General features: G+C 43.0%; 1 pseudogene; it reads right to left on the bottom strand.

The window, feature by feature from the left end:
- Positions 1–125,373: 125,373 nt before the first annotated feature.
- Positions 125,374–126,509, bottom strand: LOC148183360 (endogenous retrovirus group K member 6 Gag polyprotein-like; annotated as a pseudogene).
- Between the last annotated feature and the right edge of the window lie 17,670 nt (positions 126,510–144,179).

The raw sequence follows: 144,179 nt of genomic DNA, 5'->3' as shown, positions 1-144,179 counted from the left end.
TATGCATATTTATCATCAGTAAAAACCATTCACTGTCTTGTCTCGATATAATTCACAGGCTCTCACAAGAGCATACAGCTCTGCTGTCTGAGCTGACCAGGTGGTTGGTAACCTCCCCCCTCTCTTTAACTGCTTTTCATTCACGACAGAGTATCCTGTAAATCTCTTTCTTCAAACAAAGCTTAAATCTGACATGAAACTTTAACAGTCAATACCCTCCCCTTTGTCAGCTTTTGGGCTTCAGACATCATCAGAGCTGTCTCTTCACAGTTCTGCAGACAATGGGGCCAGCCTCTGGCTATCAGGTTTACCAGTTTAGAAAGACAGGCAACAGACTTTGCATTCCTCTATGCTCTTTCACCAAAATTCCTTTAGCATGACTTTGTTTACTATCCACATACTGCAACAACTTAACTCTTGAAGGTGAAATAAACTCTCCTAATATTTTCTACAAAGTTTGCCCAAACAAAACAGGTGACTATATATACATGATCTAGTTCAGCAGCAAGCAATGCCACTGCCCTAAGCTAATCACATCACATTTTTTTATTTTTAGTAACCAATTGCTCCCTATCCCAATTTTTTGCCTCAAGTCCATCTGAGGCATAGGGAAGTGACTAACAAATTAACCTTTATTAAGGAAACCTTAATATTTATAACATTTTATAACCTTTAACATTTATAACCTTTATTAAGGAAAGATAATAAAATATTTTCCCTTAAAGTTTTCTTATAGCCTCCACAGAGGACATGCATGACCAATACCTAGTGTTTCCATAGGACAATATCCCCACAAAGCTGCAGCTGCAGAATTTGCTTTAGGATTAGAGCTTGCCAATTCTAGCTCTCCACAACAAACCACAGACTGGTGGGGGTGTTCCCCACAAGGTAGGAGTTGCAGAATTGGCTTCATAACTGAAACTTGCCAATTCTGGCTTTTTACAACAAAACATACAAAAGCAGAGGGGTGTAGTCCCTTCCAAACTGGAGCCTTTCAGCTCTGCACAAAACCTCATGTAGACAAATGAATTCAATCCCCAAATTCATTTACTACAATTTCTACAATTCTTTCAGAGAAAGATGTGTTCAAACTTCTGAGCCCACAGAAGAAACCACAATTTTTACAACTCTTTTGAACAATCAAAAAAATTCTTTAGACAATTTTTCCCCCTCAGGGATAAAAATTAAGGTGGATCGAGAGTTCCTTGTTTTTACTAAGACACACACCTCCTCTCAATCCAGACCCACTTTAAAAGTCAACAAAGGCTCCAGGTTGATGGGTTCCTGGTACAATGAGAGCCTTTGATACCCCTAACAATCCATTTCCCTTATCTTCTGGACTTTCTCAAGAGTCCAGCTGTTTTTGCAGACGTTGCCGTTTTCAGTGTCCCTCTGCCCTGCAGGTAGCACACTGATTTTTCACAACCACTGTCTGGGTCGGGTCTCCCCTGCTGGGGAGGAATGCCTCTGCCACTTCCTTGTGGCTGACCCTGTCTCCTCTGTCCCAGGGGACCTCTTGGGCCCTGCGGTTTTTCCCTCTTGGGACGGAAAAATTCTGCCATCACCTTTGCCTTTCCTCCTTGTGCTCAGTCTATTTACCACACACCATATACCAGAGTCAGTCTCTGTCCTGCCATGTTGTCCAAACAGCTCTTGCCCCCCGGCACTGCCGGCAGGCACAGCCAGCAGCACCACAGGTGGCCAGAGTGTCCCACAGCCTCACAAGGCTGGCGGCCCCTGTTGGCCCTGCCCAGGGCTGCTGGGGTCAAGCACTGCCCGGCGCTGAGTCCCAGCAGCCCCACAGGCCCCCAGCCCGTGATCCTGGTCCTGCGTCTCCGCTCCTGGTCCTTGCCTCAACCATATCTCTCCACACTCCCCTTTAACCAATTCTGTTCCAACACACCAACACGATCTGTCCATCCCCTGTTGTCAAGACCCCTTCTCAACTCCTCTTATTGCCCCCCCTGGGCATGGAGTATCAAGACCCCTTCTCAATTTTCCCTTATTGCCCCCTTTGGGTGTCTATATCCTTAATTACCTCTGGGAGAATGTGTAAACCAACTCCACATTCTTTCAAGGGATTCTTTGGAGATATTTTGGGATCGTCATCCTTTTTGCAGGGTCCCCTTCCCGGCTGTACCCTTGCAAACCTCCATGGGTACCCTGTTTAACCTGTGCTACCCTCCATGGGTGCCCTCCCAGGTTTGCTCCCTGAAGATCCCATTTCACTCACCAGTGAGATTTTCAGTGGTCCTTCCCTGTGTACTCTTCACAGACCCCCCTGGTCTGCCACTCGTCTGTCTCCTGGACAGTCTCAGGAACCCAATCGATCACCCTGTGCTGGCTGCCACCAAGGGGAGCTGATCACTGAAACTGGGTGAGGTATGCCTTCAGCTTGCTGCCTGCCGCCCTGGATGGTGGAAATATCCCAGACCGAGCTCCCAAATTGTCAGGAAAATTAATCCACAAACACTAGAAGTTTATGTCCAAAAAGGAGACAGAGGAGTCCTTTTTCTTTATTCGAATAAAGGGAGAGGCCATGGGGAATTCCCCTGGGGTCTCTCAAATTTTTGGAGGGTGCAGCCTTCCTTTTATCCTAATTCCCGGCCGTATGTCCCTTCTCTCTTTCCCCATAGACTGAGGTACTTGAGAGGTACAGACTTCCCAGAACGCCTGATACCTGGAATACCTTCTCCCCCCACCAATGCATAATCCCCTTCTTAATTTTTAACTCTTGTGGAATTTTATCATGTTTCCCCAGTGTCTCTTTCATCTTTCAGTGGAATCCATCCCATTGTTTCTGTTATCTCTCAGTCACAGTTTCATCTTATCAACAGACCCACAACTTGTTTGTAAAGACAAACCCATCATTCCTTTCAATATTGAGGTCAATTGTCCAATTACAGCTTCAGGTTATGATGTTCCATCCTCTTCAATTGCTTTCCTCAATTTGCCGTTGTTTATGCTTTTGGGCCTGAGGCTGTAATGGTTGTCCTTGCTTCTCAGGCTGGAAAGGAATTGTTTTGTCTAACTACCCTGTGAAGAGAACTTTCTGACACTGTATATGAAGTTCAGAGTTACACACTAAGGCAGTTCAGAATCTGAAAAATATGAAAGCTAAAATTTAAGGCATCACTTCATCAGCCAGTCGGTTACTTATTGCCTCCCCTGAGCACTCTGCCTGGTGTCCCCTAACGTATATTATTGCCACCCTTTTTGGTAAATTCACCACCTCCAACAGGCAAGAAATTAAGCTCTCATGAGCTAAAGTTTTTCCCCTGTGTTGGGGAAGATGAAACAGGGAAACCTTGTGAATATGATCATTTAGCAAAAGATTCTGAAAATATGAAACCTATGATCGAAATTGAAATGAAAACTAGCTTTGAGCTATAGGATACTGACTGTTAGTTACTATATAACCAAAGAACAATATCCTAGCCAGTTGAAGGAGAATCCCTGTTGATTGAACAATACCATTCTGCTGATAGTGAATCCAAAGGTCAGAGCAGCAAGAGAAGAATTTGAAGAGTAGCTTTTAGAGTTTAAAATGCAACCCTATATGGTAATGTAGTAGTTCTTATAGGCTATATGTAAATTCTATAGAATGTGTGTCATATACTGGTTGGCTATTGAGAATTAGAAAATTCACTATAGAAAAAGATATAATGTATTGTAACAAGAACTCCACTCTCTTAACTTCTTACTCTTTCTTAACTTCTTACTCTCTTCTCTTAACTTCCTCTCTTATGCCCTTACTTAGCCTCTCATACTCTTGCTGTCTTTACTGCCCTTTACCTCTTAGGCTCTTACACTCTCTTACCCCCTCTTGCCCCTCTCTCTCTACCCCTTTAATTACCTTCCACCCTGTGGAAGCTAGGGCCCAGCGCTCGGAAGATATCGGGATGTAACGGAAAGATAGTCACCCCCCTCCTCCATAGGGTATGGTAATGACCCCTGTAATTAGCCAATAGCACCTAGCTGTGATGAAAGCAGATGGGAGTAACACTGTGAACCTAGGTTATAAAGTGTCAAATTCTTCAGCAATAAACACCATTTCAGCCATCCATCACATTGGTGTTGTGTGCAGATGGACCGAGTGACCCAAGGGGGGTCACGGTGCTGCTCCTGAACCAGGGTGTCTGCCTCGCATAAGGCAGCAAAGTGGTGCCGAAAACCCAGGATTCAAATTCGAAAAGCAGGATCCAAATCCAGAGAGTGGGGATCGCCTGGGAAACGGAAGTAGCGGTCAGGACGGCTGGACCAGTCCTGGCGTGAGAGACGTTCCTGGGCCCACAAGGAAGATGGAAGCGATGATAAAGGTCATATTGCAATTACATAAACAATGGGGAATAGATTGTAAACCTAAAGACTTTACACTTGCTATTGCAAGGCTTTTGCATATTGGGGTCATAGACCAACCAGAGGTAATTCTCCACCCTGAGGTGTGGGAGAAATGTACCAAAGCCCTCGCTAATGAAACCATGGATTCGGGCAGTGGGAAACATCTTAAGTCATGGGGGAAGGTTGTCAAAGCTTTGCAAAAAGCTAGACAAGAGCAAGAAACCTGGAGGGCGGCAAAAAACTGTCTGTTGGCCACCCCGAAACTGGGGGTCGGTGCTGCTACCCAGACATTGCAGCCCCCAGATGAGAGCGGTTCGGCTGAGCCGAAGGGGACACAAGAGGGCGATACGTCCCCTCAATTCCCAAATCCTGATCTGCTCTCAGAGAGACAGCAGAGAGCAGAAGTTTTTTGGAGAAAGTTAACAGAGGAAGCCAGAGGTGCTGCAGAGAAAGCCCGGGGGGGACCACCGCCCTATGTATCCCAAGATGGCGCTGAGCAAAAAGACAAAGAGCGAGGGGAAAATGTCCTTGGTGAGAACAGGGAACAAACACCGGCATTGATGAGCGAACATGGTCGGGAGGATGAGAATGATAAAGTACGTGAGAAAGAAAGAGAATGTGAAGCAAAAGAGATAAGATGCGGGGGAGATGTACAGAGGGAGAGGGAAAGGAATGTAAGAGAGAGGGAAGTGAGAGGGAGCCAAGAGGGGGAAAGCAGCAGAGGGTGGGACAGAGGGAGGATCAAAGGGCAGAGTGAAGGGCGGAGTGAAGGGCGGGGAGAACCAGGAGAGGGGGAACAGCCCACCCACAAGGGGCGTAGGCGGGGCCGGAGCCCAACAAAAAGGCATGGGAAACCGGAAATAATGAGCCAGTCGAATTCCCACTCCGACAGAGATACTAGCGAGGACAAGAGGTCCAAGACTGACTCCTTAGAGGAGGAAACAACAAAGATAAACAAGAATATCCCCCTCCACATTAAAAAAGAACTGAGAGAGGATACTCCTCTCACAGACTGGGGAGAGATAAAAGCTGCATGTGCCAGCTGGGTCCCTTCAGCTGCGCTAGCATTCCCAGTCCGAGTGACAGAGGGGGGACAGAGAGTTCACTCACCAATAAATTCTAAACTGCAAGGCTCCAGCCTGCAGCAGCTGATGGGCACAGACCCAGCAATGATTACCCTATGCCTATCAGTTTGTGACTTCAGTGTTTCTAACGATTTTTGTGTGCAAGTTTTGATTGTTCCCAGGGTCCTGTACCACCTAGATGAAGACTTAAACCTGCAGGTGGACAGACTCACCCGACTTCAGAAAAGAGAACTGGTGACAGGTGTAACCATAGCGATGCTGCTTAGCCTGGGAGCAACTGGTGCTGCCACAGGTGTCTCTGCCATCGTGACCCAACAACAGAGACTGTCTCAGCTACAAATGACAATTGATAAAGACTTGCAGATAATTGAAAAACCATGTGTTTTAAATAGGCTTGTGTCTTTTCTCAAGAGCTGACTAGAAAAGGTCAACATCCTGTTTGTAGAAAGACAGCAGATGCTCTAAGAATGCACTTAGTCACCGCGTGTGCCTTATGTTTGTTAATGAAAAACTGTGGTGTCTATTTTTTAAGTTTTTAGCCTTTTAGTTAAGTATAGTGCACCTTATATTTTACTCAAGTCTATGATATCTACTTTTAAAACTTTTCATAATATAGATAAGTTAGATAAAATGTTTAAAAACAGATATACATAAAATAACGTTAGAACTTTCAAGACTAACACACCTTATATTCTAGCAAATTTAGTTAGGCATAAAGGGGAGGGGAAAATGAGGAAGCTAGGGCCCAGCGCTCGGAAGATATCGGGATGTAACGGAAAGATAATCACCCCTCTCCTCCATAGGGTATGGTAATGACCCCTGTAGTTAGCCAATAGCACCTAGCTGTGATGAAAGCAGATGGGAGTAACACTGTGAACCTAGGTTATAAAGTGTCAAATTCTTCAGCAATAAACACCATTTCTGCCATCCATCACATTGGTGTTGTGTGCAGATGGACCGAGTGACCCAAGGGGGGTCACGGTGCTGCTCCTGAACCAGGGCGTCTGCCTTGCATAAGGCAGCACACCCTCATGCTCTTAGACCCCTCTTTCCTCTCTCTCCCTCTTTGAGCATGTTTATGCTGTGGCTGACAGCATAAACGGATCTCTTCCACCCTCTACCTAAATAATAAACTGCTTATACCAAGAGCAGCCTGACCCTGGAGAAGTCTCTCACCATGAGCCTGTTTTATACACCTATACCCCTGCAGGTTAATAAACCTCTTTCTTCCCATAATTTTCCAAATGCATGTATTCCCCCATATGCATATTTATAATCAGTAAAAATATTCACTATCTTGTACTGATATAATTCACAGGCTCTCACAAGCACATACAGTTCCACTGTCTAAGCTGACCATGGGGGTGGCAACGTCCTCCCTTCCTTTAATTCCCTTCCATTAATGGTAGTGTATCCTGTAACTCACTTCCCCTCTACCACTCTTGAAATCCCATTAATAAACATATTTTCTTCCTCAGGCCAGGGAGTGTCTTGTAAATCTTCTCTGGCCTGAGTGTGGATATCTATTGAGAGACTGCCAGCTATTCACCAGTCTTCACAGAAGTAATTGTGAATGCCATTTATTTCTATCTTTAGCACACCTTTTATAGGGTTCTACAGGGTCTGCGGGCAGAGCAAGCTACTATTGGCTAACACACACAGTTTACATTTTTTCTCCTGCACACAAGAATATTGTTTTGCTTTACTCTCTCTTCTGCAGGCAAGTTTCAAGGATTTTAGCCCTTAATATCACGACTTATTTCAAAGGCTGGTTTGTGGATACAGGCCTTTACTAATATATAAAATATACCAACAATTCCCCCTTTCTCTTTTTGCACAAACCGGGCTTTGGATAAGATAACATACAACTTAGACTGTCATCCCGATTAACACTATAAGTAAAGTCCGTCCCCCTTCTAGCAAAAGAGACTTCAACCATCCAGTGATACCCCAGCTGGCAAACCAACTTCCAATGGGGTCACTATCTTCTCTCAGGGCATGTAACCCAACCTGTAGCTGTTGCAGTTGCTTATGGATGGAAGCTGAATGATCAGTAAGATCCAAACAGCACACACCTTCAAATTCCTCACAACCATGTCCTTGTGCTAAGAGCAAAAGGTCAATTGCAGCTCAATTTTATTATACTGCATGATGTATGCTACTCACATCGGCTGAAAGCTCACTTAACATTTTGGATGTTAAGTTCAATTCTTCCTTAGTCTAACAAGCGAGCCTTTTTAGAGTTGCTAGGCCTTAATTCATTCAGGCTTCGCTTTGACTGTTTGATGTTCTTCATTTTGCTAGCTATATTCAACAATTGATGTAAGCTTGGGTGGAACAAAGTTAGTTTCTCAAGATAACAGGGTCTTCTATGTGGACTAGCAGGAATCTAATTCCATGCTCTATCTCCACAGATTAGGAATATGGAACTAGGTAATCATTTTGGTAATTGTCCTGTGAGATTGCACCACGAATAAAGGCTTTACTTTCAGTGGTAGTAACGAGATCAGCTATAGGGTTGACTGCAGCTCAGTGCTGCATTACTTTGTTAGAATGGCTTTTGTTGGGGGTTCAAACATTATCCATCCACCTGAGGTATTGGTGGAACTTAACAAATCTAATTCTTCTGAGGGTTGTAACATTGAGAACTTTGGTAATTTTTGCTTGCCAACAGGCTTCAAGTTGTCTTAATGTGAAGCCAACAGTGCGATTGCACTCTTGCAGCATTGCCAATCGATTCAGTCGAGTCTCATTACTAATTAAACCTTTAAATGCTGGAGAATCCCATTCAGGGACTCATACGAGACAGGTGCGAAAGGATCTCCAGGTGTGACTAGGCTTAGACACATTGACCTTTGGCCAGTTCAATGTGCCAGAGTGACCCATATGTTCTGCCTCTTTTGGATGTTAGCAGACAGTTGGTTGGGACTATACACATCACAATTACCATAAGCAGTTGGTTCCATGTAAATGACACCATACTTACAAACTCACAGCTAAAACTTAAACGTTAAATGAAATTCCAAAGATGCTTACACTACCTCTTGAAGGGGGGGGGAATACTTATACTTTCTACTAACATAACAATTACTACACAGGCTAAACTCTTTATCTTAAACTGTTATCTAACTAACTTTAACACACATGTTCTGATATATATGTAGTCTAAGCGTGAAAGCAATTTGTTGAAAGGGTAAACACACAACTACAATTTGCTTTATATATAGTTAAATGGAGTCTCTACACTTCTTAGATCTTCTACAGAATGTCTCTGACATGATTCAGTCCGGGAACGTTCACTGCTCCCGTGATGTCAGCTGGCAGTTGATCGGTGACTGAGGGCTTTGATGTTCGGGTTGTTCTTCAGATCCTTCTAAATCTTAAAACAAAGGATACCTGAAAAATTGGCAGAGACACAACATTATAATAACAACATATAATTTCTGTTGGCAACTGTCTGTGTAGTGTTCAGACACAACTGTGTCCTGTCAGGTCCACTTCTGATCCATGTCTGGAGTACCAAGGCAGTATGATGACATCTCTGTTCACTGGATCTCGTGTGTTCAGAGGCAGACAGTCTGGTCAGATGAACAGGTGACCTGTTTGAGCCTGCCAACAAAACACAGAGACTTCTCTCCTTGAAGTTAATGAATTACACTAATCAAATTGCGTTTAGGGCATCCATTTCCCCCGTTTTCTTAAAAAAAAAAAAAAAATGAAATGTACTTCTGTTATAAACATCAACATCAACACAAAACCATATACACAATTAATAAGAACTTATACCAGTTAAAAATCAATTAAACCACAAACATAATTAATAACATATGTAATATAAAACTACTATTAATTACTAAAACACTGCACTAGCATCCCATAGTTAGCAAACAAACAGAAACAAAAAAATCAGTGAAGGGTTGGATAGTCACCTTCGGAAATGATTCTCCAAGCCCACTTCAAAATTGATCCAGCTGTCATATTAATAGGGTCAAATTGCTGAGTCAAAAAGTGACTCAAATGCTGATTTGGTACAGAAAACATCTGGATCTGTTGGCAAACATTTTGTCCCGGTAAAGTCAAGGCTTGGCCAGGGCCTAGGCTTTAAACTAGAAAGATGCCTCTTAACTCATTTTTAAAACAGGGTTCTCAATAGTAGCAGCTATGAGATGCTTACAGCACAGCAAACTGTTGAAATGCATTTGTACAAAGCAAATGATCAGAAGCCTTAGGTACTAGACCAATTAAACCATGCAGCAGTTGGTTTAATCTGAAGCCTCCCCCATGGCAGCTGATCCTCAGCAATCTTCTTAAAATTCTGGAAACACTGAAAAATAAGAAAGCTATAACAAACAAAAACTGCAGAGATTGCAACAACCAGTAGAACTCCCGATGAAGTCAAGGGTGTCACAGACTGCATTCACCTCCATCCACAAACAGGTGTTCACCAGTGTTCCATCACTGCTGTTTCAGTTGTGGCTGTCTTCATCTCTCTAGGAAAATAACTATACTTTGCAGTTTAAACAAGTGTCTCCAATAAAACATAAAACAATTTAAATTAAACAATATTTAAACCTAACAATAATTATTTATAACAAAAGGAAATAACAAACTTAACCTTAAAAGAATATCTAAGTTAGGAAACTTAACTTAAAAACATTCAAGCCTAAACATTATAAATCCTGACTTTTCTTAATTCTATTAACACTTAATCTATACTAAATAAAAACATAACTTACTCTTATTCTCTTACTACAAAAAAGCAACTAAAAGTTTGATATATACCTTTTAAACACAATATAACAATAACATGGATTCACTATAAAGATTATAAAAATGTAACAAATACATCACAATTCTATGTCATCTAGGTTTGAGAATAACCCACAATGACTGCAAATGTTACTAAAAATACTTATTAATAACAGGAATTTGCCTAGTATATGCTTAAGTTGGTTAGGATTTTAAAGTGCAATTTTTCTAGAGAAAAACCACAACAACACAGGATTTGGCAGGTTGCCATTTAGCTTTTGTAGCACTTTTCAAAAGTACTACATTTACATTTTTTCAGAAACATCAAGTCCAATTTTTAAACTAAAATCCAAAATCCAAGTTGGTATATATACAGTTATATGTGTTTTATATAACAAAAGAACTCACATTAAAATTACCTTATTAAAACTGTGGAAAAAAAAAGCAGATATATAATATATACTTTAACTTGTCTTGTACAGTAAAGTTCTCTTAACTAATTATTTTTTAAACCACAAATCTCTTCTGTAGATAACATTAATTGGAAGGTTTTCCTAGAAGCTGTAAATCACACCATATTTTAACCTTGGGTTCTAAAACCAATTATTGCAAGGCAACTTCTGTTAAACACTTTTTCTCTCTTTTTTTTTTTTTTTAACCTTCAAAGAACCACAATAATTTCTCCAGTAAAACTCTAAAAACTGCAATTGCATAAACTCATAATTACTTAAAACACAAAATTAACTCTAAAAGGATATATAAAAACATTTTGAAAACCCAATAAATCATGACTTTTTAACAAACTGGGTATAATCCCTGTGCTTTTTCTTAGAGAGGGAGCGGGGGGGGGGGGGGGTTGACTGCCCGCCCTGCTGCTGCTGCAGCTCTGCTCTTATCTTTCTTCACATTCTCTACATACTCTCGCAGAGAGGAAAAACAGAGAGAAAAAAAAACCTCACAAAGTTAACTTTAAGAAATGCAGTTTCTTCTCTCAATCTCTCTTGTTGTTCACAGATAGAGGAAAAAGGGCACGATTTTACAAAAGCAGGTGATGTTACACGAAAAGTCTCTCACGGCCAGGTGCTAACAACGGCAATCATTGCAGCTTATCAGCATGGCCTTGGAACTTTTCTTGTGCTGCTTCTACCCCGAGGGGGCCTTTGTTCTCCGCACCTACCTCAGTGCTCCCCCATGTCCCCCTGGTTCGGGTGGAAACCAGTCTAAATTTGGCTTCTTTTCTTCCAGGGTAGTAAAGATGGAACTTAAATAAGATTGTAATGTTAAAAGTGACTCCAAAAATGAAGCAAATATTTCTGGATGTATCACATCCTGCCATAACTGAACAGATTCTGTTTGTTGTTTCAACGTTCGCTATGGAATTTCTTTCTCATTATTTTCTTCTCTTTGACTCTCCCTCCCTCTCTCCATGGGCAGCATAGATAGGAGAGCTTGCCCAGCAGTGGGAGGTGAAGGCATCTGCCGCTGTGACGCAGGTAGAATTACGGGGCTCACAGCCTCAGCATATCTCGCTTTTCTGGTGTGGTTTTTTTTTGTTTGTTTTTTTTTGGTTTTTTTAAGGTATTAATTACAATCTGCCAAGTTTGACCGAGAGACACAGTGTCCTTGCTCTTTTCCGTAATTGCCGTTTCCCATATCAGAGCCGATATATCAGTCCGTTCTTTCACCGTAAAAAGCAGTGTGGGCACTGCAAATGCCCATGACAATTAGCCCACATAATGAGCATATCCAGGTCCTTTTCCCTGGCTGCTCCGCCTCGTTTAACGAGGATGCAGAGAAGCAGTTTATCCGCCGCTGCAAATTCCAAATCCATGCTAGCGGCCCACGGCAAGGGGGAAGGTCGCTACTCTTCTACAGCGCCCTTGCCTTCGGACTCCCCCAGCGACTCGCCCCCGTTGATTCGCGAGCCGCCTGTCCGATACCGATCCAAGGCAGCATCTATCTGCACTCAGATCCGCTCCACCAACCTAGGTTCAAGGCTCCGTCCCACTGTGCGTGGATCCACTGAAGCCCCCCTGCCCACAGGGTGTCCCTGTTCGGGCGCCAAATATTGAGAGACCGCCAGCTATTCACCAGTCTTCACAGAAGTAATTGTGAATGCCGTTTATTTCTATCTTTAGCACACCTTTTATAGGGTTCTACAGGGTCTGTAGGCAGAGCAAGCTACTATTGGCTAACACACACAGTTTACATTTTTTCTCCTACACACAAGAATATTGTTTTGCTTTACTCTCTCTTCTGCAGGCAAGTTTCAAGGATTTTAGCCCTTAATATCATGACTTATTTCAAAGGCTGGTTTGTGCATACAGGCCTTTACTAATATATAAAATATATCAACAAATATCTATCACTTGAATGCTGTCATGGGTTTCGTTTTGGACCCCCTCTTCAGGGCCATCCAGACAGGAGGCTGGGTTAAACCCTTTCCTACTTTTCCGTTCTAAGTCCTCCTGTTCCATTAAATAAGATTCATACTGTAATAACTGAGTAATGGTCATCCATTTAGAGGCCCTTTCAGTTAACAAAGCTTTAACCTGATGTGAAGCTTGAACTATCAGATATGCTCCCATTGCCAGTTTTCCGACTTCAGTTGCCATCAAAGTCATGGCTGCACAGTTCTGCAGACAATGAGGCCAGCCTCTGGCCACCGGGTCTAACAGCTTAGAAAAATAAGCAACAGGCCTCCCTGGTCCCCCACGTTCTTGTATCAAAATTCCTTTAACATGGCTCTGTTTAACATCCACATATAACTCAAATCCCTTTTCTGAGTCTGGAAGAACCAAGACTGGGGCATTATCCAATTTGTCTTTTAATTTTCTAAAGCGTTGCTCTTCTGATGTCCATACTACAACACTAGGATTGTCTTCAATTAAAAAGTCATATAAAGGTCTGGCCAAAACAGAAGAATCCTCAATCCATGCTCTGCAGTACCCCACCACCCCTAAAACCTGCCATAACTCCTTTTTTGTGTCTGGCATAATGGTACTTGTAAAATTCCTTGTATTCTTTCTGGATCAATACGCCGTAACCCTCCAGTCAAAATGTGTCCTAAATATTTAACCCTTTTCTCTACCAACTATACCTTCTTTTCAGAAAATGAAGAAGCTTCACAGTAGCCTCTTCAACCTTTTCCTGTTCCCTTGCTAAAAGCAAATCATCCACATATTACAACAACCTGACTCCTGAGGGTGGAGTAAACTCTCTTAATATTTTCTGCAAGGCTTGCCCAAACAAAACTGGTGACTGTATATCCCTGCAGGAGGGCTGTCCATGTCAACTGTTGTTTTACCATTTTCCCTCTTTCCTTCTGTTCCCACTCAAAGGCAAAATACTGTTTACTGTTCTCGGTAATCCGACACCTTCAGAAAGTATCCTTCACATCCAGTACTGAATAATACTGATGTGAAGAAAGGATCCGATTCAGGATGGTATAGGGATCTGGAACTGTGGGATGCCTTGGTTTGACAATTTCATTTATTATTCTTACATCCTGCACCTTTCTGTAGGTTCCACCTAGTTTCTTAACCAGCAGGACAGTAGTGTTATAGGGAGGCATCCATGCCTCCAAAAGACCTGCCTTTAGCAGGGACTCAATAACAGGCTGTAACCCCTTCTTTCCCTCCCTTGAAATAGGGTATTGCTTTTTAGACACCACTTGTCCTGCTTGCTTCAAAGTAATTTGGAGAGACTCCATGTCTAGTTTTCCATATTTCTCTGGAGCTGCCCACACTTCTGGGTTTATTTCACCATAGGCCTTCTCAGACATTTTACACGAAGTCACCACAGTGTTAGCCTCTGTATCATTTTTCACAATAGTAATTTGCATTCCCACTTTAGTCATCAAATCCCTTCCCAGTAAATTATAACAACAATTAGGAACAAGAAGGAATTCATGCATTTTAAACCTATCCACCACATCTACTAACAGTGGTTGAATAAAATGGACTCGCTCATCCTTTCCACTCACCCCTTGAATAATCAAAGATCTTTTTGACAATTTTTCCCCCCCTTAGGGATAAAATTCAAAGTGGATCGAGAGGCCCCTGTTTCTACTGGGAAACACACCTCCTCTTGATCCAGATCCACCTCAAAAGTTAGCAAGGGGTCCAGTGTGGTGGGTCCCTGGTATAATGGGAGCCCCTGATACCCCTAGCAATCCATCTCCATTGTCCTCTGGACTTCCTCCTCTTGAGGATCCAGCTGTCTCTGCGGACATTCCTGCTTCCAGTGTCTCTCTGCCCTGCAGATAGCACACAGATTTTTTCACAACCACTGTTTGGGTTGGCTCTCCCCTGCTGAGGAGGGACTGCCTCTGCCACATCCTTGTGGATGACCCCATCCCCTCTGTCCCATGGGACCTCTTGGACCTTGCAGCTTATTCCTCCGGGGCTGTAAAAACTCTGCCATCATCTTTGCCTTTGCCTTTTCCTCATCCCTTCTTACATATATCTGCTGTGTTTTTCTAATCAATTCCTCCAGAGGCTTATTCTGCCACTCTTCATCTTTCTGTACTCCTTTCCTGTCGCACTATATTAGGAACAGCGAGAAGTACGACATGGCTCTCTTAGCTGCATTGTCTAAGAGAGCAAAGTTTATTATTCTTGATCTTCTTTTATAGACATGTTCGAGAAGGTCCAAGAGGTAAAACTCCCATTGGTCATTAAAGCAACACATCACCATCACTGGTTAAGTGGAACACCACCCCTTGACTGTTTCCTAAACAACACATGCAAAGATTGTTGTCCTTTACCAAAGACTGTTTGAATTATTTCTCATGCTTTCTCAAGCCAGAGTGAGAAGCCTGTGTGACTTAGTTTCACACAGGCTCTGTTCCCTGCTTGCTTTTTGCATTTAGCATTCACACTTTGCTTATATCAGGCCAGGCTTTAATAACAAATTGTACCTTCAGCAATGTGTCAAAGTCTTGTCCCTCAGGATCCATCCCCCCGTACTTCCACAAGGCATCCCTAATCCTCTCCAACCAATGAGAGGAGCTTCCATGCTTTTCTTGTTCTAACGACATAGTCTTAGCTATGTTGTTAGTTCTGGGAGCTGCTGACTTGATCTGGCCTGATTATTTGGGTCCCACTGGGGGTCCGCCTGGGGAATGGCATCATCCACTGTAGGTGCATTGGGTGCAGCCCCCCCGCCCCCCCCCCCCCCACTGCTTGTGGATGTTCATCCTCCCACAGCTGTCTAGCTATCTGCAAAATCATTTGTTTCTCTAATGACCCAAACAAAATCCCCAAAAGAAAATCCCAATCCTTCCATGTATAATCTGCATTTCCCAAATATTCCTCTTTTTCCTCCACTCCTACGGAATCATCCAAATATGGGGGTAATTCTTTTTTCAACCCTCTTATATCCTAGGTAGTAAGTGGTACAATTACAAAACCAAACCCTCCCCCTTGACCCCCCCCAAGGGAACTTAGCATAGAGGCATCTGGTGTACCCCTGATTCTTGGGTCCAGGGGGCTTCTGATGTCTTATACTGAGTTCCTCTTCCAGTTCTAGGGGGTGATATGATATGTTGCCCTCCTCCCCTTTCACTGCCATTATCATCAGGTGGGGTTTTAGGAATGAGTTAAGAAAATTAAGAAATTAAGATTTTTACTAAAATAAGATCAGTTTAAAATAAATATAAAGAATTTAAGAAGCAATGTAGGTGATTAATGATTACTATGTGCTGTTGGAGGCAAGTCTATATAGCTCCTGCTTGTAGTCAGCGATTGCCAAGATGAAATGAATAGCCAAAGGATATATATATATATATATATATATATATATATATATATTTCTGTCACGGTGACACTGGTGGTTGGGTTTTTTTCCCCCAGGACCGAGATTGACAAGAGAGAGACTGTTTTCTCGTGCTTGGGCTCTGTTGTTTATTCTTTCCTTATCTATATTACATATATACAGAGTATAAGGAGCTACATACACTAAGATAGAGAGGTGCAAAATGGAGAATGAAGAATCTCTTCAAGGTCTTTTATGTATTTATTTATCCAATAATCAAATGCCAAGAAAATTATTTCTTTTAGTGACTCAATGACCTGACACTTGTGTGCTGCACTGGGGATTTCTTTATCCCATCACTCATTATTACCCAAAAACCTTTAGAAGAAGAAGATGAAGAAGGAAGGAGAAAGGGATGACGCCCAAAATCCTCCATGTTGTCTCTTATTCACTAATATGGCTTTGTTGAGTTTCAATGGGGATTCTTATAATATTTCCAGGTCTCAAAGACACATGAACAGTTGATGTTTGCTAGAAATGTTTTTATTGTATAAAAGCATCAGTCTCAAAGGCAAAAAGTTTAGAAAATTAAAGTCCTTACTAAAAGTTTTTGCGCAAAGTCCCGAGCTCTGAGCAGCAGCTCATGGGCACAAGGCCCGATGTTCGGGGCAGCAGCTTCTTGGCACGGAGTTCTGTTTTCCCGGGCCGTAGAAGCATTTGGTGATGATGGAGCTGCTGTTCTTCATTGGTCTGCTGGATCGATGGATCAATGAAGGTGGAAGGATGAAGGTGAAGATGGAGGATGAAGGTGGGATTCTGATCCCCAATACATGGGATTAAATTCATAAATCATTCAATCAGCTAAAAACATGCTTCGAAAACAATATTTTTTACACTACTCAGAACTTAATTCTAATATGCGAAAGCAATGTTCTCTTTAACTAAATCTTACATATAGGGTATTATCTGCTTATGTGAGTAATTCTATCTGTTCTATCTGAAAATGTAAACTATATTTTCATTATGTCTAGAGCTAAGTTGAATCTGTGAAGGGTTTTATCACTGAACTTTAAACTGGATAATAAGGCTTTTCACTAGCTAACACAGGCACTTAATGTATTTAAGCTATATTAAAACTTATTTAAAACTAAAACTTATACTCTTACTTTATACTTATGGTTTAACATGTTCAAGTTTCTCTAAAGATTTTAATTCTAAAGGCTTTAACTCTAAAGATTTGAATTCAGTCTTTAGATTTCTTTTTCTCCCTGAGGGTCTATGGGGAATTTCTGTTTCATGCAATCCAACATAGCTTAAACCTTAAACTCTAACTTTCTCACCCAGTGACTTAAGGAAACTCTAACTTACACACTCACATCATTAGTTTCTTTACTTAACTTTAAAAGCTGTTTGCATGGTTTTAGGCTAAGCTCAGTGCTCTCTTGGGAGTCAGAGACAGGCACTACAGATAAGGGACTTTTTTCTGTGCCTCTGACCCCAACATAATTTTGCTTGTCTTAATACTTAGTTAGGAATAGGACTATATTTATCATTTACTTGTTTTAAGTTGTGTTTGTAGAAGGAGACAAGAAAGATGGACCATTGTAGAAAGGAAAAGAACCATGTCTGCACTCCCAGGCAAGGGGTCTGAACCAAGTCCAAGAAAACTAGGAGACCTACCAACAGGACAGAATTGAAAAGTTCAAGCCTGAAAAAGAGAAAGATTTAATTAAAAGGACCCCAGACCCATTTCAAAGGAGGAACTGAGCATGCCCAGAGGGGCGTGGAGCTCATTACCATACAAGGTGAGAGCGGGCAAAGTCAGGCGATAAATATGTATTAGGCACATTTTTTAATCCTATGCATATGTAATACTTGGGAGAATAAATAGAGACTATGGGGTGGTGGTGGGGTGCGCATGTCTTTGGAAGAGGACTCTGGCATGCTGCCCGGCCATAATAAAACATACCACTTTCTAAGTTTAAATAGTTGGAGAGTCCTTTGTCTGTGATTTTACTGCTTCAGGAACAACATTTCCCTGATCCCTTTGCTCTGGAAGTTGAGGATACAGGGGACCTGCAGCTGGCCCTGGGTCAGCTGGCAAAACTGGAGACAAGACAGGGGAAGGTGCTGAAAAACATCCCAATCCTCACTGTTTTTCTCTTCCTCCCCTTTTTCCTTTTCCTCCTTCTTTCTTAACACATAGACCTCTCCTGATGCTTGTTTCAACCATATCAATCCACATTACTTTTCAATCAATCCTTTCCAATTCTCCTCTAAATACCACCACATACTTCAACATATACAAAGTTTATCTGTTCCACAAGGTGGCCATTTAAGCCCCTTTGGCAAATAATACTTTGGCCACACAAAATAACAATATTCTACCATTCTCTCCATAGTTACTTCTGGGGGAATGCATAATCTGTCCCAAGACCTCAGCATTCTCCTCAAGGGAGTCTCGAGGGGTATTATGGGATTGTCATCCTTTTAACTGGGGCTCCTTCCCAGCTTTACCTGTGCTACCCTCCATGGGTGCCCTCCCAGGTTTACTCCCTGAAGATCCCATTTTACTCACCAGTGAGATTTTCAGTGGTCCTTCCCTGTGTACTCTTCACAGACCTCCCTGGTCTGCCACTCGTCTGTCTCCTGGACAGTCTCGGGAACCCAATTTATGGCCCGGTGCCAGCCTCCACCAAGGGGAGCTGATCACTGAAACTGGGTGAGGTGTGCCTTCAGCTCTGCTCACTGCCTGCCGCCCCTGGACAGTGGAAATATCCCAGAAAAGAGCCCCCAAATTGTCAGGAAAATTAATCCACAAACACTAGAGGTTTATGTCCAAAAAGGAGACAGAGGAGTCCTTTTACTTTATTTGAATAAAGGGAGAGGTCATGGACATTTCCCATGTGGTCTCTCAAATTGTTAGAGAACGCAGCCTCCTTTTTATCCTAATTTCCCAGCCGCATTTCCCTCTCTCTTTCCCCATAGGCTGAGGTACTTGAGAGGTACAGGTTTCCCAAACCACTTAATATAGACCCCTTTCTAATGTGTACCCCCCCCCCCACCATTCTTTTTCCTTGTGTCTCTGTTCTTTTTCTCTAAATCTAGAGATTTAGCACAGTCTTGAGTAATAGTTGTGTCAATTAGTGGAACTCCTATGGAATTTATGGTTTCCCCCCATTGCTTCTTTCACCTTTCTATATCTGGGCTTATCTACCATCAGGTCTACAGCTTGTAAAGACACCTCCTCATTCCTTTCACTAGGGATAAAGTGTTCATAAATTATTATTTTTTCATCTTTTTACGTGCTTTTCCCCTTCAAAGAAGACTTTTTTCAAGGACTAAAGGTGAAGGAAGGAGCGGAAACCAATAATTGTTATGTCCAGCTCTTGTCTTGTGACAATGCAACAAATAGCACAGGTTTTTTTTGGTATTTCAACATTAGAAATGACACTGAATATGAGATGAAAAACTTTAAAGATTCTTAACTGGAGAGATGACAGTGTGTCAGGGATATTTTTACTGAGAGAAGAGTTTGCTAGGATTTGCCTCCCCTGTACACTTGTGCACTACATATCACACATGCAAAGATAAAAGTGTTTCCTTTGCTAACGCCCTGGGCTGTTAGCATTAAGTATCATCTAGATTTCAGCTGAAATGTTTGCGATCCATCCTTACAGGTAGTATCAGTATCCCTATAGTAAAAGTAGAGCATTAAAACGGAATAAAAGCACCTGCCTTAAGAAAAACATTACATCGGCTGCTATATGTACAGACATCTGCAAAGTCACAGAATTAAAAATGTCTATTATGTATGCATTGACTACAAAGGGCAAGTTATTTGCAATAGCAACCTTGACAGATTTCTATAGCTTCTAGTTGCAAAGAGCAATTATGGCTAGCAACTACCACTGATGTGAACTGCCCCATTTAAAAATATTATTCTTTCTTAACTGCACAATGTGAAGAGTTGCATCAGATTTGAGAGGAAAGATGTGTGCTAATGTCTTTACAAATAATTTGATGGGTGAAGGTATGGGTGTTAACATCTTTGAAATGGGTCTTAATGTCTTTACTGTCATTGGGCCGCAGGTTGCTACAGAGCCTAGACATCTTGGCTCTTGAAATAGACAAGGGGGTGTGCACAAGCTGGAGTTTCTGAACTTTGGGGTAAAATGACAGGTGCAAGGGGAGGATATGGGGTAGGTGGTTTGGGAAGGATGTACCTTCCTAGTACCTCAGCCAATGGGAGAAGGAAAAGGGCAACATGCAGCCAGGAATTAGGATAAAAGGAGGCTGTGTCCTTAGAATCCTCAAGAGAGAAAACCCCACAAGTGTGTGCCGCAGTGGACTCTCTCCCTTTATTCAAATAAAGTTAAAAGACTCATCTGTCTCCTTTTTGGACATAAACCTCTGGCATTTTTGGATTTTCCTGACAGATTTTTTCCTTTCCTTAATTATCTAATCCATATATTTAATGGTTTTATGTTAGTGTTTCTATGCTTTCTTTTGTTGTTTGCTGTTAAACCTGCTACTTTAAAGACTGGACAGCAAAACTTATCCACTGCATTTGGTTTGCATGACAAGGTTTTGGTAGCAGAAAGGCTACAGGGGTGACTTTCCATGAGAAGATGTCAGAAGTTTCCGCTATGTTCAATAGATTCAATGCCAGATGGCTCCTGAAACAAAGGACTGAAATAAAGGGTTTAAGACCCCACAACTCACATTCCTAATAGCAACTCTGGTCAGAAGTTGGGGATATACAGTTATTTATTTGCCAAGAGTGTCCAAAGAAACAAAAACTTTCCAAGGTTTACACACATTGTAATATAAAGGCTTCCCTATAGCTCCACTCTTGTGTCCTTCCAGCATGTTTTCTCACAGGATAGGTGTCTAGTTTCTTCTTGTTCCTCTTTTATGGAGCAAGACTACCATCTAGCATCCTTTCTGTCATTTTTGAGGAGGGGTCTCCTCTTCCTTCATCACCTTCACCTTTGTCATTCTGTCCTTTGAGTGACTTTTCAAGTCTGGCACCTATATGCATGTTCTTCCTTTGGTGAGTCCTAATTTTTCATTTTATTAACTATGGTAATGACAACTCATCCATTTCTAGTTAAAGGTTAGCTTAGAGCTTCCCCACTTTAACAATATTTGATTAATTTTAATTTCTTAGCTAAACAATTCCCTATTAAGTTCTGCAGATGGATTTAATTTATTAAAACTTCTGGAGTGTATAAGCTCTGAGTTACTCCCTAGTTTTCTCATGGTATCCATTGAGGCAAAATCAGACACTGGCTTAAGCTAAAAACAGCTAGAATAACAAAATCACAAAAATATAGATTTCTTATCTAACTACAAAACAGCTTATAAAATTCAAGGGATCACTGAATTTCTGGCTAAACACCATATATCCCCTTTTCACTCCATAGACAGGCCCACTGCTGGCCAAAGCTGAGACAATTGTTGATGGCAGTGCCTCTATGGTAACATTAAAGAAGGGGAAAAAGTTGCTGCAAAGCAGCAATTGCAGCCGGAAGAAAGGAATAAGATGCGAGAGCAACAACTCTGCAGAAACCAAGGTCACTGAAGAAGGAGGGGGATGAGGTACTCCAGGTGATAAGGACAGTAGAACAGAACAGCATAGCCTTGGAGAAGTAGATAAAGGATGTAACTTGGGCAACAGGATGCTAGGTCAGCTCTGTGCACCTAGAGATGGCTGAAAAAGCAGAGGTCATGCAAAACAACATATTGTGCTTACTCAAGAGCTGGGGTCAAGGAATGGACACTTAAAATATTAGGACACTGGAGGCTGAAGATGACTGAAGAAAACTCCAAAAGACTTCCAATAAGGGGTATGACTATGTAATATACAGTAATACATATACCTCAAGTAAGCAGGGATAGCTAATGTGTTGATATATTTTATATATTAGTAAAGGCCTGTCTGCACAAACCAGTCTTTGAAATAAGTAGTGATATTAAAGGCTAAAGTCCCTGAAACCTTCCTGCAGAAGAGAGAGTAAAGCAAAACAATATCCTTGTGTACAGGAGAAAAAATGTAAACCTATGTGCATTAGCCAATGGTAACTTGCTTAGCCCGCGGACCCTGTAGAACCCTATATAAGTGTGCTAAAGATAGAAATAAACGGCGTTCACGTTTACTTCTGTGAAGGGTCGTGAATAAGCTGACGGTCTCTCAATATCTGGCGCCCGAACAGGGACACCCTGTGGGCAGGGGGGCTTCGACGGGTCCACACACGGTGGGACGAGGCCTTGGACCGAGGTTGGTGGAGCAGATCAGAGTGCAGATAGATGCTGCCTTGGATCGGTACGGGATAGGCGACCCGCGGAAAAAGGGGGGCGAGTCGCTGGGGGAGTCCAAAGGCGGAGGCGTAAGAGAGGGGTCGCTACCCTCCCCCTGACATGGCCGCAGGAAAAATGGATGTGGAGTCTGCGGCAGCTAAAAAACTGCTTCTTTGTATTCTCGTTAAACCAGGCGGAGCAGCCCGGGAAAACGACCTGGATATGCTCATTGTATGGGCTAATTATCACGGGCATTTAGTAGTGCCTCCACTGCTCTTTGCAGTTGAGGAATGGACGGAAATAAGGGCTCTGGTATGGGAAATGGCAATCAGAGAAAAGAGCAAGGACACTGTGTCTCTCGGTCAAAATTGGCGGATTGTAATTAATACCTTAAAAAACAGAAAAGCGAGATATGCTGAGGCTATGAGACCTTTAATTCTACCTGCATCACAGCAGCAGACACCTTTACCTCCCACTGCTGGGCAAGCACTCCTATCTATGATGCCCATGGAAAGAGGGAGGGACAGTCAGAAAGAAGAAAATAATGAGAAAGAAATTCCACAGCAAACGCTGAAACAATGAACAGAATCTGTTTAGCAACGGCAGGACGTGATACATCCTGAACTATTTGCTTCACTTTTGGAGTCACTCTTAACACTACAATCTTATTTAAGTTTCATCTTTACTACCCTGGAAGAAAAGAAGCCAAATTTAGATTGGTTTCCATCCGAAACAGGGGGACATGGAGGAGCACTGAGGTGTGTGCAGAGAGCAGGGGCACCCCAAAGGCACAGGCAGTGCAAGAAAAGTTCCAAGGCCACGCTGAATAATTACAGGAGCAGTTGAGCAGAAACAAGTAGATCAGACAGCTTCAAAGACAGACAAAATAGCCAAAAAAAATCACAAACTATATGGTATCTAGTTTGAAATTCATCACTGTAATTAGCACCTGGCCGTGAGAGACTTTTCGTGTAACATCGCCTGCTTTTGTAAAAATCGTGACCTTTTTCCTCTATCAGCAAACAACGAGAGAAATTGAGAGAAAAAACTGCATTTGTTATAGTGAGCTTTGTGAGGTTTTTTCCTTTCTCTCCGTTTTTCCTCTCTGCGAGTGTATGTAGAGAATGTGAAGAAAGATAACAGCAGCAGAGAGCAGCAGCAGGGCAGGCAGTCCACCCCCCCACTCCCTCTCTAAGAAAAAGCACCGGGATAGTACCCAGTTTGTTAAAATGTCATGATTCATTGGGTTTTTAAAATGTTTTTATACACCCTTTTAGAGTTAATTTTGTGTTTTAAGTAATTATGAGTTTATGCACTTGCAGTTTTTAGAGTTTTACTAGGGAAATTATTGTGATTCTTTGAAAGTTAAAAAAAAAAAAAAAGGGGTATTTAAGGTGAATATTAACAGAAGTTAACTTGCAATAATTAGCTTTAAAACCTAAGGTTAAAATCTGGTATGATTTACAGCTTCTAAGAAAACCTTCCAATTAATGTTATCTACAGAAGAGATTTATGGTTTAAAAAATAATTAGTTAAGAGAACTTTACTGTACAAGACAAAATTAAGTTTAAACATGTATTACCTATTTGCTTGTTTTTTCCAAAATTTTAATAAGGTAATTTCAGTGTGAGTCCTTTTGTTATATAAAACACATATAACTGCATATATACCAATTTGGACTTCAGATTTTAATTAAGAATTAGACTTGATGTTTCTGAAAAGTGCTACAAAAGCTGGATGGCAACTTGCCAAATCCTGTGGTGTTGTGGTTTTTCTCTAGTAAAACTGCACTTTAAAATCCTAACCAATTTAAGTATATACTAGGCAAATTCCTGTTACGAATAAGTATTTTTAGTAACATTTGCAGTCATTGTGGGTTATTCTCAAACCTAGATGACATAGAATTGTGATGTATTTGTTACATTTTTATAATCTTTATAGTGAATCCATGTTATTGTTATATTGTGTTTAAAAGGTATATATCAAACTTTTAGTTGCCTTTTTGTAGTAACAGAATAAGATTAAGTTATGTTTTTGTTTAGTATAGATTAAGTGTTAATAGAATTATGAATAGTCAAGTTTTATTATGTTAAGCTTGAATGTTTTTAAGTTAAGTTTTCTAACTTAGATATTCCTTTAAGTTATGTTATTTCCTTCTGTCATAAATAATTATTGTTGGGTTTAAATATTGTTTAATTTAAATTGTTTTATGTTTTATTGGAGACACTTGTCTAAACTGCAAAGTATAGTTATTTTCCTAGAGAAATGAAGATAGCTACAACTGAAACAGCTGTGACAGAACGATGATGAACACCTGCTTGTGGATAAAAGTGAATGCAGTCTGTGACACCCTTGAATTCATCGGGAGTTCTATTGTTTGTTGCAATCACTGCAGTTTTTGTTTGTTACAGGTTTCTTATTTTTCAGTGTTTCCAGAACTTCAAGAAAATGTACCATTGCTGAGGATCAGCTGCCATAGGAGAGGCTTCAGATTAAACCAACTGCTGAATGGTCTAATTGGTCTGGTACCTAAGGCTTCTGATCATTTGCTTTGTACAAATGCATTTCAACAGTTTGCTGTGCTGTAAGCATCTCATAGCTGCTACTATTGAGAACCCTGTTTTAAAAATGAGTTAAGAGGCATCTTTCTAGTTTAAAGCCTAGGCCCTGGCCAAGCCTTGACTTTACCGGGACAAAATGTTTGCCAACAGATCCAGATGTTTTCTGTACCAAATCAGCATTTGAGTCACTTTCTGACTCAGCAATTTGATCCTATTAATATGACAGCTGGATCAATTTTGAAGTGGGCTTGGAGAATCATTTCCGGAGGTGGTTATCCAATCCTTCACTGATGATTTTTTGTTTCTGTTTGTTTGCTCACTATGGGATGCTGGTGCAGTGTTTTAGTAGTTAGTGGTAGTTTTATATTATATATGTTATTAATAATATTTATGATTTCATTGATTTTTAACTGCTATAAGTTCTTATTCATTGTGTATATGGTTTTGTGTTAATGTTGATGTGTATGACAGAAGTACATCTCATTTTTATTTTTTTTTTTAAAAAACAGGGGAAATTGATGCCCTAAAAGCATTTGCATGAATTTAATTCATTAACTTCAATGGGAGAAGTGTCTGTGTTTTGTTGACAGGTTCAAAAAGGTCACCTGTTCATCTGACCAGACTGTCTGCCTCTGAACACATGAGATCCGGTGAACAAAGAAGTCGCCACACTGCCTTGGTACTCCAGACATGGATCAGAAGTGAACCTGTCAGGACAGAGTTGTGTCTGAACACTACACAGACAGTTGCCAACAGAAATTTTATGTTGTTATTATGATGTTGTGTCTCTACCAATTTTTTTTTCAGTTAACTTCTGTTTTAAGATTTAGAAGGATCTGAAGAACAACCTGAACATCAAAGCCCTCAGTCACCAATTAGCTGCCAGTTGACATCATGGGAGCAGTGAACGTTCCAAGACTGAATCATATTAAATCATAGTCTGTCTGTGAGAGAAATTCTGTAGAAGATCTAAAAGAGTGTAGAGACTCCATCTAAGTATATATAAAGCAAATTGTAGTTGTGTGTTTACCCTTTCAGCAAATTGCTTTCACGCTTAGACTACATATATACCAGAGCACGTGTGTTAAAGGTAGTTAAATAATAGTTTAAGATAAAGAGTTTAGTCTGTGTAGTAATTTTTATGTTAGTATAAAGTATAAGTATTCCCCCCCCCTTTGCAAGTTTGCAAGTATGGTGTCATTTGCATGGAACAAACTGCTTATGGTAATTGTGCTGTGTAGAGTCCTGACCAACTGTCTGCTAACTAACATACAAAAGCGACAGAACATATGGGTCACTTTAGCACACTTGACAGGTCAAAAATCAATGTGTTTGAGCCTAGCCACACCTGGAGATCCTTTTCGCACCTGTCTCATAGGAGTCCCTGAGTGGGATCCTCAAGCATTTAAAGGTTTAATTAGTAATGAGACTCAACTGAATCGATTGGCAATGTTGCAAGAGTGCAGTTGCACTGTTGGCTTCACATTAAGACAACTTGAAGCCCGCTGGCAAGCAAAAATTACCAAACTTCTTAATATTACCATAGAGCCCCCAGAAGAATTGGATTTGTTAGATTCCACCAATACCTCAGGTGGATGAATAATGTTTGAACCCCCAACAAAAGCCATTCTAACAAAGTAATGTGGCACTGAGCTGCAGTCAACCCTATAGCTGATCTCGTTACTACCACTGAAAGTAAAGCCTTTATTCGTGGTGCAATCTCACAGGACAATTACCAAAGTGATTACCTAGTTCCATATTCCTAATCTGTGGAGATAGAGCATGGAATGGGATTCCTGCTAATCTACATAGAAGACCCTGTTATCTTGGGAAACTTACTTTGTCCCATCCAAGCTTACACCAATTGCTGAATGTAGCTGATAAAATAAAAAACATCAAACAGTCAAAGTGAAGCTTGAATGAATTAAAGCATAGCAACTCTAAAAGGGCTCGCTTGTTAGACTAAGGAAGAATTGAACTTAACATCCAAAATGTTAAGTGAGCTTTCAGCCGATGTGAGTAGTGTACGTCATGAAGTATTACAAAATCGAGCTGCAATTGACTTTTTGCTCTTAGCACAAGGACATGGATGTGAGGAGTTTGAAGGCATGTGCTGCTTGAATCTTACTGATCATTCAGCTTCCATCCATAAGCAACTACAACAGCTACAGGTTGGGTTACATGCCCTGAGAGAAGATAGTGACCCCATTGGAAGTTGGTTTGCCAGCTGGGGTATCACTGGATGGTTGAAGTCTCTTTTGCTAGAAGGGGGACGGACTTTACTTATAGTGTTAATTGGGATGACAGTCTAAGTTGTATGTTATCTTGTCTTCATAAAAGTATAGAATGAGTCACATCCAAAGCCTGGTTTGTGCAAAAAGAGAAAGGGGGAATTGTTGCTATATTTTATATATTAGTAAAGGCCTGTCTGCACAAACCAGTCTTTGAAATAAGTAGTGATATTAAAGGCTAAAGTCCTTGAAACCTTCCTGCAGAAGAGAGAGTAAAGCAAAACAATATCCTTGTGTACAGGAGAAAAAATGTAAACCTATGTGCATTAGCCATTGGTAACTTGCTTAGCCCGCGGACCCTGTAGAACCCTATGTAAGTGTGCTAAAGATAGAAATAAATGGCGTTCACGTTTAGTTCTGTGAAGGGTCATGAATAAGGTGGCGGTCTCTCAATACTAATGAATATGGAATCAGTGTGTATAATGAAAAACTCTGTTTACCCGATGCTCGGGGCACTCGATTCGAGGAAGGTTTCTCTGACCAGCATGCTGCAATAAAGAATGTCTGCTTTCTAATACTCAGAACAGTGTTTGAAAATTTCTATCTAACCAATTTTGGTATCACAGGCGCTAGAGCAGAGATTCCCATGAACATGGTGAGGCAGGTTGTCTCCCCACAGTCCTTGAATGACCCTCTGCCAGAGTAGGTGGATGCATGTGAAAGGGGCTGTGACCCCATGAGAAGCCTGTGCTGGAACAGGTTCCTGGAAGGAACTGTGACCCTGTGGAGAAAAGAGCCCATGCTGGAGCAGGTTTCCCAGAAGGACTTGTGACCCCATGAGGGACCCATGCTGGAGTACACTGTTCCTGCAGGACTGCACCCTGTGGAAAATTACCAACTCGGAAGCAGTTTGTGGAGGACTGTAGCCTGTGGGAAGGACCCCATGCTGAATCAAGGGAAGTGTGAAGACTCAGTCCTCCCCATGAGCAGGAAGGAAGAGCAGAAACAGCACAATGAAGTGACCACAACCCCCATTCCCTGTCCTTCTGTGTTGCTGGGTGTCGTGGTTTTAAACCAGTAACTAAAAAATTACTATTTTTTTTCTGTGAGATATGGATTTGAACAAGAGCAAAACAGGCTTAAAACTTAAAAGGAATAGAAACAGTTTATTAACAAACTACAAGAATAAGAACACTAGAATAAACTTCCAGAAAACCCTTTTATCTCTCACCACTTAACTATTTTTTTGTACACATGATAACATAGAAACAAAAAACTTTAGAACTTTGGTGGTCAAAAACAGTCTCAATTTTTGCTAGAGTCTTTCTTTCAGTCTTTGTAGAGAAACAGAAGTCTCTTTCTGCCAATCTATGGAGTTTTTAGAGTTCACTCCTCCCATTCCACATCACTCCGAGGTGTGCATGGGTCAAATGAGTCTAGGGATGCTATTTTAAGGATGAGTTATTCAAAGGCAGAAGTCTTCTTTATCTGTCTCTGTGAGCTTTCCTGGGAAACAGCTTTTGCTTTGCCCTTCAAGGCTTCAAAATCTTCACTCTACTCATCTCCAGCAACTCACAGTATTACAATTACTCTCTCTTTTTTTAGAAGTCCACACTTTGAACACTCTATTCTTCTCATACTCTAGTCATGAATTAAAGGAGCCTTTTAAACTACTATTATCCATCTCCATAGCTTTAACAGAAAGATATTTCAGCTGTACGCATCTTATTCCCTCTTTCTTATTTAAACTTAACTCTTTTCTTCACTGTTTTGGTGGTTCGATGTTGTTTTTTGCATGTTGATTGTGTCTCTCTGTCTTTCTAAGAAAAAAGAGTAGTCTGTACGTTTATCCAGGTAGTAAAAGAATTAAAAGCTTTAGAAAGCTGCAAGAGTTCATGGTGTTAAGTTTCAGTCCAGCAGCAGAAACTGAAAACTAAGCTCAGCTGACCGGCTCTGCTTCCCCCCCACCCCCCCCCCTCCCTGCAGCCTTGTTGGCCTGGAGGGGGGGAAGGAGGCCAGGACAGAGCTTGTTACCTTGTCAAAAGCTGGAAACCAAAGAGGGCAAGAGAACTCTGTCTGTACTTCTTAAGGGCGTGTTTACAAGTTGAATTCACTTTTTAATGGTCAGATCTGCTGTCAATTCTTGGAAATGACTAATAATTGGTCAGGAGGAAAAACTCCCATCAGCCACCAGCAGCTCCAACTTCCCCTCTTTCCAAGCTGTCTTAAAGGTAAAGCTACCCCATGACACTGGGGAAAGGCAGAGAAAATTGGGAGTGAAGTTTGTGACAAGATCTGTCACTCCAGACAAAGCATAAGTTTATCTGCTTCCTCCCATATGGCTAAGTCAGGATGGAATGGCTTGTCTTGTAATGAATTATCTCAGCTGAAAACATCCTTAGCTAGCAATAACCATTCTGTCTTGAATGCATGGGAAGGGATAAGCAAAAATTCATGACTGACAGGCAGCACTTTTACAAACTATAAAAGACCACTATAATTTTCATAAAATCAGAAATCTCTTACATACTCTCTGAGTATTTGAGGAGTTCTCCTTGGAGATGTCCACCTCGAGTTACTCTTCTAGAAGTTGAGAGATCTTTGTATGCCACCATCATTCATTGGTGACATTGGCTCCTAATCTATACTGTTTCTTCACTATCTGTAACATAGGTACCTTTATTATCGTGCACTGTCTTATGAACCTACTAGTAGTGTTTCTTTAGTTTATCCTGTGTGGTGAGAAGCCTGTTAAAGTCTTATATCTGTTTTTCCTTGTGTCTATTCAATAAATAATGTATGTTGTAATAGACCTGATCAGTCATTATTAAAGAACTTGCAAGTGACAGTGGGTTTTGGGGTGCTGACCACCTTAATAAAGCTACTGCCTACTGCCAGAAACCTGGAGAAAGGCAGGAACTTGCTTAAGCTCTCCCCTCTCATTCTTAACAATTGGCACAGCGAGCAGGGATATGACAAACTGTCGCTGTAGGACACGCAATGATTCACACAGACACAGCTCCCCTATGACAGGGAAAAAACTGGTTTTATTCTTACAACTTCAGTATTTATTGATTCTCGGCAATGACTAGGGATTGGATAGTTAGGTTAGCACTTTTCCAATCACACTGGTAGAATGAGACGTCCGTCAAAAGATGTGTATCAGAAAGAATGTATACATATCTATGTTTGCAGTCACTGTCTTAGGAAAGTGCTTAGAAATTATGTAAACAAGATCGAAAAGCTGAGTTTTCAGGGTGACAACAAACGATCTGAAAACACAGACAACAGACTGCAGGTTTCTCTCAGTAGCACAGCGATCATAACCCTTGGCCAGTACATAACTGGTTTGAGTGGGAAAAAATTCAAGCGAAAGTAAATGAACAGTGGGAATGGCTGACAGATAAAAATGGAGAAAATGTAATTTCTCATGTACTTGCATTATGTTTAAAATCTACTTGCCAATGATGGGAACAAAGAGTAAAATAAAATGACAAATTGAAACAAGACCTAAAAGAATCCAAGGAAAAAACCAGAAACCTTGGAAGAAAAATTGGAATCAGCATAATTAAAAATCCCAAAATCTTTGTATGTTAAAGAAATTTCAGAGTTAGTAGCATCACCCAAGGATGGGGATGGTAAAATATGCAGAAAAACTCTGATGAAATTGGTGATGCAAATGTTGAATTGGATTCTGACACAATCACGGAACCCCCACCTCTTAAGAAGGGAGAAATTCCGGAATTGAAATCCCTAATTAAAACCAAACTCTCAGAAGGGACTCAAGGTAGTCAGAGTAGGAATACGGTCAAATCTTTTCCCTAGAATTCCTTTACATTGAGAAACCTTTAAGAAAAATATGGGAAAAAAGCAGGGCACACATGTGATAAACACATATTACAGTTTTGGCTTTTGCAAATATTAAAGTGGTTGCTAGGTGTTGTGCATTATAATGTTGACTTTTTCAGAAGTAGCTATAGTTGTGAAATAATAACTAATGCTTTTATTTTTGTAGCTAACTGGCAATAATTAAAATAACTCAGATATATTTGTGAAGTAGCTGATATTGATTTAGACTATTTGTGGTTAACTTGCAGTAACTGAAATAACTAAACCATCTGCATGATCAGATAACATTTGAGGAACAGGCGTGATGAGGACCCCTGCTACTCTGACACTTCGTCTATCAACAACTGTCACCTCCTGAAACCACAGAACAGGAGGCTGTTGTGGGGGGTGACACATGACCCTCAAAACCACAACTAAGATAACTGCACATGCTATAAAAGGCAGATCAGAGAATGGGCCATGCTAAAGAGTTCCTGGAACATGTAAACTAGTTTGAAGAAATGTTTGAATATGTATAATCATTTATGAATATGTATTTGACTGATGCAGTAGAAAGGGTAGATGAGTTGCTATGGTTAGCCAGTGTGCCTCTGGTTACGGCTACACACCCAGCACTGTTACTTTTGCTTTATTGATTTTGTCCCCTATTGTCCTTTATTACATTTTTAAAAATTCAGCTGAGGAGTGGACTCCATTTCTCACAATTGGGGGCTCGTTCTGGGATGGACACCTAGGGGATTCTGAGCAGGAGGCATGCCCTGCTGAGTTCGGTGGCTCACTCAGCTTCTTCTGGCATGATTGGCGATCACAGACTGAAACCCGGTGGACAAGAAGGGACTCATAAAGCAAAAGAGGAAAAAAAAAGCTCCCTGAGAAACGGTGGCAACTAGCCCACAATTCTTGTGCACAAAAACCTGGACAGGAAAAAACTTTGTAAGTACTGTACACGGGGGCAGGGTACTGGGGATTGACTGGTGTGTGTGTGTGTGTTGTGTGTGTGTGTGTGAGACATGGACTGGACAGTCCAGATCCGTGAGTGCAGAGTCTTTCTAGCCACAGTTCCATATCTCCGTGAGGAGACTGGCTGGAAAAGATATTAAACAAAAGGCAGAGTTAGTGATCCCCTGGGGTAACTGGGACTGGGTTACAGGGAGGGGTTGGACCCCAGGAAAGGGAGCAAAGGATTTCCTAGGCAATCCACTAGGAAATAGGGGATGAGAGTGAAGGTGCCCAATCCCAAAAGGAGTGCCAGATTGAGGGTTGGGATCCATGGAGTTTAAGAGGAAAATATCTTAGGGATCCTATACCCAAGAGCATCTGGGGTTGGCCAACAACATTTGAGGTTTTATTGATAAGACTTTCTGCTTGGCTGCCAGATCTGGGGAAAAGCAGACCTCTAGATAGCTAACCTAAATATTTAGGAGTTCTGCTGTCCTTTAGTACATGGAAGGGGCAGACAGGGATCATATGCCACAAATTAAAGCATTTTATGTGATAAGTAATACTCGTGGGGGAATGTTGTCTTGGTTTTGGAAGACAGGTGTCTGCTAGGGAAGACAGGAGCCTCCCCTGGAATGAAAATGTAGACCGCCCTCCCTCTGAATTATTATAATTCTGAAATCAAGGGGCTCTCAGGCAGAGATCTGGGGATAGGAATAACAGTTCTTTACTAGTATTTATAACAAGGCAAACAAACAACAATAACTACAGTGTTAGCAAGAAAACAGAACCAAGGACCCCATGACAGCCTTCTCGGCCAAGACGGGAAAGGATGGAGGAGAGGCTCTGCTTCACAAACCCCCTTGGGCGGGCAGTCTGGGTGCTCCTGCAGGGCTCTGAGGAACACTCAGCTGGAACAGCAGGGATGAGCAGAGATCCGGGGCTGGTGGCTGAGGTGTATCAGCAGCTCCGCGGCCGTGGCTGGCACTGCCACACGTCCCGGCAGAACAGGGGATGCGAGTCCCACCAACAAAGAGGGAAGAAGGAGAAGAGGAAGCAGCAGCTCCTTCTGAGTGATGGCAAAATTCTCTTCTCTCCACCGCAACAGCTCTGTGCCCCCAATGTGTCCTTCTCCAAAGCTGAAGAAGACCGCTAAACTGTTTCCGCCCTCCCCTTTTCCTGCCCCCTTCCCCCCCTGGGCCCAGCCGAACTCTTTGTGTTCTTCAAGTATCCACCAAGTACCTGCAGTTAGGTTTTCCCTGCAACTAATGAGTAAAAATTCCACAGGTAACTAAAAGAACAGAAGGACAGCTAACCCCCAACAAATGTTAACATGAGATTTGAAAATAAAGGTACTTTATTGTTGTGTTGTCACTTTGTTATGGTAATGGAATGAGTGAGAGTGAGTAAAACATGTTGTAGACATGAAGCGAGTGATTATGAGTGAATGAGTATACATTATATTGTTTGTTGATTGGAAGGAGGTGGATTGTATTACTGGAAAGATTTTCTGTGCTTAGTGTGAGAAACAACTGTGAGGAGTAGGTGGTGTCCGTGCTGCCAGAGGAGTGAGTTAGAGCAAAGAGATAAGGATCAGGGACCAGCAAGTCAAGTCCCGGGAAGATAGGATAAGGAATAGGTAAGTCAAGTCCAAGGAAAAAGGGGAGAAAAAAGACACCAGTGGATATCCCCCAGGATAGTCCACTGAGAATTAAGTTAGCTGAGATAGCAATCTATGTATAAAAGGAAAAGATAAAGTCAAAATGATTCAGTACTGAATGATAGAGTAGACAAAAAAGGAAATAAGATCCTATCATCTCTATTGGACTAGGTACGGTCTTTTGAGGGTTGGATTTGTCAAGCTTTAAGTATATTTGTAAATGCAAAAGAATCTTTCGATCCTGAGGAAAGCGAATATGCCTCCTGCTGGATGGGAAAAATTTGATCTCTGAGAATAAATGTTTTTGAGGTATCAGGAGCCTCAGAGACAGAGCAAGCAGAGGAAAAAAAATTGAGGCATTTCCCCCCCCCCCATATCCTTTTGCTCTGGCGGTCCCCGCCCCTCCAGCGATACTTGCCACTGCTGCGGGTCCCACTGCTCCACCGTCCCCCTCTCTCCCAGTGATGGACCCTGTCACAACATGAGGGGAAGTTCAGGAAAAACTCAGCAATTCCTCCCCTGCCAGCACCCCACAGAAAGGTCCTTCCTAAGGTTATGATGATTGAGGAACAGAAAGGCTGATCTGATTTGGAAAGAGATCAAGTCGGCTTATTTCCTTTAAGGGAAGTACTGATGGGAGGGGCTCAAGGGAGGGTAGGATTTGTGAATGCTCCTTTGACCTCTTCAGAACTCAGAAATTTTAAAAAGGAAAATTAAAGGGTTATTAGAAGATCCCATAAGTTTAGCTGAAAATTAGACAAATTTTTAGGTCCCAACATTTTTACTTGGGAAGAAATGCAGTCAATAATGGGTATTATATTTTCCCAAGAGGAGAGAGAGATGATTAGGGCTGCCAGGATGAGAATTTGGGAAAGAGAAAATCAACAAGGCCCACCGGAGCACCAGAAAATTCCAATAGCATCTCCTAACTGGAATCATAACGATGCAGCAGGATGAGGAAATATGAATGATTATCGTAATCTGCTTATCAAAGGGATAAAAGAGGCAGCACCCCGAGGGCAAAATGTTAGCAAAGCTTTTGATGGGCAGCAAGGGAAGGAAGAAACTCCAACTGAATAGTTAGAGAGGCTCCGGAAGAACATGCAGCAGTACTCCGGGATAGACCCCGATAGTATAGAGGGACAAGTCCTACTAAAGGTTAACTTTGTCACCCATGACTGGCCAGATATTAGGAAGAAATTGGAAAAAACTGAGGACTTGCAAGATAAGGTGTTGCCGCTGAAGATGAATAGATCACACGGACACAGGTCGAGGTGTGGTGAAAGGAAGAGAGAGTTTATTTTTCTTCCCAGGATTTATAGGCTTCTGACCATGGCCAGGGATTGGATGGTCAGGATAACACTTTCTCACTGCACTGGCCATGAGAGATGCCCATCACAAGACATGTAACAGAAAGAATGTACACATATCTATGTTTACAGTTACTGTCCTGGGAAAGTCTTTAGAAAACCATGTCAGCAAGCTCAGAAGCTGAGTTTTCAGGGCGACAATAAGGGATTAAATGAGTTATTGAAAGAAGCCCAAAAAGTTTATGTACTGAGGGATGAAGAAAAAGCCAAGGTAAAAGCTAACATTTTGATAGCCACCATGCCAGAGAGTAACTCCCCAAGGGATCTGAAGCCCCCAGGTACCATTACCAGATATTCAGGATTTAGAGATAGGGAAGGGGAGGGAAACAGAACCCCAGCATGATCAAAATCTCAGGAGCAAACCAAAAATGTCTGTTTTTATTGTGGAGAAGAGGGACACTATAAGAGAGATTACCCTCACCTAAAGAAGTACCTGAAAGTATTCCAAGAGATACATTCAGAAGAATCAGCAGACTAGGGATGTCAAGGGCTTTATTTCCTGGGGGATTAATACTACCTAGAGCCCTTGAGAAATTTAAAAGTAGGCCCCCAGGGGGAAGCATTAGAATTTATAATTGATACTGGGGCAGAGAACTTGTGTAGTTACTGTTCCGAAGGGGTGTAATGTATGTAGTGACACTATAAAAGTAATGGGAGCTAAAGGAGAAGGGTTTAAAGTTCCTGTAATCAAAAATGTGGTAATTTAAGGGGAAAATAAAATAGGGGTGGGAGATATCTTATTAGTCCCTAGAGCAGGTTGCAACTTATTGGGGAGAGACTTGCAGGTACAATTAGGAGTAGGGGTTACACCTGAAGAAGGGAAAATGACAGCTAAAGTGCTAAAACTCTGACAAGGAGATGAGGGGAGGATTAACAAAGAAGTTTGGGCTGGGGAAGGAAATAGGGGAGGATTGAATATTGACCCCATAAGGGTAATGACTGAGAGAGAAGAATGTCCCATACATGTGCATCAGTACCCTATATCATTAGAACAAAGAGAAGGCTTAAAGCTGGTAATAGAAGGATTGATAAAGGATGAGACATTGGAACCTTGTATGTCTCCTCCTAATACCCTTATTCTCCCAATAAAGAAGTCTGATGGGACTTATATATCAGTACAAGATTTAAGGGAAGTTAACAAAAGGACCCAGACTCACTACCCAGTGGTACCTAATCCCTACACCCTTTTAAGTAAAGTCCCACCTCAACATCCGTGGTTCAGTGTGGTGGATCTTAAAGACGCATTTTGGGCTTGTCTGTTAGCAAAAGACAGTTGAAATAATTTTTCTTTTAAATGGGAGGATCCAAGTACTGGATGAAAACAGCAATTAAGATGGACAAAACTTCCACAGGGGTTTACTGAATCTCCAAATTTATTTGGGCAAGCTTTAGAAGAAATATCACAGAACTTCCCTACTCCTCCTGGAGTACAGATTACCCAATATGTAGATGACCTTTTATTATCAGGAGAAGCCAAAGTTGAAGTTAGGGAGACTACTATAAAACTTTTGAATTTTCTTGGGGAAAAAGAACTGAGGGTATCAAAAGAGAAATTACAATTTGTGGAGTCAGAGGTGAAGTATCTCGGTCACTTAAGTAAAGGTAGCCGAAAATTCAATCCTGAGAGGATTGCAGGAATTTTATCCTTTCCTCCCCCTTCTTCAAAGACAGAAGTTAGAAAACTGCTTGGATTATTGGGGTATTGTTGGCTGTGGATTGAAGGATATACTCAAGCAGTGAAGTTTTTTATGAAAAGTTGACAGAGGAAGACAAGATAAAATGGGTGATAGAAGATGACAATAAATTAGAGGAACTAAAGTTTAAACTAGCCTTGGTACCAGCTTACCAGCTTTGAGTTTACCCTCATTAGAAAAGCCCTTTTATCTGTATGTGAATGTGTAAGATGGAGTAGCTCATGGAGTTTTAGTCCAGGAATGGGGAGGAGTAAAAAGGCTACTAGCCAATTTATCTAAATTGCTAGATCCAGTGAGCTGTGGCTAGCCAATATGTATTCAAGCCATAGCCACTACTGCCATCCTAGTAGAGTCGAGTCATAAACTTCAATGTTGAATTAAACTACTTGTGGTTAACTTGCAGTAACTAAAACAACTAAACTGTCTGCACGGTCCTGAAATAAATTGGCAAGGAGACAGACTCATGTTTTATGCCTTTATTAGGACTCAGCCTTGGGGTGGGGGCCTGAGTGGTCGCTTGCTCCCACACTGGCAGCTCCAAGGAGGAGGCACAATTCAGCTTTGCAGCACACACTGCAGAGCTGGGGCTTCTGTCCTCATGAGAGTAGCCAGGAGGCCTGTCGTTCTGGCTCATTGTCCAGGGGCGTCAGTCCTTTCCAGTCCTTTTTAGGCCATGGTGATTCAAGAAGACTGTTTTTAAGCAGGCTTAGGTGATGCAGGATCTTTCATCATAGCTTGCTAGAATATGTTTCTTTGTCCTTTTATTCGTTTGTCAGCTCGTTGTTTTGGTGTCTGGCGTGCCTTAGTTTGCATATGACTCAGGCACACAGCCTCCTGGGAGCAGCATTGTTACATAGTAACAGGGAAGCAAGGGAAAAGGGGTAGAGGTACATCTTATAAAAGATCTCTGAAAACACTTCAACAACCAGTAAGTAATTAACATTATGTCGTGGGTTTAAAGCAGCAACTAAAAAAATTACTAGAAAACCTACTTATTTCTTGCTGTGAGATATGGATTAGAACAAGAGCAAAACAGGCTTAAAACTTAAAAGGAATAAAGAAAGTTTATTAGCAAAACTACAAGAATAAGAACACCAGAATAAACCTCCAGAAAACCTTTTTATCCCCCACTACCCACCATTCCCTTGTTCACATGACAACATAGGGACAACAAACTCTGGAACTTTGGTGTTTAAACAGTCCCAATTCCTGCTAGAGTCTTTTCATCAGCCTTTGTAGAGAAACAGAAGTCTTCTGCTAATCTATGGAGTTTCTCACAAGAAACCTATTTCTGTTATAGCCTTCTATTTTTCTGATGCCAGCTGCCCGGAAATCCTGTCATCAGTTCACTCCTCCCATTTCACATCACTCTGAGGTGTGTTATGGGTCAATGAGTCTAGGGATGTCACTTTTTAAGGATGAGTTATTCAAAGGCAAAAGTTCTCTTCATCTGTCTCTGTGAGCTTCTCTGGAAACAGTTTTCTCATTGCCTCTCAAGGCCTCAAATCTTCAACTATTACTTCTCCCCCCTCTGTTCCAGCACCTCACTGTATCACAATTACTCCACCTTTTGCTCAAAATCCACACTTTGAACACTCCATTCCTCCCAATATACTCTGTCATGGATTAAAGGAGTTTTTTCAGAACACTATTGTCCATCTCTATAGCTTTAACAGGAAAATATTTCAGCTTATAAAGCATCTCCTTATTCTCTCTTCTCCATCTAAAACTTAACTCTTTTCTTCACTGTCTTTGATAGTTTTATGATGTCTCTTTCATGTTATCTCTCTCTCTCATCTTTCTCTCTCTCTCAAAAAAGAAGTAATCTGTAAGTCTGATCCAGGTAGTAAAAGAGTTAAATCTTGGAAAAGCTGCAGATGTTCATGGTGTCAGGTTTCAGCTCAGCAGCAGAAACTACAAACCAAGTCAAGCCGGCCGGCTCCGTTTCTCCCCCCCCCCCGCTCTCTGCGGCCTTGTCCGGCCTGGAGTGGGGGGGGGGGGGGAGGGGGAGGCTGAGACAGAGCCTTGTTACCCCTTCAGTAGCTGGAAACCAAAGAGATCAAGAGAACCCTGGCTTTACATCTTAAGGTGGTGTTCACAAGTTGATCTCACTTTTCAATGGTCAAAACTGCTGTCAGTTCTTAGAAATGACCAATAATTGGTCACAAGAAAAGACTCCCATCAGCCTTTCGCAGCTTCAACTTCCTCCCAGCTCCCGAAGCTATCTTAAAGGTAAAGTCACCCCATGACACATTACTAAAAATTATCGGGGTAAACAAGGGGTACAACAAACAAGGTTTACAAATGGGACAAGAACATTAACTGGACACAACCAAACACAGTATTTTAACTGGTGTAGATTTCTTGAGAGATTTTATTCATGACAGTCTGATAACATTTGAGGAATGGGCGTGATGGGGACCCCTGCTACTGACACTTCGTCTATCAACAACTGTCACCTGCTGAAACCATGGAACAGGGGGTCATTGTGGGAGGTGACACATGACCCTCAAAACCACAACCAAGATTACTGCACATGCTATAAAAGGTGGATCAGAGGAGGAGCCATGCTAAAGAGTTTCTGGAACATGTAAACTAGTTCAAAGAAATGTTTGAATATTGTAGTAGGTTGAGCACTGGCCAAATGCCAGTGCACCCACTAAAATTATTTATTCATTTTCTGCTGTGAGATAAGGATTAGAAGAGCAAAGCAGGCCCAAAACTTTAAAGAGTATAAAGAAAACTTTATTAACAGAACTAAAAGGAGAATGATAAGAACTACATAAGTCTTCAGAACACTTCCCCCCACAACTAATCTTTCCTTTCCCACTTGCAATGTAAAGAGACAAAACCTGATATTTTCAGACAGTTTACCACCTCTAAAATAATCTTTCTTGAGTTCACTTTGGGAGAGGAGTCTCTCCTGTCATGCCATGGAGCCTTTTCCACAAGAAACTTTTTTTCATGGCTTTAATGTCACAGTTAATTAACTGCCTGGGAAGGGAAAATGTTTGCAGTGTGAAAGTCCCTTCCATGCCTTGCGAGCTTCCCACAGCTGCTTTCATGGGCCATGTCAACTTGTGGGGTACAATTTTAAGGATGAGCTTTTCTAGTATAAAAGCATAGGTTCTCTTCATCTATCTTTGGGATCATCTTCATCTCTGTAAAAAAATTTTTTTTTATTTGTTGATCAAATTTAATATTATTACTAAAATAAAATATGATTGCTAAGGTTGTTTTAAAAAGCTAACATTGCAGAAATGCTTAACCACAATGACCATGTATCCGGCTGTGAAGACAAGAAGCTGAAACTGCAGAGCTAAAGCTGCAGGATGATATCTGGTTGTACAAAGGGGAAGTAGAACATCTCCTTATTCAGGAAAAATGCCTACCCACGACCACCAAGAAGCAGAGGAAGACCCTACTGTGAGAAATGAACTTGTAAAAATTCGTAGAAATCTAAATAAATGTATATGATATAAAATATAAAGTACAGTATGGCACACAAGCCCTTCCCAGATCTAGCCACGAATTCCCACTCAAAGGATAACGATCCTAGCCGGCGCCCATCAACGAAAAAGAATAGACAGGACAAGGCTCATCAAGCTGACAGAGACAGGCTCGGTGCCCATCAACGGGAAAGAATAGACAAGACACGAATCATCAAGCCAACAAGGAGAGGCTCCGACGAGATACTCATCACCGGACCTGAACACCCCGCCTTGCAGGCTACCGTTGGGGGAAGCCATCAGGTAGACAAAAGGAAAAATCCAGCCGAGATATCCATCAGCTCCAACCCGGATCCAACCATCCCATCCAGATGGCCTGAACCACAATAAAATCAAGAACCACCCAGAACTTCTTTACATATGAGGAGACTCGGTCCGGACGTCCATTTGACTCTATTCTCCAACGCCAGGAAATCAATTCATACAACAATCAAAGACCGTTGATGAATGGTGCCTGCCTGGAATTTGGCCTCAAGGCTAAAAATCCCTATAAAAACCCCAGACAGTCTACCCTCCTTCGTGGATTTGAGAACACCTATACCTTTGGGTATAGACCCCTGTCCACCCAGCGCTGCGCTGTTTGTTTTATTGTGGTTTTTCCTCATTGCTTATTTTTTTATAGAAATTGTTTTATAATAAATTGTTTTTATTTAACCCAAATCTGCCTTTGCATTTATAACAGATTGGTGCCGTGACTCGGATCGGAGAAACTGCGGGGAATCTCGCTGCCCAGGACGGGTACCCCCGCTGATTTTGGCGGCCTGGTGAGTTGAGAACCCCCGTAGTTCATTCCGATATCCGAACCAAATTTAGGCGGAGGTAAAAACCACAATAAAAAGGAAAAAATCCGGATCGGAGAGCTCGGAAGGCACGGAGCCTTCGGGAAGCCGCGGCTTGCTTTGCTCGTAAAACGTCTAGTGTGCACAAGGACACCCACGCAGGAAAATAGCTGTAAGTACTGCTGGTTGAGCGGGCCATCGGGCGAGTGTGTGAGACGTGATCTGATCACGAAGCGAGTGCGGACTTCAAGGTCGCGTTTCCATCCTCCCGCGAGGGAATTGGCCGGCCGCGAAGGAAGCGATACAGAGTGAAAGTTTTTTTTTTCTCTCGACACACACTCGTAAAACCTGAGGCCAAAGGGTGTCTCGGGAACTGATCGCAAGGTACTAAGAGGGGAAGGGACGTCTTGTCGAGCTCGAGACTGGTAAACCCTCTTAGTAAACGGACCCAGGGAGAGGTCCAGGAAAGAATCAAAAGTTCCGATTACAAGAGACCTCAGCTCAGCTCGCTGAAAGGTGAGTATCGGCAAATTTTGATTCCTAAGTACACAACGCAGAAACAGATATCGACTCCCGGAGAAGTCGAAGAAAGGTAAGAATATATTTGCGAAGTATGGGGCAGAAAAGGAGTAAGCTTCAAGGAAGAAGCACAGGAAAAGATTCCTCCGATCAGGGGGAGGAATCACCAGACATCCCACTGAAAAGTCCCTTGGGGTGGATGCTAAAACACTGGGAAGATTGTCCCCAGAAGAAGGGGAAATCAAAGGAGAAATTAATACATTATTGTATGGAGGTTTGGGGAGGACAGGAGTTGAGAAGTCACCTCACTTGGCCAGTGTTAGGCACATTTGAAAAATAGACGTGTAACAAGTTGTTCTCCTATGTGGAGAACAAGGTCCCCTCAGATCCTGAGGAGAAGGAATATGCTAAGCTCTGGGTAAATGTCAGAGTAGGGCTATTTCCAATAAAACAAAAAGAAAAACGTGAATTAAGAGCTGAGTCCTGGGAACCCCTCGATCACTTACCACCCCCGTATCGAGGACCAGCGGGACCTTCCTCTGCAGATCAAGTGGTGCCCTCAGCACCCTTGGGCCCCCGAGACCAACCCACTGAGATACGTGTGTCTCAAGCGGGAGAGTCGGGGCCAGCAGCGATGCCGGCAGCCCTTCCCCTTTCCCCGCCTGTAAACACCGTAACCACAGCAACCTCCTCGGAGGTTTTTCCTGCACAAGGCTGGGGATCACCCTATCCGTCCCTGCCGGTCCAGCCGCCACAACCGGGACCCTCCCATACAACGGAGGGGACTCCTCCCTTCAGCCGGGTGGCGGCAGAATTCCCACAATTGATAACAGGGAGGCAACCCACAATCACCAATTCCCCTCCCGCAAGTAGAACCCGTTTAAGAGCGAGAATGATAGATAATGAATGGGGAGAGAGCGAAGAGGGGCACCGGTTGTTCCCTCTTAGGGAAGTACCGACAGCCCCGGGAGTGATCGGTTTTGTGAATGTACCCCTTAACTCTGGAAATGTAAGGGCTTTTAAAAAGAGATGGGGCGGTTGTTAGATAACCCTTGGCTGAGAGGTTAGATGAATTTTTAGGGAGTAGTATTTATACCTTTGACGATCTTATGGCAATCCTGAGATCATTGTTTAATCAGGAAGAAAGAGAGATGATTAAACAAACCGGTATCAGAGACTGGGACAGACGCAATCCACAGGGGACGCCAGGTAACCAGAAATAGCCTAGCGTAAGCCCGAGCTGGAATGCACAGACGGAGGAAGGCAGACGGAACATGATGGATTTAAGGAGCATGATTGTACAAGGTATAAGAGAAGCGGTCCCTAGGGGCCAGAATGTTAGCAAAATTTTTAGAGAATGTCAAGGAAAAGAGGAACCACCCACTGAATAGATCGAGAGATTACGGCGAAGTTTACAGATTTACTCTGAGACTGACCCGAACTCTCCTGTGGGGGAGGTTCTGTTAAAAAACACAATTCGTTGCTAAATCTTGGGAGGACATTAGGAGAAAATTAGAAAAGATCGAGGAGTGGCAAGATAAATCCTCCAGGAGCTCCTAAGGGAAGCTCAAAAAGTATACATGAGGAGAGAAGATGAGAAGCAGAAATTGCAGGCTAAGGTTTTAGTAACTGCAGTAAAAGAGATCCAGAAACAAGAACAGATGCAAGGTAAGTTTAAAACACTACCCGGAAAAAGTCGAGGTTCTCACTGGGCAGCCCCGGCCCCACGGAGAGAACCCCCGGAATGCTACTACTGTAAACAGGTAAGACACGTTCAGCAGAATTGTAAACAAAAATTAAAAGATGAGAAAATTTTTCAGGAAGACTAGGGGTGTCAGGGGCTCTTTAATTTGGGGACCAGAACATCCAAGAAGCCCTTGATAAAATTAAAAGTGGGCCCCCAACGACAGAAAGTAAGTTTTCTTGTAGATACTGGGGCAGAGAGAAGTACCCTGCAGAAATTGCCATACGGATGTGTGGCTAGCAGAGAAAAAGTTTTTGTAATCGGTGCAAAGGGAGACCCCTTTGAAGTGCCTGTAATAAAAAATGTGGAAATAGAATCTGAAAATAAAATTTGCTTAGAGAATTTACTATTAGTAGAAGAAGCAGATTACAATTTGTTGGGGAGGGACATGATTGTCGCTTTAAGAATTAATATCGTGATTAAAATTCTGAATTGGTGGTGAAAATATTTAAGTTGACTCCTAAAAATAAGGAGAAAATAAACCCTGAAGTATAGCATTCAAAGGGAGAAGGGAGTTGAAACAAATAATTGATGACCTCCTAAACGGGGGTACTTTAGAGCCTTGCATGTCTCAACACAACACCCCCATCCTGGCTGTAAGGAAGACGGATGGTAGCGTCCGATTAGTCCAGGACCTACGAGCGGTAAACGCTAGGACCCGGACTAGATTCCCGGTGGTGGCCAATCCCTATACTTTACTAAATAGACTCACACCAGAAGATGTGTGGTATAGTGTGATTAATTTGAAAAATGCTTTTTAGACTTGCCCTCTGGATGAAAGGAGTAGAGATTATTTTGCATTTCAGTGAGAGGACCCAGATACAAACCGTAAGCAAGAGCTAAGGTGGACGGTCCTCCCCCAGGGGTTTGTGGAGTCTCCAAACCTTTTCAGACAAGCTTTAAAACAAATGTTAACCCAATTGGCTCTTGAAGACAAGACAAAGCTTTCGCAGTATGTAGATGACTTGCTAATAGCTGGACCGACTGAAGAGAGTGTGAAGAAAAGCACGATTGCCTTGTTAAACTTTCTAAGAAAGAAAAGTTTGAAAGTATCAAAATCCAAGCTGCAATTCACAGAGCCTGAAATAAAAAATAAAATACCTCAGACATTGGATATCTCAAGGAAAAAATTAGACCCGGAGAGGGTAGCAGGCATCCTTGCATTGCCTGCACCAAAAACAAAAAGGCAAATTAGACAAATTCTAGGGCTCTTGGGATATTGCAGGCAGTGGATTGAGGGTTTCAGTGAAAAAGTAAAGTTTTTGTATGAAAGATTAAACACTGACAGGCTGAAGTAGACTGAACAGGATGAGTCTAATTTCCAGAAATTAAAAACTGTTCTTATGACTGCCCCGGTACTAACTCTACCAGATACGAATAAAGAATTCCAGTTGTTCGTGAATGTGAGTAAACAAACAACACAGGGAGTCCTGACTCAGGAATGAGCAGACAAAGGGAAGCCTATAGGCTTCAAAGATCTTAGATCCAATCAGTCGGGGTTGGCCTACGTGTTTACCAGCAATTGTAACAGTGGCTCTGTTAATAGGAGAAGCAAGGAAAATAACTTTTCCTCCCCTGGTAGTTTACACTCCCCACGATGTAAAAAACATATTGCAGCAAAAAGCAGAGAAGTGGCTGACTGATTCCAGGCTTCTAAAATATGAAGCCATCTTAATCAGCTCACCCGGTTTAGAATTGAAAACCACTGCACAAAAATCCTGCTCAGTTTCTATTCAGAAAAATTAGTACATGATTGTTCTAAAATCGTAGAGCTGCAGACCAGATAAGTTACATCAACGCAAACTGTGATTGTTTTCCATTTATACATTTTAAATGTGCTTATTGTAAACAAATTTGAGTAACCCACTGTTGAGGAGAGTACAAACCTAAGAGACTGTGTACCAATTGTCTGACTAAAGAACAGGAGCTGACTAGCCGTTTCTTAATACTTGTCACCCGGGCGGAGTTTTTAGAACTTAACTCTCCTGAGTGGTACCTGCTTTTTCAAAAGGGGATTAGAGGTAAACTAGACTCCAAAGCAAAAACTTTAAAAATTGAGTTCCAAAAGACAGTCAAAGTACCGAGCAGGACAGACACAATTAAGTCGTCTCGGTGGGCTGCTTTCAAGAGAAGGTACGCCATAAGGACTACAAGGGCCCCTGAAGAATATCCTTGCTGCCGAGAAGATAGTAATCCCCGCCGTATATTTCTATACGGGCGAAGGGCAAGGCAGAGGGATACACCGGTGGGGAATCCTGACTGTCCTGAGTCTAGCCGTGTGCTTAGCCGAGAGAATGATTCCCGAAGTACCTCCGGGGGAGCGTCTCCTGAGGAAGTGTGAGCAGTGTCAAACTGCCACAGATACCAGACGAATAGTTAACTACTGTCCTCCGGAACGTTGTTTGTCTAACAGCACTCAGTATAATCTTTGTGAATTAAAGGGGAAGGTCTAGTGTTACCACTCAGGGGCAAGGTTTAAGGACGGGCAGTCTAAAACTCCTATAAGAAAAAAAAAAAAAAAAAAAAAAAAAAAAAAAAAAATTCAATCCTACAAGCCTCCTGGTGGGACCAGATATTCGGGCAAGGGGCTTGGTGGAAGAAGCTAGTATTTTTCATCACTTGTTCAGTTGCCGGAATCATTTTCCTTCCCTGCTTAATTCCTTGCTTCATCAGACTAATTCACTCTGTTGTGCAAGGAATGCAGATTGCCACACTTCCAATCGATCCTGAGAAAGCACAAGGGAGACCTACTCCTCTCTCTAAACTAATGAAATTAGAGGAGGAAAAGGAAAACGAAAACGCGATGAAAGCCCTAAAGAATTTTGAAAATAAACATAACCTGGCACAAACATATAGTGAGAATTCGTTAACGGACTGGGAAGAAAATGAATGTGAGTAAAAAAAATTATAGTCCTCCCCTGCAGAATTGGATGAAATAACACGAATTTTTAATGTAATGGATTATTAGGCGGGGGACTGTGAGAAATGAACTTGTAAAAATTCGTAGAAATCTAAATAAATGTATATGATATAAAATATAAAGTACAGTATGGCACACAAGCCCTTCCCAGATCTAGCCACGAATTCCCACTCAAAGGATAACGATCCTAGCCGGCGCCCATCAACGAAAAAGAATAGACAGGACAAGGCTCATCAAGCTGACAGGGACAGGCTCGGTGCCCATCAACGGGAAAGAATAGACAAGACACGAATCATCAAGCCAACAAGGAGAGGCTCCGACGAGATACTCATCACCGGACCTGAACACCCCGCCTTGCAGGCTACCGTTGGGGGAAGCCATCAGGTAGACAAAAGGAAAAATCCAGCCGAGATATCCATCAGCTCCAACCCGGATCCAACCATCCCATCCAGATGGCCTGAACCACAATAAAATCAAGAACCACCCAGAACTTCTTTACATATGAGGAGACTCGGTCCGGACGTCCATTTGACTCTATTCTCCAACGCCAGGAAATCAATTCATACAACAATCAAAGACCGTTGATGAATGGTGCCTGCCTGGAATTTGGCCTCAAGGCTAAAAATCCCTATAAAAACCCCAGACAGTCTACCCTCCTTCGTGGATTTGAGAACACCTATACCTTTGGGTATAGACCCCTGTCCACCCAGCGCTGCGCTGTTTGTTTTATTGTGGTTTTTCCTCATTGTTTATTTTTTTATAGAAATTGTTTTATAATAAATTGTTTTTATTTAACCCAAATCTGCCTTTGCATTTATAACACTACCCACGACCACCGGGAGGCAGAAGAAGAACCCCTAGCAACAGGAGGCGCAGGCGCTGATGCGATCCAGGAATACACAGATGCAGGGACTGTATAAAAAAGGGGAACCTCCTCAGCCAGGACGCGCACCGTGTGCAGGACACTTAAGACGAAGTGTCCCCCTGGCTCGCCCCCAGCTGGGTTTTTGCTTGCTTTACTGCTTGCTGAATTAATAAAATTTGCTTTCATTAATTATTATATAAATTGTCCCTTCTATTTTGTCACGACAATTTATAACAGTCTCTGGGAACAGACGTCTCCATCTATCACTGGGAGCAAAGGGTCTTCATCTCTCTCTGTCTCTTCAAATTTCTCATTAGATCACAGCTACTTCAACATTTGCTTGCTTCAGCACTTGTGACTTTGCTCATGACTGTAGTTAGAACGCTACATCCCCCAATGCATTCCATGAATTACAGGGAAAGATTCTGATGTATCAATCATATCTTCACCATAGCCTTACAAGACAGTTTCAGCCAAAGGCTAGGGCATCTCCTCATTCTCCTCCCATCTGGGATTTGACTCATCCTTCTTCACTGACCTTGGTGTCTCCACGTTGCTTTCTTCATGTGTCTTCACCCTTTCCTTTTCTTTTACTCAAGAGAGGATTGATATCTGTAAGTTTCATCTGTGCACTGAAAGAGTTAATATATCGCCCAGGCCCTGCTGTTGGTCATGTGATGTCTGCTGGATGGCGGCTGGAGCAATCAGTATTTCAGGCGGCACTTGGGAGGGCTGCGCCAGGATCTCAGGAGGCCGGGCCAGAATGGGCGTGGCCACTCTGGCTACATGTCTGCTTTCTGCGCTGGCTGCAGAGCCGCCTCTGGTTTAAGCTGCATGACCTCCCGTGGTATTAGGACAGTCCCCAGGAGGATGGCTAGGCAGCCTGCAGCTGGAGCGGGGCCCTGTTCAGCCCCACCCAAGGCCGAGCAGAGTCGGACTGGCCCCTTGGCGGCGGTTGGAACTTGGTGGCTGCACGCCGTGGTCTCGGCCTGGATCAGAGCCCCGCAGCGCCAGGACAGCCCCTTGGCAAGATGAATCAGCAACTTGCTGCCAGGGCCCGGCCCAACGGTGAGGCAGACGTGGCCCAACCGGGCCCCATGGGCCTCCAGTTACCTTTCCAGATGCCGGAAGTAAGAGAGAGCATTTCACGCTTCTTTCTTAAATATGATTTATAGAGGCGTGTCTAGCTTTTTTAATTGGTTCTGTCAGGCACGAAAGAAGCTGTAATGACTTTCACAAGTAAAGTCACTTCCATGGCTGAGTCTTTTCTTCTTTACAAAAAAAAAACCAAACCTCTAGGAGACTAGATTATGGGACATTAGGAATGGGGCTGCCGCTGAGCCTCATCCCTAATGGTGTGCAGCTGTGTAAGACAGGTGGTGCCTCATCCCTAACAGGGTGCAGCTGTGGCCATCATTAAAGGAAAAGGAGCACAGAATGCTGATTTGTATTGATCAATCACAAAAGAGTAAATGGGAACACAGGTGTTATGCATAAGGGAAAAGGGTATAAAAGGTTGTACTGGGGAGTAATAAAATGCTGATGCTTGAAACCATCGTTGGTGCCAGTTGTGTGTCCTCCATCAAAAAAATTCAGTTAAGGCAAACCCAGGACAATCTCCCCCTCACCTCTATGAATCCATATTTAAGAATTATCAAAATTACATTCAACATACACGCTTTACTTAGAACAATGAAAAACTACTAAACTAAACAGAAGAAAAATTTCTTACACCAACTTCGACCCCTAGACATTTCACTACAATTGCAATATAAATTTTACACTATCATTCTATTTAACCTTATGACTTAATACTTGCTTTATCTGTTATTTCTCTCAGTTAATCTTTATCTCAAAGCCTTCATCAATTGCCTGCATTCTCCACCAAAAATGTGGCAGTTTCTGTTTGATAACCGGATGATGTGACAGGGATCCCAAATGCCTTGCTTCAGTACCATCCAGAATTGTAGCCTCGCCTGCAGCATCCCAAAGAAGGATTAACCAACTAATTATAGATTCTTCACGGCTCAAGTGTAATCCTTTCTTAGGCCATGAAAGTCCTTCAGGGAAAAGGACTCAATAGTGACTTCTGATTTTGAGTTAGTTGCTGGAGCTGGCTTTGAGGGTCCTTCCCCCAGATCATAATCGTCCACTGGCTGATCAGTTTTGGTTTTGTGATTCTTCCCCATGGTAGCAACTGCCAGTAGCTTAGGATCACTGTCTGATTTAGGGCAAATTGGTGAGGAAACCTCTGAATGGGGTCCCTCCCCCAACTGGTTTGGGAAAGATTTCCTTGGAGAAAAGCGGAAAAAAACTTTATTTAACAAGCAAAGTACTCACAAACATGAAAAAATGAATAATATTAAACAATGAAACCTCTCGTTGCTCTGAAGAGATGGCAAATTCAAAAAGTCCTTCTGTGATTCAGAGAGAGTCCTTTTGTGAGGTGTGGCTCAGCTTGCTCAGTCCTTTATCAGTCCCTCCCACGCTGGAAAATGCCATGTCCTGGGCCCCAGGCATGATCTCCTGGTGTTTTTCTGAGTTTTTGGTCCAGAGCAGGGCTGATCAGTTTTAAGAAAAAGAAAACCCACAGTCTGGGGAACTTCTCTGCCTCAGCTAGCTAAAAAAACTAACTAAAAGCAAAAAAGAGCTCTCTCCCGCTTGCTGTCCGTGCTGCAGGCAACACACACTGAGAGAGAAAGAATTCTGGGGGAGTGAAAATGAAGCTTCTGCACACACATACTGCATGCCATGTCTTCCTCCCTTTGCTCTCAGAAGCAGTCTTAAAGGTGTAGAACTTATTTCTGGGCTAAACAGATGGATGGGGATATCAGAATCATAAAGTCACCCCAAGACTTCATAATTGTTTATGAATATGTATTAGACTGATGCAATAGGAAGGGTATATAAGAAGAGTTGCGATGGTTAGCCGGTGGGCCTCTGGCTACAGCTACTCACCCAGCACTGTTACTTTTGCTTTATTGATTTTGTCCCCTATTGTCCTGTATTACATTTTTAAAAATTCAGCTGAGGAGTGGGCTGCATTTCTCACAATACAAAAACTGAGTATCTGTTGAGAATTTGTTTCACTGGGGAAAATGGGATATTATTGAATGGTATGGAAAGTTTTGAGTTCTGGGGAGTGAACATCCTTTTATACCTTAGATTATACCCTCCTGATTTAATAATTAGGAGAACTGCACATAGTAACATGCAGAATAAAGACTCCACAACCAGCAAGGTTGCAAAGTAGGTATGTTTTTCTCAGCGCTGGGCACACGTGAGAATCACTCTACCACAAAATGTGCCCACCAAATAGAGCAGATTCCCTGTTTATATACACTTAAGTTCATAGATATTTATGAAAGCCTATACATATTCATAACCTATGCCTGCCTCCCCTTGCTCGTATGTTAATTAGCTCTCTGTCGGTCTGCGCTTGCGCACTGCCTCCTGGTGGTCCTGGGTAGGGGTCGTTGGATGAAGTAAGAATTTTGCCTCAAAGTGTCTGCTGGATGACCTTTGTCTTTGTGCAGACTCTCTTGGCATCTGGCTGTCCCTCAGGGCTTCTGACCACATTCCAAAATTATTTTGCCTTCTAGGCAATACTGCTACTACTTCTTATTGCATTTTCATGTGCTATATGCATGGTGATCATTACATTTATGTATTTCATTATCCTAAAAATCCAAATAGTCATAAACAATAATAAAATTAAACTTATGCAAACTAAAATAAAAAGTACTGTTATAGGATGACATAACATATTTAAGATCCCAGTGGCAGTAGGGGACCATCCAAAGAGTACATTCCACCAATGGAGAGTCATGTCGTCCCTTACTCGTTTTAAGACTTTCCCTATTTCCTCAGCATCATGGTGGACTGTAATTAAGTTTTTTTTCCCAGTCTCCCTCACTTCTTTGAGAATCTTCCCTAGGTCTTCATGTCTTAATAATTGCTTTACTAAAGTAAGGTTCATCCTGATGGGTGTGGGTAATATCTCCTGAACCATAGGAAAATTAATTTTTATATACTGGTATGATAAAACTGGTGCCTGATAAGGAAAATTGCACCTATTTTGATAAAATTTCAGATACAAAAATTAGAATTGTTATTGTTCATAATCAAATTATCTACCTCTATGGTGGGGCACACCGTTCTTAGACATACACAGCCTTGGCTTATATACATGAGCATAGTTGTATGGTTAACCAGATGAACCTCAAAATGACAGATACTCTGTTCAGTATCTTGTTCATCTATCGTGTTGCTTTCACAAATGAATCCTACTTGTTCCCTCAGAATACAAGACTCTATATCTACAGTTCACCACTTCTCCTCAGTCTTTCATGCCCAAGTTCCATGTTCAGGATATAACATGTCGGGATGTGACACTGATAGCTGTTCTTTTCCCCAGGACTGAGAGTGACGAGACAGAGGCTGTCTTCTCGTGTTCAGACATGGTTGTTTATTATTTTCTTATCTATATTACATATATACAGAGTACAAGGAGCTATATACACTAAGATAGAAAGGTGCAAAATGGCTAACAAAGAACCTCTTCAAGGTCTTTTATATGTCTATTTGTCCAATTAACAAATGCCAAGTAAATTATTTTTCTTCGTGATCCAATGACTTGACACCTGTGTGCTGCACTGCGGCATCTTCTACCCAATCACTCATTATTACCCAAAAACCCTTAGAAGAAGAAGATGAAAAAGGAAGAAGAAGGAGAAAGGGACAACACCTTAAGTCCTCCATCTTGTCTTTTGTTTTCTAAAATAGCTTAAACCTTTAACTTTCTCATCCAGTGACTTTAGAAAACTCTCTAACTTACACACTCACATTCCCAGTTTTTCTACTTAACTTTAACAGCTGTCTCCATGGTGTTATGCTAAACTCAGTGCTTTCTTGGGTGTCAGAGCCAAGTATCATATATAAGGGCACATATTCTGTGCCTCTGACCCCAACAATAACACAACTTTGTCATGGTTGAATCCTAAGGCAAGGATGGGATGGATCATGCGTACTGAGGCATTATGTACGGTTAACACAAAAGCAGTCACAGTGCTAGTGACAGGCTCATAAGTGAAATGTACTAAAGTCTACCAGGACTGAAGCTCTCTCTAACTCAGCAGCATTGTCCCAAACAACCCTTCTGATCTCAGTGGGGAAGGTGCCCTCCCATCCTCGTATAATTGAGGCAGCCAATGATTGCATCCATACTTGTGCCTGTATACAGCTGAGAGCTAAAGAAACGTTGTCTTGAACTGTACTTAGTGCAGTTATTGTTAATCTATGATCCTGTTCCTCTGTATTTTCCCACTCTGATAGTACTTTAGATAATTTCCATTGGCTAGTGCCTAGTGCTAGTAAGGAAGACTGTAGAGGTTTTGGTAATTTAACTAGATTGCCACCTGCCACAGTGTTATAAATGCAAAGGCAGATTTGGGTTAAATAAAAACAATTTATTATAAAACAATTTCTATAAAAAATAAACAATGAGGAAAAACCACAATAAAACAAACAGCGCAGCGCTGGGTGGACAGGGGTCTATACCCAAAGGTATAGGTGTTCCCAAATCCACGAAGGAGGGTAGACTGTCTGGGGTTTTTATAGGGATTTTTAGCCTTGAGGCCAAATTCCAGGCCGGCACCATTCACCAACGGTCCTTGATTGTCGTATGAATTGATTTCCTGGCGTTGGAGAATAGAGTCAAATGGACGTCCGGACCGAGTCTCCTCATATGTAAAGAAGTTCTGGGTGGTTCTTGATTTCATTGTGGTTCAGGCCATCTGGATGGGATGGTTGGATCCGGGTTGGAGCTGATGGATATCTCGGCTGGATTTTTCCTTTTGTCTACCTGATGGCTTCCCCCAACGGTAGCCTGCAAGGCGGGGTGTTCAGGTCCGGTGATGAGTATCTCGTCGGAGCCTCTCCTTGTTGGCTTGATGATTCGTGTCCTGTCTATTCTTTCCCGTTGATGGGCACCGAGCCTGTCCCTGTCAGCTTGATGAGCCTTGTCCTGTCTATTCTTTTTCGTTGATGGGCGCCGGCTAGGATCGTTATCCTTTGAGTGGGAATTCGTGGCTAGATCTGGGAAGGGCTTGTGTGCCATACTGTACTTTATATTTTATATCATATACATTTATTTAGATTTCTACGAATTTTTACAAGTTCATTTCTCACAGTCCCCCGCCTAATAATCCATTACATTAAAAATTAGTGTTATTTCATCCAATTCTGCAGGGGAGGACTATAATTTTTTTTACTCACATTCATTTTCTTCCCAGTCCGTTAACGAATTCTCACTATATGTTTGTGCCAGGTTATGTTTATTTTCAAAATTCTTTAGGGCTTTCATCGCGTTTTCGTTTTCCTTTTCCTCCTCTAATTTCATTAGTTTAGAGAGAGGAGTAGGTCTCCCTTGTGCTTTCTCAGGATCGATTGGAAGTGTGGCAATCTGCATTCCTTGCACAACAGAGTGAATTAGTCTGATGAAGCAAGGAATTAAGCAGGGAAGGAAAATGATTCCAGCAACTGAACAAGTGATGAAAAATACTAGCTTCTTCCACCAAGCCCCTTGCCCGAATATCTGGTCCCACCAGGAGGCTTGTAGGATTGAATTCCATTTTTTTTTTTTTTTTTTTTTTTTTTTTTTTTATAGGAGTTTTAGACTGCCCGTCCTTAAACCTTGCCCCTGAGTGGTAACACTAGACCTTCCCCTTTAATTCACAAAGATTATACTGAGTGCTGTTAGACAAACAACGTTCCGGAGGACAGTAGTTAACTATTCGTCTGGTATCTGTGGCAGTTTGACACTGCTCACACTTCCCCAGGAGACGCTCCCCCGGAGGTACTTTGGGAATCATTCTCTCGGCTAAGCACACGGCTAGACTCAGGACAGTCAGGATTCCCCACCGGTGTATCCCTCTGCCTTGCCCTTCGCCCGTATAGAAATATACGGCGGGGATTACTATCTTCTCGGCAGCAAGGATATTCTTCAGGGGCCCTTGTAGTCCTTATGGCGTACCTTCTCTTGAAAGCAGCCCACCGAGACGACTTAATTGTGTCTGTCCTGCTCGGTACTTTGACTGTCTTTTGGCACTCAATTTTTTAAGTTTTTGCTTTGGAGTCTAGTTTACCTCTAATCCCCTTTTGAAAAAGCAGGTACCACTCAGGAGAGTTAAGTTCTAAAAACTCCGCCCGGGTGACAAGTATTAAGAAACGGCTAGTCAGCTCCTGTTCTTTAGTCAGGCAATTGGTACACAGTCTCTTAGGTTTGTACTCTCCTCAACAGTGGGTTACTCAAATTTGTTTACAATAAGCACATTTAAAATGTATAAATGGAAAACAATCACAGTTTGCGTTGATGTAACTTATCTGGTCTGCAGCTCTACGATTTTAGAACAATCATGTACTAATTTTTCTGAATAGAAACTGAGCAGGATTTTTGTGCAGTGGTTTTCAATTCTAAACCGGGTGAGCTGATTAAGATGGCTTCATATTTTAGAAGCCTGGAATCAGTCAGCCACTTCTCTGCTTTTTGCTGCAATATGTTATTTACATCGTGGGGAGTGTAAACTACCAGGGGAGGAAAAGTTATTTTCCTTGCTTCTCCTATTAACAGAGCCACTGTTACAATTGCTGGTAAACACGTAGGCCAACCCCGACTGATTGGATCTAAGATCTTTGAAGCCTATAGGCTTCCCTTTGTCTGCCCATTCCTGAGTCAGGACTCCCTGTGTTGTTTGTTTACTCACATTCACGAACAACTGGAATTCTTTATTCGTATCTGGTAGAGTTAGTACCGGGGCAGTCATAAGAACAGTTTTTAATTTCTGGAAATTAGACTCATCCTGTTCAGTCTACTTCAGCCTGTCAGTGTTTAATCTTTCATACAAAAACTTTACTTTTTCACTGAAACCCTCAATCCACTGCCTGCAATGTCCCAAGAGCCCTAGAATTTGTCTAATTTGCCTTTTTGTTTTTGGTGCAGGCAATGCAAGGATGCCTGCTACCCTCTCCGGGTCTAATTTTTTCCTTGAGATATCCAATGTCTGAGGTATTTTATTTTTTATTTCAGGCTCTGTGAATTGCAGCTTGGATTTTGATACTTTCAAACTTTTCTTTCTTAGAAAGTTTAACAAGGCAATCGTGCTTTTCTTCACACTCTCTTCAGTCGGTCCAGCTATTAGCAAGTCATCTACATACTGCGAAAGCTTTGTCCTGTCTTCAAGAGCAAATTGGGTTAACATTTGTTCTAAAGCTTGTCTGAAAAGGTTCGGAGACTCCACAAACCCCTGGGGGAGGACCGTCCACCTTAGCTGTTGCTTACGGTTTGTATCTGGGTCCTCTCACTGAAATGCAAAATAATCTCTACTCCTTTCATCCAGAGGGCAAGTCTAAAAAGCATCTTTCAAATTAATCACACTATACCACACATCTTCTGGTGTGAGTCTATTTAGTAAAGTATAGGGGTTGGCCACCACCGGGAATCTAGTCCGGGTCCTAGCGTTTACCGCTCGTAGGTCCTGGACTAATCGGAAGCTACCATCCGTCTTTTTTACAGCCAGGATGGGGGTGTTGTGTTGAGACATGCAAGGCTCTAAAGTACCCCCGTTTAGGAGGTCATCAATTATTTGTTTCAACTCCCTTCTCCCTTTGAATGCTATACTTCAGGGTTTATTTTCTCCTCATTTTTAGGAGTCAACTTAAATATTTTCACCACCAATTCAGAATTTTTAATCATGATATTAATTCTTAAAGCGACAATCATGTCCCTCCCCAACAAATTGTAATCTGCTTCTTCTACTAACAGTAAATTCTCTAAGCAAATTTTATTTTCAGATTCTATTTCCACATTTTTTATTACAGGCACTTCAAAGGGGTCTCCCTTTGCACCGATTACAAAAACTTTTTCTCTGCTAGCCACACATCCGTATGGCAATTTCTGCAGGGTACTTCTCTCTGCCCCAGTATCTACAAGAAAACTTACTTCCTGTCGTTGGGGGCCCACTTTTACTTTTATCAAGGGCTTCTTGGATGTTCTGGTCTCCAAATTAAAGAGCCCCTGACACTCCTAATCTTCTTGAAAAATTTTCTCATCTTTTATTCTTTGTTTACAACTCTGCTGAACGTGTCTTACCTGTTTACAGTAGTAGCATTCCGGGGGTTCTCTCCGTGGGGCCGGGGCTGCCCAGTGAGAACCTCGACTTTTTCCGGGTAGTGTTTTAAACTTACCCTGCATCTGTTCTTGTTTCTGGATCTCTTTTACCGCAGTTACTAAAACCTTAGCCTGCAATTTCTGCTTCTCATCTTCTCTCCTCATGTATACTTTTTGAGCTTCCCTTAGGAGCTCCTGGAGGCTTTTATCTTGCCACTCCTCGATCTTTTCTAATTTTCTCCTAATGTCCTCCCAAGATTTAGCAACGAATTGTGTTTTTTAACAGAACCTCCCCCACAGGAGAGTTCGGGTCAGTCTCAGAGTAAATCTGTAAACTTCGCCGTAATCTCTCGATCTATTCAGTGGGTGGTTCCTCTTTTCCTTGACATTCTCTAAAAATTTTGCTAACATTCTGGCCCCTAGGGACCGCTTCTCTTATACCTTGTACAATCATGCTCCTTAAATCCATCATGTTCCGTCTGCCTTCCTCCGTCTGTGCATTCCAGCTCGGGCTTACGCTAGGCTATTTCTGGTTACCTGGCGTCCCCTGTGGATTGCGTCTGTCCCAGTCTCTGATACCGGTTTGTTTAATCATCTCTCTTTCTTCCTGATTAAACAATGATCTCAGGATTGCCATAAGATCGTCAAAGGTATAAATACTACTCCCTAAAAATTCATCTAACCTCTCAGCCACCCCAAAAGGGTCATCTAACAACCGCCCCATCTCTTTTTAAAAGCCCTTACATTTCCAGAGTTAAGGGGTACATTCACAAAACCGATCACTCCCGGGGCCGTCGGTACTTCCCTAAGAGGGAACAACCGGTGCCCCTCTTCGCTCTCTCCCCATTCATTATCTATCATTCTCGCTCTTAAACGGGTTCTACTTGCGGGAGGGGAATTGGTGATTGTGGGTTGCCTCCCTGTTATCAATTGTGGGAATTCTGCCGCCACCCGGCTGAAGGGAGGAGTCCCCTCCGTTGTATGGGAGGGTCCCGGTTGTGGCGGCTGGACCGGCAGGGACGGATAGGGTGATCCCCAGCCTTGTGCAGGAAAAACCTCCGAGGAGGTTGCTGTGGTTACGGTGTTTACAGGCGGGGAAAGGGGAAGGGCTGCCGGCATCGCTGCTGGCCCCGACTCTCCCGCTTGAGACACACGTATCTCAGTGGGTTGGTCTCGGGGGCCCAAGGGTGCTGAGGGCACCACTTGATCTGCAGAGGAAGGTCCCGCTGGTCCTCGATACGGGGGTGGTAAGTGATCGAGGGGTTCCCAGGACTCAGCTCTTAATTCACGTTTTTCTTTTTGTTTTATTGGAAATAGCCCTATTACTCTGACATTTACCCAGAGCTTAGCATATTCCTTCTCCTCAGGATCTGAGGGGACCTTGTTCTCCACATAGGAGAACAACTTGTTACACGTCTATTTTTCAAATGTGCCTAACACTGGCCAAGTGAGGTGACTTCTCAACTCCTGTCCTCCCCAAACCTCCATACAATAATGTATTAATTTCTCCTTTGATTTCCCCTTCTTCTGGGGACAATCTTCCCAGTGTTTTAGCATCCACCCCAAGGGACTTTTCAGTGGGATGTCTGGTGATTCCTCCCCCTGATCGGAGGAATCTTTTCCTGTGCTTCTTCCTTGAAGCTTACTCCTTTTCTGCCCCATACTTCGCAAATATATTCTTACCTTTCTTCGACTTCTCCGGGAGTCGATATCTGTTTCTGCGTTGTGTACTTAGGAATCAAAATTTGCCGATACTCACCTTTCAGCGAGCTGAGCTGAGGTCTCTTGTAATCGGAACTTTTGATTCTTTCCTGGACCTCTCCCTGGGTCCGTTTACTAAGAGGGTTTACCAGTCTCGAGCTCGACAAGACGTCCCTTCCCCTCTTAGTACCTTGCGATCAGTTCCCGAGACACCCTTTGGCCTCAGGTTTTACGAGTGTGTGTCGAGAGAAAAAAAAAAAACTTTCACTCTGTATCGCTTCCTTCGCGGCCGGCCAATTCCCTCGCGGGAGGATGGGAACGCGACCTTGAAGGCCGCACCCGCTTCGTGATCAGATCACGTCTCACACACTCGCCCGATCGCCCGCTCAACCAGCAGTACTTACAGCTATTTTCCTGCGTGGGTGTCCTTGTGCACACTAGACGTTTTACGAGCAAAGCAAGCCGCGGCTTCCCGAAGGCTCCGTGCCTTCCGAGCTCTCCGATCCGGATTTTTTCCTTTTTATTGTGGTTTTTACCTCCGCCTAAATTTGGTTCGGATATCGGAATGAACTACGGGGGTTCTCAACTCACCAGGCCGCCAAAATCAGCGGGGGTACCCGTCCTGGGCAGCGAGATTCCCCGCAGTTTCTCCGATCCGAGTCACGGCACCAATCTGTTATAAATGCAAAGGCAGATTTGGGTTAAATAAAAACAATTTATTATAAAACAATTTCTATAAAAAATAAGCAATGAGGAAAAACCACAATAAAACAAACAGCGCAGCGCTGGGTGGACAGGGGTCTATACCCAAAGGTATAGGTGTTCCCAAATCCACGAAGGAGGGTAGACTGTCTGGGGTTTTTATAGGGATTTTTAGCCTTGAGGCCAAATTCCAGGCCGGCACCATTCACCAACGGTCCTTGATTGTCGTATGAATTGATTTCCTGGCGTTGGAGAATAGAGTCAAATGGACGTCCGGACCGAGTCTCCTCATATGTAAAGAAGTTCTGGGTGGTTCTTGATTTCATTGTGGTTCAGGCCATCTGGATGGGATGGTTGGATCCGGGTTGGAGCTGATGGATATCTCGGCTGGATTTTTCCTTTTGTCTACCTGATGGCTTCCCCCAACGGTAGCCTGCAAGGCGGGGTGTTCAGGTCCGGTGATGAGTATCTCGTCGGAGCCTCTCCTTGTTGGCTTGATGATTCGTGTCCTGTCTATTCTTTCCCGTTGATGGGCACCGAGCCTGTCCCTGTCAGCTTGATGAGCCTTGTCCTGTCTATTCTTTTTCGTTGATGGGCGCCGGCTAGGATCGTTATCCTTTGAGTGGGAATTCGTGGCTAGATCTGGGAAGGGCTTGTGTGCCATACTGTACTTTATATTTTATATCATATACATTTATTTAGATTTCTACGAATTTTTACAAGTTCATTTCTCACACACAGCTAATCTGTTCATTAGTACTTCTGAATCTATTGTATTTAAAACCCCCGGTCCTGTTCCCAGTGCCCCTGTAACGTCTCTCTTCCTTCGAGTTGTGTGGGGCATAAGTTTCTGTAGCAAATTAGTCCATTCCATGCAAGAAGTCTTACGGAACGGAGCACATTCTGACCAGATGTTAGAGGCATTCACCTGCATTGCCACTTCAACTTCTTTCAGGGACCACTGAGTTAATCAATGGCTTTTTAATTCCTATATTTTTAATGGCATATGGCCCTATTTTGGTAATTGCAGGCTAGAGCTCCTCCTTATGTTGGGGCTTTTCCTTTTTTGTTATGTTTTTATCAAGATCCTTGCTTTCATTTAAGCAAATTTGTGTTATTGTATAGAAACTGTATTTCCCCCTGTTCTTTGCCTTCAATGATGTCTTGGTTCTAGAAGACAGGTGTCTGCTAGGGAGAGCAGGAGCCTCCCTTGGGATGAAAGAATGTAGACCCCCTCCCTCCGAATTATTATAATTTTGAAATCAAGGGGCTTTCAGGCAGAGATCTGGGGATAGGAATAACAGCTCTTTACTAGTATAACCAGGCAAACAAACAAACAATAACTACAGCAATAACAAGAACACAGAACCAGGGACCCCTGGGACAGCTTTCTCGGCTGAGAGGGATGGAGGAGAGGTTTTGTTTTCACAAACCCCTCGGGCAGTCAGTCCCGGTGCTCCTGCAGGGCTCCAAGGAACAGTCGGCTGGAAACAGCAGGGACGAGCTGAGATCCTGGGCTGGTGGATGAGGTGTATCAGCAGCTCCGCAGCGGTGCCTGGCACTGCCACACGTCCCGGCAGGACAGGGGGTGCGAGGCCGCCAACAAAGAGGGGAGAAGGAGAAGAAGCAGCAGCTCCGCGACCCAGCACACGAACGTCCTTCCCCGAAGCCGAAGAAAGCCAGCTAAAAAACTGTCCCCACCCTCCTTTTCTGCCCCTTTCCCCCCCCCGCCCCCCCGGGCCCGGCTACTCTTTGTCCGTTGTGAGCACCCCTAAGTACTGGTAGTTAGGTTGTCCCAGCACATAATGGGTAAAAATTCCCCGGGCAGGCCAGAAGGACAAAACAAAAAAAAAGGACACCTAACCCTCAACAAATGAGATTTCAGAAACCATACAGTTAATTAAGCATTTGTTGCCAATTTCTGTTGAACTTATGGGCCCATATTTTGTTGTATTGTACAACACTCTTCCTGACCAGTTTGTTGTGTTCCCAGTAAGAATCATACGTATAGACCCATACAAGTCATCCCACAACTTGCTAACAATGGTGGTGCCATTTCAGGTGCTTATGGGTACTACATTTTTTGTTTTTTCCATATTCTTATATCCTTTGATTAAATTAGGATCGTGAAAAGAGTAACTTTCCAGGATGTACTTGCGTGACCTTCCAGGAAGACTGTGGAGCATTTTTGATTCTGGTGTGATGTATCTATGATGCTTGTTCCTTGATCTTGACTGCTGTAAATGAAGTGAGGAGCAGTTGGAATGGTCCCTCCCACTGTGGTTCCAGTTTTTTCTGCAAGAGACTTAACATATACATAATGTCCAGGTTGTATGTTATGCACTGGCCCATCCAAACCTCTACTTCAAGTCCCAACCACATGTTACTGAATTTTGATGAGTTGTTTGCCTAATGCTATTGGAGTCAGAGGCACAGGGTGCCCTTATCTATGATACCTGGCTCTGACATCCAAGAAAACACTGAATTTCACATAACACCATGGAGACAACTGTTTAAGTAGAAAAACTGGGAGTGTGAGTGTGTAAGTTAGAGAGTTTTCTAAATTCACTAGGTGAGAAAGAGTTTAAGGTTTAAGCTCTTTTAAAAAACAAAAAACAAGATGGAGGATTTAGGGTGTTGTCCCTTTCTCTTTCTTCTTCCTTCTTCATCATCTTCTAGGGATTTTTGGGTAATGAGTGATTGGATAGAAGATGCTGCAGTGCAGCACAGGTGTCAAGTCATTGGATCACTAAGAAAAATAATTTACTTGGCATTTGTTAATTGGACAAATAGACATATAAAAGACCTTGAAGAGGTTCTTTGTTAGCCATTTTGCACCTTTCTATCTTAGTGCATATAGCTCCTTGTACTCTGTATATATGTAATATAGATACCAGAAGAATAAACAACCAAGTCCGATCAAGAGAAAACTGCCTCTCTCTCATCAATCTCAGTCCAAGAGGAAAAGAACCCAGCCACCAGTGCCGCATCTCGACATAATGCCATCATGTAGGAGGTCATAATTTCATCCCCAGCTTGTGAAGACATCCCTTTTTGTATTCCATAAGGTCTTCCATGTTGGAATGCATGAAGTAGAAACTCCTATGAGTCATTCAGAGAGAAAAAGAAATCCAGGGATTGAATTAAAGCCTTTAGAATTAAAGCCTTTAGAGAAACTTAAATATATTAAGCCATAGATATAGAGTGTAAGTTTTAGTTTTAAGTAGGTAAAAATATAGCTTAAATACCTTAAGAGTCTGTGTTAGCTAGTGAAAAAGTCCTATTACCCACTTTAAAGTTCATTATACCTTTCACAGATTCAACTTAGCCCTAGTCACAATGAAAACATAGCTTTCATTCTTAGAACAGATTGAACTATATACATAAACAGATGATGCTTTGCATGTAAGATTTAGGTAAAACTAATACTGCTTTTGCAAATTAAAAATTAAACTTAGATTAGTGTGGAAAAAATGTTTTAGAATAATGTTTTTAGCTGATTAGATGATTTACAAATTTAATCCCCTGTATTGGGGATCTCACACTCAGACACACGCACCCAAAGAAGAACAACAGCAGCATCATCACCGTCAGCATCAAGAAGAAGAACTACTGCAACTGCTTCTGCAGCCTGGAACTGCTTCTGTGTCCCGGACCAACAAAACTCTGAGCTGGAAAGCTGCTGCTCAGAATTCGGGGCTTTATGCCAAAAACTTTGAGTACAAACTTTAACTCTCTGAACTCTTTGCCTTCGAGACTGATGCATTCATATAATAAATGTCTTTATAGCAGCCAACAACTGCTCATGTCACCTTGAAACCCAGTAATCCCCATTGAGAACTCAACATTTCCATACAAAATTTCAAAAGGGCTCAGTCCTTCTTTTACCCTTGGCCTAGTTCATATGTGCAAGAGTGCTAGAGGAAGAGACTGAGGCCAGGCCAAGTTAGTTTCCTGTCCTAATTTCACAATCTGCTGTTTGATCAAGTGGTTCATCCTTTCTACCTGGCCACTTGACTGAGGACAGTATGGAGTATGAAGTTGCCAATCGATACCCAAATGGCAGCTAATTTTCTGTACTACTTTTGAGACAAAATGTTGTCCTCTGTCAGAAGACATAGTTGCTGGAACTCCAAAGTGCGATATTATCTCTTGTATTAGTATTCTGGTTACCTCCCAAGTTTTGACTGTTCTGGTAGGGAATGCTTCTGGCTAACCTAAAAAAGGTATCAGTTAGTACCAGCAAATATCTGTACCCCCCTTTTCTTGGAAGTTTTATAAAACCAATCTCCCACTGGTCCCCAGGCCCATTGCCATTCCCAATTTGGCCCATTTTTGGTTTGGGGGTATTTTTAGGATTAGTCTGGAGGCAAAGATCACATTGCTGAGTCGCACGTTTTACGGTGATGTGTAAATTTCTATCTACAATTCTTCCAAGTGGGTGATTGTATAGGGCTTCTGCCCTCCAGCGCCTTTTCTTATATTCTTCCCTATCCAAGGACCATATTAAATAGGAGGGAATGATCAGTTCCCTTAGTGGGATGAGAGCCCACCCTTTTTCATTATATGACCCATCCAGGTCTTCAATGAGTCTCTGATCATCTTTGGTATAGTCTGGCTCAACTTCTAGGGAGATTTGCCCATCAGGGATCAGAGCTTCTTACATTTTTACCTTTCCTTTGGCTGCCTGTTTTGCCTCTCTGTCCACCAGCTCGTTTACATTTTCCAATTCCAAGCTTACTTTTTAGTGTGCCTTGATGTGCATGATTGCCACTTTCTCAGGGAGTTGGACTGCCTGCAACAGTTTCAAGATCTCTTCTGCATGTTTGATGGTTTTTTCTTTGTAAATTTAATAACCCTCTTTCCTTCCAGATTGCTCCATGCGCATGTATGACTCCAAATATATACTTTGTATAGATATTCACAGTTTTGCCTTGGGCCAGTTCCAAAATGTGGGTTAGAGCAATTATCTATGCCTTTTGTGCAGAGCTGCTGATGGGAAAAGGTCCTGACTCTATTATTTCTTGGCTGGTGGTAATGGCATATCCAGCGTGTCCTTTACCGCTTAGGACATAACTGCTTCCATCTGTGAACCAGTTTTCCATGTTCTCCATTGGACTATCTTTCAAGTCCAGATGGCTTGAATATGTCGCTTCGATGGTTTCCAGCCAGTCGTGATGCACTGGTTCCCCTGTATTTCTGCTCAGGAAAGAGGCTGAATTAACAATGTTAATTACTACAGTTTCCACATCGTCTAGCTCTACCATTGTAGCCTGGTGTTTTAGAAATCTTTGTGGGGAAAGCCAATTCCCACCTTTCATCTCTAGTACTGCAGATACTGTATGGGATACTAACACAGTCATTTTCTGGCCCAGGGTAAATTTTTGGGCCTCCTGGATGTTTAGTACCACAGTTGTGACCGCTCGCAAACATCCGGGCCAACCTTTTGCAGTTGCATCCAGTTGTTTGGAAAAGTAACCCACTGCTTGGTGATACAGGCCCAGATCCTGTGCTAATATTCCTAGGGCTATTCCCTGATTCTTGTGGGAAAAGAAGAAAAACGGTTTACTCACATCTGGGAGTCCCAAGGCTGGAGCCAACATCAGTGCCTTTTTCAGTGACTCAAAGGCTTGTATAGCTCCTTCATTCCCTTGAAGGTGTTTTTGCTCAGTGATTGTCAATGCATATAGGGGTTTGACCAGCAGTCCATAGTTGTAGATCCATAGTCGACACCACCCAGTCATTACCAAAAGGGCTTGTAACTTTCACTGTTTGTGGCCTTGGGGTTTGGCATATTGTCTCTTTTCGGGCTTGTCCCAAAGTTCTTTGTCCAGCACTGATCTCATATTCCAGATAAATTACCTCCCACTGCATTACTTGGGCTTTCTTTTTAGATACCTGGTATCCCTGGAGACCCAAAAAATTTAGCAGACTCACCGTCCAGGTCAGGCAGGCGTCCTTTGTCTTGGTGGAAATCAGGATATCATCCATGTATTGTAATAGTTTCCCTTCTTCAGATGGAGCCTCCCAGGACTCAAGATCTTTTTCTAGTTGACTGTTGAATATAGTGGGGCTGTTCTTGTATCCTTGGGGTAACACCGTCCAAGTAAGCTGGGTCTTATGCCCGCTTTTGAGGTTTTCCCATTCAAATGCAAGTATTTTCTGGCTGGCATTATGGAGAGGGAGGCAAAAGAAGACATCCTTCAAATCTCAAACAGTAAACTAGGTTAGTTCAGGTGTCAATACAGTCAACAAGGTGTACAGGTTTGCCACCACTGGATAGAGGTCCTCAGTTATTTTGTTTACAGCTTGTAAGTCCTGGACCACCTGATATGACCCATCAGGTTTACGGACAGGTAATATGGGGGTATTAAAATCAGACTCACACTCCTTTAACAATCCCAGTTGTAAATTTTTTTCTATCACTGGCTGAATTCCTTCTCTGTCTTCCCTTTTCAGTGGATAGTGTTTGATCCTTACTGATTGCTGTCCCTCTTTGAGTTTGACCTCGACAGGCAGAGAGTTCTTTGCTCTCCTGGGCACATCAGTGGCCCATACCCCAGGCTATACCTGGTCTGTGATTTCTTCACTAATTTTGTTGTCTGTAGGAACACTAGCTAGGGATAAGCTCATTTGTATATACTGCTGGTCATTTACCTCCAGAGTAATTTCCCCCTTTTCAAATGTAATTACCGCTCCCAATTGCTCTAATAAATCTCTTCCCAAAAGTGCCTTTGGGGAGTTAGGCATATACAGAAATTTGTGGATGCCCCATGGTTTTTCCAGCTTGTATCTCAGAGGTTCACAAAAGTACACCTTTTCACTTTGGCCAGTTGCACCTTTTTGTTGGAGCCTGGGATAGAGAGTGTGTGCCCTTGATTCTGATACTTAGTTCTAAGATCCAGAAAAACACTGAATTTCATATAATATGAAATTCATGAGCATGTTTTCATGGTGTTGCATGAAAACAACTGTTAAAGTTAGATAGAAAAAGCTAAAAGTGTAAGTGTGTAGATTAGAGAATTTTCTTAAGTCACTGGGTGAAAAAGTTAGTTTAGAGTTTAAGCTAGTTTAGGGAGCAGAAGACAAAATGGAGGATTTAGGGTGTTGTCTCTTTTCCTTCTTTGTTCTTCATGTTCTTCTTCTAGAAGTTTTTGGGTAATAGCAAGTGATTGGATAGAAAATGTCGCAGTGCAGCACCCAGGTGATGGGTCATTAAGAAAAATAATATACGTGTCTATTTTTAATTGGGTAAAAATAAGTATAAAGATAAAAGAGTGGTGTTACTCTGGGCCATTTTGTGCATTCAGACACAAAGTGAACCACAAGACCTTCTTGTACCATCAGAAGAAAGAAATGTACCAGATTGTAAAGAATTAAGCTTGTGCAGCCAGTCTGGAGAGACCTGCCAAGTTTTGTGATGACCTTCTAATAAAGACGAGAAACAAGATTCTAACGAGCTCGGGAGTTTTCTTCAAATCTAGGGAACTGAGATAAGCAGAGCTCCCTACGAGGGAGGATCCCAAAAGAATTCAGTCCAAAGGAGACTGAGAAATCCAGGAAGAGAAAGAAAAATAGAGAAGTGCAGCAGAATCAGAGAAAAAGGATTTTTTAGAGAAAAGTTCAACTTTTACTATGATATAATCATTTCCCAGGGGCATCAAAGCTTGATTCAAAACTGAATATGTTGCCCCTGTGTCAACCAGAAATTCTACCTTCTTTTGCTCTTTCCCTAGCTTCATTATTGTGATGAAAATGTAATGGGTTTGTTAATCAAATCATCAAGGGCATGTCATCAAGACTGCTAGATAGTGTCAAGAATATAATGTACTGCTAGTGTGTTGGAATGTTGGAACCATAAGGTTCCTGTAATGTAAACAGACATGACCTTTGAGGCTGTAACCACATATCTTATGCAAGACAACTTAAGAATGCACAGAATCCAGCAGGAGGTCATTGTGTGGGCACAAGAAGAAGACCTCGGCCTTATCACATTGACCACCAGAGGGCAGATTAAGACCACCTAGCAACAAATTTACGCATGCTCAGAGTGCACTGGAAGTCCAGACGCTTATGCCACGTACTCCGGAAAAGAGACTGTATAAAAGAACCCTTCTGAAAGGGAAGGGCGCGTGTCGTGAGCGGAGCTGAAACTCCCCGGCCGCCCAGCTCTGTTTTGCTTAATTGCCACTTGCTCAATAAATTCATTTAATAGTCACCTCCATTGGACTTGGTGATTATTTTAACATACAACAATTATAAACAGTGGATCTGCTAGGGTGGATTCCTCAGGTCCCCGTCAGTCTTCTTCTACAAGGGCCACTATTCTCCTTTTCTGGTTATTCTGTCCTGTCCCCTTATCCTTTGGTTTTTCTGGACACTCATCTTTCCAGTGGCCAAACCTTTTGCATAATGCACATTGGTCCCTGCCTAGTCGGGGCAGTCCCCGTCTGGGTTTTCTTTCTACCTCCTCCCTGGTGACTGCCACCAACCTTCCTTCTCCCTGTTTGTACTTTTCTTTCTTGTTACTAAACACTCTCCATGCTTCATCCAGCAACACTTGCAGGTTCCTGCTTTCTGTAGGATGTAGCTTTAGAAGCTTGCACTAAATATCTCCTGTAGACTGACCCAGGAACAAAGAAACTGGTTATATTCTTACCTCTGACTCAGGGTCCAGCGGTGTATTGTGGTACATCGTGTCCCTCAGTCAATCCAGGAATTCAAATGGTGACTCAGAGGGACCTTGTTTAATTGCCTATAATGCTGACCAATTTATGGTTTTGGGAACGTCCCTTTCCATTCCTTTTGAGACCCACCCCTGGTATGCCTGTAATTTTTCTGTCCCGATGGGACACTTGTGGTTGGGTTCTTTTTCCCCTTTGGACTGAGACTGATGAGAGAGAGGCAGTTTTCTCTTGTTCAGACTTGGTTGTTTATTCTTCTTTTATCTACATTACATGTATATGTAGACACGATATTTTATTTAAAGCTTGTTTGCACAACCCAGGGTACAGCTTACAGCCCAGCTTACAGTTTACAGTGACCTTGAAGTTGCTGTGAAGAATGTAAAGGAAGAAGATAATAAGCAGGATGCACTAGCCAATAGCAGTTTAGCTTAAGCCGCATGTACCCTGGAAAAAACCTATAAGAATGTACTGAGTTATGCAATAAACAAAGTTCACTTTTACCTCTATAAGGACTCCGTGAAATTTCTAAGCGGTTTTCCTTTACCTAGTGCCAGAACAGGGACCTTCTGTGGGTTGCCAGCTCAGCTGGGTCCGCACAGCAGGTAGACGTGGAAGTGAATCTAAGCTGTGGAAAACCGGGTGACGGAGGAGTCTGAACGAAGACCGAGGGCTAGTCAGCATCTGCACTTAGGTAGGAGGGGTCACGCCCTTCCCCAAGTCAGTGGCTGCCAGCATGGATGTTGAATTTGCAGCAGCACAAAAACTGCTTCAAAATATCCTCATTAAATGAGGATAAGCAGTAAAGGATAAAGACCTGGAAAAGCTTGTTGTATGGGCTAGAGAAAACAGGTACTTGAAAGTGCCTCCACTGCTATTTGTAGTGGAAGAATGGAAAGAAATAGGAGATCAGTTGTGGGAAAAAATGATTATGGGGAAAAGAAAGGACACTCAGTCTTACGGCCTGACTTGGAGGATTGTAAATAATACCGTAAAAGACATGAAAGTGGAATCTACCCAGGCTGGGGGCCCCGTAATTCAACCTGCAGCAGTCATCTTTACCTCCCACTGCTGTGTGAACATTCTTGGCAATGACGCCCTTGGAGAGAGGGGGCGTGAGTCAGAGAGAAGAAAATAAGGAGGTGTCCAATGTTTTTAAATCAATTGTGGACATACGGAGCAAGATATTAACTCTACCTTTGAAGAAAAGCCAGATTTAGATCGGTTTCCACCCGACCCAGGGGGGCATGGGGGAAGCACTGGAGCGTGTGTGGAGAGCAACGGCACTCCCATGGTGGAGGCACTGCAGAAGAAGCTCCAAGGCCACGCTGGACAAATAGCAATTACAGAAAGAGTTGAGTGAAAAAATAGCTAACTATATGGTATCTAGTTCAAAATTCATTACTCTAATTAAAGGTTGATAAGTTGCAATGGTCACCGCTGCTACCACCTGGCTCTGAGAAGCTCTTTGCTTAACATGGTCTATTTTTGTAAAATCGTGTCCTTTTCCCTCTGTCTGCAAACAACGAGAGAAATATTGAGAGAAAAAACTGCATTTGTTAAAGTTAACTTTGTGGGTTTTTCTCTCTCCATTTTCCCCTCTGTGAGTGTATGTGGGGAATGATGAATAATTCACTCAAACCTTCAAGAGATAGCAGCAGAGCAGGGCATTAATTCCCCCTGCTCCCTCTCCAAGAAGAAGCGCAAAGATAGTACCCAGTTTATTAAAAAGTCATGACTCATTGTTTTCTTAGAATATCTTTATATACCCTTTTAGAGTTAATTTTGTGTTTTTAAGTAATTATGAGTTCTTGTGGTTTTAGAGTTTTACTGGAAAAATTATTGCGACCCTTTAGAAAATTCAAAAAACCCCTCTTTAGAAATGTTTAGAATAAATATTAACAGAAGTAAAAAGTTACCTTGCAATAATTAGTTTTAAAACCTAATGTCAAAATATTGAATGATTTACAGCTACTAATAAAAGGACCTTCCAATTAATGTTATCTACAGAAGATATTCATGGTTTAAAAAATAATTAGCTAGGGGAGCTTCACTGTACAAAACAAAGTTAAGTTAACCATATATTACCCATTTGCTTGTTTTTTCCACAATTTTATTAAGGTAATTTCAATGTGAGTCGTTTTGCTATAAAAAATACGTATAACAGCATATATACCGATTTGGACTTGGGATTTTAATTAAAAATTAGACTTGATGTTTCTGAAAAGTGCTACAAAAGCTGAATGGCAACTTGCCAAATCCTGCATTGTTGTGGTTTTTCTCTAATAAAACTGCACTTTAAAAATCCTAACAAGCTTAAGCATATACCAAGTAAATTCCTTCTACAAATAAGTATTTTTAGTAATATCTGTAGTTGTTATGAGTTATTGTCAAAGCCAAATTACATAAAATCATAATGTATTTGTCAAATCTTTATAATCTCTATTGTAAATTCATGTTGCTGTTATATTGTGTTCAAAAGGTATATACCAAACTTTCAGTTGCCTTTTTTGTAATAGAGTAAAATTGAGTTATGCTTTCATTTGATACAAATTAAGTGTTGATAAAATTAAGCAAAGTTAAGTTTCACTATGTTCAAATCTGAGTGTTATTAAGTTTTATAATTTTGGTATTGTTTTGAAGTTAAGTTTTGTTATTTCCTTCTGTCAAGATTAATTTCTACCAGGTTTGAAATTTAAATTCTCACGTTTTGTTAAAAGACACTTGTCTGAATTGCAAAGTATAGTTATTTTCCTAGAGAGATGGGGATGACTACGACTGAAACAGCTGTGATGGAACACTCATGAACCCCTGCTTGTGGATAGAAGAAGATAGTCTGTTGCATCCTTAATTTTATTGAAGGTTTAATTTATTTTTTACAGTCTCTACTGTTTTTGCTTTCTACAGGTAACACAAAAGAATAGTGACTGTTATTTAGTAGGTAATTTAGCAGTTTTTTACTTTATTTCATTTTTGATCACTGAGACATGAATGTTCTGAAAATATTATCTTAATTTTCTGAAACACTGCTGACATATTCATTGTATAATGTGAATTTATGGATTTTTTATGATGAGCATTATTTATAGGGTGTCATTGTTGTATTTATAGCCGGCCTCTCATAGATTTTAACATATTTTTGTGTAATTACCTTTTAGACACGTGTCATTTGAGATCTTTTTGTTTTCTAACTACAGATGCATCTCAGTAAACAAGCTATACAGCTGTTCCTATACAGAGTTTTTCTTGGTTTTTTTTTACTCCTTCCCTTATTTAAGAAGACTTGCTTTTGCCTAACCCAGTGTAGCTTTATTATTTTTCAGTGCTTCCAGAATTCTAGGAAAATGTATCGTTGCTCAAAGTCAGCTGCCACGAAAAAACTTCAGATAAAACCAACTGCTAAATGGTTTGATTAGTCTGTTGCCTAAGACTTCTGATCATTTGCTTTACAAGAATGCACTTCAACAGTTTGCTGTGCGTTAAGCATTTCATTGTTGAAGGACCCCCGAGCTATTCACCAGTCTTCACAGAAGTAATTGTGAATGCTGTTTATTTCTATTATTAACACACTTTTTATAGGGTTCTACAGGGTTTGCTGGCAGAGCAAGCTACTATTGGCTAGTACACACAAGTTTACATTCTTATCCTTGTACACAGGAATATTGTTTTACTTTCTGCAGGCAAGTTTCAAGGATTTTAGCCTTTAATATTACTACTTAACCCAGAGGCTGGTTTGTGCAGACAGGCCTTTACTAATATATCGTGTCCTCCATCTGCTAAAAAACTCTCTATAATTCCCCCGTTTCCTTTTTACACAAACCAGGCTTTGGATGCGGCTTGTTCTACACTTTTACAAACACAAGATAGCATACAACCTAGAAGCATTATCACCATTATCACTATAAATAGCATTCGTCCCCCCTCTAGCAAGAGAGACTTCAACCACCCAGTGATGCCCCAGTTGGCGAACCAACTCTCAGTGGGGTTACTAACTTCTTTCAGGGCATGTAACCCATCCTGTAGCTGGCGTAGTTGCTTGTGGATGGAAACTGAATGATCAGTAAGATTCAAGCAGCACATGCCTTCAAACTCCTCACAACCATGTCCTTGCACTAAGAGCAAAAAGTCAATTGCAGCTCGGTTTTGTAATACTGCATGACGTACACTACTCACATCGGCTGAAAGTTCACTTAGCATTGTGTATGTTAAGTTTAATTCTTTCCTAGTCCAGCAAGCGAGCCTTTTTAGGGTGGCTAGACTTTTAGCGGCGGCTGCTCCTGGAATGAAAAAGGAGGTTGCCCAGATTATACCGTGATTCCAAAAGTCTGGGTTTCTAACATCATTACACTGTAACTCATTTAGGCTTCGCTTGGACCGTCTATTGATTTTCATTTTGTCAGCCACACTCAGCAATTGATGTAAGCTTGGGTGGAACAAAGTAAGTTTTCCAAGATAACATGGCCCTCCATGTGGACTAGCAGGAATTCCATTCCATGCCCTATCTCCACAGACTAGGAAGATGGAACTAGGTAATCACTTTGGTAATTGTCCTGTGAGATTGCATTGCGAGTAAAAAGCTTTACTCTCCGTGGCAGTAACAAGATCAACTATGGGGTTGACTGTATCCCAGCGCTGTGTTGCTTTGTCAAGATGATTTTTTGTTGGGGGCTCAAACATCATCCATCCACCTGAGGTATTGGTGGAACCTAGCAGATCTAACTCTTCTGGGGGTCTCATGGTAACATTAGGAACCTCAATAATTTTCGCTTGCCAGCAGGCTTCAAGTTGTCTAGATGTGAAGCCAATGGTGCAGTTGCACACTTGCAGCATTATCGACTGATTTAGTCGAGTCTCGTTGCTAACTAAACCTTTAAAGGCTGAAGGATCCCATTCAGGGACTCCTACGAGACAGGTGCAAAAAGGATCTCCAGGGGTAGCTAGGCTCAAACACATTGATTTTTGACTGGTCAGGTGTGCTAAGGTGACCCATATGTTCTGTCGCTTTTGGATATCAGTCAGCAGACAGCTGGTTGGGGTTACACACAGCGCAATTACCACAAGCAGTTTGTCCCATGCAAATGGCGTCATGTTTGCAAACTCACGGCTAAAACTTTGACAGTTAAGTGAACTTTCAAAGATGCTTACGTTAGCTCTCGAAGGGGGAATGCTTATACCTTATACTAATATAATAATCGCTACACACACTAAACTTCTTATCTATCTACTTTAACACACGTGCTTTGGTATATATGTAGTCTAAACGTGAAAGCAATTTGCAAGAAAGGTAAACACACAACTAAAATTTGTTTCGTGCACAATTAGATAGAGTCTCTGCACTCTTCTCAGATCTTCACAGGAATTTCTCACGAACAGACTATGGTTTGACACAGTTCAGTCCTGAAACATTCGTTGTTCTCGTGGTGTCAGCTGACAGCCGATCAGAGATTGACCGAGGGCATCAACGTTCTGATTGTTCTTCAGATCTTTCGTGGCTGGTTTGGTCCATCGGCCAGGCACCCACAGCGGTCCAGTATCTGTGGAAACACAACTGTAACCACGCCCGTTAAACAGCAATGGACTTGGTCCCTCCCAGATACCTGTTTTTGGGTTTTTATAATATAACTTAACCTCTGGGGTAGCTTGCATCTTTACTTGACTACTGTGAATGACCACTGGGGGTTGCTCTAAATCCCCAACTAAACTGAGGAAATTCAGAGTGAACAACACTTGTTGCAATCAAACGGCAGGGTCTAACTGTTCTGGTGTTTTTTGCTTATTCAAGTACTCTTTTAGGGTCCTATGGGCTCTCTCTACAATGGCCTGTCCAGATGACACATGGGGAATTCCAGTTACATGTTTGACTCCCCATTTTTGTAAGAATTGAGAAACTCGTGTTCCTACATATGCAGGCCCATTGTCTGGTTTTATTTCTTTCGGAACCCCCATTACGGCAAAGCACGCTACCAAATGTCGAATTACGTGTATGCTTTTTTCTCCTACTTGTGCAGTGGCCCAAACCATTTTTGAAAAGGTATCTATTGTAACATGTACATATTTGAGGCGACCAAATTCAGGCACATGTGTTACATCCATTTGCCAAATCTCACATGCTTGAAGACCCCTAGGGTTAACGCCTAAACCTAGAGTGGTTCCATATTGACTGCACTGTGGACAGGATTTTACAGTGCCTTGTGCATCTGTTAAGCTGATGTTAAATTGTCTCTGCAAGGCTTTTGCGGCTTGATGAAAGAGAGCATGACTCTCTCTTGCAGCTGCGAAAGAGTCTCTTGCTGCTGCTACAACAGGACTGACAAGCGTGTCAGCTTTTGCATTGCCTTCTCCGAGACCTAGTTCTGTTTGATGACTGCGGATGTGAATGATGCAACAGGGCTCATTCCTGTCCTCTATAGCTCTTTTGATTTGAAGAAATAGTTGACACAATCGCTTATTATCTGGTGGCTTGATGAGAGCATCTTCAATATGTTGTACCACTCCTGCTACGTACAATGAATCTGATACAATGTTCAGCTTACTGTCTCGCCAATGAGACAGTGCCCATGCGACGGCTGTAAGTTCTAATGTCTGCAGTGAGTCATGTGCATCTCCATCTATAATTTTACTTCTCCAACTCGAGTCTTCTTGCCAGGTACAGGCTGCCTTTTTCCGCCGACTTCCTGCGTCCGTGTACACTGTAAGGCCTTTTACTGGCCGCTTCACGACTTTGGGCTGTTGCAACTACCACTGTTTTAAGATAATCTGCAAGCGTGGGTCACTAAGTTGCCTGTTGTGTACAGTCCCTGGATAGCTGAGCAACGCTAATTGAATTGGCTCTGAGTGTCTCAGCATCCACTCAAGATTTTCTATTGTTATTGGCAGACTGATATGTTCCTGCTCAGCACCACTAATTTCCACAATTCGTGTTCTCGCCTTCTTGATAAGATAAGCAATTGCTTCTGTCCTCTGCCAGATACTCACTGGTGGCGTATATGGTGTGAAAATCCACTCAAGGATCGCTAGAGGCGCTGCACCTTTCTTCGCTAATTGCACTAACATTGGCTTCTTGGCAGGCTGCTTGGCACCTCGACGGCTCTTGGGTGGGCCTTCTCCCCCTTTCTCTTTTTGCCAAGCAGGCCACTGAAATATGATAGCACATGGTGCAACAGAGTGGTTACAAATCAGAAGTCCTAAAGGCACATCTGGCAATCTTCTGTCTGCTAGTGTTGAAAGCAGTTTCTTCCCTAGATAAATGAGACAGCTCTTTTGATTTGCCGAAAGGGTAATCGGAGCTTGCGGGTCTGTACCTTTCAAAAGTCTCATTAAGGGTGCTATCTCATCATTTCGGATACTGGCAATGGATCGTACCCATTGCAGATCTCCAACAAGCCTTTCTGCATCATTAAGGGTATGGATCTCAGTGGTTAACTCCAATTTTTGTGGGTGAACTGATGAAGATGTCAAAATCCACCCTAGGTACTTCCATGGGGCTTGTCTTTGAATTTTTTCTGGGGCAACCACCAAGCCTTTTGCTGCGAGCTGGGCGGTGATAAACGTGAGATCTTCATCTTGGAATGGCTTACGTTGACAAAGCAAGATGTCGTCCATGTAGTGATAAATAATTGTCTGGGAGAGCTTGGCCCGCACAGGTGTCAGTGCCCAGTGCACGAACAGTTGGCACATTGCTGGAGAATTTTTCATCCCCTGTGGAAGGACCACCCACTCAAATCTCTGAGACGGACTTTCTTTGTTGATTGACGGCAAAGTGAAGGCGAATCTCACTGTGTCTTCTTTCTGCAGGGGTATCGTGAAGAAACAGTCTTTCAGATCTATGACTAGAAGATGCCATTCTTGTGGCAGCATTGTGGGAGAGGGCATCCCTTGTTGTAACGCTCCCATTGCCCACATTTGGTCGTTTACTTTGCGCAGATCATGCAGCAGTCGCCATTTTCCAGACTTCTTTGGGATGACAAAAATTGGAGTATTCCATGGGCTGAGCGATGGTTGGATATGCTTTGCTTGTAGCTGTTCCTTGACAAGCTCATGCGCAATTGCTAGCCGCTCCTGGGATAGAGGCCACTGCTCAACCCACACAGGCTCATTAGATTTCCACTGAATCCTTGGGGTTGGCGGCCTGTCAGCAGTGGCGACTATTGAAAAGGCGATTGATTGGGGAGAGTTAGTGTTGCTCCGAGCTGGCTGAGAACGTCTCGACCAACGAGCCCTCCAAAGCTTCCAGGCAAAGGCATGACGTATGGACATAAGGTGGTAGTCTGTCCTTCAGGAAATCGAAACTGGACGGGGTGTACACTTCTCAGCGGCGTGGAGTATCCTCCTACACCTTGTACCGAGCTTAAGGCTCTGTGGAGAGGCCATTCTCTTGGCCACCAGACTCGGCTGACGATGGTGACATCAGCTCCCGTGTCTAGCATCATCTTGACTCTTTGCTGCTTTGATTCGTGGCACAGGGTGATTTCAATTACTGGCCGATGACTCATTTGTTGAACGAGATTCACCACTGTGTCTCCTGTTGACCCAAATGCTTTGGCTCCGCGTTCAGGAGCACTCCGAAAAATGTCTTTCTCAGTTGCCACCTTTTGAAGCAACACCAATTGAGCAATTCTTGTTCCCTTTTTGATTGTAAGTGGAGGAGCTAGAGTGTAGGCACACACTTGGATTTCACCAATGTAATCAGCATCGATGACTGCTGGGAGAACAATAAGTCCTGCAATTCCAGCAGATGATCTCCCAATCAACAAAGCACCAAGTGCACTGCTAGCAGAATAAACAGGTCCTGTAACTCCAGTTGGGATTTTGCGGACACTGGTGTCGATGAGTGTGACGTCTACTGATGCTGCCAAATTGATTCCCAGGCTCCCTCAGGTTGCTGGTGGGTTGATCTGCTGAATAGAGTTGGGCTGGCAACTTGTGTCCTCACGCGGCGGTTCCTCGCGCTCTTGATCATGTTTTTTGCAAGGCGACATACCGAGGTAGCATGTTTGTCTGATTGGCAGTGATCACACCACACAGTGGCTGGGCAGAATTTTCGCGAGTGCCCTCTGTTGCCACATCGAAAACAGATGCCTGGAGGTGTGAGGAAGGGTTTGCATCCACTTCCCAGCTTGCTGACAGCAGCAGCAATCAGACTTGTGGTTGGCTTGATGGCTTCTGCAACAACATTGGCCACTAGCTGTCCTTGTTGCGTTTGACTTACTCGCAGGGCAATATCTAGCATGTCTCCTACGTCTGTTTGCTTTGGGAGTGTGGCAAGAATAGGCTTTATCTTCGAGTTGGCATTCTCAAAAGCTAACAGTTTGAACATGTTCTGTTTTGCCTTTTCAGTCATGACATTCTGAGCTTTAAGGGCTGCTGACAGACGATCGATGAAATGAGGATACGGTTCCGTGAGGCCTTGCCGTACTGTTGTGAAGGAAGGATGAGGCTTTGAATCAGGCACAGCATTAAAGGCTTGACGAGCAAGCTGTGCAGACAAATGATGCATTGCAAGAGGGTAGTTTAGCTGTACAGCCATGTGACTGTAAACTCCTGAACCGGTGAGCATGTCAGGATTAAGTCCATATAACACATCATTTTGATCTCGAGGTCGATTGGCTTCTAGAACTGCTAACCTCTTCCATTCCTTCTCCCACACCATAAGCTGTGATGGAGTTAAAAGCAGACATGCGAGATTCTGGCTGGCCATGGGACTGTTAACATCAGAGGTGAACAGCCAGTCCAATGCAGTGTTTGCAGCTTCGGATTTGATGCCGTTCTCAGTAACAGTCTTTTTGGCTTGCTGCAAGATCCTCCAGTCATGCTGTTCATAACGTGGATTCTGCTGATCATATAAAATGGGACAAGCAACTGTCCCTGCTGCTTGCCATTCTCCCTCCAGGATTGCATCTCGAATGACGCCGGACCACCTCTGCTGTGCTCTGTGCTTTCTGTTCTCTTCCTCCAGGGTGATAGAGCTAGAACAAGGTTGTGGTGTTGACAGTATTTCCAAAGGTGGAGCAGATGGTTCAGGATGCAGCATATCCTGTAGTTGTTGAACTGACTCTGCTCGTTGTCTCGGTGTTTGCTGCAGGGCTGCTTTCTCTTGTTGAGGCTGTGCCTTATTCGCACATAGGGTTTGTTCAATTCGAGCTTGGAGCTGCTGCACGAGCTGCTCTATTTGATGTTGCCACCCCAGTAGCTCATTCTTTGCCGTTGCGCTGTCATCAATTGGCTCTGCTCCTGCTGCAAGCTGGCCGTCATCGGAATGCATAGAGATGTCGTCATCGGAGGGGAGAGGGATGTCCTGCGGTCTTCCCCAGTGAACAGTAGATGGCATCGAAGGGTAGATCTTTGGTTTGTACTTTGCGGCTCTTGTTTCTGCTGACGTATCAGGCTCCGCCTGGCTGGAGCTGACGCCCGCTCCTTCCGGGGGAGCCGTCATTTCTACATCCGCATTCGGCAGGGTGACTTCTGGCTTAGGCTCTGCCGGCGTGGCCGGAGCCGCGGTGTGCTCCGCCGGCGCGGCCGGAGCCGCATTGGTGCACCCCTGGGATTTTAAAAGTTCCGACACGGTGCTACGCTGCTTTCCGGTAAGCCCCTTCGCTGGCCGGACATGCCCAACCCCGAAAAATGCACTCAAAAGGCTGGAGGACTGGGTGGGGGTAGCTGCGGCGCGTCCATCTTGGACGGCGTCATAGCATCTATGGCAGCTGCTGCTACTGAGGACTCTGCCTTCATATCCCATAGGGCATTTAACACAAGTTTCCAAACTGAACCGAGGGCTACTACGTCTTTACTCTTTCCCGTGATTGCCGTATCCCACATCAGATTCCCGACATCCATCCATTCTTCCACTGCAAAAAGCAGTGAGGGCACTGCAAAATGCCCGCGATTGTTCGCCCATATAATGAGCTTATCCAGGTCCTTTTCCCTGGCTGCTTCACCTCGTTTGACGAGGATACCGAGAAGCAGTTTTTTCGCCGCCGCAAACTCTGTCTCCATGCTGACGGCAACCCGCAAGGGGGAAGGTTGCGACCCTTCTACCACTCCCTTGCCTGCCTGGGCCCCCCCCAGCAGCCCTACTTCTACGTCCAACCGCTCCGCGTCTCACAGCGCTCAGGCTGCCTATCCGGTGACGATCCAAGCCCGCGACGTCTAACAACCAGATCCACTCCGTTGACTCCAAAGCCCCTCTGCCCGCAGGGGTGTCCTTGGTTGGAGCGCCAGATGTTGAAGGACCCCCGAGCTATTCACCAGTCTTCACAGAAGTAATTGTGAACGCTGTTTATTTCTATTATTAACACACCTTTTATAGGATTCTACAGGGTTTGCGGGCAGAGCAAGCTACTATTGGCTAGTACACACAAGTTTACATTCTTATCCTTGTACACAGGAATATTGTTTTACTTTCTGCAGGCAAGTTTCAAGGATTTTAGCCTTTAATATTACGACTTAACCCAGAGGCTGGTTTGTGCAGACAGGCCTTTACTAATATATCGTGTCCTCCATCTGCTAAAAAACTCTCTATATCTCATAGCTGCTATTATTAAGAACCTTGTTTTGAAAATGAGTTAAGAGACATCTTTCCAGTTTAAAGCCTAAGGCCCTGGCCAAGCCTTGACTTTACCTGGGTAGAATGTTTGCCAACAGATCCAGATGCCTTCTGTACCAAGTCAGTATTCGAGTCACTTTTGACTTGGCAATTTGACCCTGTTAATATGACAGTTAGATCAATTTTGAAGTGGGCTTGGAGAATCATTTCTGGAGGTGGTTATCCAGTCCTTCACTGATTTTGTTGTCTGTTTGCAGACTATGAGATGCTGGTGCAGTGTTTTAATAGTTAATAGTAATTCTATAACATATATGTTATTAATAATGTTTATTATCTGACTGATTTCTGACTGCTGTAGGTTTTTCCTTCATTATGTGTATAGTTTTGTGTTGATATTAATATGCATGATAAAGTATATCTCACTTTTAAAAACAAAAGGAATTGATGCCCTGAAAACATTTGATTAATGTAGTATGTGCATTAGAAATTTAGACCACAATTCATTTTGAATAATGAAATATTTACATCAAAAATTTAGAAAAGATCATATAATCTGAATCACAATTAAGTGTACCACAGCTAAGCCAAAATGATTCATTAACTTTAAGGGGGGAAGTGCCTGTTTTGTTGACAGGTTCAAAAAGGTCACCTATTCATCTGACCAGACTGTCTGCCTCTGAAAACATGAGACCCAGTGAACAGAGAAGTCACCATACAGCCTTAGTACTCCAAACAAGATTAGAAGTGGAACTGCCAAGACAAAGTTATATCTGAAAACTACACAGGCAGTTTGCCAACAGAAGTTTTATGTTATCATCATAATGTTGTGTCTCTACCAATTTTCTTCAGTTATTCCCCGTTTTAAGATTTGAAAGAATGTTGTATGAATCTTTCTGACCACTCAGTCTCTATCCATAAACAACGAAATCAGCTGCAAAAAGAGTTATATGCCCTGAGAAAAGATGATAACCCCATTGGAAGTTGGTTAACCAATTGGGACATTACTGAGTAGTTACAGTCTCTTGTACTAGAAGAGAGATGAATTCTTGTTATGGTGTAAATAAGGTTAATTATTGTAAGTTGTGTGTTATCCTGCATCCGCAAAAGATTAAAATGAGTAATATCCAAAGCCTGGGTTTTGCAAAAGAAAAGGGGGGATGTGTAGACACAATATTTTATTTAAAGCCTGTTTGCACAACCCAGGGTATACCTTACAGCCCAGCTTACAGTTTACAGTGACTTTGAAGTCGCTGTGAAGAATGTAAATGAAGAATAAGAAGATGATAAGCAAGATGCACTAGCCAACAGCAGTTTAGCTTAAGCCGTGTGTACCCTGGAAAAAAACATATAAGAATGTACTGAGTTATGCAATAAACAAAGTTCACTTTTACCTCTGTGAGGACTCCGTGAATATTCCAAGCAGGTTTTTTTTACGTATACAGGGTACAGGAAGCTATGTGCACTATGATAGAAAGGTGCAAAATGGCTAAAAAAGATTTTCTTCAAGGTTTTTTATATGTCTATTTAACCAATTAACAAATGCCAAGTAAATTATTTTTCTTAGTGACCCAATGACCCAACACCTGTGTGCTGCACTGTTGCATTCTCTATCCAATCACTTACTACTACCCAAAAACCTCTAGGAGAAGAAGATGAAGAAGAAAGAAGGAAAAGGAGACAACCACCTTGTCTTTTGTTTTCTAAACAAGTTTAAACCTTAGACTTCAACTTTTTCACCTAGTGACTTAAGAAAACTTTTTAATTTACACACACTCCTTGTTTTTCTATTTAACAGTTGTTTTCATGGTGTTATTTGAAATTCAGTGTTTTCTTGGATGTCAGAGCCAGGTATCAGAGATAAGGGCACACACTCTGTGCCTCTGACTCCAACATTTTTCCATATGTGCAGGCCTGTTTGCATCCCATTTTGGGTCTTGGAGAGGGAGGTACTCTTTAACATCTTCCCTTGTGGTTTTATAATAATCCTCAGCCTAATCCCCTGCAGTTTTTAAAATTAATTGCTTTTCTGTTTCAGTCATATGTTTTAACAATAGCTGTATGTCATTCCAATCATGACTGTGTTGTTTTGCTATAAATTGGAAGTGTTTGGATGCACTTACCGGATCATTCCAGTAGTCCCTGTCAACCCTCTTCATTGCTTCTAAATCGGTGGTAGAAAAAGGTACCTTAATTAGCATCATCCTTCCCACAGGTCCTACTGCCTCCTTAAGAGGTGCCTGCATCACTACCTGTCCTGGGGTGACTTTATGATACTGGTATTCCCAATCTCCTGCTTTATATGTATATTAAGTCCTTCACCTTTAAGATTAGCTTTGGGAGCTAGGGAAGTTGAAACTGCTGGAGGATGATGGGAGTTTTTTCTCCTGACCAATAACTGGCCATTTCTGAGACTTGACAGTGATTTTTACCATTGAAAAGTGAGATCAACCTGTGAACACCTACTTTAAGATGTAAGTCCGGTAATTTCTTGTTCTCTTTGGTTTCCGGCTTCTGACGAGGTAACAGGCTCTGGCTCGGCCTCCTCCCCAACCCCCTCCAGGCCATAAAAGGCCGTGGAGGGCGGGGGGTGGGGGGGAGAAAAGCTGAGCCAGCCAGCCTGACTTAGTTTGCAGTTTCTGCCGCTGAACTGAAACCTGACACCATGAACATCTGCAGCTTAAGCAAGACTTTAACTCTTTTACTCCCTGGATGAGACTTGCAGATTAATCCTTTTTTTTCCCAGAGAGAGAGGAAGAGAGAGAGGGAGTAATCAACATATAAGGAGACACCATAAACCCATCAAAGACAGTGAAGAAAAGAATTAAGTTTTAGATAGGGAAGAGAAAATAAAGAGATGCTTTAATAAGCTGAAATATTTTTCTGTTAAAGCTATGGAGATGGACAGTAGTGTTGTGAAAAAACCTCCTTTAATTCATGACAGAGTATATTGGGAGGAATGGAGTGTTTCAAAGTGTGGATTTTGAGCAAATGGTGAAGTGGTTGTGATACTGTGAGATGCTAGAACAAAGGGGAGAGAAGTAATAGTTGAAGATTTGTGGCCTTTAAGAGGCAAAGAGAAAACTTCTGTTTCCAGAGAGGCTCACAAAAACAGAAGAAGAGAACTTTTGCCTTTGAATAACTCATCCTTAAAAATGACATTCCATTGTTTTGCTTTGTATTCTTTTCTATACTGGATTATGTGATTGTATAGCTTTGTGTCTGGCAGTAAGTTGTAAATGAAGTGAACACAAAAGGGTGCAGGGGAAGAACCTAATTGTTACCGCTGAAGATGAATAGATCACGCGAACACAGGTTGAGGTGTGGTGCAAGAAAGAGCAGAGTTTATTTTTCCTCCCAGGATTTATAGGCTTCCTACCACGGCCAGGGATTGGATGGTCAGGATAACGCTTTCTCACTGCACTGGCCATGAGAGGTGCCCATTACAAGACGTGTAACAGAAAGAATGTACACATATCTATGTTTACAGTTACTGTCCTAGGAAAGTCCTTAGAAAACTATGTTAGCAAGCTCAGAAGCTGAGTTTTCAGGGCGACACCTAATAGCTCTAATTCTTGGGGCTCTTTATTAGCTCTGGGCAGTACTGGTAACCACTTTTCTATAGGATTTTTCACTGCCACAGATCGCCGTTTACGATTTTCATGTGGTTGGTCACTGTGTGTTTTAGGCATTGTATTAAACTTGGGATCACTAAAGCTGGCTGTAAATTCTTCAGCCTGCCGGGGAATTCCTACCAGACAGGTAGACATAGGGTCTTTTGCTGCTGCAGTGGACAGGCAGATATTGTCTGGTTGAAGTGTGTGCCAGGGTCACCCAGATGTTCTGTCGTGGCTGAGGGACGATCCAGGCAGTGGTCAGGCTGCTCAGAGGGAGCAGGAGGATAGCTGAGGTAAGGCTCATCATGGTTTGAGTGTGAGGTAGGATTTTTCTAAAAGAAAAGAAACAAACATTTTTAAAACACATTCACAGTCAATGTAAGCAGGTCAGAGAATAGCCAGAGGTTAGGAAGGTTTCTTCTTGTTTTTCCTGGAGGCGTCTTCTTTTGGAAGCGACTGCCACTTGTCTCTTCTTCTGCTGGGGCTGGGTTTTTGGGAACAAAAGGCTTTACCCATTTTTGAGGAATCCATCGTGGGCCTGTGGGGGCGGATACACACATGTAACCACGCCCCCAGGTGCCAAGTTCATAGGGGCCTTTGGTTTGCCAAGTTTCGGGGTCCCTGATTAAAACCGGTGGATGCTGTGATAATTTAAACTGATCACCACTGTTAAAATGTCGAGTTACTGGAGGATTCATGTTTTCAAAAGAACAGTTCAGGAAATTGATAGTAAACATAGCTTTACAAAGCTTTTGCTGTGAAGACATCCACACTGTTCCACTACTTTGCCTGGCTAGGACTTGTTTGAGCGTCTGGTGGGTACGCTCGATCACAGCTTGACCTGTGGGGGAGTGGGAGATGCCAGTTTTATGTTCCAATCCCCACTGCTGGACAAATTTCAGGAACTCCTTGGATTTATATGCTGGGCCATTATCAGTTTTAATTTCCTTAGGGATCCCCAGCACTGAAAAGGCCTGTACTAAGTGTTGTTTTTCATGTACAGATTTTTCTCCTGCATGAGCAGAGGCATACACTGCTCCTGAGTATGTATCAATACTGACATGTACATACTTAAGGCAACCAAAACTGGGAATGTGAGTGATATCTGTTTGCCACACCTCACAGCTTCCAAGGCCTCGGGGATTAACCCCGATGCCTAATGATGGTACTGCCTGGAGGTGACAATTGGGACAGGTAGACACAATGGCTTTAGCCTGATCCCGTGTGTCTTGGTTCTAGAAGACAGGTGTCTGCTAGGGAGAGCAGGAGCCCCCCTTGGGATGAAAGAATGTAGACCCCCTCCCTCCGAATTATTATAATTTTGAAATCAAGGGGGCTTTCAGGCAGAGATCTGGGGATAGGAATAACAGTTCTTTACTAGTATAACCAGGCAAACAAACAAACAATAACTACAGCAATAATAAGAAAACAGAACCAGGGACCCCAGGACAGCCTTCTCAGCTGAGACGGGATGGAGGAGAGGCTTTGTTTTCACAAACCCCCTCGGGCGGTCAGTCCCGGTGCTCTTGCAGGGCTCCGAGGAACAGTCGGCTGGAACAGCAGGGATGAGCTGAGATCTTGGGCTGGTGGATGAGGTGTATCAGCAGCTCTGCAGCGGTGCCTGGCACTGCCACACGTCCCAGCAGGGCAGGGGGTGTGAGGCCACCAACAAAGAGGGGAGAAGGAGAAGAAGCAGCAGCTCGGTCTGGGTGATGGCGAAATTCCCTTTTCTCCACTGCAGCAGCTCCGCGACCCAGCAAACGAATATCCCCCCCGAAGCTGAAGAAAAACCCGCCAAAAACTGTCCCCACCGTCCTTTCCTGCCCCTTCCCCCCGCCCCCGGGCCCGGCCACTCTTTGTCCTTGGTCGAGCACCCTCTAAATATCCACAGTTAGGTTGTCTCCGCAGTTAATGGGTAAAAATTCCATGGGCAGGCCAGAACAACAAAACAAAAAGAAAAAGGACACCTAACCCTCAACACCGTGTCAGCTGGAACTGAGGCATCAGTCCTGGCACATTTTGATGGTATTGCTGATGACTTAATTTTGCCTGTTGAAACACATATGGGAGATGTACCTTTTCAGCTGGGGCAGCAAGGGAATCAGCCTTCCAGTTCCCCTCAGCGATTTCACCTGGCAAATCGGAATGCGATCTTATGTGCATCACATAGAAAGGAAGTTCTCTATTTGAAACCAAATAAATCAGTTTTGAGAGCAGTCTAAAGAGATGTTCGTTCTCAATGTCCTTGAGAACTGCCTGCTCCGCTCTGGACACCACTCCTGCTACGTAGGCTGAGTCAGTAACCAAATTAATCAGTTCTGAAAACTTCTCAAAGGCTCTTACGGCTGCAGCCAGTTCAGCTATCTGGGGTGGTCCTTCTACAAACTCAACAGCAGCTTCCCAAAGCTGAGTCTGTGGATTTCTCCAAGTCATCACCGACTTGTGAGAGGCTCCAGATGCATCAGTGAACACTGTAAGAGCATTGAGTGGCCGTCGGCTCCTTTTCTCACAAGGAATGAGGTGGAGTTCCTCATGAAACAATTTGTGTGATGGTGCATGGACTGAAATTTGCCCACTATAGCTATCCAGAGCAAACTGAAGATTAGCATTGCTCTGCAGCAGGTACTCAAACATCTCTTTGGTCAGTTTCTCAGGGGAGTGTTTGCCTTCTCCAGAGAGTCTGATTGGAAGGTGAATACACATAAGGTCACACACTGCCAGTTCCTGCAGCCTTACCCTGGCCTTTTGGATCAGCTGAGCCATCAGCTCTTTTGGCTTGGTGATAGTTTTGGATCCTTCATGGGCGAGGAAGACCCATTCTATTATTAAGAGTGCATCTCTCTGCCCCTCGGCCCACTGGAATATCAACCCATATAAGTGTGGTAATTTCCCCAGGACAATAAATTTGAAAGGCAGCTCTGGTTTGAAGTGATGTGCCTGTCTTTCTGTCAAGACCTTTTGTGCTTTTTCAATTGCATTTTTTGCTTCTGGAGTCAGCTCCCTGGGAGACAGCATCTCTCTCTCCCCTTTCAATAAATTGAGCAGGGGGGTCAGGTCTTCATTAGTGAGACCTAGCCAGGGTCAGACCCAGTTTAGTGACCCACATAGGGAATGGAGATCTGCTAGAGTTTTAGGATTGCCAATAATTTCTAGTTTCTGTGGAACAACAGTCCTTTTACTTATCTCCAAGCCCAAGTATTTCCAAGGTGGCATCATTTGAACTTTGTTTTCCTGCAATTGGAATCCAGCAGAGGTTAAAACTTTAACCACTAGGTCAAGGGTGTCCTGCAGCATGTTGTTATTGGAACAGCACACTAACACATCGTCCATGTAGTGCAAAATGATGGCATCTTTTTTTTCAGCATTAACTGGGGACAGCAATGACCCCACATACCACTGGCAGATGAAGGAGCTCGCTTTCATCTCCTGAGGTAGTACTGTCCAGTGGTACCGTTTCATTGGGGCTTCCCTATTAATTGCGGGAATGGAAAAAGCAAACCGTGGTGCATCAGCTGGGTGTAGGGGAATTTGAAAAAAACAGTCTTTAGTATCTAGCACTGCTAATAGCCAATTTTGTGGCAACATAGTCGGGGATGGCATACCCTGTTGAAGAGACCCCATGTCGTCTATTTTTTTGTTTATTTCTCTCAAATCCTGAAGGAGGCGCCACTTATCCTTCCCTGGCTTTTTTATTTCAAATACTGGGGAGTTCCAAGGGCTGGTTGTTCCTACTATGTGTCCCTTGGCCAATTCTTCTTCTACCAGTTTTTCTAGCACCCCGAGTTTGTGTTTGCTAAGATGCCGCGGCGGCGGAGGGGGCCGGAGAGCCTTGACTTCTCTGGAGAAGCAGCCCTGAAAAGGGCTGGCCCGAAGCACGTGTGCGTCTTTGGCTCGGCGAGTGATTCCAGCCCAGCTCTTGCGGCTCGGCTCAGCTACAGCATACAGGCGACGTGAATGAAGGGATGAGAAAGCTGTTGTGGTGTTCCACTAAGCACTAGCCTTTATTCAGGCAGAGCTTTTAGCGAAGGGAGCCGGCAACAGCTATTCCGTCAAACAGGGGAAAACTCGGGATATTTATAGGGGAGGAGAGGGGCGGGGGGGAAACCGGGATACATGTATCAGGGTGGGACGGCAGGGTTGAACACCAATGGAGTGTAACAGTTTAACATAACTAACTCAAAGATCCCTGGGAGTGATACTTTTTCTCTCTCTGAGTGAAAGATGCCTTGCCTCCAGGGGAGAGCCAGGATCACGGAGCCAGCAGCTTCCCCAGCCCCCACCATTCCCCCTTCTTTACTTATTAAAAAGGCATCTCCCAGAGATTTGGCTAATAATTTGACACATAAAAACATACATAGGAAAATAATAATCAAGAAAACCTATAAAATGTTTTTGAGGAGAGAGGCAACCCATCCTTTGAGTCCCCGGCTCCCAAAAAAGGTCCTCAAGCCATTGGGGCTCCTTTTCAGTCTGGAGTTCCTGGACCGCGTGTTGGAGTCTATGGATGCGGGCGTGGATGCCTTCACTGGGGCTGGAGAGGTTAAAGCAGCATAGTCCGTTAAACTCCTCGCAGCTGTGTCCATGGGCCAGGAGCAAAAAGTCTAGAGGGTTGGTTATGTGTAAAAATCCACTCGATGATAAGGAGTGGATCCTTCAATGCCATGTCCCATTGAAAAATGAGCGTGTGTAAGCACGGGGCCTTACCCAGGATAACCAGTTGGAAGGGCAGGCCGGGCTCGTAGTGGTGGGCTTGCTGCGAAGACGGGGCCTCCTGGACCTTGAGGATGGATTCCTGGGCCTCCAGCGTGAGGGAGCGTGGTGAGTCGAGGGCCTCGCTGATGAGGAGCAGGTTGAAGAGGGGCACAAGAACTTCTGTCGTTACCCCAAGCAGAGGGCGTATCCAGTTGATGGACCCGCAGAGCTGATGTAAGTCCCGCAGGGTCTTGGGGTTGTCTTTGATGGTCAGCTGCTGGGGTACAATGGTCCATTCACGGATCAGGAGTCCCAGGTAGGTCCAGGGGGAGGTGTGCTGGATCTTATCTTCATGTATCTCAAATCCAGCGTCCTCAATTGTCTGGATAGTTTTTTGTAAAGTCCGGTGCAGATAGTCGTCGTCAGCAGCACAAACCAGGATGTCATCCATGTAGTAGAGGATGACGGCATCTGGGAACAGGGTCCTCACAGGTGACAGAATGTGGGCCACGTACCATTGGCAGATGATAGGAGAATTTTTCATCCCTTGGGGAAGGACTTGCCAAACTCGCCAATGGTACCTCTTTAATGGCGCTTGTCTGTTTGGAGAGGGAACCGAGAATGCAAATCTGGGGGCGTCCCGAGGATGGAGGGGTATGTGGAAAAAACAGTCCTTGATGTCAATGACGGCCAGCTTCTAATCCCAAGGGAGCATAGAAGGGGAGGGCATGCCGGGCTGAAGGGATTTCATGTCTTCAATGACATCGTTGATCTTCCGGAGGTCATGAAGGAGTCTCCACCTGTCCCTGCCTGGTTTGCGTAGGACAAAGACCGGGGAGTTCCAAGGGCTATTGGACTCAGTGATGTGGCTCTTGGCAAGCTGCTCTTCCACGAGGGTTTCCAGTGCACGCAGTTTGGTCTCAGATAGGGGCCACTGATCAACCCACACTGGATGGTGCTGTTTCCAGGTGAGTTGGGGGATGGTGAGCGTGGCGCGCTTCTCAGTGACCCCCACTAAAAACCCCTGTTGGAAATCTGCAGAGAAGCCCCCCATTGGGACAGAAGATCCCATCCCCAGAGGGTGATTGGTGCTCTCACCACAAATGACCTGATGGTTGCCATTTGTCCCTCAGGTCCTTCGATGACAATATTCCGTTTGCTCCTCATGGAAGCTGTCATCCCTCCAATTCCTGAAATCATGCCTGCCACAGGTTGTAATTCCCAATTGTCTGGCCACTTGGAGCGGGCAATGATGGTAACATCTGCTCCAGTGTCTAGCATTCCTGGGCGCTGAATCCTTTCCCCGTAACAAAACAGGCTGCAGTCCACGATCGGTTTGCTGGAGCCCACAACCCGAGTCCACATAGCGCTGGGGTTGAGAGGAACCTGATCTGGGCAGTCACTAGGAAGTAAAAAGGCCTGTGCCATGGGAGTCTGTTCCTTTAAATAATAAGGAGGGTCTATGCAGGTCAGGGAGATGGAAATTTCATCTCCAGGGTATATAGTCTGAACCTCAGGAACAGTATGAAATTGTCCTGGAGAGTTGGTTGGATCCCCAAGTATTAAGATATTGGAGGGACCGCCTGTTGGTCCACATTTCCCTGTGGGGATTTTGTAAATACAGTCACCCTTCATATGTAAAGAGAGTCTAGCTACCAGTTGACGCCAGGTTCCCATCCGAAGTGCTCCACCTGCTGGGCTTGATATTGGGGTCCCCGTGGAGGCAGGATGGTGGGTTTGGCAGGAGGGGTGGAGCGGTGCAGCATTTAATTTGGTAAAACCAAACCGCTGGCCCCCGCGGTGGTCCCGCTCCAGGGTCCCAGTACCCCAGAGGTCGGGACGGCTCCGGCCAGAGTGGGGCCATCTCGGCTTCCCCACCCGGTCACAAAAGGGCCAACTCTAGGCACCCAAGTCGGCCCCGCACTGTCACCAAGCACCCCCGATCTCTACTAGGAGATGAGAGCAGTGAATCTTCTTATTCAGATTCTGAATATGAAGATCACTGGGCTGAGTTGCAGAGGGAAGCCACACAAGAGGGGAACTCAGCCCTGTCCCAGAAAATACTTGCCTTTCCTGTAATAATGAGGAGAGACAGGGCAGGGGCACAAGTTGCCGCATGGGAATCCCTTCACTATAGTGAACTGCAGGAACTTTGTAAAGCTGCTGAAGAACATGGCTGGGGTTCACATTTTTTTAAACACTTGCTGGAAGACTCCTTCTCTGCCCATGTCATGGTCCCACATGACATCAAAAATATTATGAACTGCCTTCTCTCCCCAGCAGAGTACATGTTATGGGAGAGGCAGTGGAAAAAACATTTAAAACAATTGGCAGATGTTTATGCTAAAGATGCCAACAGACCTAATTTTACTTTAGAACAATTAGCAGGAGAAGGTGATTTCCAAAAGCCCCGAGATCAGGCCCGGGACCTGCCTGAAGCAGCTTTACAGGATATAGCTAATGCTGCCAAAATATCTCTTTTTACCATGCCTGATGATAAAGTGCCAATGCAGTGCTTCACTAATATTAAACAAGGGGCAACCGAGTCTTTTATTAAGTATATTGATAAATTAAAAGTGGCCATTGAAAAGCAAATAGAGAGTCCTCAGGCGCAAAAAGAATTATTAGTAAAAATTGCAGTGGCCAATGCTAATTCGGAGTGCAAAGCAGTTTTTAATTTAACCTGGGATCACGTTTTGCAAGTCTGAGCCTCCTGTGTCTAAGATACTTTGAGGCTATGTTGTATATATTCTGAGACCCCTTCCCGCCCGTGTTCTGTGAAGGGCAGGCACATCTCTACGGGGGGCAAGAATGAAAGGGTTCTCGGCATAATTACAACTGTTTGTTTGTTTGTTTGTTTTTTTATCACCCCTAGTTTCCATGCAGCTTTTGTACACTTTATTATTGTCTTATCCCAGTCCTCATCCCAGCTATTCACATACACAGATACACATTCACTAATTTCAAAGCTAGCTTGATATGTTTTTGGTTACAATCTGGATCCACAGTTTCCCGATGTTAAAACTGTTTGTGGTACTGGACACACCATACAAAACTTTTTAAGTTCTTCATCCATCTCTGGCCATGCCCTTTGCAGGGTCACGGAACTGCAGATTATGAGTTCCCACTCACTTTGCAGTGATGATGCGTCACACACACACACACACACACACACAAACACATAAAATGTTTTAAAAACTTAACATAAGATACCCGGGCATCTACAAATTAAACATCCAATTATTATTCCAGTTAGTACCCCTCCAGCAGCTGCAAATATTCTCCAAGTACTTATTTAAAAGATACGCTTACCCTTCTCCCACTTCTTACACAATCATTAGCAGGTCTATCCTGGCTCCCAATGCTGGGATGCAGTGGTGACCCCTGGATTTACTCAATCTACTCTTTAAGATTGCTAGCAGTCGCCCTATTCATCAGCAAACCCCGCCACATACAGGGTGCCCTCCTCCTATAAGGGACTATACCGTACGCCAGATGTCTCTGGTCGTTTTACCAGTGGCCCTAGACAAGTGCGGGCGACCCCTACGGCTTACTGGCTCCCTTTGTTAAACATACCATTTGTCTGCAGCCACAGGAAATCGTTCTCTGCTCCTACAGTGAGCGGCTGAGGGGGGACTTCCTCCAAGGAAGTGCTTGGGGTATGCCTGGGACATCCGCTCCACAGCTAATCCCTCAGTCGAGCAGAGACTCTCCTGGCTGGCTTGCCAACTGATATGCAGAATAAAGACTCCACAACCAGCAAGGTTGTAAAGTAGGTATGTTTTTCTCAGCACTGAAATGCACGGGGATCACTCCACCACAAAATGTGCGCATCAAACAGAGCAGATGCTCTGTTTATATACACTCAAGTTCATACATATTTATGAAAGCTTATACATATTCATAACATATGCTCATTCATAACATATGCTTACCTCCTCTCACTTCGTATGTTAATTAGCTCTCCGTTGGTCTGCATTTGTGCGCTGCCTCCTGGTGGTCCTGGGCAGGGGTCATTGGATGAAGTAAGAAGTCTGACTCAAAGTGTCCACTGGATGACCTTTGCCTTTGTGCAGACTGTCTTGGCATCTGGCTGTCCCTCAGGGCTTCTGGCCACATTCCAAACTAGCGATCCAGTTTTTACTGGTTTTTAGAGCACTAGTTTCTGCTTTATTAATTCTTAGAAAGAAGGAAATCCTGTTGTTGCATAGCAAAGGGCTATCTGTTCTGAACATGCTTGATTACACAACACACTATAGTTGCATAAACGTAGTTATAAATTTTCTATATCAGTACAAATACAAATATAAATGCAAACCAATTATTGATCTATAAAACCAAGTCAGACACCAAATTTCAGAATACCAAATAACCAACTCACAGCACTGGAAGGTCCACATGTCATAGGGCAAGATTCCCAAGAGAATACCTTATTATTGAATGGGATCTTACCCATGTACCAGACTGGTCTGAGGATTTGTGGTCTTCTCCAGGAAAGTCCTGGTGCTGGCATGAAGATACAGGGATCCCTTGGATCCATGGGACATCAGGCAGAGTGTCTCATCTGAAGTTCTCAATTATACTGAAATCGGCCAGATAGAAACTTTCTAACACAGTTCTGAGTATTAGAAAGCAGGCATTCTTTATTGCAGCATGCTGGGTCACTCAGAGGATCCTTCCTCTAATTGAGTGCTGCCAAGTATTGGGTAAACAGACCTTTCATTATACACACTGATTGCGTATTCATTAGCTATCCCCACTTGTTGTAATTATGCCGAGAACCCCTTCATTCTTACCCCCCGTAGAGATGTACCTGCCCTTCACAAAACATGGGCAGGAAGGGGTCTCAGAATATATACAATATAGACTCAAAGTATCTTAGACACAGGAGGCTCAGACTTGAAAAACGTGATCCCGGGTTTATTGTATGTGGATCGCCCAGAGCAAGAAAGAGACCAAGGTGCCTTGGGTATTCTCTCTTAAAGTAGGGGGAGGGGGGGGGGGTGTCAGAAATACAGGGGAGTTACAGCCAATGGGACAGGGGAAGGGAAAGGGAGGTTTAGGTAGGGACTAACATTATACAAAACCAAGGGTGAGTTCTTCCCTTGGGACATACCATAATTTTTAAATGCATTACAACACCCACTTACTTGACTTATATGTATTTCTTTATTTTACACAGTCACACCCTGTCATGGTTTTAAAGCAGTAACTAAAAAAAAAACTAGAAAACTTATTTCTTGCTGTGAGATATGGATTAGAACAAGAGCAAAACAGGCTTAAAACTTAAAAGGAATAAAGAAAGTTTATTAACAAAACTACAAGAATAAGAAACCGAAAATAAAACTTCCAGAAAACCCTTTTTTCCCTCACTACCCAACCATTCTTTTGTTTACATGACAACATAGAGACAACAAGCTTTGGAACTTTGGTGTTTAAACAATCCCCAATTCCTGCTAGAATCTTTTCATCAGTCTCTGTAGAGAAACAGAAGTCTTCTTCTGCTAATCTACGGAGTTTCTCACAAGAAAACTATTTCTGTTATAGCTTTCTATTTTTCTGATGCCAGCTGCCCGGAAAACGGTCATCAGATTTTCCCCTCCCATTTCACATCACTCTGAGGTGTGTTATGGGCCATGAGCCTAGGGATGTCATTTTTAAGGATGAGTTATTCAAAGGCAAAAGTTCTTTTCATCTGTCTCTGTGAGCTTTCCTGGAAAACAGAAGTTTTCTCTTTGCCTCAAGCAACCCCAAATCTTCAACTATTACTTCTCCCCTTCTGTTCCAGCACCCCACTGTATTATAATTACTCCACCTTTTGCTCAAAATCCAAACTTTGAATACTCCATTCTTCCCCATATACTCTGTCATGAATTAAAGGAGTTTTTTCAGAACATTATTGTCCATCTCAATAATTTTAACAGAAAAATATTTCAGCTTAATTAAAGCATCTCCTTATTCTCTAACTTTTCTGAAGCTTAATTCTTTACTGACTCTGATAGTTTATAAAGTCTCTTTACATGTTGATTACTGTTATAAATCTGTATTGGCTTTCGCAAGTATTAGGGTGAATATTATATGTTAAATACTTTTTGGCTTTGTATGTACTTTTTTTCTTGCTAACAAGTTTTAAGCTTAAAGGAATCTCCTAGTACAAAGCAAGGAAACCCCAGAGGGCAAAGAGAGTGGGGCCCAAGCTGTTATCAGCAGAAGAACAATGGAAACCAGTCTGTTATCAACAGCCAGGACCAGGCCGGTGGCAGCAGCGGAAGGACAGATGTGGAGCCCAGCTGTCACCAGGGCAAGATGAGGGGCCCAGACTGTTATCAACACTGACCATTTGCAGAAGAAAGGAAACCAAACTCAAAATAATGATGGTCAGCAAAAATAATGATAATCAGCAAAAAATAAAAACTATACAGAGCATGTTCTAAATAGGTGGAACCAGGGTGGGGACATGCTAACTACTTCTTGAAAAAGTTTGAAGATGCATTAAACCCTCACAGCAGGAGGGGATAAAAAGAGTGTTCCCAAGATACCAAGTGTGTTCCTGGCAACGCTCCAGGGCACCCGGCCGTTTTAACCCTTTGCTTTATTTCCTTTGTCCTCTAATTGTCTTTTTGTTTATATTAAACTTTTTATAATTTATTAAGTGAATCTCGTTTTTCACATTACTCTCTTTTTCTTTCTCTGGAAAAAAGGATTAATCTGCAAGCCTCATCTGGGTAATGAAAGGGTTAAAATCTTGCCCAGGCTTTGTAGATGGTTCTGTGATCTCTACCGGAGCAGCAGCTGGAGCTGTCTGCGATGAAAGATTCTTCATGGCTGCTCTGGAGAGTGTGGTCACTGTCTCAGCCCGCCGCAGGTCAAGAGCTTTTTTTTCTTTCTTTACTCGGCAGTCTCTGGTGATTCAGTCACAGCAAAAACTGCAGCCGAGCCAGAGACTGGCCTGGCCCGACCAGAGGCCAGGGGAAGCCTCACAGGCCCCATCTCCCGGCCGGGAGCCGTGGTAGGCTCAGCCCAGCCCCTGCCCGGGCCACATGGCCTGGGCAGAGTGAACGGGAGGCCAGCTGGAGCTCTGTTACCTTTCACAGCCAGGAAACAAAGAGACAAAGAAATTCGCAGGCTTAGGTCTTAAGGTGGTGTTCACAGGTTGATCTCACTTTTTAATGGTTAAAACTGCTGTCAATTCTTAGAAATGGCCAGCTGTTGGCTAGGAGAAAAACTCCCATCAGCCTCCAGCAGTTTTAATTTCCTTAGGTGTTTCTCTTTGTTTTCTTAAATGCTAATCTATCACACACCCCTTATCAGAAGTCCTTACATGGTTCTTTGGGGTTTGGTGTCCTTTTCGGTAAGTGTTCCTTATCCCCCTCTTTTGAGTAAGCTCAAGCTTGAGTAAGCTGGGCTGGCATCCTGCTTGCATTTCGCATGACTTGTTTGCCTAAGTTACATCCTTTATGACTTATTTCTTCAAGGCTGTCCTGTTCTGTTTTACTGTCCTTATCAGCGCAATTGAAAAACATTTTTAATTTACAGCAATTTTATAACATGTACTAATGAATATAATAAACTGCATCTAAAATTGTAAGTACTGGCATCTCCACCATCTGCATAAGTGCAGTGAAGCTGAGTTTGCACTGCTTCACCCAAAAGCAGCCTTTCAGGCACAGAAAGGTACTAAGGTGTACTTTCAGTCAAAATGGGAGCTACATGTAGCAGGACACTCCCTGCCACAGGAGGGCTTATCTTTTCTGTCTATCAACTGGTGTGATAACTCAGGGCATCTTCCCCCTTACATGAATTTGCTAATTGGTGGGATAACCCAAGCCAGACATAGTGAGTTATTTCTAGCATCATGGAGGTGGCATTCCCAGCTGACAATAAACATTTTGCCTTGAAAGCAGATTCAAGGGAGATAAGCCTTGAATTTCTGACAGACACTTCACTTTCAAAACTATAAAAGCTACACAAAACTTTCACAAAGCAGAAGTCTTCTACACATTCCCTGGACATGTGTGGGGACCTCTCCTCAAGGTTTGGGATGGTGACCTTGAGATACTTTCCCAGGAATTGAGTAAAAGGAAAGTTGTGTGCTCCATCATCAATTTGGTGGTAAGTTACATTGATTTTCTAAATCTATACTATTTCTTCGCTAGCTGCAATATAGGTACCTTTATCATGCACTGGTTATGTATTTACTAGTAGTTCCTTTGTTTAATCTGTGTACTACATAGTCTGTTTAAAGTCCTTTTTCTGTTAATCTTTTTTCTATTCAATAAATAATTCATTTTATAATAGATCTAATTGGCCATTATTAAGAACTTGTGAGCGAGAGCAATTTGGGGTGCCGGTCACCTCAAATAGAGCTACTGCCAGAAATCTGAGCCTAAAGCAGGACTCGTCCAAAGCTCTCACTCTATTCATAATTCTATGTAACCAGACATTTTTGAAAATCCCATTTGATATCTCTCTACACATCTGCTGCCATGGCAGGCAGACCAGCAACAGCATCTCACTGCACCTTGTCAGCTGGTGCATAACCTTCCAGAAGACTGGCTATGTTACATGTGCTATTCTAATCTAGGTCTGTCATCTATTGGGCTGCCCTCTTGTGCTTCAGAATGAGAGCACTACTTTATTCATTATATTAACAAAAGAAGATTAAGGAAACTTCAGGCAACAAAAGTCTACTAGTGATTAGGTAGCTGTTATTTTAACTAAGCACTTTTGCTTAAGTTATAGGACCCATTGCAATTAAGGCTGTTAATTTATGTAGGAGATATATAACACAGTTAATAATCATCAAATATATATTCAGTTGCAGGTAGATACAAAAAACAAAGTTTTCAGAATCAGCTGATAAAATCTGTAACAAATTTTAAATATCTTCAAGGTGCGCTATGTTACAGGTAGTTTAATCTTTCTGTAAATCCAGCTCTTTTACAAGGTTTCAAAAGCATCTCTCAAGGAATCATTCTCAAAGCTTGAAGCAGGCACTTCTCCCCAGTACCTTAGTTATACATCTACTAAAAAAACACTTCTGGTTTTCAGGGAAAAAAAAATAAAAGAAAAATTAACCTAATTGTGGCCAGTAAACAAACAAGCTTTGAGCCATGACTTTCTTAACAGAGCTTCTCTCTTCCAAATTCCTCTTCCTGAGTCTGACAAACCAGGCAGCCTCATGAAACTCATTAGGGCCATTTGCCCATTCCTCATCAGGGTCTCCTCCCTACCTGTTGAGATTGACCTTCAGAACTGACCCATTAGGTAATAATTTCTGTAGGAGTGTTCTGAGCTCAAAAGGAAGAGCTGTGCTGAAAAAGAAAATAAGCCTTTCAAGCTGGATTTCACAGCAAAAATAGGTTTGCTGGTGGGACTTGTGATCCTGTTGGGGACCCACAAAGGAGCAGCCTGTTCCTGAAGGATTGTGCCCCATCGGAGGGACCCATGGTGGAGCAGGGGAAGAGTGTGAGAAGTCCTCCCCCTGAGGGAGAAGGAGCAGCACAAAAAATGTGTGATGGACTGACCACAACCCCCATTCCACATCCCCCTGCACCATTCAGGGGGAAGACAAAGAGAATTCAGGGGCAAAGTTAAGCCCAGGAAGAAGGGAGTGGTGGTGGGAAAGGTTTTTTAAGATTCTATTTTATTTCTCATTCTCCCACTGTCCTGGTTTTGGCTGGAATTTTTTTTTAGTAGCTGGTACAGATCAGTGTTTTGAATTTAGTATGACAATAATGCTGATAACACACTGATGTTTTGGTTGTTGCTGAGCAGGGCTTACCCTGAGTCAAGGGCTTTTCAGTGTCTCAGGCTCTGCCAGGGAGAAGCTGTACAAGAAGCTGGAAGGGAGCATGGCTGGGACAGCTGACCTGAACTGGCCAAAGGGATATTTCACACCGTAGAACATTATGCCCGGTATATAAACTGGGGGAGTTTCTGGCTGGGAGTGGCCGATCACTGCTTGGGGATGGGCTGGGCATCAGTCAGCAGTTAGTGAGCAACTGTATTGTGTATTGCTTGTTTCTCCTGGGTTTTATTAATCTCTGTCTCTCCTTTTCATTAGTACTGTGTGTTGGGTCTGAGTGTCTCGGCTTGAGAAAAATTTAGGAGGAAACATCCTGTAATGAACGTCTCCTCTAAAGAAAGCAAGTTTCGGCACTCTGTCCCCCACTGATACAAAAGGAATTTCTCAGAGGAAAGTGAAAAAAAACAGTTTAATTAACAAGCAGAGTGCCCGCAGGCATGGGAAAAAGAAATAACTGTTAATAATGAACCTTCTCACTGCAGAGAAAGCTGGTGGATTTTAAAGTTCTGCTCTGCTTCTCCCGAGGTCCAGAGCCGGGATGGAGCGTCCCTGCAGCCACCCCACCAGGACTCACAGCGTCCAGCTCCCACCAATGATCTGGTTTTCTGACTGGAGCTAAGCTGAACAGTTCCAGAAGAAGAAGCCACAGTCCCGGGAAAAAATTCTTGCCTCAGCTAACAAAATGAAGCTAGCTAAAAGCAAAGAATGTACTCTCCCTACCGCACAGCAGAGAAGTACACGGGAGTGTGTGTGAGCTTGAACACAAACAGCACTGAGGAATTCCTCTGGCTTTCCCCCTCTCTCAGACCTGTTGGAGTCTGGAATACAGAGTGTGTGCTCTTGTTTCTGATACTTAGTTCTAAGATCCAGAAAAACACTGAATTTCATATAATATGAAATTCATGAGCATGTTTTCATGGTGATACATGAAAACAAATGTTGAAGTTAGATAGAAAAAGCTAAAAGTGTGTGTAGATTAGAAAGTTTCTTAAATCACTGGGTGAAAAAGTTAGTTTAGAAAACAGGAGACAAGATGGAGGATTTAGGGTGTTGTCTCTTGTCCTTCTTCTTTCTTCTTCATATTCTTCTCCTAAGGGTTTTTGGGTGGTAGTAAGTGATTGGGTAAAAGATGTCGCAGTGCAGCACACAGGTGTTGGGTCATTGGGTCACTAAGAAAAATAATTTATTTGGCATCTGTTAATTGGGTAAATAGATATATAAAAGACCTTGAAGAGGATCTTTGCTAGCCATTTTACCCCTTTTCTATCATAGTGCACATAGCTCCTTGTACCTTATAATGCTGATAAGAAAAGAATAAACTACTGAGACCGAACAAGAGAAAATAGCCTCCCTCTCATCAATCTTCAGTTCAAAGGGAAAAAGAACCCAAACCCAAAAGTCCTTAACGAGACACAGACCCAGCTCAAAGTTAGAGGAACTATTTCTGGGCATAAAGCAGACGATAGGGGAATGCAGTATTTTTATAGAATCACCCCAAGACACTGAGATAGATTCATGTTCCCTTATCAGCCTTCACAGTGCTGTGCTTTGCATTGGTAGCTGGATGGGTGTTGACACACTAATGTTTTTGGTTCTGCTGAGCAGCACTCTCTCTAACACTTCCCCCCCCCACCATCAAGGGTGAAAGGAACGAGAAGGAGGTGTCTTTACAAACAAACTGTGGGGCTGCTGGTAGATAAAGGCAGATACTGATAGGTGAAAGAAGCAATGGGTGGAACCATAAATTCCATAGGAATTGCACTAATTTACACAGACTGTTGCTCACCCAAGGTTGTGGTGATAAATTCCTGGACTTAGAGAAAAAGAACAGAGACACAAAGAAAAAGTAGGGGGGGGGGGGAGAACATTAGAAAGGGGGTCTGTATTAGGTGATTCAGGAAGTCTGTACCTCTCAAGTACCTCAGCCAATGGGGGAAGAGAGAGGAAAACGCAGCCGGGAAATTAGGATAAAAAGGAAGCCGAATCTTCTAGCTCTTTTAGAGACCAAATGGAAACGCTCCATGGCCTCTTACTTTATTTGAATAAAGTTACAGGACTCCTCTGTCTCCTTATTTGGGCATAAACCTGTGAAAAAAAGAGTTAATTCTTTAGAATTTTTAAAAGTTTAATAAGGGGATAAAAAAGGACAATGTCTAGCACTGGGGTGTTTCTGGCTATCAGCCAAAGTACACACTGGTAGATTAAGACAGTTATCTATATACTGTTGCATTACTGAGGTACATGCATATTCATGTTTTCATACATTATTCAGACATTATTGGGAGCTTTTGATGTTGCTGAAACTTTTTTGTTTGGTCTTACATGCTGACTTTTCTGCATGACATCCTGTAGATCAGGTCAATATATTCTATTCTTTCATCCTGTTGTTTCACACTTCCCTGATAACAAGGAGTTAACAAGTTCTTATCTGACTCTTCTCTGGTGCTCTGGTTTGTGTCACTGTTATCACTTGGAGAGGTCAGTCAGCAGATGTGGGAAAAACAACAATTGCTTCACATGGCTCTCTTAGTTACATAGAAGCATTTTAACATTTTGTTTTGCTAAGGCTCACAATATAATACATTTATCACGTTACTGTTACTATGGGGTTAAATGTTTCTGAAAATGTTTCTCAAAATCTTGTAGAGGTAGGCCTCAAGAATGCTTGGTATTAGGGATGGTCTAGCAAGCTGGAAAAGATTTGTACATGTTCGTACAAGGATGAGCTAACTCTCATGAAGCAATATTGATAAAGTTAATGAAGATTTATTAATGAAGCAACATTGATAAGGTTGTTATAGTGATTACTGCTACAGATGAAATTGTATAAATATGTGCACTTTGGACAAAGACGATAGAGCTAGATTTGGGTTACTGATACCCCTAGTTCCTGCACGCTTCAATAAAGCACCTGCATATAATCAATCCATGATTATGTGTGTTCCTGAACGCTAACATTACTATTTCTATAATTATACAGTACATACAAAGATATGATATATTCCTCACACAATTATTTCCATGAACTATTCAGTGCAAAACTAATAAATTGTGTTGTACTAATGAGCAGACAAAAGGAGTTACAAAATATACCATATCTAAATACTGATGATCAAGAACAATATGTAAAGACTAATACATAAATGAAAAAGGCAATATTATATTATTATTTTTAACAACTCCTCCCCTTTTTCTTTCTTACTGCATTTGGTTTGAGCTACACCCTCTGAACTTTTGTGCTCTTGGCATATTGATATCTTTTATAGATCCTAAATTCTTTCTTTAGGTTTTTACCATCTTTCATTTTTCTCAATACCATAATTTTCTGCTTCTTTCCTACAGTTCTTGACTCTGGATGGTACTGTCATTATCTGTATATTTTGAACTACATAAGTAATTAGTTGGGTAAGACAATAAGGCATGGGATTAAACATGGAAAAAAAGTTAGACTTGTTATTCTACATAGCACTATAAACCCCACCTTCTTCTAATAGTATATTCTAAAACATTCTTCTAGCTATTCTTAATTCATTATAGATTCTTATTTTTGGACTGGTACATGGGCTATTTTCCAGATGTTTCTGGCTATATCTAAAACTGCATGTCTATTTTCATCAATTTGAAGACAACAATCAGACTTGTTAAACTTTCTGCAAACCCCTCTTTCTTCTGCTACTAAATAGTCCAACGCTAACAGATTTTGATACACTGCAGATCTGGTTTGCCTTTGCTGGCTGACTATTAATTCCATGGCTCTGGCTGTTTTATTGGTTATGATTTTGTTGGGGGTTAAGTGTACTTCCTTTTGTTATGTCTCACCTATGGAATTTTTATCCATCAGTGGCGGGGAAATCTGACTGAACCGAAAGTGGAAAGCAGCCATATGGAGCCCCACAGGACAGGTTGCAGAAGCTACTGAAGGAGAAGGTGGATCAAGTCAACTTGCTGAACAGAAAAGCCATTCAACTGGCCCTGGACATTGCTGAAAGAGAGAAGTGGCCAAACCTCTACCTCTACACTGATTCATGGATGGTAGCCAATGCTCTGTGGGGTTGGCTGCAAAGATGGAAAAGAGCCAATTGGCAGTGTAGGGGAAAACCAATCTGGGCTGCTGATGAGTGGAAAGACATTGCCACTCCGGTAGAGAAGCTACATGTGAAAGTCTGTCATGTAGATGCCCATGTCCCCAAGAGTTGGGCTAATGAGGGGCACCGAAACAATGAACAGGTAGATCACGCTGAAAAGATAGAGGTGTCAAAGATAGACTTAGATTGGCAACACAAGGGAGAGTTGTTCCTAGCTCGATGGGCCCATGACACCTCAGGTCATCAGGGTAGAGATGCCACCTATAAGTGGGCACGAGACCGAGGGGTGGATTTAACCATGGACAGTATTTCTCAGGTTTTCCATGACTGTGAAACGTGCGCCACAATCAAGCAGGCCAAGCGGTTTAAACCCTTACGGTATGGTGGGCGTTGGTCCAAATATAATTATGGGGAGGCCTGGCAGATTGACTACATCACACTGCCTCAAACCCACCAAGGCAAGCGCTATGTGCTGACCATGGTGGAAGCCACCACTGGATGGTCAGAAACCTACCCTGTGCCTCACACCACTGCCCGGAACACCATCCTGGGTCTTGAAAAGCAGGTCCTTTTGGAGGCATGGTACCCCTGAGAGGATTGAATCAGACAATGGGACTCATTTCAAGAATAACCTTACAAACACCTGGGCTAGGGAACACTGCATTGAGTGGGTGTACCATATCCCTTGTCATACACCAGTGTCTGGGAAAGTTGAACGGTGCAATGGCCTGCTTAAAATCAACTTGAAGGCACTGGGTGGGGGGACTTTCAAGAACTGGGAGATCAATTTAGCAAAGGCCACATGGTTAGTGAACATGTGAGGTTCCACAAACTGAGCAGGCCCTGCCCAATCTGAGCCCCTGGGAATAACAGATGGAGATACACTTCCAGTGGTACATATGAGAGGTATGTTGGGAAAAACTTTGGGTTAATTCTGCTTCCAGCAAAGACAATCCCATCCGTGGGGTTGTCTTCGCTCAGGGACCGGGTTGTACCTGGTGGGTGATGCAAAAAGATAGAGAGACCCGGTGCATACCTCAAGGGGACCTTGTTTTAGGGTGAACTACCCATGACACTGTGCTTGTATCTGTATCTGCACGTACGTATGCATATAATTAGGTAGTGGGGGTTTGTATATAATTTAAAGGTTTAAAATTTGATGTAACATTTTGGTATGGGAAACAATTCAGGGTGGATAATTGTCCTAGTTCAGGGCAAATTTGTGAGAGAACCTCCAAATGGGGGTTCCCCCAGGAAAGTGTGATAAATGTAACCTTGGATAAAAATTCGTGAAAGAATAAATAAGTATATAACTGTATTTGTAACAATGTAAAAATTATATAAAATATAGTGTGGCCTAAGGATTTCTCCCCAGACCCAGCAGTAACTACCCATTCAGGCGGTAACGATCCTAGGCGACGCTTATCAGCCTGAGAGAAAGAGCAGGACATGGACAATCAGGCTAAACAATGAGAGGAGCCAGCCTGAGATGCCCATTGGCTCCACACCGCACCTGGACACTCCACCCTGCAAGCCCCAACTGAAGATGCAATCAGGCCAAACAATGAGAGGAGCCCAGCCGAGATACCCATCGGCTCCGCACCAGACCTGGACACTCCACCCTGAGAGTCCAACCGAAGATACAATCGGGAAGCACTCAGAACCTTTCACATGCGAAAGGACTCTGCCCAGTCGTCTATTGATTCAGTTCCACGGTTCCAGGAAATTCATTCAACCAACCATCTAGACTCTTTGTTGAACAGTAACTGCTCGGAGTTTTGGCCTCAGGACACAAAATCCCTATAAAAACCCAGGACAGTCTACCCTCCTTTGTGGATTTGGGTAAATCTGTACCTCTGGGTATAGACCCCTGTCCACCCAGCGCTGCGCTGATTTATTTTATTGTGTTTTTTTCTCTCGTTGTTTGTGATTGAAATTGTTTTATAATAAATCGCTTTTTATATTAACCCTATTTTGCCATTGCATTCATAACAAAAGCAAAATTTAAATGACCCCTCCCCCCAACTGGTTTGGGAATAAGAGATTTCCTTGGAGAGAAGTGGAAAAAGCTGTTTATTTAACAGAAATTGAATAATATTAAATAATAAAACCTCTCACTGTTTGATGGGATGGCAAATCCAGGAAGAAAAGTTCTTTTCATGTGGTGTAGCTCGGCCCTCTCAGGTTCTTATCAGTCCCTCCGGCGCCGGATAGTTCCGACGCCCAGTCCCTGGTGGGCCACAGGCATGAGCTCCTGGGGTTTGGCTGGGTGTTTTTCAGTCCAGAGCAGGTTTGCACAGATCCAAGAAAAAAAGACAAAAAAAGGCCAGGGAACTTCTCTGCCTCAGCTAGCTAAAACTAACTAAAAGCCAAAGAGAAGCTCTGTCTCGCTGTCTGTACGTGCTGAAGACACCACAGTCCTGGCGCAGGATGCGGGGGAGTGATGTTTTCTTTCAACACAAACTGCATGCTTCTTCCCCCCCTTTGCTCTCAGAGCCAGTCTTAAAGGTGCAGAACTTAATATATAACATAAACCAGGCGATTGGAGATATCAGTATCATAAAGTCACCCCAGGACAATAATGTTGGGGGTTAGGTGTCCTTCCTTTTGTTCTGTCTCACCTATGGAATTTTTACCCATCAGTACTGGGGAAATCTGACTGCTGGTACTTAGTGGGTGCTTGAGAAACACAAAGAGTTTGGCTGGGCCCAGGGGGGAAGTGGGGTAGGAAAAAGGGAGGGCAGGGGCAGCTGGGGGCTGGCTGGCTTCTTCAGCTTCAGAGCAGAACACTCACTGGGAGCTGTTGGGGCTGGAAGAAGGGAATTTGCCATCACCCAGATGGAGCTGCTGCTGCTTATTCTCCTTTTTCCTTCTTCCTTGGTGGGCCTCACACCACCTGTCTTGCTGGGACATGAGGCAGTGCCAGCCACCGCCGAGGAAATGCTGATACACCTCATCCACCGGCCCGGGATCTCTGCTCCTTCCTGCCGTTCCAGCTGGCTGTTCCAGCTGGCTGTTCCAGCTGGCTGTTCCGCTGAGTTCTGCAGGAGCACCGTGACTGACTGCCTGAGGGGGTTTGTGAAGCAAAGCCTCTCCTCCATCCTTTCCTGTCTTGGCTGAGAAGGCTGTCACGGGGTCCCTGGTTCTGTTTTTTTGTTAATGCTTTAGTTATTGTTTGTTTGCCTTGTTTTACATACTAGTAAAGAACTGCTATTCTTATCCCCAAATCTCTGCCTGAGAGCCCCTTGATTTCAAAATTATAATAATTTGAAGGGAGAGGGTCTACATTTTCATTCCAAGGGAGGCTTCTTCCTTCCCTAGCAAACACCTGTCTTCCAAACCAAGACAGATTTCTACAACTGCTTGGAGTCTTATGATGCGATTTAGCATATAAATTTGGGTTCGATAACCTCAACTCTCATCTTGTGCCCAAGTAGTTGGACTATACGTCTGTATTATTCATTCAGGAGGCCAGTCCTCATTGCCCTACTTCTGGTATCTTCTAATTTCTCTGATTAGGTTTCTCTTGTTTATTTTAAGGTATTGTATACCAGTATTCTTAAATTATCTCCGTCTTCATTTGGTAACAAGAAAAATCCTGGTTGTATAATTCTTAGAGTGCAACTTCCTTTCTGTGAAAAACGAGGTTCACATTTTTTTATATAAAATTAAAAAAATTTAATAGAAAGACAATTAGGAGACAGAAATAAAGCAAAATGAACAAATATGGCCAGGTGCCTCAGCATTCAGCCAAGGGCACACCTTACTAACAAAGGATTGTCCCTTAAAAAGATAAATCTCTTGCATATTCATAAATGTTTATGCATTATTCAAACATTCCTCTTAAGTTTTAGATGTTCTTTTGTTTAGCTTCAACTCAACCCTTCCCCAATAGTTCAATCTTCTTGGCTCTGTTGAGTCTCACACTCCCCAATAACAGAGGTTCAATAAATTCCTCCCTTGAAGCTCTGGTCACTGCTGTCTTCATCTGGATAAGATAATCTAAGAATGCAGAGGGGGTTTCTGACTATCTTTTCAGTCTCTGGGTTATATGAACAAAAGCAGTCTTTATTTTAATACCATGCTGCAGCCTAAAATATATATATATATATATGTATTACACCACTATTTCTAAATTTTATCAATAACAGAAATAAAATATATTAATACAGCAAAGTTTTCCAACATTATACATATAATATTCATTTTAATATTTGCAAAAAGCCAATAATATAATATGTATCTATAACACTTTCCATAGGGGAGGAAGTTTTTATAAGCCCTTTTCCCACATATCTAGAATAAGCCATCTGGTGCTTTCCAGTACTCCTTTCCTTGGTTATTTATGTCTTCCACAATTCAGATATTTCAGGGATCCTATAATAGGGGGTTTTCTTAGGGTCATTACACAGGAAAAGTTTAATTCTTTTCTCATATTTACAATTATTTTTCTTTTCTTGGGCTCAATATTTTGTTGGTTTTTCAGGGATCTACTATGTGAAAGTTCCATTATAAACTTTATATATTTTACAGGAGACTCATCTTACATGGTCCAGGAATTCTTTTTTCATAAGCTAGAGGCACTCCTCTCTTATTATTTCTGAACTTAATATCTATCTGAGAGGAATGACAGATTTGTCTTTACAAACAAGCTGTGGGTCTGCTGTTAAATAAAACTAGCACTGAAAGATAAAAGAAACAAGGGGAAGGATTGCACTGATTGATGAATGGGGAAAAAAAAGGTATTTCCCTTTACAAACAAACTGAATGTTTGCTGATAAATGAAATTGGATATTGAAAGATGAAAGAAACAATGGGGAAAAACCATAATTCCATAAGAATTAAAATTTAAGAGGGAGAGTTATCCATTAGAGGGGAATCTTAGGTATCAGGGCTTCCAGAAATCTGTACCTCTCAAGTACTTCAGCCAATGGGGAAAGAAAGAGGGACATGCAGCTGGGAAATTAGGATGAAAAGGAGGCTATATCCTCCAAAAATTGCAGAGACCCCAGGGGAATGCCCCATGGCCTCTCCCTTTATTTGAATAAAGGGAAAGGACTCCTCTGTCTCCTTTTTGGACATAAACCTCTGGTGTTTGTGGATTAATTTTCCTGATATACCCTTCTGGCCAGTTTTCTCCTTTTATGTTGGTTCTGTTCCATTTGAGAAGTCCAGCTGGGTCTAGGCTACTACACTTCCATGGCCACTCTCTGGACATTAAAGCTCCCCCACAAACCTAACATTTGGTAATATTTAGTTCTTTACTGATTCTTTCTCCCAGATCTACAAACAAGTTTTTTCCTAACTTTGCTATTTCTGTTTAATTTTCTACTTGTTGTTTGAGTTTTGCATATAAACCCCCACATGGAGTTGGCTCTGGGGTGGGTTGCTGTATCTGTTTTTTCTGTTTGCTTGTCATTATCTGCTCCCATATTAAGTCTTGCATCAAATCTCTTTTTTTTTTTCTATTCTTGGGTTTGACCCATGAAGAAGCAAAACCATTTGTCTCCCTGTGGGCATTCAAGTTTTGACCCCAGAATCTTTGTAACCCCATACATTTGGCCATTCTTTAGGCAGGTGTCTACTTCAGATGAATTATAACAGTGGTGGCTGAGGAAGGTATGAAAGCTAAAATAAGAACCTTCAATTTTTCCATGGTACAGCAGTCTATTGCATTTGTAACATGGATCATTGAGATTCCCAAGGGGGATAAGATTAATAAGGAGTAACAGGAGTCCAGTATAATGTGTACTCCATCTTTTTATGCTTGATGGGATTGCTGCCCACAGCATGTAAGTATGAACTTCTTGGTGGTGAGTATAGTGATTAATCTGGTCTTGCCTCCTGTTGTAGTTTAAGGGCTTGCGATCTGAAGATTTTGGGATGTTACGGAAAGCTAGTAGACCCCTCTCTGTTAGGATAGTAAAATCTCCTGCAATTAGCCAATAGCACCTAACGATGACGTAAGCAGAAGGGAGTAACACAGTGAACCTAGGCTATAAAATGTAAAATTCTCCTGTAATAAATGCCATTAACACCATCCATCACATTGATGCTGTGGGTTGTGGACCGCCGGCTGAGGATAGCCGCCGTGCTGGAGCTGGCCAGGGCGCCTGCCTTGCTTGAAAACCCAACATCTGGTGCCAGAAACCCGGGAGGAAAAGTGGGAAGAAACGTGAGAAGAAATTCAAAAAGCAAGGATACCCTGGACCAGAGAGCAGCGGCCAAGAGAGCTGGACTAAGTCTTGGCGAGAGAAATCCTGGGCCCAGAAGAAAGATGGAATCACTGATAAAGGTCGTATTAGAATTATATAAGCAGTGGGGGATAGATTATAAATCTAAGGATTTTATGCTTGCTGTTACACAGCTTTTACAAATGAGAGTTATAGAGCAGCCAGTGGACATTCTTCACCCTGAGGTGTGGGAGAAATGTACCAGAGCTCTGGCTAATGAAACTGTGAATTCTGGTAATATGAAACATTTTAAGTCATGGGGTAAGGTCGTTAAGGCCTTGAAAAAAGCTAGACAAAAGCAAGAAACCTGGATGGCAGCAAAAGACTGTCTCTTGGTCACCCCAAAACTAGGAGTCAGTGCTACAACACAAACTTTAGAGCCTCCAGATGAGAGCAGCTCAGCTGAGCAGAAGGGGACACAGGAGAACGATATGCCCCCTAAAACCCCAAACCCTGAGCCGCCCTCAGAGGGACAACAGAAAGCAAGAGACTTTTGGAAAAAGTTGACAGAAAAAGCCAGAGGTGTGGCAGAAAAAATAAGAAGAAAGCATCCCCCCAAAAGACTTAAAGATGGCGCTGAGAAAAAAAAGTTATAAAGCGGGAAAAAATGTCTTTAACAAAGAACAAAATCTGGCCTTGGAAGGTGGGCACAGTCGGGGGGATGGGAGAGAAAAGGAATGTGACGAAGAAAGAGAAACTGCGGTAAAAGAGATAAGATGCGGGGGATGGGTACAAAGGCACAGAGATTGGAATGCAAAGGGAGGAAGGGGGAGAAGAAGGCAAAGGGAAACGTGGAGTGAAAGGCGGAGTAGAGGGTGGAACGAAAGGCGTGGAGAACCAGGAGGGAGGGAACAGCCTGCCCACAGGGGTGGCAGGCGGGGCCGGAGCCCAAGAAAAAGGCACGGCAAACAGGAAATAGCCAGCCAGTCGAGTTCTGACTCTGATCGAGATACGAGCGACGAAGGGTCAGAGCCTCAGAAGAAAAAACAGTAAAAATGAAAGGGGGATGGGAGCAGAGCTACAACAGCAGAACAGGCAGTTCACCCCCCCCACACTCCCTCTCTGGGAAGAAGCACTGGGATAATACCCAGTTTGCTACAAAGTCATGATTTATTGAGTTTTTAAAATGTGTTTATATACCCTTTTGGAGTTAATTTTGTGTTTTAAGTAATTATGAGTTTATGTAGTTGTAGTTTTTAGAGTTTTTTCTCAGATTTAAAACTAGCCCGGTGCGGACGGGTTTAACAAAGCACACACACGGTAGTACATAGCAGCCAGAAATGCTGTCGCCATGACAACCACCGGTGAGACAAGTAACAGCAACTTCGACAAAACTGCCAAAAGCGAGCAACAAAACAAAAGAGAAACAACAGAAAGCTGAACATTTCGGAGAGGGATAAAAAAGAGAGAGTTTTAATTGGACAATTCAAAAATTAGAAGCTTTATAAATTGTATTGTTTATAAATCAGCAAATTGTTGTAATTAAGACTGAGGTTTAAAAATAAGTTTTTATTGAATGAAGTGCCTTCAAAAATAAATTAAAAAGTTTATAGATATTTTATAGTGAAATATATATAGATGTTGTATTTCTAATAATACTTGCTGGTTTTGTTTTTATAAAATGGCATGAAAATAATGATATTTATACATCTCAAGGAACTTAAAAGATTTTTGTTTTGTTTTAGTGTTTTCAATACATGAAGGTTTTAAAAATGTTATATTTTCTGTACATTTATTGGTAATGCAATATTATATGATATGGAGTAATCAAACATTATTACTGTAGTTACAGTCAGTTTTTACAAAACGCATTTCTTTAAAATTGAGTTGAAAGATCATATGATTTACCCTACAGAAAAAAGATTTAATGACAGGTTTCTTTTATTCCTAACCTTTCTTTTCATTTGAATAAGTGTATTGTGGATTTAGTTCAATACAGTTTTTAGTAATTTCAAAGTTATGTTAACCATATATTACCCATTTGCTTGGTTTTTTCACAATTTTAATAAGGTAATTTCAATGTGAGTCCTTTTGTTATATAAAACACATATAACTGCATATATACCAATTTAGATTTTAAATTTTAGTTTAAAAATTAGACTTGATATTCCTGAAAAGTGCTACAAAAGCTAAATGACAACTTAGCAATTCCTGTGTTGTTATGGTTTTTCTCTGGAGAGTCTGCACTTTGGAATTTTAGCTAATTTGGGCATATACTCTAGAGATATGAAGACAGCTACAACTAAAACAGCTGTGATAGAACACTGATGAACACCTGCTTGTGGACAAAAATGAATACAGTTTGTGACATCCTAGACTTCATTGAGAGTTCTATTGAGTTGTTGCAATTTTTGCAGTTTCATTTGTTATAGCTTTTTTATTTTTCAGTGTTTCCAAAATTTTAAAATGTACCATTGCTGAGGATCAGCTGCCATAGTGGAAGCTTCAGATTAAACCAACTGCTGAATGATTTAATTGGTCTGATACCTAAGGCTTTTGATTATTTGCTTTGTACAAATGCATTTTAACAGTTTGCTGTGCTGTAAGCATCTCATAGCTGTTACTATTAAGAACCTTGTTTTAGAAATATATTAAGAGGCATCTTTCCAGTTTAAAGTCTAAGGCTCTGGCCAAGTCTTAACTTTACCTGGACAGAATGTTTATCAACAGATCCAGATGTTTTTGTATCAAATCAGTATTTGAGTCACTTTTTGACTCAGCAATTTGACCCTATTAATACGACAGCTGGATCAATTTTGAAGTGAGCTTGGAAAATCATTTCCGGAGGTGATTATCCAAACTTTCACTGATGATTTTTTGTTTTTGTTTGTTTGTTAACTATGAGATGCTAGTGCAGTGTTGTAATAATTAACAGTGCTTTTATATTAATTGAGTTTTAACTGCTATAAGTTTTTACTAACTGTGTATAAGGTTTTGTGTTAATGTTGAACAGAAATACATCTCATTTTTATTTTTTAAAGAAAACGGGGGAGATTGATACCCTAAAAGCATTTGATTAATGTAATTTATTAACTTCAAGGAGAGAAGTGCCTGTGTTTTGTTGGCAGGTTCAGAAAGGTCACCTGTCCATTTGACCAGACTGTCTGCCTCTGAACACACGAGATCCAGTGAACAGAGAAGTTACCACACAGCCTTAGAACTCTAGACATGGATCAAAAGTGGACCTGTCAGGACACAGTTGTGTCTGAACACTACACAGACAGTTGCCAACAGAAATTTTATGTTGTTATTATGATGTTGTGTCTCTACCAATTTTTCAGTTATCCTTTGTTTTAAGATTTAGAAGGATGTAAAGGACAGCTTGAACATCAAAGCCCTCAGTCACCAATCAGCTACCAGCTGACATCACGGGAGCAGTGAACATTCCAGGACTGAATCATGTTAGAGAAATTTTATAAAAGATTTAAGAAGTGTAAAGACTCCATCTAATTATATATAAAGTAAATTGTAATTGTGAGTTTATCCTTTCAGCAAATTGCTTTCACGCTTAGATTATGTATATACCAGAACACGTATGTTAAAAGTAGTTAGATAATAGTTTAAAATGTTTAGCCTGTGTAGTAATTGTTATGTTAGTATAAAGTATTTGTCTTTTTAGAGGTAGTGTAAGCATTTTTAAAAGTTTATTTAACGTTAAAGTTTTAGCTGTAAGTTTGCAAGTATAGTGTCATTTACATGGTAAGCTGTTTATAGTAATTGTGCTGTTTATAGTCATAACACCTGAAGCAGTGGGATAAGCCCCTGCATTTATACCCCAAACTTTAACTCCTCTGTTGACTTTTGTATATTAGCTGTTATCATCCCCAGAGTCCTATATCACTCCAAAGAAGAAGTGAGCCAGTACCTTGAGCAAGCAGGCTGCCTTCAGAAAAGAGAGCTGTTGACAAGACTGTCAATAGCAATGCTGCTCGGCTTGGGAGCAACCGGAGCAGCCACGGGTGTTTCCGCCCTGGTAACCCAGAGTCAGAGTCTCTCTCAGCTACAAATGACAGTAGATGAAGATCTACAGAGAATTGAGAAATCCATATCCTTTCTAGAAAAATCAGTCTCCTCACTCTCTGAAGTTGTTTTGCAGAACAGGCGAGGTCTTGACCTTCTATTCATGCAGCAAAGAGGCCTCTGCATCGCCCTGAAAGAAGAGTGCTGCTTCTACGCAGACCGCACCAGAGTAGTGAGAGACACCATGGCAGAGCTACGAGATAGGCTGTCTCAACGAAAGGCAGAGAGAGAAGCTCAGCAAAGCTGGTTCCAATCCTGGTTCGATCAAGCTCCATGGCTAACCACCCTAGTGTCTATCCTGATTAGACCAATTGTGATAATCTTACTTGTGCTAATCTTTGGACCATGTATTTTAAATAAGCTTGTGTCCTTTGTTAAGAGCTGACTAGAAAAAGTTACTCAATTTTATATTATCCATTTTTAAGACTAATACACCTTATATTTTAGCAAATTAATTATTCATAAAGAGAGGGGAATATGTTGTAGTTTAAGGGCTTGCGATCTGAAGATTTCGGGATGTTACAGAAAGCTAGTAGACCCCTCTCTGTTAGGATAGTAAAATCTCCTGCAATTAGCCAATAGCACCTAACGATGATGTAAGCAGAAGGGAGTAACACAGTGAACCTAGGCTATAAAATGTAAAATTCCCCTGTAATAAATGCCATTAACACCATCCATCACATTGATGCTGTGGGTTGTGGACCGCCGGCAGAGGATAGCTGCCGTGCTAGAGCTGGCCAGGGCGCCTGCCTTGCTTGAAAACCCAACAGCCTCCTTATCTCTTTACCACAAAATTATCTATGTCACCTGCTTTTCTTGTATTGTGGTTCTTTTTTAGTCAGCCAGCACTTATTAATTTCACTTAGAGAATAGAGCCTTGCTACTTCTCCACCATATGGAGTTGTTGTCTGCACTCAAAACACGATCCCTGTTTTTTGATTTACTACAGCCTCCCACTCAGCTTCTAATAGCTTGTGAGTATTGGGAAGCATTTATTCAACTCTACAACAAAGTGCTAAAATTGATACTTGCCCTCGATTTGTGTTTGAAGTTTTCCTTTTCTGTTGACAAATTTTGCAACATGCTTGTCAGCTGGGGGAGCTACAATGCCAGAGATGGCCACAATTTTCACACTGACATTGTACCCAGCTTGAGTGTCTTGCTTTAGGGTGTTTTAAGCTGGGTATGCGACTAGGAATAAATTTGGGAGATGTTTCAGCAGGGACAGCTGATGGTTTTACTTTTTGTATGTTATAGGCTAAAGCAAAATCTCTAGGTGTCGCACTATACTGGGAATGGCGAGAAGCATGGCACGGACACTCTTGTGAGTTGAACAGGAGAGCAAGGTTTATTACCTCAGATCTTCTTTTATAGACCAATACGCAAAAGTCCAGAAAGGTAAAACCCTTATTGGTCAGTGTCATAGGGTGACTTTACCTTTAAGATAGCTTTGGGAGCTAAGGAAGTTAAAGCTGCTGGAGGCTGATGGGAGTCTTTTCTCCTGACCAATTATCGGTCATTTATGAGAATTGGCGGTGGTTTTAACCATTCATAAGTGAGATCAACTTGTGAACACCACCTTAAGATGTAAAGCCAGGGTTCTCTTGTCCTCTTTGGTTTCCGGCTTCTGACGAGGTAACAGGCTCTGTCTCGGCCTCCTCCCCCCCCTCCAGGCCGGACAAGGCCGCAGAGGGCGGGGGGGAGAAACAGAGCCGACTGGCCTGACTTAGTTTGCAGTTTCTGCTGCTGAACTGAAACCTGACACCATGAACATCTGCAGCTTTCCAAGACTTCAACTCTTTTACTACCTAGATGAGACTTAGAGATTACTCCTTTTTCCCAGAGAGAGAGAGAGAGACAATCAACATGAAGAAGACATCATAAAACCATCAAAGACAGTGAAGAAAAGAATTAAGTTTTAGATAGGGAAGAGAAAATAAAGAGATGCTTTAATAAGCTGAAATATTTTTCTGTTAAAGCTATGGAGATGGACAGTAGTGTTGTGAAAAAACCTCCTTTAATTCATGACAGAATATATTGGGAGGAATGGAGTGTTCAAAGTGTGGATTTTGAGCAAATGGTGGAGTAATTGTGATACAGTGAGGTGCTGGAACAGAGGAGAAGAAGTAATAGTTGAAGATTTGGGGCTGCTTGAGGCAAAGAGAAAACTTCTGTTCCCAGGGAAGCTCACAGAGACAGATGAAGAGAACTTTTGCCTTTGAATAACTCATCCTTAAAAAATTACATCCCTAGACTTATTGACCCATACACACCTCAGAGTGATGTGAAATGGGAGGGGAAAATCTGATGGCAGATTTTTCCGGGCAGCTGGCATCAGAGAAATAGAAAACTATAATAGAAATAGTTTTCTTGTGAGAAACTCCATAGATTAGCAGAAGAAGACTTCTGTTCTTTACAAAGGCTGATGAAAAGATGCTAGCAGGAATTGGGACTGTTTTAAACACCAAAGTTCCAAAGTTTTTTTGTCTCTATGTTGTCATGTGAACAAGGGAATGGTTAGGTAGTGGGGGATAAAGGGGTTTTCTGGAAGTTTATTCTGGTGTTCTTATTCTTGTAGTTTTGTTAATAAACTTTCTTTATTCCTTTTAAGTTTTAAGCCTGTTTTGCTCTTGTTCTAACCCATATCTCACAGCAAGAAATAAGTAAGTTTTCTAGTAATTTTTTAATTACTGCTTTAAAACCACGACAGTCAGCGAACTAGCACATCACCATCATTGGTCAGTGGGGTACGTCACCCCTCAACCTTGTTTTGCAAGAAAACAAGAAACTGGCAAACAACACCTGCAAGGTTGTCTTCTATCTCTAAGGATTGTTTTGATTCCTCCTTATGATTTCCCAGGCCACTTTCTCAAACTAGTCTGAGAAAGTTATACGGTGTTGGAGTCAGAGGCACGGAGAGTGTGCCCTTTTCTCTGATACCTGGCTCTGACATCCAAGAAAGCACTGAATTTTATATAACATCCTGAAAACAACTGTTAAAGTTAAATAGAAAAACTAGAAGTATAAATATGTAAATTAGAAAGTTTTCTTAAGTCACTGGGTGAAAAAGTTAACGTTTAGAGTTTAAGTTAGTTTAGAGAACAGATGACAAGATGGAGGATTTAGGGTGTTGTCTCTTGTCCTTCTTCTTTCTTCTTCATCTTCTTCTAGAGGTTTCTGGGTAGTAGTAGGTGATTGGATAGAAGATGCCGCTGTGCAGCACACAGGTGTTAGGTCATTGGGTCATTAAGAAAAATAATTTATTTGGCATCTGTTAATTGGCTAAATAGACATATAAAAAACCTTGAAGAAAATCTTTGTTAGCCATTTTGCGCCTATCTTAGTGCATGTAGCACCTTGTACCTTGTATACATGTAATGCAGATAAGAGAAGAATAAACAACCAAGTCCAAACAAGAGAGAAAACAGCCTCCCTCTCATCAACTTCAGTTCAAGGGAAAAAGAACCCAATCACGAATAGCCAATAGAGACAATGCGGCTTGCTTTTCCACAGACACTGTGCTCCCTGCTTACTGCTTGCATTTAGCAACCATAATTCTCCTTTTTTATTTTAGGGCAGAAAGGCAGCATTTGTAATCTCCTGCTGGGCCCTTGCAGGAAAGAGAACAAACATAGCACAAGAGGTCTCCTTTCAGTTATCAACAAAACCTTGAATGGACACCTATTTAGAATGATCAGTGAGATCCCCTGGCGTATGTTACTGAATCTTTGATGTACCACTGTCAAGTCTTGTTGTTTTTTCTTGCAAGGAACTGATGGCTAACTCTAATACAACTAGTTAAACTTACACAGCAAACAAAACATTGTTAGTCTGCTCAAAACTGACAGTCTAACTTGTCAGAAGGGAAGAATGCTCACTCTTTGCTTGTAGAAGGACCATCTGATTGATGATCAGTATCCTGATCATACCCGAAGGTCGCCTGTTGGCTGCTTTCTGCCTTTGGTGTCGCAGTTTAAGGTGAATGCACCTTGCAGGTATCCACCGTATCCCAGTATCTGTGGAAACGCATGCATACCCACGACCCCAAGTGATGAGCTCACATGGACCTTGCCACTTTTTAGTGGTTAGGTATCTCACCCAGACTTTCTCTTGAGGCAGATGCGTCTCACCTGAGGACTGCAACAAAAGGAAATGCTTCAAAATGACAGGGTTGTCAGAATTCTTTTGCATTGTGAGATGATTGATTGCATATAAAGCTTTCTCCAACCGACTGTGCGGGGTTTCTCCAGCCATTCCCTTTTTTTGTTTTTCCAGAATATGCTTTAGGGTACCCTGAGCATGTTCAACAATAGCTTGCCCAGTTGGAGAATGTGGAATATCAAATTTGTGCAAAACTCCCCACAATTGTAAAAACTGTCACGTTTTTTGTGAGGCGTAGACAGGACCATTATCAATTTTCACAGAAGAAGGTATGCCTAAGACCGCAAACATGATCTTCCAATGAGAAATAACATCACGACCTTTTTCTCCAGTGTGAGCAGATGCCCACACAGCAGATGAGAAGGTGCCAATAGACACATGCACATACTTAAACCAACCAAATTCAGCAATGTGAGTGACATCTGTTTGCCAAAGCTGCAAGGCCTTTAGACCCCTGTGGTTTACCCCCGCTGGTAAAGGTGCAGCAAGTCCATGACAGCGCAAGAGCTGACAATGTCACGAGCCTCAGTTGGTGTTAAGTGAAATTGCTTTTGCAGGGTATGTGCACTTTGGTGAAAAAAATCATGTGATGCCTTAGCTTGTGCAATTTTGTCAGGCTGAGGTGCTACCCATGCAGGGTTAGCTAACCTATCAGTCCTGGCATTACCTTCTGTTATGAAACCTGGTAAGCTGGTGTGACTCCGAATATGAAAGATGTAATATGGGTGAACTTGGGCTTGGATTACTCACCACAAAGATTTCAGCAACTGAAATAAGTGCTTGTTATCAACTTCTTTCAAAAGTGCACAATCCAAACGCTTGGTTAAACCTGCTACATAAGCAGAATCAGCGACCAAATTCAGTGGTACCTGAGAGAACCACTGGAATGCCACGGTCGCAGCCCTTAGTTTGACTAACTGGGCTGAGCCTGACTCGTGGCCTTCCAGCACTTGCCACTCAGATTCATCCTTCCACGTAACAATGGCTTTCCCTGCTCTTCCTGAACCGTCAGTGAAGATGGTGGGTCCTTGCACTGGCACCTGACTACTTTTTGGCTGAAAGGACAATTCAGCTGACTGCCAATTGCAATAGTTTGTGGCTGGGCAGATGGTAAGCCATCTGCCCTGAAAAGTTTTGCAGCGCACTCTGTAAGGAAGTGCTGTTGGTAAGACTCCATTCAAATGCCTCCTGTCGTATTGGGAGGATTTTTCCAGGGTCACCTGCCATTAACTGCAAACACCGCTGACGGCATTTAATTATCAATTGAGCAACCAATTCAAATAATGTGGGCGCTCTCTTTTTCGGTTTATGGGGCAGAAAGACCCATTCCAAAATGTGCAAAGGATCAGACCATTGTTCACTCCATTGGCCAATGATACCTGTAGGATGAGAATCTGGCTAGGTAGTTTAGGGCAAATTAGGAAGGAAAACTCCAAATGGGAATTTCCCCAGGGAAATGCCCCTCCCCACTAACTGGTCCGGGAAAAGAAAAAATTCCTTAGAGAGAAGTGGAAAAAGCTGTTTATTTAACAGAAATTGAGTAATATTAAATAATAAAACCTCTTGCTGTTCGATGGGATGGCAAGTCTAGGAAGAAAAGTCCTTTTCATGTGGTGTAGCTCGGCTCGCTCAGGTTCTTATCAGTCCCTCCGGCGCTGGAAAGTGCCGAGGCCCAGGCCCCGGTGGGCCACAGGCGTGAGCTCCTGGGGTTTGGCTGGGTGTTCAGTCCAGAGCAGGCTTGCACAGATCCAAGAAAATTGGGAAAAAAACAAACAAAGGTCCAGGGAACTCCTCTGCCTCAGCTAGCTAAAACTAACTAAAAGCCAGAGAGAAGCTCTGTCCCGCTGTCTGTCCGTGCTGCAGATACCACAGTCCAGGAGCGAGATGTGTGGGAGTGATGTTTTTCCTTAACACAAACTGCGCGCTTCTTCTTCCCCCTCTCTTGCTCTCAAAGCCAGTCTTAAAGGTGCAGAACTTAATATATAACATAAACCAGACGATTGGGGATACCAGTATCATAAAGTCACCCCAGGACATTCCACCCCTTATCCCCATATCGTCAACTTATTATCAAAATTAATATATATATATTTTAACCCTACAACACATACATTATATACAGACAAGGGCATTTATTCATGATTTTCACCTAACCATCAGATCTCCCTGAGGTACACATTGTGTTGTTCCATCTTTCCGCATTATCCACCATGTGCAACCCGGTCCTTGAGCAAAAACAACTCCACGAATAGGTTTGTCTGTACTTGAAGTAGAATTGATCCAAACTGTCTTTCCTAACAAACCTCTGAGATGTACTGCTGGGACTTTGTCTCCGTCTACTTTATGCAGGGGCTCGGATTGGGCTGGGCCTGCTCGATTGGTGGAACCTCGGGTATTAACTATCCAGGTGGCCTTTGCTAGATGCTGCTCCCAATTTTTGAAAGATCCCCCACCCAACGCTTTCAAGGTAGTCTTTAACAGTCCATTGTACCTCTCCACTTTTCCCGCAGCAGGTGCATGGTAGGGGATATGGTACACCCACTCAATGCCATGTTCCCTAGCCCAGCTGTTTATAAGGTTATTCTTGAAATGAGTCCCATTGTCTGACTCAATCCTCTCAGGGGTGCCATGCCTCCAAAGGACCTGCTTTTCAAGTCCCAGGATGGTGTTCCGGGCAGTGGCATGAGGCACAGGGTAGGTTTCCAACCATCCAGTGGTGGCTTCTACCATTGTGAGCACGTAGTGCTTGCCTTGGCGGGTTTGGGGCAGTGTGATGTAGTCAATCTGCCAGGCTTCCCCATATCTATATTTGGACCACCGTCCACTGTACCATAGCGGCTTCAACCTCTTGGCCTGCTTGATCGTGGCACACGTCTCACAGTCATGGATAACCTGGGAAATACTGTCCATGGTTAGATCCACCCCTCGGTCTCGTGCCCACTTATAGGTGGCATCTCTACCCTGATGGCCTGAGGCATTATGGGCCCATCGAGCTAGGAACAACTCTCCCTTGTGTTGCCAATCTAAGTCTATCTTTGACACCTCTATCTTTGCAGCCTCATCCACCTGCTCATTGTTTCGGTGCTCTTCATTAGCCCTACTCTTGGGGACATGGGCATCTACATGACGGACCCTCACAGACAGTTTCTCTACCCTGGTGGCGATGTCCTTCCACTCATCAGCAGCCCAGATTGGCTTTCCTCTGCGTTGCCAGTTGGCCCTTTTCCACCTTTCCAGCCATCCCCACAGAGCATTGGCTACCATCCATGAATCAGTGTAGAGGTAGAGTTTTGGCCACTTCTCTCTTTCAGCAATGTCCAGGGCCAGTTGAACAGCTTTGAGTTCAGCAAGTTGGCTTGATCCACCTTCTCCTTCAGTGGCCTCTGCGACCTGTCGTGTGGGGCTCCATACGGCTGCTTTCCACTTCCGGTTCATCCCTACGACGCGACAGGAACCATCAGTGAACAGAGCATAGTGTGTTTCTTCTGCTGGCAGTTGGTTGTACGGTGGAGCTTCTTCAGCTCGTGTCACTTGTTCCTGCTCCTCTTCATCAATGAGACCAAAGTTTTCACCTTCCGGCCAGTTTGTAATTATCTCCAAAATCCCAGGGCGATTTGGGTTTCCTATACGGGCGCGCTGCGTGATGAGGGCGATCCACTTGCTCCATGTAGCGTCGGTGGCGTGGTGGGTAGAGGGAACCTTTGCTTTGAACATCCACCCCAGCACTGGCAGTCGGGGTGCCAGGAGGAGTTGTGCTTCTGTGCCAATCACTTCTGAGGCGGCTTGAACTCCTTCATAGGCAGCTAAGATTTCCTTCTCTGTGGGAGTGTAGTTGGCTTCGGACCCTCTGTAGCTTCGGCTCCAGAATCCCAGTGGTCGGCCTCGAGTCTCCCCAGGCACTTTCTGCCAAAGGCTCCAGGACAGACCGTGGCTCCCGGCTGCAGAGTAGAGCACGTTCTTCACGTCTGGTCCTGTTCTGACTGGGCCAAGGGCTACTGCATGAGCGATCTCCTGTTTGATCTGAGCAAAGGCTTGTTGTTGTTCAGGGCCCCACTGGAAAGTGTTCTTTTTGCGGGTGACCAGGTAAAGAGGGCTCACAATCTGGCTGTACTCAGGAATGTGCATCCTCCAAAAACCTATGGCACCTAGGAAAGCTTGCGTTTCCTTCTTGTTGGCTGGTGGAGACATTGCTGTGATCTTGTTGATGACATCAGTAGGAATCTGACGCCGTCCATCTTGCCACTTTACCCCCAGGAACTGAATTTCACGAGCTGGTCCCTTAACTTTGCTCTTCTTGATGGCAAAACCGGCTTTCAGGAGAACCTGGATGATTTTCTCTCCTTTCTCAAAGACCTCTTCAGCCGTCTTTCCCCAAACAATGATGTCATCAATGTACTGCAGATGTTCTGGAGCCTCACCCTTTTCCAGGGCAGCCTGGATCAGTCCATGGCAGATGGTGGGGCTGTGCTTCCACCCCTGGGGCAGTCGGTTCCAGGTGTACTGCACTCCCCTCCACGTGAAGGCAAACTGAGGCCTGCATTCTGCTGCCAGAGGAATGGAGAAAAATGCATTGGCAATGTCAATAGTGGCGTACCACTTCGCTGCCTTGGACTCCAGCTCGTACTGGAGCTCCAGCATGTCCGGCACGGCAGCGCTCAGAGGTGGAGTCACTTCATTCAATGCACGATAGTCCACAGTCAATCTCCATTCTCCTTCAGATTTACGCACAGGCCAGATGGGGCTGTTGAAGGGTGAGTGGGTTTTACTGACCACCCCTTGGCTCTCCAGCTCTCGGATCATCTTGTGGACGGGAATCACAGCATCTCGAGTTGTTCTATATTGTCGGCGGTGCACCGTTGAGGTGGCAATTGGTACTCGCTGTTCTTCCACTTTTAGGAGTCCTACTGCAGATGGGTTCTCTGACAGTCCAGGCAAAGTGTTCAGTTGCTGGACACCCTCTGTCTCTACAGCTGCTATCCCAAATGCCCACCTAAGCCCCTTTGGGTCCTTAAAATACCCACTTCGGAGGTAGTCTATGCCCAAAATGCATGGAGCCTCTGGGCCAGTCACAATGGGGTGTTTCTTCCACTCATTCCCAGTCAGGCTCACATCAGCTTCCACTAAAGTAAAGTCCTGTGATCCCCCTGTCACACCAGCAATAGAAACAGATTCTGCCCCTACATATCTTGATGGGATTAGGGTGCACTGTGCACCAGTGTCAACCAAGGCCTCATATTTTCGTGGTTCTGATGTGCCAGGCCAACGAATCCACACAGTCCAAAAGACACGGTTTTCCCTAGCCTCTACCTGGCTAGAGGCAGGGCCCCTCTAAGCCTGGTTATCCTTCTTTTCTTGGGTATATGTCTTGGAGGTTCCTTCAAGGGAGTCAGACATGTCATCATCATACTTGTCAGTTTGACTACAGGCTACTGGAGCGGCTTTCTTTTTGGTAGAGTATCCCCCCTGAGTCTTGCTGTCTTCCAATTCAAGCATCCGTTTTGCCAGAGCAGCAGTAGATTTTCCATCCCATCTTTTCATGTTTTCTCCACAGTCACGTAGGAAAAACCACAGCTCAGCTCGTAGCTTTTTCTCTCTATCTGGGGAACTTCTGCGTTGAGTACCAGGGCTCCTGGTCTGTACTGCCGAGACTGGAAGAAGGTCCTCCCTGAGTTTCTTGAGATTCTCCTCTATTTTGTTTTGGAAGTTTTGCATATCTGTTCTCACAGTTGCAATTGTTGCCTGCATGGGGCCATGCACGGTATCTGCATATGCTCGAAGCTTCTTCGCCATATCCAGCACAGTCTCCTCCCGGTCATCCCGCTTCATTGTTGCTAAAGCAGAAGCGTATTCTTGTGGCCCAAGTCGAACAAGTTTTCGCCACATCACAGATGTACATGGCACCAAGTCTGGATTTCTAGTACCTAAGTCACCCACAAAGACAATCTCTACTATTGCCATTTTCTCTCAAACGCTGAATGCCTTGTTCTATGGTTTTCCAACGAGTTTGCTGTATATAGAGATCGTCTGCACACAGATATCTTTGTGCCACGCTTCTTAGGACCCGTTCCCAGAGACTATAAGGGTCAGCCCCCCTCATCATCTCCTGGTCAATAACCGGATCGTGTGACAGGGACCCCAGATGCCTCGCTTCAGTGCCATCCAGAACTGTAGCCTCACCTGCAGCATCCCACAGACGGACTAACCAACTAATTATAGATTCATCAGCTCGTCGAGTGTAATCTTTTCTCAGGCCACGAAGGTCCTTCAGGGAGAAAGGTTCACCAGTGCCTTCTGATTTTTGATCAGTTGCTGGTCTTGAGGGTCCTTCCCCCGCATCACCATTATCATCATCTACTGGCCGATCGGTTTTTGGTTTTGAATTTCATGCCTCTCGTGGCAGGAGCAACAGACACTGGCTTAGGTTCACTGTCTGGTTTGGCTGCTGGCTTGGCTGCAGCCTGAGTGACTGGGGTAGCTGCTGATTTATCTGCCTGCCCTACAGTATCTAGCAGCGTGCGATAAGCATATGCTAGGGCCCAGCTTATTGCAATGATATTTTTCTTCTTAGAATCATCACAGCAATTCTCTTCCAGATATTTCCCTACTTCATCTGGGTTCTGAATTTGTTCACGTGAAAATTCCCAGGCTGGGGGATCAGAAAATTCCTTCAGAGTTCGGCCAATTCTCTCCCATTCTCTACACCAATCAGGATTTCCCACACCTGAGTCTACTTCTGGGGCAGGGGTCTCGTTGGCTCCTCTGGATATCTCAGCCCTCACTCTAGAGAAGTTGCAGACCATATAGAGGAAGCTCAACAGCTGAACTACCAGGAAAGTGACCAGGAATGTGGTATCCTTAACACTCAGGGGAAACTGGATATTCTCAAAGAGGGACATAACAGATTCAAAGGAGAAGAAGGAAAGAAAAGGCTGAAAAGCCTCATCCCCTGGTCTTCCTCTAACAAACTGTGTGCAATTACCAATAAACTCCCAAAATGTGCTACTGGGACTGGGAGGCAGGGTCGGGCGAAGAAACCATAAACCAAACATACCTGACAGAAACTTCAGTAGTTCTATAAACTTCCTATAAATCATTATCACCGAGCCCAGCACAATAACCATTCTAATCCGTGCCCCTCTACTGTGAAAGAGGGCAAAGACAGGTATTAAAACCTCAAAAACTTTTAGGGACCAGGTCCACATGAAGGCCTCCACCCCAAGAGACATTATGTATCCAAACAACATGGCTACTGACTGCTTTATCCCAATACAGAATAAATACAACCAACACTCAGTACAGGTTTTTCCACTTTCTCGAGCCCCACGTTGGGCGCCAAAAAAACTGTATTTGTCTTAGTTTAGGGCAAATTAGGAAGGAAAACTCCAAATGGGAATTTCCCCAGGGAAATGCCCCTCCCCACTAACTGGTCCGGGAAAAGAAAAAATTCCTTAGAGAGAAGTGGAAAAAAGCTGTTTATTTAACAGAAATTGAGTAATATTAAATAATAAAACCTCTTGCTGTTCGATGGGATGGCAAGTCTAGGAAGAAAAGTCCTTTTCATGTGGTGTAGCTCGGCTCGCTCAGGTTCTTATCAGTCCCTCCGGCGCTGGAAAGTGCCGAGGCCCAGGCCCCGGTGGGCCACAGGCGTGAGCTCCTGGGGTTTGGCTGGGTGTTCAGTCCAGAGCAGGCTTGCACAGATCCAAGAAAATTGGGAAAAAAACAAACAAAGGTCCAGGGAACTCCTCTGCCTCAGCTAGCTAAAACTAACTAAAAGCCAGAGAGAAGCTCTGTCCCGCTGTCTGTCCGTGCTGCAGACACCACAGTCCAGGAGCGAGATGTGTGGGAGTGATGTTTTTCCTTAACACAAACTGCGCGCTTCTTCTTCCCCCTCTCTTGCTCTCAAAGCCAGCCTTAAAGGTGCAGAACTTAATATATAACATAAACCAGACGATTGGGGATACCAGTATCATAAAGTCACCCCAGGACAGTAATAAAGACAGTGATATCAATGGAGGGATCTACTTAGTAAACTTGACGAGCAGAGACAGCTTGTTGTACATCCACCAGCGCTCGCTGCACTTCAGGAGTCAGCTCTCGAGGCGAATTCAGATCAGGGTCCCACTTTAAAATATTGAACAATGGGGATAACTGTGCTGTGGTCAGCCCCAAGTAAGGACATAACCACATGATGATACCCATCAACTTCTGGGCATCATTCAGAGTCTTGATAGAATCTGTGAATTGCACCTCCTGATGGTAAATGGTTTGATCTAAGATTTTGACTCCTAAGTATTTCCAAAGAGGATGCTGTTGAACCTTCTCTGGAGCCACCTGCATGTGGACCTGATTTTTTTGAGTCTGAGAGAGCTCCAGCCTGTGAGTGGCTGATCTGTTCCCAAGGGAAAGTCTCTTGAGATCATCTCTCGCTCAAGGACTATTATTGTAAAAAATTTCATTTTCTCAAAATACTTCTGTACAGCTGTGGTTAGTGTGTTTCCTCTTGTCCCACCAATGGGACAGAGAGGTGGTGCTCCCTTTACCAATCATGTTAAACCTGTATCGCAATACCCTATAAAAAGCTGAAAAGTTTGGATAATAAAGCTTTCCTGAGCATCTCGTTCTGGATGCTGTGAATGAATCCACCCTTCTACTTCGTGTCCAACAGCGACACCTGCAGACCATAAGAAAGCAGGGCATTGAACAGCTGGGGCTGTATCCTCAGCAGTTCGTCCTGGGTGGATGCTGCCACCAGGATGTCATCCATGTAATGATAGCAGAATGCCTCAGGGAACTGCTCGAGGACCCCGGACAAGGCCTAAGCCACATATCATTGACAGATAGGCTGTTCTTGCAGCCCTGTGGCAAAACCTTCCATTGGTACCTCTGCACAGGTTCAGCATTGTTAATTGTAGGTACCATGAAAGCGAATTTTTGCTTGTCATCAGGATGCAAAGGAATCATAAAAAAACATTCCTTTAAATCAATGATCAGAATTGTCCACCCCATAGGTAGCATGGTAAGTGGGGGCGTGCCAGGCTGCAGTGCCCCCATGCTTTCCATGACTGCATTGATCCTCCAGAGATCCTGTAACAATCTCCACTTCCCAGATTTTTTCTTGACCACAAAAACAGGACTGTTCCAGGGACTAGTGGAAGGTTCCATGTGTCCCTGCTGCAATTGTTCCTGGACTAATTAACGAAGGGCAACTAACTTCTCTTTTGCCAGGGACCACTGGTTTTCCCAGATGGGTTTGGTCACCAGCCACTGTAAAGGCAGCATGGAATGCTGTGTGCCCTTCACCACAGCGGCCCCCATCAAAAATGCATCCCAATCCATACCCCCCATGCTGCCTATATATCCTGCCTCCAGAGGTTAAGTGGAGCTGCAGTGACATAAGGCCAGACTGTAGCTGTTTGCCTCTCTGGGTTTTTGATCATCACAGACTGTTGGCTCACAAAGGACAGTGTAGCACCTCCCAGACCCACAATGGCTGAATCAACAGAAGTCAAGGGACAGGATAGAGGCCACGCAGGGAAGGAGATGATTGTCAGGTCTGTGCCGGTGTCGATGAGACCTTGGAGCTGGATCTGAGGTGGGCTGGCATTTGGTAGACTGAGGGTACACGTCATTTGAGGTCTCTGATTGGAAATGCATGCAGACCAGAAAACCTACGGCAGTCCAGTAGATCCAAAGCCACCATCTCCATGAGTCCAGTCAACAGTCCTAGGAACACAGGACTTAAAAGGCACAAGTTGAGCAATGCGTGTCTTTTCAGGTATAGTAACAAGGGGGGTGGGTGTGGAAACCATGGCACAGATTTGTCCTGTAAAGTCAGCATCAATGACTCCTGGATGCACAAAGATCCCCTGTACGGTTGCACTAGATCTTCCGACAAACAGTGCACTTAATCCTTGACCCAGAGGGCCAAATGCATCCAGGGGAACCTTATACACACGACTAGAATCTAGTGTGACTGTTGCTACGGTGTGTAAATCCACCCTGGAAGATCCTTGGGTGCTGTCACTAAGCTGTCAGTAGGCCTGTGTGGATGTAAAAAGCAAGCAAGGAACAGAGCCTGTATGAAACTGAGTCACAGAGGCTTCTCACTCTGGCCTGAGAAACATGAGAAAGAATCCAAACAGTCCTTGGTAAAGGACAACAATCTTTGCAGGTGGTGTTTAGGAAAGCAGTCAAGGGGTGGTGTTCCACTTAACCAATGGTGGTGATGTGTACCTTTAATGACCAATGAGAGTTTTACCTCTCGGACCTTCTCGAACATGTGTATAAAAGAAGATTAAGAATAATAAACTTTGCTCTCTTGGACAATGCAGCTAAGAGAGTCATGTCACACTGCCTTGCTGTTCCTAATATAGTGCAACAGGCTTGCACTGGAGCTGTGCCCTGGGAACTCATTTGTGTCAGAACACAGCTCCCTTGTGTGCTCCTGCTCAAGTTTCCTGAATCAATCAAAAACTGACCATTGGCATGGTATCTAGATTTACATTGGCTCGCAAAATTACCTGGCTTGTTACATCTAGCACACAAGAAATTACCCTTTCCTTTTTTCTTGTGCTTCACCTGTTAAGCCTTACTCTGAGCATCTCTTTGCTTCTGGAAACCACCCTGATGGCCCCCTTGTTTTGATGTTAAAGCAGCAGCCAAAGCAGACATTTTGTACTCTACAGAGCTTACTTGGGCATATGCTTGGACCATCTCTGTTATTGAGAGGTCCCCTGGAAGAGCCTCTATGATCTTCCTGCAGTCTTCATTAGCATTATCCCTTGCTAGTTTACACAGGATCTGTCTCAGGTTATCATCCTCAACCTGTTTCTCTAAGGTCACTGCTATTTTCTCAACAAATGGAAAGAATGGTTCCTTTAAACCTTGAGTGATTTTCACATATCATGACCCAGGAGCAGCTGTTTCTATAGTCTTCAGCATTGCTCCGATACTGATTTTCTGTCCCTGTTCAAGGACTCTAGGGTCCCAACGGGCCTGGAGATCAGGATTGGAATAATCACTTATTCCTATAAGGACATCCAGTTTAACACCATGTCTGGGATCATGTACAGGCATACCCATGTTCTCATTTGCAGCTCTTTGAGCCATCTGCCTCCGATTATCCTCAAAGACTCTAAATTGCACAGGTTGGAATAACACTTGAGCCAGGTGTCTAATATCAAATGGAGCAAGCAGATCAGTGCTTATCAACTTGATAATCTGCATAACTTCGGAAGAGCCAAGTCCTTATTGTGCCACTTTACTTTGTATATCCTGTACTACCTTCCATGTGATCACATCATGCCTGTCAGTCTGTCCCCTGTTCAGGGCAGCCTTAAACACAAGGAAGTCTTGGACAGCCCCTTGTGGTGCCCCACCGACTTCCTAATCTGTCTGCATCTCTTCATCAGAGCCCGAAGTGGCTCCTGGTCCTCTCTCTATTTCTCTCCCCCCAACACCCATGTCATTAATAATTCCGGTTCCTGGTGTTCCCAGCCTCTCGAGTAATTCCCAATTTCCCATTATCCAGAGCTCGCTGTTTCACCATGTCCCAAAAGCGTCCTGGATGCTTTGAATGTACGGTCACCTGACACTGTGGTAGCATCCAGAGATGGCTCTGGGACGATCTCGCAGCTTGGCAGTTTCAGTGCTCAGCTACAAGACTTGTGCACTGCTGCGGGGTGGAGTGTTGGTCACTGGCTGGATCACTGTCCCTGTCCTGGGGCAGCAGCACATGAGATGATGCGCAGGAAGCGGAGGAGGGCAGGCTGGCCAGAGATGTGGAGGCAGGGGGCAGCTGCTGCAGGCTGTTGCTCAGAAACAGCAGAAGGCATGGTGGCAGAGCAGCTGTAGTAGGCAGGAGGAGGAGGCAGTGCCAGCACAGGTCTGGGCCCTGTAGCTGGAAGCAGAGGTGCCAAGGGGCCAGCGGTCTGAAGCGGCGGTTGCCCAGCAAGGCTGGCACATGCACAGGCCCCACGGATGGAAGTTGGGGGGCCAAAAGCACGTCCCCCCCACCGCACTGGCGGTCTGCTGTGGGACTGCTGTACTGTCCCTTGAGATGCAGGAGAAAGGGGCACAGAGGGCACAGGGGGGCCGAAGGGAACCATCAAGAGAGAAGGCCCTACTGATAGTAAAAGATTGTAAAATCATAGAAATTAGGGGAGTTAGCAAGTTAGGCGTGGCAAGCCCTAGGAAAAGTGCTAAAAGTAGGCCCTGGGAAATGTTAGGCCTTGTACTTGCTAAACATCATGTCAAACTGCACCTGTGTAGTCAGTATATGATAAATTATATAATTGTTAGATGAGTTTACATATAATTATTGTTTAAATAATCATGAGAAACTATGTTAGGGGCTTTGGGGATATCACAAGAAATCCATGCTTGGGTAAAATCAGTGCATACAATAGAACAATGTAAGTTTAATAATTAATATGTAAGTTACATAACAATAGAGTATAAAAACGTTCAGATCAAAACCAAGTCAGGTCAGATTTGGGTATGCGTACCCCTGACAACCAGAGCTCTTCAATAAAGCCCCTTCATATAATCATTCCATGATTATGTGTTCCTGAACGCTAACATTTTGGTGACCCTAGATGGGACCTTGTGAGTACTGCTGAGCGAGCTCGTGGCCCGATCGTGCTCCAGCCGGCACTGAGGGATTCTCGGGGTGCCCATCAGCCACAACCATCTCTGCTGCTCACAACGTCTCTGGGAGAAGAGGTAAGATGCTTTTACTTTGGTTTGGTTTGGTTTGGTTTGGGTGCCTGCCAATAAGACACAGTGTAAGCTATGCATGGTTGGGCTATAAGGAATTCCTGTTGGTATTGTTTAGGCAAGGTCCATCAGACGACTGCGAAAGCGTCTCAGGTTTGGCATTTGTGGTGTATTGTAGTTGTAATATGGAGAAGATTAAAGGGGTTTTGGGCAGCGATGCTCCCATACCAGGTACTTCTCCTTTGGGGTGCTTATTAGCACATTGAAAACAAGGTAACTTTGGGGAAGAATTACATAAGACTAAGTTAATTTCAGCAAGATGTCCCCACAGAATAAGACCCCAGCGACCCCGTCTCATCCATTTGTAGCTATAACCCCCCTCTTCTCTCTCGCTTTACTTTGTTTTCTTTATCTTTCTCTCTCTCCTCTATTGCATAACCCTTGTTGTTGGCACTAAAATAAAAATACATTACTGTTGTTGTGATTTAAACTGAAATCCCTTGTGTCCTTTTTGCACTCTGAGATCAAACGAACCTCTCACAAGTCCCACTCGCGTTAGCAAATCATGACATTTAAACTGGAGTCACGGACAGGATTTCTGAGATATAGAAGGGGCTGCAGGTTTTGTTGTGCAGTCTGTATTAAAGGACATCTTGCTCCAGCGGCACCTAGCCCAACACTCCCAAAAGAATGAGCGATGTCTAGAAAGCAATGGGGGTGACTCGAATTTCCCACAAACTGCACACGCCGAGGTGGAAAGAACCCTACACTCACTGGAGGGCTCTGTCCGCAGAATTTCGCAAAAGATCTCTCAGTGCAAAAGGGAGGGACTGTTTTTTGTTGTTGTGTGTATGAATTTTGACTGCTTGGTGTAGCGAAGAGATAACCAGAATTTTAAACTGAAAGAGAGTTTCCCAAGCAGGTTTCGTCTTTCTACCCTTACAGGAAAGCAAAAAGCTCTGTGTGTGTGTGCATAATTTAAGTTTATACCTCCCGGTAGTGATTTTTCCCTTTGTAAAAATGACTGAAAACGGCAGTGCAGAAGTTAAAGCTGCATTTTATGCATGTTATGCTCGGTTAGCAAAACACAATGCCAGACCTCCGGGAAGAAAAAGTTGGTGCTTAATAATTGGTTTAATTTGGAAAATGTGATTGATAGAGTATGTTTTTTAAAACATGAATCAAATTTTAAATTGGGCAAAAATAAAACTATACTCTGCTCAGTTTTGGGAGCTTGTCTTACAGCGGCTATAGAAACTCACTTTAAGTGATAAAGTGAGGAAAGGACTATAATAGACTCCCTCCAAAACCTAGTTAAAATTTTGCAAAACCAATTGGATGAAGAAAGGAGTAAGATCAATCTGTTGTGAGCAGCCATCCATGATAAAAATTAAAAAATGCTGACTTGCTAAAAGAAACAAGAGAGGGAAACCCCTCTCATTAATCAAATTTACCCTCGAAAGGAGCTAACTTGGATTAAATTGTGGGGAACACTGGTGTCCTAGTTTGAAACCTCTAATTAAAACAGAATATAATTATATCAATGATGAAGGTCTTGATTCGCATATAACCACTAAAAAACCCCCCGTACACTACTACTGAATTGGCTAAGTTAAATGAGTACAGGCGTCTCCCTCATGAGTCAGAGACACAGTACATTTTCCGAGTGTCTCTCATAGGACGAGATCAAATTCGATTGAGAGAATGGGAAGCCAGTGGGTACTGGGGACAGGAAGTCTTCTTAACAACAGGAGACAGATGTAACCCATAGTCCCTATCTCAGCATGCAGCTTATTGGGCAGAGGGGCTTAACCCCTTGGAAAGGGGGACTGCATTGCTATAGTGAGTACCCCATACCAACAGCTGGAAAATATTCACAATGCTGTCTGCTTCCAAATGATACACAAAAGAAAATTAATTGCGATTAGTTGTTATGATCACCAATGTTGTTACCTGTGAAAACTGAAATTATGACCCCTTTAATTCAAGGCCTTCCAGAATCACTTAAACCCACAGCAAATTTCCTCCAAAAAAAAACCATTGCAGCTATAACGCCTGTGGACAGACTAGATAGATTTCTTGGGAAACCTGACTGATTGACTTGGTTCCACTGATCCTGGGTTTACTTCCTTCACCACCCCCTCTCAGCCGACAGGTTCAAAATTGCATTCTGCTGCTAGAAACCATAAAATGTGGACATGGAGAAAAGTTGCAAAAGAGCTAATTAATTACAGTAGAAATTATGGATCTGTAAAAATCCCAGAAGAAAAATCAGAGAAAGCAAAGGGTGTTAGATACATTAGTTCTCTTAACGAAAACACAGAAAAGGGAAAACAAACCTCTAACCACCAGTATTGGTGGTCTCTAGAGATAAAGAAGGGGGTCCCCAGAAAGGTAATGGATGGCTTATCACTTAAAAGTTGAGTAAAGTAGTTTCTAATTGGCACTGTCCCAAGTTCATTGTATCAAATGCCCCCACTGTACAACCCAGCACACCTCCACAGGCTCTGGGCTGTGAGCCAAGACACTCTCCTTCTCAGCTTCAGGGAGTGGAGCCCAAACAGCCTCAGAATCAGGGAAATTGGTAACTCTGCCTCTCATGGGTGAGCAGAGAGGCAGAGGTTGGTTGCATTTAAAATGCTCACTAGAAATAACAAAACTAGAGACATACTGATTACAGCAATAGTGGGTCCTAAACGTGCACCTATTACGTCTGTAGTTAACACTAGAGCCCGAATTTCTGTGTTGACCAACACAGACTAGTACTTGATTTGAGAGCAATAAATAGAATAACTAAAGATATTTACCCAGTGGTAGCTAATCCTTGCACATTGTTAACATACGTAAAAGAGAAATATAAATGGTTTACTGTAATTGATTTAAAAGATGCCTTTTTCTGCATACCCCTTGACAAAGAAAGTATGAAACTGTTTGTCTTGGAATGGGAAAGTCCAGAAAAGAGAAGGAAAACTCAGCTCACCTGAACTCGACTCCCACAAGGATACAAGAACAGTCCAACACTATTTGGAAGTCAGCTGGTGAAGGAGCTGGAGATTTGGACTGAGAATGAGCAAGTACCGAGAGAACAATACCTGCTGTTACAGTATGTTGATGATATACTGATAGCTACAGAAGAGAAAACAACCTGCATAAAGGTAACAATTGAAATTTTAAATCGACTGGGAATGGGAGGATATAAGGTGTCTAAAGAAAAGGCACAAATTGCCTGAAAAACTGTGATTTACCTGGGATGTGAAGTCTCACAAGGGCAGTGTAAGCTGGGTACTAATTGTATTCCAGCTATTTGTGCTATTCCAGAACCCCAGAACCTGCATAAGCTGCGAATTTTCCTTGGGATGTCAGAGTGGTGCCACCTGTGGATCATGGACTATGGACTAATTGCAAAATCCTTTATGAGGCCCAAAAGACGCAGCCGTTTACCTGGGGCAAACCACAGAAGGAGGCCTTCCCCAAACTGAAGGAGGCATTGACAACTGCTGCATTAGGATTGCCTTAATTTTCCAAAGATTTTCACCTGTTTGTTCATGAAAGACTACACCTAGCACTGGGGGTGCTGGCATAACTTTTGGAAAGCTGGAAAAAGCTGGTAGGCTGCTTTTCCAAACAACTTGACAATGTGAGTGCCAGATGGCCGTCATGCCTGTGGGCAGTTGCAGCCACCGTGATGCTGATACAAGAAGCTAAAAAAATCACTATGGGTAGACACATAAATGTCTACATGCCACATATGGCAACCACTGTTTTAGAACAAAAGGGGGGCCATTGGCTATCTCCAAGAAGGATGATGAAATTCCAGGTAATCCTGACTGAGCAGAATGATGTCACACTAAAGACATGTAACCTTTTGAATCCTGTTTTGTTCCTAGGCACCACAACTGAAGAAGGCCAATTAAAAGCATGACTGTGTAGAAGTAATAGAGTACACCTATTGGGCAAGAGAAGATCTGAAATACATCCCACTAGAGCAACCAGAGTGGGAGCGATTCACAGATGGAAGCAGCTTCGTGGAGAATGGAACCAGATACACTGGATATGTGGTAACTCTCGGGCTATTGGGAATGGCGAGAAGAACGACACAGACTCTCTTGGGAGTTGAACAGAAGAGTTCCTCCAAGGTTTATTACCTTGGATGTTTTATAGACCGATACGTGAAAGTACAGAAAGTAAAACTCTTATTGGATAGTAAACCAACACATCACCATCATTGGTCAGCGGAGTACACCACCCTTCGACCTTCTCTTGCAAGAAAACAAGAAACTGACAAACGGCACCTGCAAGGCTGTCCTCTATCTCTGAGGATTGTTTTAATTCTACCTTATGATTTCCCAGGCCACTTTCTCAGGCGAGACTGAGAAAGTTATGCGGCCTGTTTTTCCACAAGCTCTGTGCTCTCTGCCTGTACTTATAGTTAGCATCCATAGTAACAACAGTCAGTACAGTAGTGGAGGCAAAAGCATTATCACCAAATACATTTGCCCAGAGGGCAGAACTGGTTGCCTTAACCAGAGCACTAGAACTGAGTGAAAGGAAAAGAGTAAACATATGGACTGACTCAAAGTATGCTTTTGGAGTAGTACATGTACACAGAGCACTGTGGAAAGAAAGAAGACTACTGTCTTCTCAAGGCACACACATTAAACATAAAGATGTAGTCCTGCAATTAATAAAGGCAGTACAAAAACCTGAACAAGTAGCAATCATGCACTGTAGAGCACACCAATCTGGAACCTCCAAAACTTACGGGGTGAATTGAAAAGCAGACTGGACAGCCTGACAAGGTGCTTGAAAAGTACAAACTGCAATGGCATTGATACCTTTAAAGACTAATGTATCTCAATTCAATTTGCCTCCAAAACCAAAATATTCAGTAGAAGATGAGAAATTTGGACATTTGCTAAATGCACAAAAGAATTCAGAAGAGTGGTATGTAACTGCACAAGGAGAAATAGTGTTAACCCCCTTGATAATGAGAGAAGTTCTACAAATTAAACATAACAAATGTCATTGGGGTGCAGAGGCATTGGTGAAATTACTAAAGCAAAAATTAATCTCGGTACGGATGCTAACAAAGGCAAAATCAACTCAGTGGCTAGACACAGGCATAGCTAGGAAAGATTAAGATAGGAATAGAATCAGGATGACACTTATCAAGAAGCCTCTAGTAGAGTGAAATTTGGGTGGGCCCTAGAGTCTTTGCTTGGTCCTATAGCAAATTATCAGGATAGAGAAATGTTGTACAAACTTACAGGTCAAGTAGATAGACTGGCAAGAGTCACCCGGGAAGGATTTAAAGAACTAAACATACAATTACAAGCCACCACAAAAATTACTTTAGAAATCGATTGGCCTCAGATTTGCTACTCCTGAAAAAGCATGGAGTGTGTGGGTTTTTAAAGGGACGGATTGATCATTGCTGCGTCCACACTCCAAATGTAACTGCAGATGTAGAATGAGACATCAATCAGTTGCAACAAATAGAGCATGAAGCACAGAAAGAGCAAAAGAATTTGACTACAAGTTGGTTAGGGAAAATCTTCAAAGGGTTAGGGTGGAATGTGAGTTCATGGATTAAATCTATCATTGAGAGTGTGATAATCTTACTAATTGTATTCTTAGCAATTTGGTTAGTTTACAGCATCTTAAAGGGAGAAATACAGAAGAAAACATCCTGGTATCAGAAGATAAAGGCACTGACACGAGATTCACACCCACCATCTTCTGGTTCTCCAATTCGTGACAACATCCAGGACAACGTTTACATCAATCAAGGATTCAAAAAACATCAAGTATAAACTCAGAAACAAAGGACTGCATCAAGTGAAAAGATTTGCACTTATAGTGAAGTGAAAATGCTTTCAAAGGGGGGAATGATAGCAAAAGATTTTAAAATCATAGAAAATTTGGGGAATTAGAAAGAAAGTTAGGCTTGGCAAGCCCTGGGAAAAGTAGGCCCTGGGAGATGTTAGGCCTTGTACTTGCTAAAGATCATGTGAAACTGCACCTGTGTAGTCAGTATATGATAAATGATACAATTGTTAGATGTGATTAAATATAATTATTGTTTAAAGATCATGAGAAACAATGTTAGGGGGCTGGGGGGGGATCACGACAAATTCATGCTTGGGTAAAATCAGTGCATGCAATAGAACAATGTAAGTTTAATAATTAATATGTAAGTTGTATAATGATAGAGTATAAAACATGTTCAGTTCAAAACCAAGACGGGTCAGATTTGGGTATGTGTACCCCTGACACCCAGAGCTCTTCACTAAAGCACCTTCATATAATCATTCCATGATTAAGTGTGTTCCTGAACGCTAACAGTGATGACAGACTAAAATTTGCCTTTCTGGTGCCAGCTATCAATTATGCTGAGCCCACACAGAGATATCAATGGAGATTTTGCCACACAGCATGTGAAATTCATTGGCCATTTGCCGATGGTATGGGGCTCTAGTCCTCTCTGGAGTTTGCGAGCAGTTTCCTGCTGCTTGTCTCTATCCTTATATAGATGACATCTTGGTGGCTGCACCCACACAGGATGAACTGCAGTGGATACAGCCTCAGCTGTTCCCTGCCTTGCCTTCTCATGGGCTGCGACTCCAGAAAAGGTTCAGAAACAACCTCCCTGATATTATTTGAGCGTCAAAAAATTATTTTGGGACGAACAGTCCAACATTAGGAGGTGTGATTTTTGCATTCAGTGCAGACTCTGAATGATGTCCAGAAATTGGTGGATTTTTTTACATGGTTGCGTCCCTATTTGGGACTGACCACAACACAACTGTCTCCCTTGTTTGGTCTGTTAAAGGGTGCCTCTGATTTAAAGTCACCTCTGACACTGACCCCAGAGGCACAGCAGCTGCTGGAGGAGGTTTAGCGAGCAGTTTCTGCTTGTCAGTTTATCGCATTGATCCTTCCATTGATGTTGCTGTTTTCATTACCACTCCAGATTTGCATCCCACAGGTATCATTGGCCAATGGAATGATGAGTGGTCCAATCCCTTGCATGTCCTGGAATAGGTTTTTCGTGCCCTGTCAGCCACATAAAGTGGCAAACTTTACTGAACTTTCTTTGCGGCCCAAACATAGTTACAGGCCTGTGTAAGGACCCACTGTCTTTACTGACGGTTCCTGGAGGACTGGAAAGGCCGTTGCTCCCTGGAAGGATGGATCTGAGTAGCAGGTTTTGGAGAGTCGTGAGGCTGGGTCAGCCAAATTGGTGGAATTACAGGCTGCTGTCATTGCATTTCGGAAGTTTTCCCAGGCACCTTTCAATTTGGTCATGGATTCTGCCTCCATGACCAAATTGAGAGCCATCCACGAGCAGGTGTTTATGCTAGACATGTTTTCACCTTTATTTTTTATTTTTTTTTGTAATAATGAAAGGGTGATATTTCACCCTGAAATTACAGCCTACTGATTGTATGGAGCATTTTTTAATTTTCCTATTATTTTTCCTTTTGATTATTTAGAATGTTGCTAGCTTCTTTGTTCATTTTCTTTTTTTTTTTCTTTTTTTAAAAACAAAAAGGGTGAGATGTTGCCCTGAAAACTCAGTTTTTTGAGCTTGCTGACATAGTTTCTAAAGACTTTCCCAGGACAGTAACTGTAAACATAGATATGTGTACATTCCTTCTGATACACGTCTTTTGATGAACATCTCTCACAGCTAGTGTGGTTGGGAAGGTGTTATCCTGACTATGCAATCCCTGGCAGTGGTCAGAAACCTATAAATTCTGAGAAAAGAAATAAAGTTTTCTCTTCCTTTCACTACACCTGGAGCTGCGTCTGTGTGACTCATTTCGTATCCAGCTGCAACACTTCACCATCTGCTCAGCTTCATCAATGGATTACCTTTGCTCAGATTTACACTTTGAAATACTTAATTCCCCCCAAAATACTCTTTCATGAATTAAAGGAGTTTTTCAGAACATTATTGTCAATCTCCATGGCCTTAAGAAAAGAATATTTCAGCTTATTAAAGCATCTTCTCATTCTCTTCCCATCCGAAGCTTGATTTCTTCCTTCACTGGCTTTGATGGTTTATGTTGTCTCTCTCCATGTTGATCACTCTCTCTTATCCTCTCTGGAAAAAGGATTAAATCTGCAGTTCTTATCTGGGTAGTGAAAGGGTTAAAATCTGTCTCAAGCCGCAGCTAGGTATTTATAGGATCGGATTTCAGCTTGGCAGCGCTGGAAAAGCAGCAGACACCTTTTTTCAGCCTGCGGCAGTCTCTGCAAGCCACGGAAGCGAGCAGCCGTGGCCTGCCCCAGCCCAGGAAGGGGGGAAATCCCTGAAGGCTCCATCCCCCGCCCGGGAGTCGTGGCAGGCCGAGCCCAGCCCTAGCCGGGCCGCATGTCCGGGGGCGGGGAGGGCGGATGGGAGCTAGCTGGAGTTCTGTTACCTTTCAAAGCCGGAAAACAAAAAAAAGACAGAATCTCCCAGGCATAGGTTTAAAAGGTGGTATTCACAGGGTTGATCTCACTTTTCAATGGTCAAAACTACTGTCAATTCTTAAAAATGGCCAGCTATTAGCCAGGAGAAAAAGAGAAAAAAACTCCCATCAACCTCTCTCTCAAAGCCTTCACTTCCGTGTTTTTTTTACTTTATTTTTTCTTAAATGCCAAACCATCATACCACGCCAGAATGGGTGGATACCTGGAGGAAGCTGTGATCCCGTGCGAGATGTGGTGGAGAGAGGGCGGCCCTGCTTTCAGGCAGGAGGAGCCTGTCCTTGGAGGAATGCACTCTGTGGAAGAGTGACCCACGCAGCAGCAGTTTTGGGAAGACTGTGTGCCTGGAGGATTGCTACTCATGAAATTGGAACCACACTAGAGAAGTTCATGGAGACTTGTGTCGCATGGGAAGGGACTCCACGATGTAGCAGGGGAAGGATTCCTCTCCCTGAGCAGCGGAAAAAAACCTTGTGTGACAAACTGATTAAAATCCCACCCCCGTCTCCCTGCCTTGTAGGTAGGAAGGAGGGAGGAGTTGAGGGGAAAAAAGGTGCTTATAAGGGCTTATTTTACTTCTAATTATCCTTCTCTGATTTTGTTAGTAATAAATTCACTTTGTACATCTAAGTTGGGCCTGTTTTGCCCTTGGAGTGTTTTCTCCCAGTCCTTAACTCATGAACCCTTCGCTTAATTTTTTTCTCTCTCCTCTGCCCAGCTGTGGCTGGGGAGGGCAAGTGAATTACTTCTTCTGTGGGTGCCTGGCATTTGGCCAGTGTTAAACCATGACACCCACCAACCAGGTTTCAGAGGGATTCCCAGAACTCATTCCCATCTCCTCAGCATATCATTTTCAGGGTGTCATGGGGTGACTTTACCTTTAAGGTGGTTTTAGGAGCTAAGGAAGTTGAAGTTGCTGGGGACTGATGGGAGTCTTTTCTCCTGACCAATTATTGGTCATTACTGGGAGTTGACAGCCGTTTTAACCATTGAAAAGGGAGATCAACTTGTGAACCTTACTTTAAGATGTAAAGTCAAGGCACTTTAGTTCTCTTTGTTTCCTGGCTGTGAAAGGTAGCAGGCCTCCGGCTGGCCTCCCGTTCTCTGCCCGGCCATGCGGCCGGGCGGGGGCTGGGCTGAGCCTGCCGCATCTCCCGGCCGGGAGATGAGGGCCTGCGGGGCTTGCCCCGGGCTCTGGCTGGGCCGGGCCGGTTCCTAGCTCGGCTGCAGTGATGGAGTTCACCGGGAACTGCCGAGTAAAGAAGGAGAAAAAGCTCTGGACCTGCAGCGAGCTAAAGCGGTGACTACACTTTCCAGAACAGCTATGAGGAATCTTCTATCGAAGACAGCTCCAGCTCCTGCACCGGCAGAGGTCACAGAGCCATCTACAAAGCCTGGGCAAGATTTTAAACTTTTCATTTCCCAGATGAGACTTGCAGATTAATCCTTTTATCCAGAGAGAGAAAAAGAGAGTGATCAACATGTAAAGAGACTTTATAAAACTATCAGAGACAGTAAAGAAAAAAATTAAGTTTCAGAAAAAAGTAGAGAATAAGAAGATGCGTTTGTGAGCTGAAATACCTTTCTGTTGAAGCTATAGAAATGGACAACAAAGTCTTGAAAAAACTCCTTTAATTCATTATAGTATATAGGGAGGAATAGAGTGTTCAAAGTGTAAATTTTGAGTAAAAAGTAAGGTGATTGTGATACAGTGAAGTGCTAGAAACAGTGAAGCGAAAATTGGAAGCCTTGGGGGGCAGTGAGAAAACCTGTTTTCTAGTGAAGCTCACAGAGACAGGTGAAAAAGACTTTTGCCTTTGAATAACTCATCCTTAAAATGACATCCCTAGACTCATGGCCCATACACACCTCAGAGTGATGTGAAATGGGAGGAGTGAGCTCTGATAACAGCAGTTCTGGGCAGCTGACATCAGGGCAATAGAAAACTATAACAGAAGTAGTTTTCTTGTGAGAAACTCCATAAATTAACAGAAAGAGACTTCTGTTTCTCTACAAAGACCGGTGAAAAGACTGTAGCAAGAATTGGGACTGTTTTAACCATCAAAGTTCCAAAGTTTTTGTCTCTGTTGTCATGTAAACAAAGGAATAGTGAGTAGTAGAGGATAAAAAGGGGTTTTCTGGAAGTTTATTCTGGTGTTCTTATTATTGTGGTTTGTTAATAAACTTACTTTATTCCTTTTAAGTTTTATGCATGTTTTGCTCTTGTTCTAATCCATATCTCACAACAAGAAATAAGTAATTTTTTTAGTTACTGGTTTAAAACCACAACACAGGGTCAACTTTACCAAAACTTGCAGTGATTCTCCAATCCAAAATCTTTTATTTAGTCACTTCTACAGCTGGAGAGAACTTTCCAGCTGCCACTTCTGAACAATAACATATCTTACCGTTACTACACTTGCTTCCCTTGGTAATTTTGTGCTTTGCCCTGAGGAGATAGGAAGAGATACATAGATTAGTTTCCATAACTATATGAGCTCTCAAAACTAAATTGAGGGAGGAACCTATCCTGTACACTATGGAAACCAGTAAGAAAAATATAAACTTGTGTGCGTGAGCGTCCGTAGTGATGCAGAGTCCCCAAGCAGGTGCAAAGGAAAGCCGTTTCATTGCAAAAAAAAGGCCTTTTTAAGCAGTTAGCCCATTATTAGTTACATAGTTTTAAATCATAACAAACATAATCCAACCAACCACCATACACCACAGTGTGAACACATGATGGTTATATAACTTGTTTTTCTACCTCTAATGCAGCTGAGTCACTTTCCCATAGTCCTCTTCTACTTAGCCAAAGCAACAGGCCTCAACCATGATTTTACAAGGCCTTCCTTCTGTAAAGTTTTACCTATATGCAACAAACTGATATAAACATACATTAATATAAACATAGTAACAACAACAGTTAGAAATGTGACAATACAGAACTTACTTGGTCTTAGCACCTTGTTAGAGTAGCCAGCCTTCCTTTTGAAACCTTTGTATTTTTAAGATAAAATTATTTTTGTCTGATTTACATATGGTTATATCCCAATTTTGCAAATTTATATTTAATTCCATAAGCCAGTTATTAATGTAATCTTTGTTCTATGTGTCTTTGTTAAAGTGGTAGTAAAAAGGGCACCAGTCTTTTTTTTCTTGCTTACTTACTTTTATGGCATCTGGAGCCATACCTGCTATTAAAATTATTACAAGGTTCTGATAGGATAGCTGATTGATCCAGGAACAACACTGTTGGTAACACTGTTCTGGAAATACAAAAAATAAACCATTTAATGCGTTTCATTTTGGAATTTCACATTTTGTTACATCTTTTAACAGATTTACCATTTATTATATTGTCCAATATGGTTCCTTTGTGTTCCTCTTTGTCTGGAGTTAATTTTATTCACATAATAGGGGAGTTTCTGGCAGTAGATCTCACAGTTGTGTGAGTAGTCTGTAGTTCTTTCTGCTTCTGCAGCTTGAGTGGCTCCTTGTGTCACGTCTGGATACATACTTAGCTTTTTATCTGATGAGGATACACTTGAATATTCAAAGTTGTTAATGATATCAAAACAAACTTGCACAATGGCAACACATGTTGGAGTGGATGGTGTCAGGGAGCAGAATGGTCCCCCTGTTATCCAGGAGGAAGCAGTCAGAGAACTACTGAGCTTCTTGGATGTTCATAAATCTATGGGACCAGATGGGATCCATCCCAGGGTGATGAGGGAGCTGGCAGATGAGCTTGCAAAGCTGCTGCCTTATGCGAGGCCGACACCCTGATTCAGGAGCAGCACGGTGGCCATGCCCAGGCCACTCGGTCCATCTGCACACAACACCAATGTGATGGATGGCAGAAATGGCATTTATTGCTGAAGAATTTGACACTTTATAACCTAGGTTCACCGTGTTACTCCCATCTGCTTTCATCACAGCTAGGTGCTATTGGCTAATTACGGGGGTCATTACCATACCCTATGGAGGAGGGGGGTGACTATCTTTCCGTTACATCCCAATATCTTCCGAGCGCTGGGCCCTAGCTTCCCACACAAAGCCACCTCCATTGTTTACCAACAGTCCTGGCTCACTGGTGAGTGCCCAGATGTCTGGAAACTGGCCACTGTGATACCCATTCACAAGAAGGTTAGGAAGGAGGACCCTGGAAATTATAGGCTGGTGAGTCTGACCTTGGTATCTGGTAAGGTGATGAAGCAGTTTATTTTGAGTGCCATCACACAGCACCTACAGGATGGCCAGGGTATCAAACCTAGCTAGCATGGGTTTAGGAAGGGTAGGTCATGTTTGACCAACCTGATCTCTTTTTATGACCAGGTGACCCGCATGGTGGATGTGGGAAAAGCTGTGGATGTTGTCTATGTGGACTTCAGCAAAGCCTTTGACACTGACTTCCACAGTAAACTCCTGGAAAAGCTGGCAGCCCAAACACAGCTTGGACAGGAGCACTCTTTGATGGGTTAAGAACTGGCTGGATGGCTGGGCCCAGAGTGTGGTGGTGAATGGTGCCACATCCACCTGGCGGCCAGTTACCAGTGGTGTCCCTCAGGGGTCTATGCTGGGGCCAGTTCTGTTTAATATTTTTATTGACAACATGGATGAAGGTATTGAGTGTTTCATTAGTAAATTTGCGGACAACACTAAGCTGGGAGCATGTGTTGATCTGTTGGAAGGTAGGAGGGCTCTGCAGAGAGACCTGGAACAGTTGGATGGATGGGCAGAGTCCAATAAGATGAAGTTTAATAGGTCCAACTGCTGAGTCCTGCATTTTGGCCACAATAACCCCCTGCAACACTATAGGCTGGGGATGGTGTGGCTGGACAGTGCCCAGGTGGAAAGGGACCTGGGGGTACTGGTCAACAGCCGACTGAACATGAGCCAGCAGTGTGCCCTGGTGGCCAAGCAGGCCAACGGCATCCTGGCCTGTATCAGGAATAGTGTGGCCAGAAGGATCAGGGAAGTCATTTGTCCCCCGTACTTGGCACTGGTGAGGCTACACCTTGAGTACTGTGTCCAGTTCTGGGCCCCTCAGTTAAGAAGAACATTGAGACGCTTGAACACATCCAAAGGAGGGCAACAAGGCTGGTGAAGGGCTTGGAACACAAGCCCTATGAGGAACGACTGAGGGATCTGGGGTTGTTTAGCCTGGAAAAAAGGAAACTCGGAAGTGACCTTAACATTCTCTACAACTACCTGAATGGAGGTTGCAGTCAGGTGAGGGTTGGTCTCATTTTCCAGGTAACAACTGACAGAACGAGAGAACACAGTCTTAAGCTGCGCCAAGGGAAATTTAGGTTGGATGTTAGGAAAATCTTTTTACTGTAAGAGTGATAAAGTACTGGAATGGTCTGCACAGGGAGGTGGTGGAATCACCATCCCTGGATGTGTTTAAAAAATGACTGGATGTGGCACTTGGTGCCATGGTTTATTTGAGATGATGTTAGGGCATGGGTTGGACTCGATGACCTTAAAGGTCTCTTCCAGCCTTGTGATTCTGTGATTCTGTGAGTGGGAAGAGGGGTGAATTCCCACCCCACTTTTGAAATGTTTATATTTTCTGCTTGCTAGTTTTATTTTGCAATGTAACCAATTCTGTTGCAGAGTGAGATGTCACCAGTATCTGCTTTGCCTTTTGGTATGTAAATTTCATCTTTGCAAACAGGCCGAGCTTGGGTTTGAGAGGCATACCCTGTCCACACCTTCTCCTCAGCAGCATTAATTTGCATTTCTAAGGCTGCTCTCCTGGCTGCCTGGAACAGCAGCTTCTCAGCTGAGGCACACACACAAACAAAAATCCAAGGTGATAATCAGTAGAGCATGCAAAGAAACAACAACAAAAAACCAACAGGCATTCAGAAGTGTTTTAACACTCTTTTGTCAAACTGCTTTTATCTCATGGCTGTCCCGGCATTGATTTTATGTGCTGGCAAGACTCAACACACATACAGGCAATCCTCATACGCGCACATATTACTACATCCTGCAGGTATCAGGACCTGCTTTTCCAAAGGCACAGAGAACAAAACTTCCCCAAAAGAGCAGCTGTAAAATTCAATGCAGGTATCAGAACCTGCTTTCCCCGAAGAACAAGGGTGTTGTGAATTCATGTTGTAAATATTGGCTTTCGCAAGTATTCTGATAAATGTTATATGCTATATGCTTTTGCTATATTCTTTTCTCTCTTAGCAAGTTATAGTCTTAGATAGGAATTCTGAATGGTAAGGATATGTTTCATCCGGACAAGGCAAGATAACTCCAACAGCCAAGACAACGGGAGGACCAAGCTGTTTCCAACAGAAGGACAGTGGAAAACAGGCTATTATCAGCAGCAGCAAATGGAGAGCAAACTGTTATCAAAAAGCCGGGACGTTGGCAGGGGGGAAAGATATGAAGCCCAGCTGCCCTCAAAGGAAGGATGAGGGGCCCAGACTGTTATCAACACTGACCATTTGCAGAAGAAAGGAAACCAAACTCAAAATAATGCTCATCAGCAAGAATAATGATGACCAGAAAAAATAGTGCTGAACAGCAGAAATAGAAATCAAACAGAGCATGTTCTAAATAGGCGGAACCAGGGTGGGGACATACTAAATACTTCTTGAAAAAGTTTGAATATGCATCAAACCCTCACAGCAGGAGGGGATAAAAAGAGTGTTCCGGAGATACCAGGTGTGTTCTGGCAACCCGCCAGGGCACCCGGCCGTTTTAACCCTTTGCTTTATTTCCTTTGTCTCCTAATTGTCTTTTTGTTTATATTAAACTTTTTATAATTTATTAAGTGAATCTCGTTTTTTTAACAAGGGGACGCATTTCCTCAAGGCGGTGGCCACAAAACTCACTGCAGATATCAAACCTGCTTTTCCCAAGGCACAGGGGGAGAGACTTCCCTGAGGCAGTGACTATAAAACTCACTGCTGGTATTAAAACCAGCTTTTCCAAGAAGGAGACCTGAACTCCTTGGAACAACACAATGCACCCTGCAGAATTGGCTTCAGGACTTTAAACTGCCAGTTCTGACTTTCCACCACAAACCATGCAAAGAGACAACTCCACGCAAAAGGGAACTTGCAGGGAGGACTCATCCAACAGAAAACTCACAATTTACCCAGTGAATTGTGTTGGGGAGGGTGAAACAGGGAAACCTTATGAATGTGATTGTTTGGCAGAAGATTCTGAAAATATGAAGGCTATAATCAAAGTAGAAATGAAAGCCTGCTTTGAGTCATAGGATACTGAGTACTGGTTAACCAAAGAACAATAGCCTAGCCAACTGAAGGAGAATCCCTGTTGATAAAATAATGTCCTTCTGCTGATAGAAAGTCCAAAGGTCAAGAAACAAGGAAAGAACTTGTAAAGCTTGTAGAGCCTAAAATGCAACACTGTATGTAAAATCTTTAGTGGGTGTATCTCGTAGTGATTGGTTACTGGGAATTAGAATATTCACTATAGAAAAAGATATATTGGATTGTAACAAGAACTTCGCTTTTCTTCTTAGCTTTTCTCTCTTACCTCTGAACCCTTCTCTCTTACCTTACCCCTTTACCCCTCTCTCAGCTCCCCTCTCCCCCGCTCTTACCTCTTAACTCCTAACTCTTCCCTCTTTCCCTCTCTTACTCTTGACCTCTTGTCTTCCCCCTCTCTCCTAAGCCTCCCTGGTTTCCCCCGCTCTGCCTCTGTTGCTCT

The sequence above is a fragment of the Pseudopodoces humilis genome, chromosome 12 (genome assembly GCF_049639895.1).
Source record: "Pseudopodoces humilis isolate 2021_Gansu_Grassland_sample_001 chromosome 12, ASM4963989v1, whole genome shotgun sequence".
NCBI lineage: Eukaryota > Metazoa > Chordata > Aves > Passeriformes > Paridae > Pseudopodoces > Pseudopodoces humilis.
This window is presented reverse-complemented; position numbering and strand designations above follow the sequence as displayed.